The 142,894-nt window shown below is 38.4% G+C and overlaps 1 protein-coding gene, 4 long non-coding RNA genes, 53 other non-coding genes and 4 pseudogenes across 58 annotated transcripts in view; 1 reads left to right on the plus strand and 61 right to left on the minus strand.

The window, feature by feature from the left end:
* Window positions 1–21,121: 21,121 nt before the first annotated feature.
* LOC121494094 lies at window positions 21,122–21,195 on the minus strand. The gene has a single exon (XR_005988731.1). It is a non-coding gene; the product is annotated as a small nucleolar RNA SNORD113/SNORD114 family (small nucleolar RNA).
* Window positions 21,196–23,206: 2,011 nt separating this feature from the next.
* LOC121494093 lies at window positions 23,207–23,283 on the minus strand. The gene has a single exon (XR_005988730.1). It is a non-coding gene; the product is annotated as a small nucleolar RNA SNORD113/SNORD114 family (small nucleolar RNA).
* Window positions 23,284–24,587: 1,304 nt separating this feature from the next.
* LOC121494038 lies at window positions 24,588–24,663 on the minus strand. The gene has a single exon (XR_005988680.1). It is a non-coding gene; the product is annotated as a small nucleolar RNA SNORD113/SNORD114 family (small nucleolar RNA).
* A 932-nt stretch (window positions 24,664–25,595) lies between these two features.
* On the minus strand, window positions 25,596–25,670 carry LOC121494037. Its single transcript, XR_005988679.1, has one exon. It is a non-coding gene; the product is annotated as a small nucleolar RNA SNORD113/SNORD114 family (small nucleolar RNA).
* An 888-nt stretch (window positions 25,671–26,558) lies between these two features.
* On the minus strand, window positions 26,559–26,630 carry LOC121494045. The gene has a single exon (XR_005988687.1). It is a non-coding gene; the product is annotated as a small nucleolar RNA SNORD113/SNORD114 family (small nucleolar RNA).
* Window positions 26,631–27,550: 920 nt separating this feature from the next.
* On the minus strand, window positions 27,551–27,615 carry LOC121494080 (annotated as a pseudogene).
* Window positions 27,616–28,481: 866 nt separating this feature from the next.
* LOC121494067 lies at window positions 28,482–28,556 on the minus strand. The gene has a single exon (XR_005988707.1). It is a non-coding gene; the product is annotated as a small nucleolar RNA SNORD113/SNORD114 family (small nucleolar RNA).
* Window positions 28,557–29,444: 888 nt separating this feature from the next.
* On the minus strand, window positions 29,445–29,518 carry LOC121494090. The gene has a single exon (XR_005988727.1). It is a non-coding gene; the product is annotated as a small nucleolar RNA SNORD113/SNORD114 family (small nucleolar RNA).
* A 932-nt stretch (window positions 29,519–30,450) lies between these two features.
* Window positions 30,451–30,525, minus strand: LOC121494061. The gene has a single exon (XR_005988701.1). It is a non-coding gene; the product is annotated as a small nucleolar RNA SNORD113/SNORD114 family (small nucleolar RNA).
* An 891-nt stretch (window positions 30,526–31,416) lies between these two features.
* Window positions 31,417–31,490, minus strand: LOC121494074. The gene has a single exon (XR_005988714.1). It is a non-coding gene; the product is annotated as a small nucleolar RNA SNORD113/SNORD114 family (small nucleolar RNA).
* Window positions 31,491–32,174: 684 nt separating this feature from the next.
* On the minus strand, window positions 32,175–32,246 carry LOC121494044. Its single transcript, XR_005988686.1, has one exon. It is a non-coding gene; the product is annotated as a small nucleolar RNA SNORD113/SNORD114 family (small nucleolar RNA).
* Window positions 32,247–34,146: 1,900 nt separating this feature from the next.
* LOC121494056 lies at window positions 34,147–34,221 on the minus strand. Its single transcript, XR_005988696.1, has one exon. It is a non-coding gene; the product is annotated as a small nucleolar RNA SNORD113/SNORD114 family (small nucleolar RNA).
* Window positions 34,222–35,122: 901 nt separating this feature from the next.
* On the minus strand, window positions 35,123–35,198 carry LOC121494063. The gene has a single exon (XR_005988703.1). It is a non-coding gene; the product is annotated as a small nucleolar RNA SNORD113/SNORD114 family (small nucleolar RNA).
* An 860-nt stretch (window positions 35,199–36,058) lies between these two features.
* Window positions 36,059–36,132, minus strand: LOC121494092. The gene has a single exon (XR_005988729.1). It is a non-coding gene; the product is annotated as a small nucleolar RNA SNORD113/SNORD114 family (small nucleolar RNA).
* A 476-nt stretch (window positions 36,133–36,608) lies between these two features.
* Window positions 36,609–36,680, minus strand: LOC121494070. Its single transcript, XR_005988710.1, has one exon. It is a non-coding gene; the product is annotated as a small nucleolar RNA SNORD113/SNORD114 family (small nucleolar RNA).
* Window positions 36,681–37,582: 902 nt separating this feature from the next.
* Window positions 37,583–37,654, minus strand: LOC121494036. Its single transcript, XR_005988678.1, has one exon. It is a non-coding gene; the product is annotated as a small nucleolar RNA SNORD113/SNORD114 family (small nucleolar RNA).
* A 1,399-nt stretch (window positions 37,655–39,053) lies between these two features.
* LOC121494081 lies at window positions 39,054–39,123 on the minus strand (annotated as a pseudogene).
* Window positions 39,124–40,083: 960 nt separating this feature from the next.
* Window positions 40,084–40,158, minus strand: LOC121494082. The gene has a single exon (XR_005988720.1). It is a non-coding gene; the product is annotated as a small nucleolar RNA SNORD113/SNORD114 family (small nucleolar RNA).
* An 812-nt stretch (window positions 40,159–40,970) lies between these two features.
* On the minus strand, window positions 40,971–41,042 carry LOC121494049. The gene has a single exon (XR_005988691.1). It is a non-coding gene; the product is annotated as a small nucleolar RNA SNORD113/SNORD114 family (small nucleolar RNA).
* Window positions 41,043–43,460: 2,418 nt separating this feature from the next.
* On the minus strand, window positions 43,461–43,532 carry LOC121494051. The gene has a single exon (XR_005988693.1). It is a non-coding gene; the product is annotated as a small nucleolar RNA SNORD113/SNORD114 family (small nucleolar RNA).
* A 942-nt stretch (window positions 43,533–44,474) lies between these two features.
* LOC121494087 lies at window positions 44,475–44,546 on the minus strand. The gene has a single exon (XR_005988724.1). It is a non-coding gene; the product is annotated as a small nucleolar RNA SNORD113/SNORD114 family (small nucleolar RNA).
* Window positions 44,547–45,699: 1,153 nt separating this feature from the next.
* Window positions 45,700–45,773, minus strand: LOC121494069. Its single transcript, XR_005988709.1, has one exon. It is a non-coding gene; the product is annotated as a small nucleolar RNA SNORD113/SNORD114 family (small nucleolar RNA).
* Window positions 45,774–46,592: 819 nt separating this feature from the next.
* LOC121494054 lies at window positions 46,593–46,667 on the minus strand. Its single transcript, XR_005988695.1, has one exon. It is a non-coding gene; the product is annotated as a small nucleolar RNA SNORD113/SNORD114 family (small nucleolar RNA).
* Window positions 46,668–47,554: 887 nt separating this feature from the next.
* Window positions 47,555–47,622, minus strand: LOC121494055 (annotated as a pseudogene).
* Window positions 47,623–49,122: 1,500 nt separating this feature from the next.
* LOC121492824 lies at window positions 49,123–53,494 on the minus strand. The gene is made up of 4 exons (XR_005988307.1): window positions 53,458–53,494; window positions 51,555–51,639; window positions 49,738–49,819; window positions 49,123–49,191 (listed from the first exon to the last, which is right to left on the minus strand). It is a non-coding gene; the product is annotated as an uncharacterized LOC121492824 (long non-coding RNA).
* On the minus strand, window positions 49,335–49,409 carry LOC121494052. Its single transcript, XR_005988694.1, has one exon. It is a non-coding gene; the product is annotated as a small nucleolar RNA SNORD113/SNORD114 family (small nucleolar RNA).
* On the minus strand, window positions 51,165–51,236 carry LOC121494058. Its single transcript, XR_005988698.1, has one exon. It is a non-coding gene; the product is annotated as a small nucleolar RNA SNORD113/SNORD114 family (small nucleolar RNA).
* On the minus strand, window positions 52,134–52,207 carry LOC121494060. Its single transcript, XR_005988700.1, has one exon. It is a non-coding gene; the product is annotated as a small nucleolar RNA SNORD113/SNORD114 family (small nucleolar RNA).
* LOC121494064 lies at window positions 53,043–53,117 on the minus strand. The gene has a single exon (XR_005988704.1). It is a non-coding gene; the product is annotated as a small nucleolar RNA SNORD113/SNORD114 family (small nucleolar RNA).
* Window positions 53,495–54,052: 558 nt separating the features above from the next.
* LOC121494042 lies at window positions 54,053–54,124 on the minus strand. Its single transcript, XR_005988684.1, has one exon. It is a non-coding gene; the product is annotated as a small nucleolar RNA SNORD113/SNORD114 family (small nucleolar RNA).
* Window positions 54,125–54,984: 860 nt separating this feature from the next.
* On the minus strand, window positions 54,985–55,059 carry LOC121494089. Its single transcript, XR_005988726.1, has one exon. It is a non-coding gene; the product is annotated as a small nucleolar RNA SNORD113/SNORD114 family (small nucleolar RNA).
* An 894-nt stretch (window positions 55,060–55,953) lies between these two features.
* On the minus strand, window positions 55,954–56,026 carry LOC121494085. Its single transcript, XR_005988722.1, has one exon. It is a non-coding gene; the product is annotated as a small nucleolar RNA SNORD113/SNORD114 family (small nucleolar RNA).
* Window positions 56,027–57,357: 1,331 nt separating this feature from the next.
* On the minus strand, window positions 57,358–57,432 carry LOC121494062. Its single transcript, XR_005988702.1, has one exon. It is a non-coding gene; the product is annotated as a small nucleolar RNA SNORD113/SNORD114 family (small nucleolar RNA).
* A 908-nt stretch (window positions 57,433–58,340) lies between these two features.
* LOC121494053 lies at window positions 58,341–58,421 on the minus strand (annotated as a pseudogene).
* Window positions 58,422–64,957: 6,536 nt separating this feature from the next.
* On the minus strand, window positions 64,958–65,029 carry LOC121494048. The gene has a single exon (XR_005988690.1). It is a non-coding gene; the product is annotated as a small nucleolar RNA SNORD113/SNORD114 family (small nucleolar RNA).
* Window positions 65,030–66,082: 1,053 nt separating this feature from the next.
* On the minus strand, window positions 66,083–66,157 carry LOC121494032. The gene has a single exon (XR_005988674.1). It is a non-coding gene; the product is annotated as a small nucleolar RNA SNORD113/SNORD114 family (small nucleolar RNA).
* Window positions 66,158–67,462: 1,305 nt separating this feature from the next.
* Window positions 67,463–67,537, minus strand: LOC121494033. The gene has a single exon (XR_005988675.1). It is a non-coding gene; the product is annotated as a small nucleolar RNA SNORD113/SNORD114 family (small nucleolar RNA).
* Window positions 67,538–68,440: 903 nt separating this feature from the next.
* LOC121494041 lies at window positions 68,441–68,515 on the minus strand. Its single transcript, XR_005988683.1, has one exon. It is a non-coding gene; the product is annotated as a small nucleolar RNA SNORD113/SNORD114 family (small nucleolar RNA).
* A 900-nt stretch (window positions 68,516–69,415) lies between these two features.
* On the minus strand, window positions 69,416–69,488 carry LOC121494088. The gene has a single exon (XR_005988725.1). It is a non-coding gene; the product is annotated as a small nucleolar RNA SNORD113/SNORD114 family (small nucleolar RNA).
* A 2,255-nt stretch (window positions 69,489–71,743) lies between these two features.
* LOC121494039 lies at window positions 71,744–71,818 on the minus strand. The gene has a single exon (XR_005988681.1). It is a non-coding gene; the product is annotated as a small nucleolar RNA SNORD113/SNORD114 family (small nucleolar RNA).
* A 1,097-nt stretch (window positions 71,819–72,915) lies between these two features.
* Window positions 72,916–72,989, minus strand: LOC121494059. Its single transcript, XR_005988699.1, has one exon. It is a non-coding gene; the product is annotated as a small nucleolar RNA SNORD113/SNORD114 family (small nucleolar RNA).
* An 832-nt stretch (window positions 72,990–73,821) lies between these two features.
* Window positions 73,822–73,896, minus strand: LOC121494034. Its single transcript, XR_005988676.1, has one exon. It is a non-coding gene; the product is annotated as a small nucleolar RNA SNORD113/SNORD114 family (small nucleolar RNA).
* Window positions 73,897–74,932: 1,036 nt separating this feature from the next.
* Window positions 74,933–75,004, minus strand: LOC121494066. The gene has a single exon (XR_005988706.1). It is a non-coding gene; the product is annotated as a small nucleolar RNA SNORD113/SNORD114 family (small nucleolar RNA).
* A 711-nt stretch (window positions 75,005–75,715) lies between these two features.
* Window positions 75,716–75,790, minus strand: LOC121494047. Its single transcript, XR_005988689.1, has one exon. It is a non-coding gene; the product is annotated as a small nucleolar RNA SNORD113/SNORD114 family (small nucleolar RNA).
* Window positions 75,791–76,124: 334 nt separating this feature from the next.
* LOC121493566 lies at window positions 76,125–82,023 on the minus strand. Its single transcript, XR_005988506.1, has 5 exons — window positions 81,973–82,023; window positions 79,126–79,167; window positions 77,978–78,052; window positions 77,045–77,106; window positions 76,125–76,189 (listed from the first exon to the last, which is right to left on the minus strand). It is a non-coding gene; the product is annotated as an uncharacterized LOC121493566 (long non-coding RNA).
* Window positions 76,662–76,736, minus strand: LOC121494050. Its single transcript, XR_005988692.1, has one exon. It is a non-coding gene; the product is annotated as a small nucleolar RNA SNORD113/SNORD114 family (small nucleolar RNA).
* LOC121494043 lies at window positions 77,606–77,680 on the minus strand. The gene has a single exon (XR_005988685.1). It is a non-coding gene; the product is annotated as a small nucleolar RNA SNORD113/SNORD114 family (small nucleolar RNA).
* On the minus strand, window positions 78,533–78,607 carry LOC121494040. The gene has a single exon (XR_005988682.1). It is a non-coding gene; the product is annotated as a small nucleolar RNA SNORD113/SNORD114 family (small nucleolar RNA).
* Window positions 81,129–81,201, minus strand: LOC121494076. The gene has a single exon (XR_005988716.1). It is a non-coding gene; the product is annotated as a small nucleolar RNA SNORD113/SNORD114 family (small nucleolar RNA).
* Window positions 82,024–83,343: 1,320 nt separating the features above from the next.
* On the minus strand, window positions 83,344–83,417 carry LOC121494065. The gene has a single exon (XR_005988705.1). It is a non-coding gene; the product is annotated as a small nucleolar RNA SNORD113/SNORD114 family (small nucleolar RNA).
* A 2,583-nt stretch (window positions 83,418–86,000) lies between these two features.
* LOC121494075 lies at window positions 86,001–86,076 on the minus strand. Its single transcript, XR_005988715.1, has one exon. It is a non-coding gene; the product is annotated as a small nucleolar RNA SNORD113/SNORD114 family (small nucleolar RNA).
* A 2,073-nt stretch (window positions 86,077–88,149) lies between these two features.
* Window positions 88,150–88,222, minus strand: LOC121494084. The gene has a single exon (XR_005988721.1). It is a non-coding gene; the product is annotated as a small nucleolar RNA SNORD113/SNORD114 family (small nucleolar RNA).
* Window positions 88,223–89,514: 1,292 nt separating this feature from the next.
* LOC121494072 lies at window positions 89,515–89,592 on the minus strand. The gene has a single exon (XR_005988712.1). It is a non-coding gene; the product is annotated as a small nucleolar RNA SNORD113/SNORD114 family (small nucleolar RNA).
* Window positions 89,593–91,608: 2,016 nt separating this feature from the next.
* LOC121494071 lies at window positions 91,609–91,683 on the minus strand. The gene has a single exon (XR_005988711.1). It is a non-coding gene; the product is annotated as a small nucleolar RNA SNORD113/SNORD114 family (small nucleolar RNA).
* Window positions 91,684–94,460: 2,777 nt separating this feature from the next.
* LOC121494077 lies at window positions 94,461–94,532 on the minus strand. The gene has a single exon (XR_005988717.1). It is a non-coding gene; the product is annotated as a small nucleolar RNA SNORD113/SNORD114 family (small nucleolar RNA).
* An 8,306-nt stretch (window positions 94,533–102,838) lies between these two features.
* Window positions 102,839–102,910, minus strand: LOC121494086. Its single transcript, XR_005988723.1, has one exon. It is a non-coding gene; the product is annotated as a small nucleolar RNA SNORD113/SNORD114 family (small nucleolar RNA).
* A 2,538-nt stretch (window positions 102,911–105,448) lies between these two features.
* On the minus strand, window positions 105,449–105,520 carry LOC121494073. The gene has a single exon (XR_005988713.1). It is a non-coding gene; the product is annotated as a small nucleolar RNA SNORD113/SNORD114 family (small nucleolar RNA).
* A 646-nt stretch (window positions 105,521–106,166) lies between these two features.
* LOC121493567 lies at window positions 106,167–117,401 on the minus strand. The gene is made up of 4 exons (XR_005988507.1): window positions 117,327–117,401; window positions 114,309–114,398; window positions 110,475–110,553; window positions 106,167–106,318 (listed from the first exon to the last, which is right to left on the minus strand). It is a non-coding gene; the product is annotated as an uncharacterized LOC121493567 (long non-coding RNA).
* Window positions 107,575–107,646, minus strand: LOC121494078. Its single transcript, XR_005988718.1, has one exon. It is a non-coding gene; the product is annotated as a small nucleolar RNA SNORD113/SNORD114 family (small nucleolar RNA).
* An 11,193-nt stretch (window positions 117,402–128,594) lies between the features above and the next one.
* On the minus strand, window positions 128,595–132,692 carry LOC121492851. The gene is made up of 4 exons (XR_005988318.1): window positions 132,584–132,692; window positions 131,754–131,925; window positions 129,920–130,079; window positions 128,595–128,783 (listed from the first exon to the last, which is right to left on the minus strand). It is a non-coding gene; the product is annotated as an uncharacterized LOC121492851 (long non-coding RNA).
* Window positions 129,745–129,821, minus strand: LOC121494109. The gene has a single exon (XR_005988746.1). It is a non-coding gene; the product is annotated as a small nucleolar RNA SNORD112 (small nucleolar RNA).
* Window positions 132,693–142,600: 9,908 nt separating the features above from the next.
* RTL1 (retrotransposon Gag like 1) overlaps window positions 142,601–142,894 on the plus strand; it is a 4,074-nt gene continuing 3,780 nt past the window's right edge. Inside the window, exon 1 of the mRNA XM_041758095.1 lies at window positions 142,601–142,894. This exon is cut by the window's right edge and continues 3,780 nt beyond it. Coding sequence (XP_041614029.1) covers window positions 142,601–142,894 — 294 coding nt within the window.

Genomic DNA, 142,894 nt, shown 5'->3' on the forward strand with positions numbered 1-142,894 from the left:
CAGGCAACAGTTAGTAAGAAGATCCAACCAGTTAGGTGGAGCTTCTCAGAAGTAGTTTACAGTAAAAGATGAAAGATGAGGAGACTAAGCCAGGGAGAGAGGGGAAAGAGTGGACAATGCAGGGTGGAAGTGGAAGACTGGGTGGTGCACGGACCGGGTGGAGCACAATCCAGATGGAGAATGGACCAGGTGGAGCACGATCCAGATGGAGAATGGACCAGGTGGAGCACAATCCAGGTGGAGCACGGACCAGGTGGTGCACGGACCAGGTGGCGCATGGACCAGGTGGTGCACTGAACAGGTGGATGACCCGTGGACCAGATGGGTGAAGCATGGTCTGGATGGAGCATGGTAACCAAAAGACCTGTGAATGGAGCATGGGGAGCCAGGAACATGCCAGAAATGAGGAGCTAGGGGGAGGCTAGGACATTCAGAGCCTTAGACAAAGGTTAAAGATTACAGATTTTAGCCTCAGGCAAAGGGCAGGCCCTTATGAGCTGATAAAGGACGTGAGCTTCACATTTTTCTAAGATAGCTCTTGCTGATGTGAAAAGATCATGCTTCTGGGAGGCAAGAGTAGGACAGGAAGATAGTCTAAGAGTTCAAAAAAGAGAGCGTAGCCTGGGCTGCAGAGGGCTCAGGAAGTGGGGAGAGTGGGCACATCTAAGAACAGTTAGGAAGAAGAGCCCGAGAGATGTGGTGATGCCCCAAGTGCAGGTACGGAATGGTGAGCGATACAAAAGGGTCAAGAACCTGGGCAGGTACCTGGCATGGAAAGTAGGAGGGAAAGGCACCACTTCCCGAGCTGGGGGAAGCCCGGATGAGAAGCAAGTGTCGGTGGGGGAAGAGTTTAGTTTGAGTGCACCAGGTCTGAAATGGCAGCGAGAGGTCCTAGCAATCAGATGGAGGCCACTGGTCATCTTAACGAAAGCTCCTCCAGGGGAGTGCTAGGGTCAGAAGCCAAATAAAAGTGAAATGCAGAGAAAGCACCAAGAGGGTGGCAGCTAGAGGGAGGAGGTGGCTTCCTGGGATTTTTCAGACTGAAGGCACTACAGCATGCTAAGAGCCAAGGGAAGCCTCCAGGAGAGCAGAAAAACTGGCCAAGGCAGTAGAAGGCTCTAGAAGAGCTGGAGGGTGGAGGGTAATGGAGCCCATGCTCAGGTGGCGATGTGCCATGCATCAGTGGCAGGTGGCTTCCTCCACTGGTCATCAGGGAAAGAGAAGCAAGAGAGCAAGGCTAATCGAGAGAAGGTGGGGTAGTTCTTTTGATGGCTTTTATTTCCTCTGTGTCCGTGATTGGAGAGGACGCCACTCATGTCTCCTCTTGGAATGGGAACTCCTCTGGGCGGGAAGGGGTCACACTGGCCTCTGCTTTGAATCCCCAGTGACCAGAACCAGACATTCTGTAGAATGAACAGCAAGAATATCAAGGAATGAAAGGATGGACAACTCTGAAGAGCAGCGATGAATCCTGAAAGCATCCCTGCCCCTCCTGGGTCTCTGGAGAAGCAGGCAAGCTCACCTTCCCCACCCGGCTCCCCAACACATGGACACCAGCCTGGACTGAGCATCCCCGCAGCTCAGACGGCAGGTGGCTGGTGGCTCTTCTCACTCTTCCAGACCGATGTCAATGCCCCACTCACCACCTGCCCATCGGCTTGGCCATTCTCTCAATGACACACGGATCTTCCTGCTCCTGTGTGCCCTCCTTGCTTGGCCTGATAGAATCACTAGGGTACTTGTCTGCTCCACAGAGGCTCACCCTTGCACTGACTGGTCCACACATCCTCTCAGGCACTCAGCCATGAGCACGGACTTGCTAGCATCACCCTGGGTGGAGGCCGAAACTGCCCTGACTTACTGTTCTTGCCTCTCCAGAGCTCACAGGCTTGTGGGGGAGAGGGACAGACACTCAACCCACGTGTTGATAAGACATCAGGGAAGTGCATAAAGTGCTAGGATTTCAGGCTTACAACTTCCATAGTCCAGAAACAACAAGGAGCTTCAGCCCCTGCAGAGGCCCAGAGAAAGCAAAGAGAGGCAACTCCCTCCTCCCAAAGACTAGGGCACAGGGTGTAGAGGCAAACAGGAGACAGTGATGACACCCCACCCCCTCAGACCTCATCATCTGGAAGCATGTAAACAGGAGGAATGGGGGGAAAAATGATACACACTCATCTTAATAATTACACAAAGTCAGAGAACACTATTTCTTTCTTTCTTTTCTTTTCTTTTCTTTTCTTTTCTTTTTTTTTTTTTTTTACCATAGACCAATACGGATGTCAGTATGGTTTAAAAAAAAAAAACAAACCCTGAAATGTAAACACTAAGACACTTAGAAAATGGTCATGTGCTCTCGAATTACCAGAAAAAAATTTTAAAAAGAAAAATGTGGTCTGTATGATAAAAAGATAGCAGGAAAGAAAGGAAGGATGAAACAAATAAAACAAGCATTAGTGCAATTAGTTTTAAGTCCAAACAAGACAATCGAAAAATAAAAAGGTAAGTGAGTTACACACCCGTAAAAAGGGAGATTTTTCAAGTCAAGGCAAAAGCCTCAAATCCAAAGTATCTGTTGTCCGTTTGAGACACACTTTAAAAAATGAACTAAAACAAATTTCAAATCCAAGGAATGGGCACAGATAAGTAGGAAGGCCTCAATTTTCATGCATTTGGCTTTCAGGCAATCCACACTATCATGCACTGACATCTCAAAAACCACAAAATTTATGCAACAGTTGACTGCCAGCAATCAACTCCCCATCAATGGCACCCCCAGTTTTGCATATACAGCAATTTGTTCGATTTGTACAATTGCCTAAATATCTCATTGCAGAAGCTTCCAAAGGATATTCTAAGGGGCGCCTGGGGTCCCCCATGCTTCTCTTGGAATGATGCCCACAGCTTGAGTTCACTGCCCAGCTCCAAATAGGGCAGTGCTGATTTGATCTACTTTACTTATTGGGCTTCTGGGTAATATGTGGTCTGAATAAAGCAGTTGGCTGCATTTGAGAACCAGTATTTAATTACAGTTTGCTCTTATTGTTTTGTAAAAATAAGTGAAAAATGGAAAAAATAAAATTGCTGATATCTGTGGTAAAAGCATAGATGTCATATATACTTAAGAAATTAAGATGAAGATGGAAATCGTTAGGCAGACCCAATGTGGCCAATCTCTAGCCTTGGTAGTTGTATTTAAGGCAGTCAACTATTTGTTTGAAAAGAACAAAATTAAGAAATATCTGTGGAATGCTAGAAATTGCCTAGAAATGTGCAGAATATTGAGCTCTCATGGAGCAGAATACTTGGGAACATGCAAGTCTCTGGTTCAACTTCCAAAAAACAGTTTGCCTTGAATACAGAAACAATTACATGGGAGTGTAGGGCAACCTAACTCAGGAACACAAGGGAAAATAAAGCAGAGGTGGCTCTGCAATCAATTTCAAGTACCCAAGAGCAAAATCATTAAACAGGTTGATAAAAACCACCTCTCAGGGGTGGAAGGTACAATCCACAACAATGATATAACATTCACAAACATTTACATTAGGAATAAAATAGCATCCAAAGGAAATGAGGGAACAGATAGAAACAGTTTTCAGGGCCCTCTCAAGTTCTAAAGACATCAAATAGGCAAAAAAGTAAATGATAAACAAATTCAGAGGCGAACAACATCATAATTAACAAAAAATGAGAAATAAAGAATAGATGCTTACTTCATCAATATTAAGTTATACTGTCCAAAAAGCTCTGACTCATGTAACAAAACAGATAAATGTTATAAACTCTTAGAATGAGATTAAGTTATGTTCATAGATCACTTCATTCTTTATGATGAAAACCCAAAAGAAGTGACTGAAATCTTAGTAAAACTAAATGTCTTTACATCAAAATCTGTACCCTATAAATGAGATGTACACCTTACTTTTGAAGGTCCATGGAATGTTTACAGAATTGATTATATAAAGCACAGAGAAGACATCCATAAATTCCCCAAATAGGATCTATATATCCACATTCTCTAGCCACAATGAAATAGAACCACAATTGAATAAAACAAGATAAGCAACACACAACTCAATTAGAAATTAATTTAAAAATAATCTCTACTTTTGCACATTTAATTCAGATAATCATTTCTTCTAAGAACAAGAAGAAATGAAAATGCATAATTACAAATATTTTTTAAAATTTTAAAAACTACATAGTAAAACTTATGCAGTCAACATTGTAAGCAGAGGCAAATTCATACCATGAAATGTTTTCATTATTTAAGAAGAATAACATAAGGAATATATGGACAGACCCACAACACAAGGTTCAGGAAAAGCAGAAGGAAGGAATCAATAAAGATAAAGGCAGATACTGTTGAATTTGAACACACACACACACAAACAGTTGAATTGATAAATAATTCCAGAAACGAATTTTTTTTGAAAACCTCTAATAGGAACACTCCTCTAGCTCATCTAATAAAAAAGAGATAAAGTACACATACACAAAATTAAGAATGACAAAGGTGATATAACCACAGAAATGGATTTGAAAGTTATAAAAATACTATTTATAGCTCTATGCTAAGAAGTTTTTATATTTCAGAAAAATCTATTATTTTCTAGGATTAATAATAGGTTTTAAAAATCACTGAGCACTCACTATGTGCCAGACAAAGTGCAAGGTACTTTATCTCTTTGATCCTTACAGTGGCCCTCTTAGCTACAGGCTCTCATTTTAATCATTTAACAACTGAGGAAACTAAGAATTAGGAAGGAGACATGGTTTTCCCAAGGTCACAAGGGAAATGACAGAGCAAGAATTTGAACCCAAGTTGTCTGACTCCAATACGTGCACATTTAAATGCTGAGCTGTATTATAAAAAAGAAGCATATATTCTACAGATGCAAAAAAATAGGAAGAATCCAATAAATACAGAAGAAACAGGACAAGTTGTCAAAGGATTATCCCAGGAGAGTTATATGGGTGAGTTCTTTCAAGCTTTCATGGAATAGATCATTCAAATGATGTATATATGGTACAGAATACAGAAAAAGATGGAATGCTCCCTAATTCATTTTACAAAGCCAGCATAACTTTGATACCAAAACCAACAAAAAATAAATAAATTTGAAAAGTCCTAAGTGAAATCCTAACAAATCATGTGGTATATTAAAGAACATACTCCATAACTAGGTAGAATTTGATCCGAAAAATGTTTCAAAGTTATGAAACATTATTATAATTCATTGCATCAACAAGTCAACACAAATATCTCCGTATATTAATCAAGAAAGCATTTCATAAAGTTCTAAATCCATTCCTGATTTTAAAGTCATATATGAACTAAAATGAAATACTTCATTAACATTATGAAAAACATATACCTGAAATATTTGTTATCATACTTAACAGTGAACGAGAAACAAGATGAAGATTTCTATTTTCAACAATTTAATGTTTTGGAAGATCTAGCCAATGCTATAAGACAAGAAAGAGAAATAGAGGAGATTAAAATATCGGAAAAGGGGCAAAATTTGTATTATATAGAAGTGAATGACTTTTTTACCTAGAAGTTCCAAAACATTCAACTAAAAGCTTGTAGAAAAATGAAAGAATTCAAGGAGACATCCAATAACAATAAATATGCAATCTCTTCCCTACATGCTACTAGTAACCAGTTAGAAAATATAAGGAACAAATTCACAATAGAAACATGTAAGCAATATTTAATTCCTCAAAATAAACTTAAAGATGAATTGTGAATTTGTCAAATTTGACAGTTGTGAAAAATATATATATATATATACTATATATATATTACTTTGAAAGATTTTACAAAGCCCACGTATCAAACATTACAAATTCTCTTTAATTTACAATTTTATGAAATTCCACAGAAAATCTATAAAAATGTCTTTAACTTCCCAATATCGCTAAAATTCATCTAGAAAAATAAACAAGTGAGACTAATGAAGAAAATATTGAGATATGTGAATGAAAGACTATTGCTGCCAAATAATAACACATATTATAGCAATATTGTATTAAAACAAAGCAATACTAGCATAAGAATAAACAGATTGATTGAATAATAGAAAGCCACAGCAAGAACAAAAACTATAAAAGTATCTACCATGTGGTAAATATGGAAACAGAACATATAGTTATTTCTTACAATAAATAAATGATTAAAGATTCAAATATAAAAGATGAAATCATGAAAGAACTAGAAAAATTAAAAGTGCCTATGTAAGCTCAGGGTGGGCAAGGCTTTTCTAAGGAAAAAGAAAGCATAAGGAAATATTGCTGATAGATTTTTAGAACATAAAAATGTTTTAAATTTAAAAAATGAAAAACTCCATGAGTAAAATGGAATGGCAAATGAAAACAGCAAGGGGGTGAGATGGGGGGCATCAGTAATACGTGATAGAAAAAGTTACTGTTCTTATTTTAAAAGTCTTCTGAAATAAAAATAAAACAGGAACACACTAATAGAGAAAAATGAGTAAATGACTTTTAGTTCAATATGGTGAATTAATAAATACAGATGTTCACCTGCCTTCCCCCTTAAAGTTGTGTTAAATGAGGGTGAAGAGATTTTCATTTTGAGATAAGCACACAGGCACAAAGACAGGAAGACAAGAGTGGAAACTGATTCAGAAATGGGAAAATCAAATTTAAACTGGCTCTGAGGACAGTTGAAATAAAACCTAGTGTATTCCATGGGACCCACAGAAGTCTCAGGAATTGATGGCACCAGGTGCCTCGATGTGAAAGGAAAATCTAAGCCTAAATAGAATGAATTGACTGAAAGTCTGTTTAAGAAGGAGGCAGGTCCCCAAATCCTCACTCACAGTGCAGACCCTTCCCTGATCCTGAGGGAAGAATGAAAATGTGTTACAGCAGAGAAAATAATGCAGAGGTGACTGACACCGAAACACCATGCATAGCTGAGGGTAAGAGTTCTAAATTAAGAAGAGAAAGAAGGCAAAAATTTTTAAGCTGGATGTCAAGACCCCCTCCCCAGTCTTTCTCCTCAAACCTCCCAGGGCACTGGCAGCCAGATATACTCTAGGCCAGAAACTTAAAAAAAAAAAATCTTTGGAGCATCTAAGCAGTCCAAAAGAAAGAGTTTAACTAAACATGGGGTGCACTAGGCAGCTCATGCTACAGTAGAGCCCACAACTCACAAGTCCAAACTAGATCCTCAGTTTGAATGCTGAGAGCTTCCAAACAGCTCATTAGTGGATTTGTGTGTGTGTGTGTGTGTGTGCGCGCGCGCATCTACATCTATACAATGATCTGTATCACTAGAGAGTTGAGAAAAGCATATAACATGGAAGTCAGAGACACATATGCTTGGAGACTCCATTGGAAGATGAAAATTTCAACAAAGTTACCATTAATATTATCAGGGATATCAAATATTATCAGGAATATCAAATCAACCACATCCATGAAACAAAATGTTATAAAATAATATTTAGAGTATAATAAAAGATCTGGCATGTAAGAGATTGTGGAAATGAGAATAGGTTAAAAAATAAAGACAGAGAAATTGCTCAGAAAGAACAAAAAAAAATCAAGGGTTGAAATCAGAGGGAAAAAAATATGGGAATATAAGAGAACCAGTCAAAGAGATCCAACATACAAAATATAAAAGTTCTAGAGAAACAGATGGAAGTAAGTTATCCAAAGATTTTTCAAAAAATATGTCTATAGTAAGTTTCAGATCAAAAGAGCCTGGTGGCTCTGCAGTTGAGCACCTGCCTTCCTGGAGTTTCAGGATCAAGTCCTGCATTGGGCTCCTGCATGGAGCCTGCTTCTCCTCCCTCTGCCTATGTCTCTGCCTCTTTATGTATCTCTCATGAATAAATAAATAAAATCTTTTTTAAAAAAGGGGGGCCTAGCAGAATGGATGAACGTAGATCCATATCAAGATGCATATGCATGAAATTTAAAACACTAGAAGACAATGAGAAAATCCTGCATATTCCAGAAAGGAAGAAAACAAAGATCACATCCAAGGGATGGGGAATCACAAAGGTTTCAGACTTCTCACCACCAGCACTAGAAGTTAGAAGACAATTATTTATGCTGTTTCAAAATCTGAGGGGAAGAAAGATGACCGACCAGAATTCTATACCCAGCCAAACTATCCATGTCATTGTGAAGCAGACATTCTTTTCAGATGAGAAAAGTCTTCAAAAATTTGCCTCCTCTGAACCCTTTCTGAGATAACTGCTAGAGGATGCACTCTAGCAAAACAGAGGAGTAAATGAAAAAGATAACCCAGGATTTATGAAATCAGGGATCCACCCAAGGAGAGAAGATCAAGGGAATCCCTGGGAAGAGAATGAGAGCAGGAACCATGAAGCTCAACCAATCCAGAACAGAATAAGCAAGAAGGCCCCAGGAAGAGATTTCTTCAGAAAGACAAAACACACTTGTATTTTTTATTTGTATTTGAATGTATTGAGAGGCTTGGAATAAATCTGTGATAAGTTCACTTAAAACTAACCAAAGAAACAAACACCCAGATAATTATTAATTCCAAAGAAAACAAAAAGTTTAGAAGGAGAGGTAAATGATCATAATGCTGCTGCTCAGCTGTCAAGAGTGTTTCCACGGTTATAATAATGTAAACACTGAATACTGACTAAACCAAAAATATAAATCAAATATATGAGGAAGATGGGGTAGAGGTATGCTCGTGGATGGTGAGGCCAAAGACTCATGTTCTGTGGTTGAAAAATCAAGATAACACTCAAGCTTAAAAATAACTTGAAAAGTAGAAAAATAAGAATGTTACTTAAAAAAATGTATATAAATGTCAAAAGAATGAGTTAAAAGAGTCAAAAGCAGGAGCAGGGCATGGGGCCAGGGGTGGGGGTGGGGGTACTGGTACCTCTACAACGGGCCTATAGAACTATTTGACTCTTAAAATGATGTAAATGCAGGACTTTTGCAAAAATAAAACTCAGAGAAAGATGAAAAATGTAAGGAACCTGAACTGGCAGTTCAGATACTAACCCAGTAAAGATATGGGGGAAATGCTATGATCACAGGTAATGAAAGAACTGACAATGATGGGTGTTAACAAATTGGCAAATGTCAAAACCCCGATAATTCCCATGGAAACAGGCACTTAAACTAATTTTGAGATTGCAAATTGGTACAAAGTTTAAGGAGGGCAAGTTGGTCATAAAATGCTCACATCTCTGGCATGGCCATTCCACTTTCAGAATGAACTTCCGGATACATTGGACACATATGTGAGATGAATGAAGATGCTCACCCCAACTTACACAATCCAACTGTGATAATTATTTAAATATCTGATAAGAGAGGACCTATTAAATCAGTTAGTGGATAGTAAATTGCTAGAATGCTCCATAACCACTAAAACATCACAAGCTAGAAAATTACTTACTGGCATGGGAAGATATTCAAGATACAGAGTTAAGTGAAAAAAATAGCATGACAATAATGAACCCAATTGAAAATATACATACATGATATTGTGTATAAACACACACGCACACAACCACACACGCACTCACATCCACGTGCACGCACCACTCGTATAGTTTACAGCGGAAAACAAAAGACCAGAGGGCAGTCATTAAAATACTGGCAGTGTTCAACTTTGCATGATTGGGATGAGGGTAATTCCTATTTTTCACTTTATTGTTTTTAGTATTGTACAAGCTTTTACAATAAACATGTATTTCATTTTTAACGAGAAAAAATACTATTTTTTTGGTATTATTGTATGCAATACATTTTAGTTATTAGTGCGGTGTTTTATGGGAAAAACTCACATGGCTCCATTGTTTATTGCATTTTCCATTATAGTCATGAGTTAACAAAATGCAATTTTATATATAATTTTTAAAAGAAGACTCATTTGCTGCCAGGAGCATGAAGGTTAAGCTGAGTCCCAACTCAAGCTGCCAAAAAGGAGCCTGGTGGCCAGTCAGCTGTGAAGTGAACACAGTCCCTACCACCTGGATGGGACCAGCAACCAGGAACCAGGGACAGCTGTCTGGGGTCGACCCCTACTGGCCTCACTCCTTGCCTGCACACTCTCTAGTGCAGCCATGGGCAACTTCTAAGTGGCTTATGTGGCCGATCTGCCCTCCACGCAGAGAGGCAGCTGCCAGAAACAGCCCAGCCTCCGCCTGCCAATGTCCTGGGTGGGCAGTGCGTGCGTTCCGGCCCCTCCCAGGCCTTTACACATGCACCAGGTCCATGTTGGATCACCTATAGTCTTTATATTACCTAGAGCATGTGTGGCTCTTCATCATGACACATATGCCTTTTAAGGTACAACCAGGAAAAAGCAGAACTCACCCAGTGAAGCAAGTGGTGCCCCCATCAAAGGTGGTGGTCCCCGGGATAACTCATGCTCCAGAAACCACTCCTCCATGGCTCCCTGCGGATGGATGACCTTCCAAGACAAAAGGGTCATGTCACAAGACCAAATCTAACCCGTATGAACATGTCTGACTCACAGGGTAGGGGTAACTGGCAAACACTCACAAAGGGTACTTGGGGAATGGCCAGCATCAGGGACACACAACAGCTGGATCAGAGCTGGCTATTGCCCTCCAGCCACTCAGAATTACATGGGAAACAAACAGGTATGAATGCAATGTGGGAGTTCCCCATGCGGGGCAGATCCCGAGCACCTCTGGGTCAGAAGACCCTCCCAGAGTGACAGAAAGGACGGGGTCTTCAGTGAAATTTTTCCACATAGATACTCTTGAGGAAAAAAAATATGATTTGTTTTGGTTGTTGGGTGTTTGGTGTCACGTATCGTGGTTTGTTTATCGAATCCTCTTTGTAGGATATTTAGGCTGTTTTTCAACTTTGATCTGTGATAAAGCTCCTTGTGCTGAATATGTGTGTGATTTTCTGATTATTTCTCCAAATTGCTGGGCTATAGAATATGAATATATCATTTTGCCTTTTTTCAAAACTTTTAAATCTATAGAAAAGTTGTAAAAATAGTATATTAAATTCCCATAGGTCTTCAAAAAAGAAAAAAAAAGAAAGGAGGGGTGGATGGGCATCTCAAGACGCTCAGGCTGGGCAAGGTGGAGGAGGGGAAGGAGGCAGGACAAGGAACTGTGGGGCCGGCCTCACAGATCAGAGCTTTCAGATTCCCACTTGTTGAGTTACTGCTGTTGCTAGTATGACTATTATTGTCGGTGACCCCGAGTCCCCCCAGGAGTAAACGGAATTATCAATTATCAATTATTATTAAACTTCCATTATCTTTATTTAGCTGTGAAGGGCTTAATGCCCATCCATAAACCCTGCATAGCGCCAACCCAGAGCCAGACACTAACTGACCTGCAGCCCCCTGTGCTGGGTGGCTGTTCCTATAGCTGCCAGCAGTCCTGACCTCACGGGCTGAGACCCACCCCCGGCTATGCCCCGATCCTGGATTCGGAGCTGTGCTTGGGCTGCTTACTGCCTTGCCCATTTTTGGACAGTTCTAGCCACACCATTCCTTGGCCGCTCTCCTTGCAGGGACAGAAGTGGGCTGGTCTCAACAACAGATGGATGCCCCCCAGTTAACACAGCCCCTAAGGTCATGGCAGGGGGACTTTAGGGGCAAGTGGGCATCCAGTGGGCTCTGGTAGGGAGCAAGCTCAGGTGGGCTAAGGGTGGTCCCGCCCCCATTCCCCTGATGGGCCAGGCCAGGAGCGAGCTAGCTCTACAGCCTGTACGTTCTGTGTATTTTGAAGCATGCCATTTGGGGCAACTGTCAGGAGCAGGAAGGAGTTTTCCAGATGCTTCCCTGAGGGCTTTTACAAAGGTCACTTAGCTATAAAAGTTTGTTACGCTCTTTGGTCCTGATGAGCAAATCATAAACATGTACTGCCAGGCTCTGAGGCCCCAAGCCTCTAACATGAAGGAGGACGGTGCCACCAATCTCCCAGGTGGGGCAACAGACATCTGGGCTCTGAGTTCAAGGCACCCTTCTGCTGCACCTGTCCATCCTGTGCATTCAGGGGAGGCAACAAAGCATGGGAGCTGCTGTGAGGGTGTGGGACACACCCTAGACTTGGGGACATCGCTGGGCTCACTGTACTCATCTGAGCCTCAGTTTCCTTTTCTGCAGTGGGGGGCTGATGATGCACCCTCTGTGGTACCAGGAGTCCTCGGTGAGATGCAAGGTAGCAGCCCCCACCTACTGGGGCCAGCTCTGGGGGAGATGGGGGAGGGGAAAAGAGGGGTGGACACCCTATGAGCATCTCCCTTCTTGTTTCTCTAATACCTTTCCAGTGCTTTCTAGCTCACGAAACCCTTTTATTTTGTGCCCTGCTGCCCCCCAGAGAACAGCCATCACGCAGGAGGCCTCATCAGCCAACCAACACCAGCTCCCCACTTCCATTCTGCCTCTCTCTCCTCCCAGTAGGAACCCAAGTCTGCACACAGCACGGGCCCCGTATCTCACTGAGGAGATACGGCCCTGGGAGGAGCCAGGAGACCCACCAAGGGAAGGCCTCAGGCCAGAGGGTCCCAGGCCACTTCCATCGTCTTCTGTGGCTCGAGGGGAATGCGTCCACCTTTGGGGGCCACCCTACACTTCGAGTATGGCTTTCCCAAGGTGGATGAGCTCCCACCACCTGGATAAACAGCCAGACCAAGGAATGTGGGCCCACGGCTCACCAGGGTACAAAATATTTGGATAGGTGACGTGCAGAGCAGCGGGATCAGGAGGGCAGGAGGAGGGCCTATACGAGGGGTATGTATAGGAAGGCTGAGCAAGAACACGAGGGGCAGGGGCCCAAAGCTTCAGGGAAGCAGCAGGTGACCCCAGACGCACAGGGGGTTGGACAAATGCCTCTTTAAAAAGTCTGAACTCTGGCCTGGGGGGGTTCCCCAGAGAACCCCATGGCGGGCCCGCCAGTAAATGAGGCCAGAACCCCAGGGGCACCCAGGGGGCAGCAGAGAAGAGGAGGCCCCTGAGGAACGAGAGGCCATGGCAGGGACACATGTGCCCAGGCCTGCCCTTGTCCCCTCTGGACAGCTGCCAGCAGCCCCGGCTGGTGGGGACCACTGGCTCCTGCTGACACCGGGAACATCTGCAGGGGCACAGGGTCCGGCCCCTGCCAAGCTAACAGGACTGTCTTTTATTTTATTGTGTTGATCTGAGGGAAAAGAAAATATAACAAACCGGTCCCCAAGTGACCAGTGAGGATCAAGGGCCTGGAGGACAGTGAGGAGGAGGGGTGGGACCAGAGTCCAAGAGAGAGGCATCTTTTTTCCTCCCCACCCCCACCCCCTACAGGATAGACAAAATGGTGATGTGGAGACTCCTACCGTCATCTTTCTCCCGTGTTTACAGATGGGGACACTGAGACTGGGCAGCTGTTGGCTCCAACCCAAGTCTCAGATGCAGGGAAGAAGGACATGTCAGGCTTTGTAAAGGTCCTAGGTAGCCACTGAGGCCCAGTGAGCGTGGCGGGCCGGTGGAGGGGGTGCTGGCTCAGGGGGCCCGGCAGGAGGCCACCCACCGTGGGGAACCCCAGCTCAGGGGAGAGCTCTATGGGGCACGGCACGCAGCAAGACTTCTGCGGGACAAATGAATGAAACTTACTTCTCTCTTACAGATCAGGAGCCCGGAACATGGTGACTTTGAAGACACAGACCACTCTTCCCTGGCAGAGAAAGACAAATGTCAACAGAGAATGAAAGGCCACACACCTCCCTGTCCTAGAGGCCAGTCCAGGGCCTGGGCTCACTCATGGCTCAGCAGGGACAGTGGGACAGCCCGTCACAAGGGCTCAAACACTGAGACCCCTTCTCAGGGGCCTGTCTGTGTCCCTGTGTCCCCCCGCCCTGCTGCACCTGTGACTCTGGGGTGCCAGCCTCTGCCACCACTCTGGGAAGTGGGAGCCCCAAGCCCAGAGTCACGACTGCCCTCCCCAGGCCTGTCCACACTGAGGAATTGATGTCACCTGTCTCTGGGGAAAGCAGGGCGACTCTTGGCTGTGCCTGGTGATGACAGGCATGATATAATGTTTTAATAATAATATAATATAACGTTACCCTTTCCATCAGCATCAGGATGCCCAGGCTCCTGTCCCCAGCCCCACCGGGAACCCCCCACCCTCCACGGGAAGGTCGAACCCTAAGCTGGGCCTGCCGCTGAGCATCCCAGTCCCAGCTAGCACCACGTTCTTGGCCTCTCCATTCCAGGACCAACTCAGACTCCCCTCTGGCTCCAGGAGGGTTTGAGGCCTCCGCCAGAAGCTCGGAGGAAGAGCTGATGGGGCTGAGCAAGCTCACTCCAGTTTCGTTCGAGAAGCAAAACCGAACCGCGGAATTCTGTTTGCAGACCATGGGCCTGCTCAGTGACAGATGAAGGTTTGTTTTCAATCTTCACTTCCCTGCTTTGCAAGGAGGCTCCAGCGACCCCCACAAACCAGACCCGGCTCTGGCCAGTGGCCACGGGGTTTCAAATTTTCAAACAGGCCTTTTGCAAGACGTTCAGTTTCAAGCCCTGGTCCAATTGCCCACATCCTGTCCAAACGTCCTGGGGGAGTGAGATTTATTTAAGGAGGAATAAAATCTCCATGTTCATGTCCTTGAGTGAAAACACGCTCCGTCCCAGGCAATTTCAAGGATTAAGGTTACATATCTCTTAATGAGTCGCAGGCGGAAGGCAAAGTGGAGTTGGCTGGAGAAGAGGACAGGCCTCAGCAATGAGGAGGTGCTATTTCCCAGCTCTAAGGACCCCAGTTCTCTGCCAGGAATAGAATCTGCCCCAGAATGGCCTCACAATCCTTCTTATGTGCGTCCATTCATGGTCTCATTCAACCAGCTTCTGACAGATGAACCCACCACTCTGTACAGGTTTTGTCCCAGACAGAGTGGAGTCCAAGACACCCAAGACCAAGCACCCACCACCAGGCTGGGAAGGCGAACACCTACACCAAGCACAGGAGAGGTTTCTGAATGGAGGTCAAGTTCATGGCCATGCAACAGTTCCAAATGTGGGGTGACCCAATCCACCAGGGGGAGGCAGGACAAGCTGTCCAACTACTGAGCAGTGTGAGGACAGGGTCAGAGCAGGAGCGCGTGCAAAGGCACAGAGACACAGATGCACAGACTCAGGGAGGGTCTGCACGGTGCCACACAGGGTCAGGAGTGTGTGGTGGAGGCCGGATGGCAGGCCAAGTCATGAAGAACCTGAGCCCAAGCTCCTGGGCTTCCAGAACACAAAAGAGGGCTCTAGGGAGCATGGATTCTTTTTCATGCATTCTAGAAAAATCTAGAAGGATTGTACTAACTGCAGAAAAAAAAAAAAAAACTGGAAGAGGGGCAAAAAGACCAATCTGGAGGCTGATGCCAGCCCAAGATGAGGGAAGTCTGGACTGGTGTGGTGGAAGGGAGCCAGAGGTGGCCTCTGGGACTCCTTGGAGACATGCTGATGGGGCAGGACTGAAGTCGGAGGTGGAGGGAGGGAGGCATCGGTCACAGTGTGCCGACTGCCAGGTGTGCTACTGAACACCCAAGAGATGCTAGTGACACTAGGGTTTCTCAGGTGGCCATTTTAAGAGACTCAGAATGCCATGTGGTGGAGGGAGAAGAGGTCAACATGAATTCCAACGTACCCTTGGTTTGTCATCTGTCAGTACTTCTAAGAGAAAACCTTGGACATTGATGGGCAGCTCAAACCCTGACCCTCAGCGGAGCCATCCTTAACAAGCACAGGGCTTGCATGAGACACAATGTTTGGCTGGTAACCACTGCCCAGGTAATAACCAAGCAGCTGCGACACAGACCCCACAGTCCACTCACCCCTCTTTCCTCCAAGGATGTCCGAGGACCCCCAAGACCTGATCGCAGGGAGCCACAGCCATCCACCAGTTCTGCCCGTGGCTGTGGCCCAGTCCACTCAGAGCACCCCAGAACACGGAAGAGAAGCAGAGGGAGCTTGTCATGAGGGCCAGCCCAGCCCAGGCAGCAGGCAGGTCAACCAAGCTAATGGCAACTTGGCTTCATAGAACTCATCATGAGTGTAATAGAGGAATTCTGCAGGGAGAATTTGTTTAAAATCTATCTCCCAGCCAAGACTAGGGGCTTCACAAGGGCAAAGAGAGGATATGGCTTTTTCTTGCCATTTATATGCAGCATCTGGCACCATAGAAAGAGCCCAATGTTTTCTGAATACATGAAAAAATAGACAATTAATTCGCCAAACATTTTCTCAAGTCGACCTTCTGGTGGGCTACATGACACAAAGAGAGGACTCTATCCTCAAGGAGTTCATTCCCTTTGGGAGAAACCAGCAGGTCATAATGAACCCCATAACACGGGCTCCATCAGGAGTGTCAGGACGTACTGTGAGTACCCCGGGTGATTCTGGACAGAAGGACATGAGGAGCCAGGAAGACAAAGGGCTATGTGAGCGTGAGGCAGGTTACGGGTGATAGACCTTAGCATGAAGCTGAGCAATCATCGTTAAACACAGACTAGAATCAACTGGAAGCTGTTGACTGCTGTGAGATCCAAACAGCTCGTCCACCCAGCAGTCCTGGGGAATGTGAGAGCCCATGTCCCATCTCCAACATCCACACACTTGCCAGTCACACCTTTGATTCTAGCCATAAGCCACCAATGGTCATCCTTCTGCCCACCCTCAGCATTTGGGGGACCCGGAGAGGCCAGAGGCTGCCCTGATGGGAGATAGCCAACCCAGAAGACTCAAAGTTAGGGTCCCAGATGCCCACGATTAAGAACACGGGGAGATATCTACCTGATTTAGTCTGAAGTAGAAAGGCCAGTGATTTGAGCTGAGATCCAATCGTCGGAAGGAGAAGGCCATATTCCAAGCCAAGTGACCAGATTCCACCACAAAGGCCAAAGGATGCAAAACCAGGAGTGAGATACGGATTCCAGGGTCGGGAGCCAGCAAGACAGGAAAGGGAGAGGAGTGGTCAGTGTCAGCCATAAAGTGAATATAAAATTATAACATATAATGCAGGAGGGAGGGAGGATGTCATACAAGGGGTGGGGGGTGGGGCAGAGGGTGGGTCTTGGGCAAATACCCCACATGGGGCAAAGGTGTTGCCAACTTACTTTTCTTGTCATCTGCCCCAGGCAGAATGGCACGTTATGCTGCCTTAAAGATGCATGGTCTGGGCTGGTCCATCCCATCCAAACTGGCATTCTTCCAGAACTTCGTTGACCTCGTTATTCTTCTGGGACAGGGGAATCTGGGTATTACTTGGCTATCATTTGAGAGCTTTCAAATACATACAGCTGAAAGCACCGATTACAGCTACTTCAGGTGATTTCTGAGGCTTCTGTTCCCTCCCAGGTACCATAGTGTGGACCTTCTAACAAGCTCCCGCCGGACAAGGTTAATTCCCATAACAGCCATTACCCTCATCAAGCAGATGAAGCTGAAGCCAGAGATCCAGAGGCACTTCCCGTCTAACCCAGAGCCCTGCAACGACAACCAGAGGAAATCGGTTTGCTTGCACAGGCAAGGAGCAGGCCCACTTGCTGGAGGCATAAAAACAAGACCAGGTTATTTTCAACGTCCTGTCTTGGCAGAGACAAGAGCAGCTTTCGGGAAGACCCAGGGCTTCCATTCCCCCATGCCAAGCCAATGTTGCCCAAGGATGGGCCAATGTCCAGGACGGTCAGAACTGCCAGTATCCTGTCTCACTGTCTGGCACCGAACCTAGGAGCTGGACCCGAGGGAGAATGTGGACTTGCGTAGGAGGATGCCACAGACCATCTGACACACAGCGCACCTCCCCATAGAACAGTTCCCAGACTATGCGGTGAAGGGCCATCCTAGTTCCACAAAAGCACATGTATTTTTAGTTATTCATTAATTCATTCAGCAATAATTTACTGGGCGCCTCCTAGGCTCCGGGCCGGGCAGGCGCTGGGGATATGGAGAAGAATGTGACCTGGTTCCTGGCTCTCGGGGCACATCCGTTTAGTGATGACATGTACACAAATGCCGGTGATGGAGTAGAAGGGGCGGGTGCCCCGGTGGAGGCATTTATAGCGTGCCATGAGGTTGGGGTGTGGCTAGCTCTCTCTGGAGAGATCGGGGAATGGATCCCAGTGTGAGCTCACTCATGTCCTGCCTCACACGTGGATCACTGACTCACTCCCTCATTTCTCAACTCACTGATTTACTCACTCATTCATTCAGCGAAGTTGTTCTTGGATTACATTCACATCCACTGACTCATTTACTCACTCGCTAATTCATTATTTTATTCACTCACCCGAATATCCATTCCATCCCTCCATCCACTTGCTAATTCATCCGCTCATTAATTTGTCTCATTCATGGACTTATTTATTTACTCATGGGTTAAATTATTCAACTTCTTCCTTCTTTCACTAATTTATTAATTTCTTCACCCACTCAGCTTTTGGCTTATTAATTAATTCATTTGGTTACTCACTCTTTGATGCATACATTGACTCATGGGTTCATTCATTCGCTCATTACCAATTAATTTTCAATTCTCTAGTAATTCAGGAGCTCATTCAGGGATTCACTTATTCATTATCTCATCCATTTGTGCACTCGTCCTTACTGAGTCCTTGAGCTACTTGTCTTTCACTCACTTATTCATTCATCACTCACTCATTCTCCTTCTGACAGTTTTACTTACACATGGTCTCATCCATGCATCAACTCATCAATTAATTCATCATACATTTATGCACATTTCGTTACTCAACTCATCGTCATGTGTTAACTCATTTGCATACTCTGCATTTTCATCAATATTTTCCCTTTGTTTACTCAAAGATTCAGTCATTCACTAACTCACTGCATCATTCATTCTCTATTTCATTCACCATTTATTCCATTTCTCATTCAACAAAGGTCTATTCATGTGCTCTGTGAGCTGGGCCTAATGGGCAGCACAGTGGATAAGAAGGTGAAGATTCCTGACTTCCCAGAGCTCACAGCCTGGGAAGTAAGTTTTTCATCAGCCCAGGGGTCATCTCTCTCATTAAGCATCTGATACTTAACGACTGAGCTGAGGGCCCGCCTTCTGTGTTCCTGGAAAACCCATGTACTTGCCCAATTATATTGACTTGTTACCTAATCCCAAAGAGCTACCTAATGACTGGAACTAAACTGGATTCAGATACAAGTGCTATGACCAACATGGAGACTCACATGGATTTGGGGCGATGTTTGTTGAGCTGAAATTAATAGCTTATTAGTTATTTTAGCACTCTCTCAGACATCAAGGGCCAGAAAATTTTAGAATAGGGAATTCCTGCCACCACCTCCAAATAAGTCATCAGTATTTGTGCCTGAGACAGAGGAAAGAAATAATCCAGGTGAGTAGCATGCAAAAATATCTAAATTATTTCAATACAACATGCAGACTAGTACTACATGCTATTATATACTACTAAAACAAAGATAAAAGAGGTAAATGCTTTATTTCATAAATGTCCGTGGTGCAGACCTATAATAACTATAATCCTCATTTCAAATCACATTTTTCACCACTGGTCCAGTATTTTGCCTCCTGTGATTTCATTTTTCCAAGATCAATTTATTAAAATAGTAACAGCAGCAGCAATGGTAATAGTAACATCTACGAACCCACCAAAGTAGAAGAATGAAAACAATGAATATTTTAGCAACTGTGTCTGTCCTTATTATACACCGAGGCAAAGATGAAATATTTTCTGTTAAATGGATCTCAGAGAAGCAAAATTGGGTTGATCCTAATTCTTGTTTCATAAGATTTTATCATTGGGATACTCTTGACCACTTTAATTTTCTTTATGTATGGATTTTTCCTTGCTTATTAATTTAGTCAGTTACTCCTTTTCAAAAACAAAGTAACAGCAAAGAATTTATTTCTAAACAAGAGGGGAAATTTTTACTGGTAAGTCTCTCTACATACTCCTTAAACAGAGTAGTGAAATAATTGACCCAAGTGAAACCAATCCTTGTCTCATGAGTACTCACATCTTTTGCCATCAGTGGCCATCGTAATTTTTCTAGCATATTTGCTTTTAATTTGCTCAATTATTTATTATTTTTAATAAAGTAATAAAACCCAAAGAAAATACAATCAGCCCAAGGACAAGATCTTTGACTATGACCAGAAGGTGTCTATAATCTTCTTAATCTGAGAGAGAAAAGCCCAAATCTACTTTTTGAATGAAGATCTGTCTGTTGTTGTTATTTTATAGTTTTGCAAAATGAATTAAGCAGGACCTTGTGAGGATACATTCTTATCACTGGTCCATGCATGGTCTTCTTCAATTTCATTTCATGATTGCATGAAGCTAATTATTATTTTTAAATAATATAGTCACCCCCCATGAATAAAAAGACAAAACTGTAAATAAAAACTCAATCTACGGGATCCCTGAGTGGCGCAGCGGTTTGGCGCCTGCCTTTGGCCCAGGGCGCGATCCTGGAGACCCGGGATCGAATCCCACGTCGGGCTCCCGGTGCATGGAGCCTGCTTCTCCCTCCGCCTGTGTCTCTGCCTCTCTCTCTCTCTGTGACTATCATAAATAAAAAAAAAAAAAAAAAAAAAACTCAATCTACTACTTACCGTAATCTTTACTCTCCTTGGCCACATTGGTCATAGTCAGGGTCTTCATCATTAAATATAATGACTGAAGCAGCCAATATGTGGCCATTCAAGGGTACAAGGCAGACATGAGAAAGAATAAAATATATTCATCACTGGCTCATACTTGGCACACACTCATTTAGTTAACCATTTGTTCAATTTTAACTTTTTCTTTCTTCATAAATCAAACATATAGGAATCCTAAGAGCAGAACATTGACCATTAGATACCTTGGTCTAGCTGCTTCTTATGCAAAGTGGTAACAACTTAATCTACGTATTTTTTTTTCTTAATGGACCAATGTATATCAGAACTGAATTAGTAGCATTTCCTGTTTTATAACAAATCCTATGAATTGGTCCACATTTTGACCTATTTTTCTTTACCTTATCTGTTTATTGATCCATTCTTTTATTCACTAATAATATAAAATCAATATCCATGATTCTTAAACTTTCCTGAGATCATTCCCCCAAAGTTATACACTAGTTCTTTTTTTTGCATTGGACCTCAGTGGTTCAAAAAATGATTGATCATAATTTTTATTCAGATGCATTCCATTCACATCATCGGTCCAGGGGTGGCCCTTCTGCCTTTACCTTTTAGATATTACACTGAACCATTTTTAGGTGTTATAGTGAATAACCATATCATCCTATTCAACAACTAGAATACTGACTCCTGAAATGAGTAACAGCCTAGATCTTTATCAAGAGAGGACTGTTTAAATAATCAGTGGGACTATGGGATCCCTGGGTGGCGCAGCAGTTTAGTGCCTGCCTTTGGCCCAGGGCGCGATCCTGGAGACCCAGGATCGAATCCCACGTTGGGCTCCCAGTGTATGGAGCCTGCTTCTCCCTCTGCCTATGTCTCTGCCTCTCTCTCTCTCTCTGTGTGACTATCATAAATAAAAATTTAAAAAATTAAAAAAAATTAATAATCAGTGGGACTAAATAAATAAATAAATAATCAGTGGGTCAAACATAAAATGAGACTGGAAGTTTTGAAATGGATGAAAAAAGCTAAGTTTTTTTACTTGAACTTCATTTGTGCTACATTGGATTAATTATAAGCTGTGGTTCATAATAGATTCGCATTCTTGGTCTATGCATGACATTTTAAAAGTTAATTTACATTTATTGTTTCCTTTCATTTTTGTTTACATTTTCCATATATATTTTTTATTTGAGTATAGCCAACACACAATGTTACATTAGTTTCAAGTGTACAACACAGTGATTCAGCAATTCCTGGAGGGAATTATGTTAAGGAAAATAAGTCAGAGAAAGGCAAAGAGTGTATGATTTCAATTATATGTGTAATCTAAAAAATACACCAAAAGAATAAACAAAAATCAGAGCCAGACCTATACATACAGAGAACAAACTGACAGTCACCTGAGAGGCAGGGATGGGATGGGCAAATGGGTGAAAGGGGTGGGAGATACAGACCCCCACTGTGGAATGGACAAGTCACAGGGATAAAGGCAGAGCATAGGGAATATGGTCAGTGGTATTGTAAGAGTGTTGCATGTTAACAGATGGGAAGTTCTTTTGGGGGGTTGTTTTTTTTTTTTTTAGATAATATGAAAACCCACAAACTAACCACCAAACCAAGAACTTTGTTACTTACGTAGGATGACATACTCCTTCCCCGTAGTGATAAGGCAAAGATCCTCATGATTGGAGAATAATTTAATTAGCTATGGTCCATCCATCCTGCAGAATGTAAAGAGGATGTTGACAAACCAGATTTGTGTTTTAATTGTCGAACATGAAGGAACCGTGACAGAAATTTCTCGGAAACAATGATGCATGCCACATTCTTACATCTGGCTCATGAACAGACCACCATTTTATTAATTAATATGTTAAGTTATCCATTTTATCCAATGAGCACCACTAAATAAACCACCCAACAAAGAATGAGGAGTGCTGCAGATTATTGACTCTGGGTCTTGCACCCTTAGAGCTAAAAGGTTAGAACTTCTTTTTTAAAGGGGTATGTGTTATGCTAGATCAGATTTATCATGAACCTTGGTTTGTAACACAATCTCATCATTGGTCCTTATGTGACCTTCTTTGGTTATATTCCATACTTTTTAATCATACAGCCAACCCCGAATACCCTAAATAGCCCCAACAAAGACAAGAATCTAAACTGTTATTCACACTGAATCAAAAAGGTCTTGATCATTACAGAATCATCTCAAGTGTGTCCATTCTGTAGAAGAAAGTAGATGAAGGAAAAAAAGGGAAAATAAATATGAATTCTTTTTTTTAATTTTTAAATTTTTAAATTTAAATTCTAATTGGAAAAAAAATAAATTCTAATTGGTTAGGGGCACCTGGGTGTCTCAGTGGTTGAGCATCTGCCTTCAGATCAGGTCATGATCCCGGGGTCCTGGGACTGAGTCCTGCATCAGGCTCCCCGTGGGGAGCCTGCTTCTCCCTCTGCCTTTGTCTCTGTCTCTCTCTGTGTGTCTCTCATGAATAAACAAATAAAATCTTTAAAAAATAAAAAAATAAAATAAATTACAATTGGTTAAAGTATGGTGTAATATTAGTTTCAGGTGTACCATATAGTGATTTAACACTTCCATACAGAGTTCCAAACACATTCATCATTCTTAACCCGTACACTACCAGTCACTATCAATGATTCAAGCCTGTGAATTCTTTTCTTTTTTTTAAGATTTTATTTATTCATGAGAGACAGAGACAGAGATAGGTAGAGGGAGAAGCAGGCTCCAGGCAGGGAGGCTGATGTGGGACTCAGTCCCGGGACTCCAGGATCACACCCTGGGCTGAAGGCAGGGGCCAAACCGTTGAGCCACCCAGGGATCCCTAATTCTTTTCATTTATATCTTGCCTATTGGTTTATTCACTAATTTACTATTTACTCATGAAGAAATACACATGAATCCAAAAACCCCAGTATAAGAGCCTTGACATCCCTAATATCCATCTATAAAATCATTTCCCACAGACATCAGATCTGTTTCTTAAATCAGCCTCAGTGTTTCACATATGGACATCTCAACATAATGTTTCACATCATTCCCATGTTTATTACTAAGTCCTGTTTGGCTTTCTTTAATTATATTTCCTAGTTCATTTTTTTAAAAAGATTTACTTATTTATTTGAGAGAGAGAGAGAGAGAGAGCACACAAGCAGGGGGAAGGGCAGAGGGAAAGAGAAAATCTCAAGCAGATGCCCCACTGTGGTGGGAGCTCAACTCAGGGCTTGGTCTTAAGACCTAGAGATCATGACCTGAGCCGAAATCAAGAGTTAAACACTTAACTGAGCCGCCCAGGTATCCCTATTTCCTACTTGTTAATAATGTATTCATTACTCTTAAATTGCCCAAACTGAGACAAGAACTCCGACTATTACTCACACACACTGGTCTCCATGATCTTAAGACAACCATTGAGTTTGAGGCCATGACGGAATGCCAGAATTGGTGTAGCAGTGTCCATTCTGAGGAGTATAAGAGCAAGCAGAAAATAAAGTGTGACATCTTCTACCCATTGGTCCTTCCTATTTCACCTTTCATTTACTCAGCCATTTAATATTAATTTATTGTGCTATTTGCTTTTCTCTTAATAAAACAAATGTGGAACTCACAATTAGTTGATTCATAACAACAAAACTGATTATTACTTATCAGTACCTATGTAATCCTTAGCCAAAGGGGTAACACCCTTGGCCCATTTATTATCCATTCCACATAATATTAATAGTATTGCTTTCCTTACCACATCTTTTCATAATTTGGAATATGCCTCACTCTGTTCACCTTTAAGTATTTATTTTTATTGATCCTTCCATTGATTCTTTTATATTAATATGATCATAATCTATAAGCCATAACTTTAGAAGCAAAAGATTCTTACATATCTTTAACATCTATCTATAGGATATTTTCCAACAATAAGAAGAGACTAGATTTCTATAGTATTAGTGTTGGACCTCAGAGTTCCAGACATGTAGTAGTCATCATCCATGACTCATACCGCCACCAGTGGTCATCATTGATCCAGACTTGGCCCTCATTTTAATTTGTGTCTACATGAATTTTATTAGTTCATCAATAATATTAAAAGAAATACCTAAAGTCATAAAACATGAGAGTAAGATCCTTAAGTATCTCTAACATCTGTCTGTAGAAGTATTACTCATGGCAATATACCTCTTTCATTAATTTATTTCAATGCTGCATGTAAAAATTAATCAAAACAATGCTTCACATCAACCCCATATTTATGCCAGGGCAATGGTTAACCTTCAAAATTTATATTTCATATTTTTTAAATAATACGTGAATGCCTTTAAAAAACAAACACTGAAACCAAGACAACAACCTTGACTATTACTCACATTGGTCTCCATGATCTTAATGCAGAGATGTAACCATGGAGCTCACAACCATAGAGGATGCTTACATCAGCTCAAGGGTGTCCATTCTAAGGCTTACAAGGCAGAGGAGGTGATAAAGAAAGATTGAGACATTATCTGCATTGGTCCTTACATTCCACTTTTTATTTAACCAGTCATTTAGGTAGTTATTTGGGATAACATTTTATCTTCTCTAAAGTAAACAGTTTAGGTCTTGCCATTGACCCAGAACATGAGCACTGACTATTGGTAACACTGTCTATATTATCTTTAGTTAAAGAGTAACACCCTTATGACATTTACTTCCTAATGAATATCAGAGTTTTCAATATATATCAACAGTATTTCTTGTCTCATCAGATATTTTTATTTTTTTCGTCAGATATTTTTATAATTGAACAATGCTTAACATTATTCATCTTTACCTATACATTTTTAATGTTCTTTCATTGATCCAATTGTAATAATAGTTTGAAAATGCATGAGCGCAAAGACCAAAATGAAAGCCTTGTATTCTTCTGACATCTGTGTATATAATCATTTCAAAAAGAGAAAATGGACTAGATCTCTTTTGGGTTGGACCTCAGAGTTCCAGACACGTAGCATTCATCGTATATGACTCATACGCCACCAGCCGTCATCATTGATCCAGGATTAGTCCACTTTCTCTTCATTCATTTCTATATTTATTAATTCATTAATTCACTAATCATACTTTTAAACTCCATGACTCATAAAAACTGAAAAAGAGTCCTGGTATCTCTAATCTGTATATAGAATCATCTCATATCAATATATCTCTTTCATTAATATCCTTAGATTTTCATATATGCATCCATTGATAGAATGTTTCAAATCCACTCTGTATTTACCACTAGTCTACAATTGGCCTTATTTGATTATCTTTCAAACTTTGTTACACATTAAATACTCTATTTAAATAAAGAAATCAAACCAAAATAAGAACATTGATTATTACTCACATTGGTCTCCATACACCTAACAAATAGATGAAACCAGAAGCTCAAGACCGTGAAAGATGCTTACATCCGCTCACGTGTTTCCATTCTGAGGAGTACAGAGCAGAACAGATGATAAAAAAAATATGCCATCTCTCCATTAATCCTTGCCTTTTACTTTTAATTTAGACAGTCATTTATGCAATCATTAATTTCAAGTGTATTTATTTCATTTCCTCCTAAGAAAATAATTTTCAACTTGCTGCTGACCCATGACATAAATGTTTGTCTGTAATTAATAATATATTTTCCCCAACTTAAGAGGTAACAGTCATATGCTGTTGGACTTCAGTGTTAACAATATATATTAATAGCATTTCTTGCCTTATCATGTATTTTTATAATTGGACATGCTTCATTCCACTTCTCTTTCTTTCTCTACTTCTTTCAATTCACTTATCGAGTTATAATAATGAAATGAAAAACAATGAACCCAAAGACCAAAAATATCTTTGTGTATTCCTGATCTCTACATATATAATCACTTTAAACAAAAGGAATGGACTAGATTTCTCTTCTGTCGGACCTCAGAGTTCCAGACACGTATTCATCGTATAGGACTCATACGCCACCAGTAGTCATCATTGATCCAGTATTGTCTCTCTTTTTCTTCATTCATTTCTATCTGTTTATTGACCATAATTCACTAATAATAGACCATAATTCACTAATAATAATTTGTAATCACTGTGATTCACAAAGACCCAAGAGGAGTTTTATCCCTAATCTTCATAATGAATAATTCTCACATCAATCTCTTTCATTAATTAACCTCAATTTTATATACATGCAATAATCAGTATAATGCAACATCTCAATCTCACATTTATCACTACTGTACAATTGGCCATCTTTTAAGTAATACTTTGAGTACTCTTTTTTTTTTTTTTACGTTGAGTACTCTTAAACCACCCACCCAAACTAAGACAAACACTGTGTCTACTACTCACATTGGTCTCCGTGCTCCTAGCACACATATGCAACATGGAGCTCGTGACCACGGAAGGTGTTAAATCAACTCAAGTGTGTCCACTCTGAAGAGTATAGAACAGATGATTACTAAAAAACAAAAATAAATAAATCTTATCAACAGATCTTTGATTTCTGCATTTCAGTTATGTATTGATATATGTATTAATTTTCCACAAATAGTTTTTCTCTTAACAAAAGGAATAATCTCAAACTTGGATCTGATCCAGAACAATAAAATTTACTTACTAAACAGTGTCTACATGATCTTAAACCAAAGAGAGAACATTCTTAATCCATTTATTTCTGAATGAACATCAGTGTTTTCAGTTTTTAGTAATATTTTTTGCCTCACCACATAGGTTTATAATTGAAAAATGCTTCCTCTTCTTTATCTATTTATATTTGTTTGGTGGCTCTATCCTTGATTCATTAGTAATAGTGAATCTAAATCTGTAAATCTAAAATGATAACATGATATCTGTATACTCCTGACATGTGTCTAAGGGATCATTTCAAACAAGTAATAGACTAGGTATTGTGTTGAACCTCATATGTATTGCTCATCATCCATAACTCATACACCACCAATCATCATTATTGGTCCATGCTAGATCCTCACTTTTTTTATGTGTTTTACATTTATCCTCAATTAAATCATTAATTCATAGATATTAATAAAAGACACACTTATTCAAGAAAACATGAGCACAAGATGCCTGAATATCATTAATGCTGTTCTGTGGAATCCTTTCCCATATATACTATATTTTTCCTATTTTATTAATCAACACAATGTTTCTTATTATATCTACTTTTGTGCCATGGATAACTTTATTATGTTTAATACTTTTTAATAATGCTGAGAATACTCTTAAACAAATGATTAAAACCAAGCTAAGATCTTTGACTATAACTCACCTTGTCTCTTTCCTGACTCAGAGACAACATAATCTTAATTAAGGCAAAAGCTAAAATCAGCTCAGTGCATCCATTCTGAAGAGACAATGATTTAAAAAAATGAGACATTCTCCCCGTTGACCCACAGTTTTCATCTTTAATTTACATAATCATTTAAGTGTTTATTAATGTATGGTAATATTTATTTTTCTCTCAATGCAATAAATATCAAACTCGCGACTGACTGACTCAGGGTGATACTACCACCTATCACCATCCATGTCACTCTTACTCAAAGCTGTAATATACTTGGTCTATTTATTATCCATTCCAGTGAATATTAATATTCATCTCCCTGACTATATATTTTAGTAATGAACAATGCTTCACCCTCTTCATCTTTATTCATTTATACATTTGCAAATTTATTCTTGCCATTGATTCTTTTATAATCATATTTTTAAAATTCATGAACACAAAGATCAAGGAAAAGATCACTGTAGAATGCTGAAATCTATCTACAATTCTTAAAATATGGCAAATGAAAAAATATGGTGAATAGAGTCTTTTTGTGTGGGACCTCAAAATTCTAGACATGAGGTATTCATTGTATATGATTCAAAAACCACCAGTTATCGTCACTGGACCATGATTGCCCATCTTCATTCTCATCTACATTTGTTTATTAATTAATTAATGAGGAAATCCATGTAAATCACAAAAACACAAGAATAAAGTCCTTGAAGATTCCATAGTCACCTCTAGAATCATTCTCATAGAGATTAAATCTCTTTCATTTAACTGAACTCCATGTTTCATTTATGGATTAAACAACGTAATGCTCCATATCAATCTGATATTAAACATCACTATGGATAGCCTTCTTTGATTATATTCAGTACTTTTTAATAATTCAGTGAATAATTTTTTTAAAGCCACTCAAACTAAATCAAAAACTTTGACTATTACTCACATTGTTTTCCATGCTCCTAACACACAAAGATGAAACCATAGAGTTCATGACCTGGGAAGAGTCCTTAAATCAGGTCAAGAGTGTCCATTCTAAGGAGTACAGAGCATCACATCATAGCAGATGATAACACAATTAAGAAATTGTCTCCTTTGTACCTTGCTTTTTACCTTCATTTGTTTAGTCATTTTGGCAACCATTATTTGGAGTATATTTGATAAGTAAATGACCAACTTTGACTTGAGACTGACCCAAAATAAACAATTTCTGTAACTTATACTATCTATATCACCATTAGCCAAAAAGGAAACAGTCATGTACCACTAATTTCTCTTTAAATTTTAGTGTTCTCAATTTATGTTAAAGTGTTTTTGTCTCATCACATATTTTTATAATTGTACAATGTGGAACTCTATGTATTTGTTTATTGATTCTTCCATTGATCCCATTAGAACTATAGAATGAAATTATATACAAACAAGGAACAAACAGAAATTCATTCTGTATTTCTGAAATTTGTCTACAAGATCATTTCAAATAAGAGGAATAGGCTAGATTTCTGTTGTTTTAGGTCTCAAAGTTCCAGACACATACTATTCATTGCATTTGGCTCATATGCCTCTGTCATCATCACTTGTCCAGGATTGGCCCATATTTCCATCATCTATTCCTTGTTTATTGATTATTTCATTAATAAGAATTTTATTTTTTTATTTTTTTAATAATAAGAATTTTAAATGCTATTACTTCACCCAACGGAAAAATTCAACAAGATGCTGTATATCCCTAATCTGTATATAAAATCATTCTAACATCAACGTATCAGTTTCATATATTCTCCTCAGAATTTCATATATGCATTAAAAATAATACTTCATATAAATCCCATTGTTATCACAGTTGGCCATCTTTGACTATATTTCAATTTTAATAATGCATTAAATACCCTTACACAAGCCACCCAAATGAGATAAAAACTTTGACTGTTACTCACATGATCTTTAGCCTCCTAACAAAGAGATGCAACATAGACCACAGAAGGTGTTCAAATCATCTTGATTGCGTTCATTCTAAGAAGTACAAAACAAATCAAGTGACTTTTAAAGTTGAGACCATATACACTATGATTCTTGTTTTCTACATTTTATTTACTCAATTACTAAAGTATTTATAATTTTTCATAATGTATATGTATTTTTTCTCTTAACAAAAGGAGAAACTCAGATTTGGAACTGATCTTGTGCAACCAAACTGACTTTTACATATTACTGTCTATAAGATCCTAAGCTAAAAAGGTAAAATTCTTGTTCTTTTTATGCTTTAATAGGTATAGGTGTTTTCAATTTTTATTAATATTTTCTGCCTTAACACATAAATTCATAGTTGAATAATGCTTACCCTTCTTCTTTTTGATCTACATATTTTTATTTATTTAATTGTTCTGTCAATGAGCCATAAATAGTAAACCAAAATCTATTAATCTAAAATAAGACCATGACATTTGTGCATTTCCGACTTCTGTTAATAGGATCATTTCCAAAATAAGAGATAAGCCGATTAATTATGTTTTGTGTTGGACTTCAGAATTCTAGATACATTTTATTCACTGTCCCTGACTCATAAGCCACCAGTCATCATCAATGGGCCATGTGAAGTCCCATTTTTCTTCATTCATTTCTAAATTTATATCAAATCATTAATTTACTGATAATAACAAAATATACATGATTCATGATAACACAAGAACAATATCCCTGAATATCCCATCCCTAAAATCTATGAATACAAATCTTTCTCAAAACACTGTATCTTTCTCATTAAGTGACATCAAAATTGCACATTATTAATCAATATTTCATGTCACATTAATCAGTGGGCCATATATATATCTTTTGAAATTAGACTTAATACTTTAAAATAGTACAGCGAATGCCTTACATAAGTGACCAAAACCAAGACAAGAACTTTGACTATTACTCTACCGTGGTGTCTTTCTGAGAACAGAGATAATGTAACAATTTTGATGGCAGAAAAAGGCTTAAGTCTTGCTTGTTGTTTCTGAAGAGTATCAAGCAGAAAAGATGATAAAAAGATTGAGACATTCTTTCTACTGATCTATAATTTCTATACTTCATGTATATTGTCATCTGGGTATTAATTACTTTATAGTAAAATTTATTTATCTTTCAATACAATAAACATCAAACTTTCAACTGACCTCAGGGCTATACTGACCACGACCTATCACTGTCCATGTCACCCTTACTCAAACATTTAACAGACTTGGTCAACTTATTATCCACTCCAGTAGATATTAATATTCATTTTCCTGACTATGTATTTTAGTAATGAACAATAATTCACCCTCTTCATCTTTATTCATTTATACATTTGCTAATTTATTCTGTCATTGATTCTTTCATAATTACATTTTTTATAATTCATGAACACAAAGACCAAGAAAAAGATCACTGTATAATCCTGAGATCTGTCTATGGTATGATTTAAAATATGGGGAACAGATTAGATTCCTTTTGCACTGGCCCTCAGAGTTCCGCACAAATATTATTCATCATCTATGACTTATGTACCACTAGTCATCATCATGGTCCAAGATTGGCTGTCTTTCTGACCACTCGTATCTATATTTCCTTATTGATGATGTGTATTTCTAATTAATTAATGAAGGAATACACACAAATCACACCAAAAAAATAAGATCTTTCACTATCCCAAGCATTAATCCACAATATCCCCATAATATAAACAGGCTAATTCTTTTCATTAACTGAGCTTAGTATTTGTTTCTTTATGGATTACTTACTTTAATGCCTCCTATCAATCTGATATTGAACATTGGCATGGCTAGCCTTCTTTGAACCACTCAAACCAAGAAAGAATTGTGACTATTACATTGATTTCTATGCTCTTAACAGGTAGATGCAAACATAAAGATCATGACTGTAGATGAATCCTTAAATAGGCTCAAGTATGTCTATTCTGAGAGTAAGGAGCAGAGCAAATGATAAAAAATTAAGACACCAATCCATTGATCCATAGATTATACCATCCATTTATATAATTTTATGTTAATATACTTTTCTTAATACATCAAATGTAAAACTTGAAACTGACAGCAGTAACTGACTGTTACTTATACTGTTCTATTACCATCCTTTCATCAGAGACCAAGCGGTCTGTTTACTGTCCATTCCAAGTTATAATATTATTTCTTTTTGTACATTCCTGATGTACAGTTAAAAGAGTCAAGAGGGAATGAACTAGATTTCTTGCATGTTGGACCTCAGAGTTCCAGACACGTATTCATCACATACGATTCATACGCCACCAGTGGTCATCATTGATCCAGTACTGTTCCTCTTATTTAAATGTATTTTGCACTTTTTAACAAATAATCTTAAAATACAACACACTGAAACCAAGAAAATAAATTCAACTGTTACTCACATTAATTTCTGTCCTCCTATTATATAGAACCAACCATTGAGCTCTTGACCATGGAAGATGTTAAATCAGCTCAAGTGCATCATTCTGAGGAATACAGATAGAATAGATGGTAAAAAGAAAGAAGAAAGAAAGAAAGAAAGAAAGAAAGAAAGAAAGAAAGAAAGAAAGAAAGAAAGAAAGAAAGAAAGAAAGAAGAAAGGAAGAAAGAAGCCTTTCTGAATTTCATTAATTAGGTATTTATTACTTTTTCTTAATATGTAATTTTTATCTTAGCAAAAGGAAAAACTCAATCTAAAGATTGACCCAGAAAAATAAAATTCACTCTTCCTCATCATGTGCCTATATGAACCTTAGCCTCTTGATTCACTGATTCCTTAAAGAGTATCAGATAATATATAAATATAATATAAAAATTATATCTTTTGCTTCACTACATACATTCATAATTGGACCATGCTTCACCTTCTTCTTCTTAATATATTAACATATTTATTTAAAAATTTCTATCATTATTCCATTAATAATAAGTAATCTATAAAATCAATATAAGAATATGATTTTGTATATTCCTGACATCTCTTCAGGGAAACAATTTAAATGGAGGAAATAGAGTGATCATGTCCCATATGGGACCTCAGAGTTTCAGACACATATTTTTTTATCCTTGATTCCTACGTTTCCAGTCATCATCATCATCACATCATGGCTGTTTTTCTTTGTTTCTCCATCAGTATTGATTAAATTATGAATTCATTAGTAACAATACATGCTTCATAAAAACCCAAGAACAAATATTGAATATCCATAACTATGGTTTACAGAATAATTTTTCACATAGACTATATCTTTTTCATTAATAGACCTCAATCCTGCACATTATAAATTAATCAACATAATGTTTTATATCATATTTATCATTAGGTCATGGTAAACTTTTAAATTAATTTAATAATTTTTAATAATACCATAAATACTTTCAAACAAATGACCCAATCCAAGACAACAACTTTGACGATTACTCACTTTGGTCTCTCTCTACAGAGGCACCATGACAATTTTGATGAGACAAAAGCTAAAACTGGTTCCAGCATCTCTTCTAAAGAGTACTAAGCAGAAAAGGTGACTAAAATGTTGACACTTTCCACTGATTCATAGTTTTCATCATTCATTTGCATAATCACCTGGGCATTTATTAATTCATGGTAATATTTATTTTTCTCTTAATAAATCAAATGTCAAGGTTTTGACTGATTCAAACAATAAGTATTACTTATCACTGTCTATCATTCTCACTCAAAACATATACACTTGATCATTTTTTTCCATTCCAATTATATCATATTTACTTATTATATATTTTAACAATAAACAGTGTCTTATTCTTTTAAGATTTATCCATTTCATTTTATTTACCTTGCCATTGATTTTTTTTTTGAAGTACAGTTGACACACAATGTTACTTTAGATTCAGGTGTACAACAGAGTGACTTAACAACACTCTATACATTATGCTATGCTCACCACAAGTGTAGCTACCACCTGTCACCATACAATAACACAGGAAGCCTGTATCTGGAAACCTGTATCTCCCACTCCTCTTCCCCCATTTTGCCTATCCTCTCCTCCCCCTCCCCCTCTAGCAACCACCAGTTTGTTCTCTATATTTCTACCACTGATTTTACAATAATAATACTTTTAAACATTCATGTACACAAAGGCCAAGAACATGACCCTCACAAATGCCTGACATCCCTCTATAGGATCACTTCAAATGAGGATAAAGGACTAGATTTATTTTGTGTTGGACCCCAGAGTTCCAGATCTGTAGTGTTCATCATCCAAGACTCATATGCCACCACTTGTCATCATTTATCCAGGTATGTCCCTCATTATCTTCAATCGTGTCCACACATTTTTACTAATTCATCAATTCACTAATAATAATAAAATAAATACCTACAGTCACAAAAATTTGAAACAAGACCCCTGTATATCTCTGATATCTGCCTATGGAATTTCTTTTCACAGACAATATATATCTTTCATTAATGCCTTCAAAATTTCCTACAAAGATTAATTACAATAATGCTTCGTATTAACATCATCTTTCTTTTTAGCATGTTTGGCGATTACTGATCCTATTTCACACTTTTTAATAATGTGGTGAAAACCTTTTTGAAAAACCACAAAACCCAGAAAAGAATATTTACCATTATTCATGTTGGGCTCCATGCTCTTTACACATAGATGCAACCACTGATCCCAGGACATGGTAGACTGCTTAAATCAGCCAAGAATGACCATTCTAAGGAGTACAAGATAGAGCAAATATAAAGAAAATATGACCTTATGTTCATTCATCACTGTATTCCATCTTTCATTCAGTCACTTAGGTAGGTATAAACTTGGATAATGTTTATTTTATTTTTCTTAAGTGAATGAACAATATCTTGTCCTTGACAGAAAACATGAATATTAACTATTATTTAGAAATTATATCACTTTAGTCAAAGAATAGATGCATATATATCTTTCATAATAAGCATTTCTTTTTTATATACAGTAATAATATTTCTTGCCTAATTCCATATTTTAAGAATGGACAAAGTTTCACCACCTTCATCTTTCTCTGTATTTGTTTATTATTTCATTCAACTAATTATAATAATAATAGAAATGCATTAATGTAAAGGCCAAAAGAAGATCCTTGTATATATTCCTGACATGTGTCTAGAGGATCACTTGAAATGGGGGTGGTGGACAACAATCTATCCATGTTGGACTTCAGAGTTCCAGAGTTCCATATATTCATCATATACAACTCCTACGTCACTAGTGGCCATCACCAATCCATATTGTAACTGTTTTCTTCATTTCTAGAGTGCTATTGACTAATTTATTAATTCACTAATTATTTCAAAGCCCAATTATCAAAAAAAGCAGCCATGAAATCCCTATTCTGTTTATCGAATCATTTTCATATTAATATATCTCTTTCTTTAAATATCCTGTTTTTATGTTTCGTATCATTTCAATATTTGCCACTTGGCTACAGGTGACCAACTTTATTAAATATGCCACTTTTAAAAACTACACTGAATATCCTGAAAAAAAAATCACTGAAACCCATACAAGAACTTTGACTCTTATGCTGATTTCTATGCCACCAGGTCATATGGCTTGAAGTAGCTCAAGTGTGTCCATTCTGAGAGGGATAGCTGATGATTAAAAAAAATAGTTAAATTCCTATTCCCATTGATCCTTGATTTCCACATTTTTTACCCATTCATTTAGTAATTTATAAATCATATATACTTTTTATCTTAATAAAATGAAGAGCAGAAAACTTGAAACAGACCCACAACAACAACAAAAAAAATGGACTCTTAATTATCTGTGTTAATAGGATTCTTAGTCAAACAAATGACACTCCATTCTTTATCTTTTTTTCTTTTTTTTTTAGATGATATTCTTGATCCCTTTATTCCTTAATGAGTTTCAGTGTTTTCAAATCTCATACCTGATCACAAATGTTCAGAGTTAAAAAGCACTTTGTCCTTTCCTTCTTTATTTATTATTTGTATTTCTTTAATTGCCCTACAATTAGTCTATTAACAATAATAAATTGTAATCTATAAACCCAATACTGACATGGGGTATATTTCTAACACCTGTCTATAGGATTAAATAAACAGAATATACTAGATATTATGTTGGACCTTGGTATCCAGACACATGGTATTCATTGTCCATGACTCACCCACCATCATCCATCACCACTGACTCATGATTAGACTTCTTTCTTTTCATTCTCATTAACATTTGCTTATGGTTTAACAAAATTAATTCCACGAAATTAAAAATAAACAAATGTAAGATCCCTTAATATCCCTAATATCTCTCTCTACAATCTTTTCCAGAGACTAACTCTGTTTCAAAATCTGACTTCAAGGTTTGCATTTATGGATATAAATCATCAAATTAATGTTTCATATCAATCTGATATTTAATACTGGCATATTTTGCCTTCTTTTATTGTATTTAATATTTGAAATAATCTAATGAATGCCCTTAAACAAACCACCTAAGCTCAAATACTGACACTCACACTGGTCTCTTTAGCATTCCTAATAACATAGACGCAACTGGAGAGCACATCATCTTGAAAGATGCTTATATCAGCCCAAATGGGTCCATTCTGAGGAGTACAGATCAGAGCAGATGATAATAAAAAAAACCTCAAGAACTCAAGTCTCTTTTGTGTTGGACCTCAGAGGTCCAGACATATATCATTCATCATACGTGAATCCTATGCCTAGAGTTATCATTGATCCAAAGAAGACCACTCTCTCTTCATTCTTCTCTATATTGTTTATTGATTAATTTATTAATTTATTAATTATAATTCTGAAACTGTATTATAAAAAATAAAACAAGTCCTTGAGCTCCCTAGTATGTGACTAGAATGATTCTCAGAATATCTATGTCACTAACTATCCTCAGTTTCTCATTTATTAATGAAAACAATACCTCATATTAAGCCTGTAATTGTTACTAGGATAGAGTTCACATTCTTTGATTATATTTCACACTTTATACAAGTACAGTGAATATCCTTAAGCAAAATACCAGAACAAAGATAAGAACACCAATTATTACTCACATTGGTCTCCAGACTCCTCCAACAGAACTATAGCCCTGGAGCTCATGAGCAGGGAAGAATCAAAGCAAGTCCAGTGTGTCTGTTCTGAGGAATGCAGGGCAGAGCAGATGATAAAAAAGTGAGACATCTCTCCAATAATTGTTGCTTTTCACTTTTCATTTAGTTAAGCACTTAGGTAATCACTAATTTGGTATAAATATTGTTTTTCTCTTAAGGAAAAACAACTTTGATTTTATCACTGACCCAGAATCTAAACATTGTTTATGCCTTACACCATCAATAGCCTCCTTAGCCATCCAGGCAACAGTCCTGTACCATCTTCTTCAAATGGAAACCCAGGGTCTTCACAGGATGTTAACAGTATTTCTTACATAATCATATATTTTTATAATTGAACAATGCTTTACTCATTCATATAAATTTATATATTTATTTATAGATTCTCCTATTTATCCAATTATACTAATAGCATGAAAACACGTGAACTTTAACACCAAAGATAGTATCATTTTATATTCCTGACATGTGTCTAGAGAACCCCTTCAAACAATGGGAATGGACTAGATTTCTTCCATTGGACCTCAGAGTTCCAGACACGTATTCATCATATACGACTCATACGCCACCAGTGGTCATCATCGATCCAGCATTCTCCCTCTTTTCCTGCATTCATTTCTTTGTTTAATGATTAAATTATTAATTCACTACTAATAATTTCTAAACACTATGATTCAGCAAAACCCAAGAAGAGTTATTGCATTCCTAATCTGTACATAGATTATACCCACATCAATGTGTCTCTTTCATTAATTATCCTGTTTTCCACACTTGAATTAATTAATATAATTTTCATATATCCCAGATTTATCACTGAGATACATTGTCTTCTTCAAGTACATTTTGAACTTTAAAAAAAATACTTAACCTAGGAAAGAATTTAACTGTTACTCACACTAATCTGCATCCTCCAATTACATAGAGGGAACCACAGAGCTCATGCCCATGAGGGTATGAAGTATGTCTATTCTAAGGAGGTCAGAGCAGAGCAAGTGATAAAAATAACTAAGATCTAATTGACATTGATCTTTGCTTTTTATTTCATAGGCCCAGGACTTAGATATTTATTTTTCATCTTTATATATATAATATATATTTTATATATAAATAAAAATTTTATATATGATACACAAATATATAATAAAATGTATATAAGTAAATAATAAAATATATAACTTATAAATACATAAAATACATAAATAAAATGTTAAATATTTTAAAATATAGTTAAAATATAATACAAAATACATAAGATATAATATAGATGTGATCTATAAAATATGTAAATGAATAAAATGCAATATGTAAATATATAAATACATAAAATATAATATGAATATGTAAGATATGTAACTAAAATGAAATATATAAAATATAAAATAATATATAAATACATATTTTATTATATATTTATCCAAACAAAATGTAAAACTCAACCTTGAGACTAACCCAGAACAACACAACTGATTCTTACAAATCAATGCCTATCTGATTTTTAGCCAAAGAGGTGATACATCTTGATCTGTTATTTCAAATAAGCACCAGTATTCTCAGTTTTATTAATATCTTTTATCTTACCACATATGTTCAGTTAGGCAATGAATGTTTCATCCTATTCTTCTTTAATTTTTATTTATATTTGTTCAATACTTCTATCATTATTCCATTAATAACAACTACATCTATGAAATCAATACAAAAATATGACCTTTGTATTGATTTGTATTGACACTGACATCTTTCTGTGGAAAAAAAATTTGTCTATAAAATCAATAGCATTTCTTGCCTAACCCAGTAATCTTTTATCTGGACAATATTTCATTCTTCTTATATTTATTCATTTTTATATTTACTATCTCATTGATCCAATTATAAAAATAGAAACAAAAATACATTAACATAAAAGACAAAACTAAGATCTTTCTGTATTCCTGACACCTGACCATTGAATCATTTCCAACAGGGGTAATTAAGCAGGAAACTTTCTGCTGGGCCTCAGAGTTTCAGACATGTTTACTATATACAACCCATACACCACCAGTGGTGGTCATTGATCCAATTATTGTACCTTTTCTTCATTTATTTCCACATTGTTTGTTGACTAATTCATTTATTCACTAACTATAATTTTACAACTATGATTCACAAAACCCAAGAAGCCACTGATATCCTTATATGTATCTAGAGTCATTTTCACATCAGTATATCTGATTCATTAATCATCTTAAATTTCATTTATGCCTTAATAAATAAAATTATATGTTTTCAGCCAATTCAATATGTATCAATGGGTTACAGTTGCCTTCTTCAATTCTATATGGTACTTTTTTTCTTTCTTTAAGTTTTTATTTAAATTCCAGTTAGTCAACATGCAGTGTAATATTAGTTTCAGGTGTATCATATAGTGATTCATCAATTCCATACATGACCCGGTGCTCATCACAACAAGTGCCCTCCTTCATCCCCATCACCTGTTTCCCACATCCCACCCCCTCCTACTCCCCACCGATGACCATCAGTGTGTTCTCTACAGTTAAGAGTCTGTTTCTTGGTTTGCGTCCCTCGTTGTCCCTTTTTCCCTTTGCTTGTTTGTTTTGTTTCTTAAATTCCACATATGAATGAAATAATATGGTATTTATCTTTCTCTGCCTGACTTATTTCACTTAGCATAATGCACTCTAGCTCCATCCATGTTGTCGAAAATGGCAAGATTTCATTTGTTTTTATGGCCAAGTAATATTCCATTGCAAACATATACCACTTCTTTTTCTTCTCAGATCTAGGGTTAGAGTTACGGTTAGGGGCTCATGACCTGAGGTCAAGAGGGATGTTCTACTGACTGGGGCAGCCATGCATTCCCTTGAGTCTTTATACATGTCTTCTTTATCCCACCATTGACACCTTACAAGTATCATTAAAATTTGTGAACACAAAGACCAAGAAAAAAAATCGTGTATATTCTTGACACCTGTCTACAAGATCCCTTGACACATGGGGAATGTACTAGATAACACCGTGTTGGACCCTAGAATTCCAGACATGTAGTATTCATTGTATATGCTTAATTTACCACTAGTCATCTTCACTGATCTGTGACTGGCCCTCTTTCTTTTCATTCTCATAAACATTTGTTTACTGATTAATTCATTCATAAAGAAATCTTTAAAAAATTAGAATAAGATCCATCAACATCTCTACCATCCATTCGTAGAATCATTTCCACAGAGACTAATCTGTTTCAATAGCTGACCTCAATATTATACTTTGGCCAACAAAATGCTTCATCTCAACCTAATAAATAACATTGGCATATTTTATCTTCTTTAATAATACTTTTGAATAGTACAAGTAAATAGCCCTAAACAAATGACTCAGGCCGAGACAAGAACTTTAACTATTACTCACATGGTCTCCATGCTCCTCAAACATAGATGCAACCAGAGGGCTCATGACATTGGAATGTTACAATCAGCTGGCGTGCATCCATTCTGAGGAGTACAGAGCAGAGCAGATGATAAAAAATTAGACATTCTTCCATTTACCCTTGATTTACATCTTGTATTTAGTTGGGCATTTAGACAATCATTATTTGAAGTCTATTTCATTTTTCTCTTAAGAAAAAGAACCAAAAAAAAGAAAGAAAGAAAGAAAAAGAACCTACTTTGAACTTTGCACTGACCCAGAACATAAACATTGTCTATAATTGGTCCTCCATAAAGGTTACATTCGGGTACCATTTATTTCTCTTTGGACCACTCAGTGTTTTCAAAATATATTAATAGTATTTCTTGCCTCATTTTTTTACATCAGCTTTTTGAATCACGTATTTCCACAGTGATATTTCAACGATCCAATTTTAACAAAGAATATAAATGTATGAAAAGAAAGACCACATCTGTTTTGTGTTGGACCTCAGAGTTCCAGACATGTATTCATCGCATAGGACTCATACGCCACCAGTGGTCATCATCGATCCAATATTGTCCTTCTTTTTCTTCATTCATTTCTGTTTATTGGTTGATTAAAATATTAATTCATTAATAATAATTTCTAAACGCTATGATAAACAAAACCCTAGAAGAGCCTTTCTATCCCTAATCTGTACATAGATTATTCCCATATCAATGTATCTTTTTTATTAATTATCCTTAGTTGTCTACACATCAACTAATCAATGTTTCATATATTCCATATTTATCACTGAGATACAGTTGCCTTTTTAAAAATTATATTTCAACATGAAAGACTCCTAACTCTGGGAAACAAACTAGGGGTGATGGAAGGGGAGGTGGGTGGGGGGGTGGGGGTGACTGGGTGGCGGGCACTGAGGTGGGCACTTGACGGGATGAGCACTAGGTGTTATTCTGTATGTTGATAAATTGAACACCAATAAAAAATAAATTTATTAAAAATAAAATAAAAATTATATTTCACACTTTTTAATAATACAGTGAATTGCCTTTTAAAAACCACCTGGAGGAGTACCTGAGCAGCTCAATCAGTTAAACCTCTGACTCTTGATCTCAGCTCAGGTCTTGATCTCAGGGTTGTGAGTTCAAGTCCCATGTTGGGATTCACACTGAGTGGAATAAAAAAACAAACACATGGAAACCAAGAAAAGAACTATTACTCACATTAACCTCTGTCTTCTTCTTATACGGAGGTAACAAGGACCTCAAGACCATGGAAAATGCTTTCATCAGCTTGAGTGCATCCATTCTGAGGATGACAGAGCAGAGCAAGTAATAGAAAAAATTGAGACCTAACTGCAATTGATCTTTGCTCCTCACAATTCATACAGTCAATATTTAGTTATTTTTTCAGTATGTATATATTTTTATCTTACAAAAGGAAAAATTCAATTTCACTACCAAAAAGAATAACATTCACTCTTTTTTTATCAGAGTATATGTGACCTCAAAGAGGTGAGAACTTTGTCCATTTATCTCTTAATGGGTATTACTGTTTTCAATGGTTATTACTAATATCTCTTGCCTCATCACAAAACTTAATAACTAGACAATGTCCTGCTTTCTTGTTTTTTTACAAATTTGTATTTTTTAATAGTTCCATCATTATTCCATTAATAACAACCAATCTATGTCCATAAAATCACTATGAGAATATGTTCTTTGTACATTCCAGACATTTCTTCACTGAAACAATTCCAAAAGAGGTAACAGATTAATTAATTTCCATGATTGCCTCAGAGTTCCAGATTCATACATGAGCAGTCACATTTGGGCCTCATTATAGTCATTAATGTCTACATGCTTTTATTGAATAATTCATCAATTAATAACGATAAAATAAATGCTTGGGGAGCACAGAAACTTGAAGCAAGATCCTTAAATATCTCCAACATTTGTCTTTACAATTACTTCCTGCTGACAATAACTTTTATTAATTAACCAAAATGTTTCCTATATAGATTAATTAATATAATGCTTCATATTAGCCTCAAATTTACTCTCTGGCTATGGTTGTGACCATTAACTTTATACCACATTATTAATCATGCAGCCAAAATCTCTCTTAAAAGACCTCAAAACCGGGGCACCTGGGTGGCTCAGTTGGTTGGGAGTCTGCCTTCAGTTCAGGTCATGATCCCAAGGTCCTGGAAACAAGCCCTGCATCAGGCTCCCTGCTCGGTGGGGAGCCTGCTTCTCCCTCTCCCTCTGCCTGCCTCTCTCTCTGCTTGTGCTTTCTCTTTCTTTGTCAGATAAATAAATAAAATCTTTTTTAAAAAACCCACAAAATCAATTTGGACTCTAAAAAATTTTAACCCACATTGAGCTCCATGCTCTTCATACATAGATGCAACCACAGAGCTCATAACTGGCGGAATGTCTAAATCAGCCAAGGGCGACCATTCTAAGGAGTACAAGACAGAGCAGATGATAAAAAAATAAGACCTTATAATCATTGGTCCCTGCATTCCACCTTTCATTCAGTCAATCATTAATAAGCAATGAACTGGGATAACCTATATTTTATTTTTCTTAAGAAAATAAACAGTATCAATCTTGTAGCCGACAGACAGCATGAACACTGACCATTATTCAAAGAATAATACCATTATACCACATATTTCCTAATAGATATTTGTTTTCAAAATGTATTGACAGTATTTCTTGTTTAACCACAGATTTTTGTAACTAGACAATATTTAACCCACTTCTTATATATTTATTTATTATTTCATTGACCTAATTTAAAAATAGAATGTATCAACATTAAAGACCAAACACAAGATTATAGATTTATTTATAAATCATTTATCCAAATATAATAATAAAAGCGTATGAAGACAGCTAAAAACAAGATTCTCATATATTCCTGATATCTCTGTATAAGATCCCATCAAACAATAGGAATAGACATTTTATTGTGTGTTGGACCTCAGAGTTCCAGACACATACTCATCATATACGACTCATACACCACCAGTGGTCATCATCAATCCAGTATTATCCCTCTTTTCCTTCATTCAATTCTACACTGTTTATTGACTTATTAATTCATTAACAATAATTTAAAATCCTATTATTCAGAATAACGCAAGAGTCATGATAATCCTAGTCTGTATATAGAATAATTCTCACAACATAGCTCATTCATTAAGTATCTTAAATTTCATCTGTGATATAATAATAATAATAAAAGAAAATGTGGAAAAACTATCTTAAATTTCATGCATATAATAATATAATGCTTCACAGGAATTCAGTAGTTGTCACTAGGCTACACTTGGCTACCTTTGACCTTATGGTACTTTTAAAAATACATTGAATATACTTAAAAAAAACAACACAGCAGAAACCAAGAACTTGACTATTACTCACATTGGTCTCTGTGCTTCTAATGTACAGATGCGATCATAGAGCTCACCACCATAAAACAATCCTTAGCTTGAGTATGTCAGTTCTGAAATACACAGCACAGTAAATGATAAAAAGAAAAAGAAAGTTAAGACTTTATCTCCACTGATCCTTGCTTTTCACATTTCATTTACTCACTTATTTCATGACATGAATATATTTTTCTCTTAATAAAAGGAGCTACCTCAAACTTGACACTGACTCAGAAAGACTACACTCTTACTTATCTGTATAACTCTTAGCTAAGAAGGTAACACCCTTTTTCCACTTCTTAACATAAATATTTTCAATTTTATTATTTCTTGCCTCACCATATAATGATACTTCATAGTTAGATAATCCTTCTCCCTCTGTTCTTTACCTATTATGTATATTTCTTTAATATACATAATATTATTGATCCACTAATCGTTGATCTACTTATAATAACAAACCCAAACTTACAAACTCAAAATAAGAATATGATCTTTGTATATTCTAAATATCCATGTACAGAGTCAAAGAGAATAGCAGGAGTGGACTATTATGTTGGACCTTGTATATCCAGACACAAATTGCTCATCACCCATGATTCATCAATCACTTGTCATCACTGTTCCACTAGAGGCCCACCTTTTCTTCATTCCTTCCTACATTTGTATTGATTAAATCATTAATTCATTGAAAATATTAAAATGAGTATAATTCACAAAAACTGAAGCATCTTATTGTTGTTCGAATGCCCTCAACTTCTAATATAGAATCACGCCAACAGAGGCTCTATTCTTTCATTAATCAATCTCAATGCTATGTAATAGATTAATGAACACAATGTTTTATATCATATCTATTTGTTAAGCATAGTGAACCTTTTTATTATATTTATTACTTTTTAGTAATACCATGAACACAAACAAATGACCAAATCAAAACACTACTATTACTCTCCTTATTCCGTTTCCTAACACAAAGGAGAATCACCTGACAATCCTGATCACAGCAGAAGATGAAATCAGCTCAAGCATCTGTTCTGAAGAATATGAAACAGAGAAGGGAATGCAAAGATTGAGACCTCCTCTCCACCGACCCATGTATCCCACCATTCATTTATATAATCATTTAAGCATTTATTGGCTAAATGGAAATATTAATTTTATCTTAAAAATAAACTTCAAACTTGGAACTGAGTCAGACAATAACTGACTATAGCATTTCACTGTGTTTTTTTTTCCAGTCCCACCCATTTCACTGTTTATATCAACCTTAGTCGAAGATGTAATATACTTGGTCCTTTTTTTTTTTTTTTTTTTTTTTTTTTATTTTTTTTTTTTTTTTTATTTATGATAGTCACAGAGAGAGAGAGAGAGAGAGAGGCAGAGACACAGGCAGAGGGAGAAGCAGGCTCCATGCACCGGGAGCCCGATGTGGGATTCGATCCTGGGTCTCCAGGATCGCGCCCTGGGCCAAAGACAGGCGCCAAACCGCTGCGCCACCCAGGGATCCCCAACTTGGTCCTTTTATATACATCCTAATGTATATTAATATTCTTTTACCTTGCTACATATTTACCAAAAAACAATATTTCAACTTCCTCACCTTTATTCATTCATATATTTATTTATCCTACTATTAATAGTTTTATAAATTTTATTTTAATTAATTTTATAAATTATTAAAATTCATGAACACAAAGACCAACAAAATTCTTATATATTCCTAACATCTGTATATAGGATCCCTAGACACAAGAGAAAAAGAGTAGATTACTTCTGTATCAGACCTGAGTTCCAGACGCATAGCATTCATCATATATGAACTCATACACCACCAGCTTTCATCACTGGTCCAAGACTGACCCTCTTTCTCTCCATTCTCAAGAAAATTTATTTATTAATTCATTAATCAAAAACTATACATAAATTAAAAATATAAGAATATAGTCCTTCAACATTTCTAACGTGCCTATATAATATTACAGAGACTAAATCTCTTTCATTAACTACCCCAGGATTACATTTATGGATTAGTAAACATATTGCTTCATATCAGTCTAGTATTAAACATTGCTATATTTTGCCTTCTTTGATTATATTTAATACTTTTGTATAACACACTGAATAGCCCTAAACCAAGACAAGAGCTTTGAGTCTTACGTGGTCTCGATGCTCCTCCAACACAGATGCAACCAGAGGGCTCACGACCTTGGAAGAATGTTACAATCAGCTGGAGCGCATCATTTCTGAGGAGTACAGAGCAGAGCAGGTGATTAAAAAAATGAGATATTTTCCCACTGATCCTTGCTTTATATCTTTCATTAAGTCAGGCATTTAGGAAACCATTACTGGAGAATATTTATTTCATTGTCTTTTACAAAAAATGAACTGCTTTGAACTTCCCAGTCATCCAGAATATAAAAACTGTCTAAAATGTGTCCTGTCCATACTATCCTAGCCAAAGAGGGGACAGTCACGTACCATTCATTTCTCTTTGGACTTCAGTGTTTTCAAATTATATGAATTGTACTTCTTGCCTCTTCACATATTTTTTAAATTGGACAATGTTTCTACAATTCACTTTTTAAAAATATATTTCCTTATTGATATTTCAGTGATCTAATTATAATCAAGAATGGAAACACATGAAGAGAAAGACCACATCTCTTTTGTGTTGGACCTCAGAGTTCCAGACACGTATCATTCATCATCCGTGACTCATACGCTGGCAGTTATCATCATTGATCCAAAAAGACCGCCTTCTCTTCATTCATTTCTACATTCTTTATTAATTCATTAATACCCTAATTATAATTTTAACACTGTATGATTCACAAAAACTCAAAAGGGCCTTGATTGCCTTAATATATATCTGAACAAATCCCACATTATTATATATCTGTCATATTTACTATCATTTTTTCATAAATGCTTTCATCATTGTAATATTTCATTTTAACCCCATATTTGTCACTAGGACTCAGTTGAACATCTGAGTATATTTCATCTTTTTTAGTACTACAATGACTACTCTTAGACACACCACCCAAACCAAAACAAGAATATTGGTTATTACTCACATTGGTCTTCCAACTCCTAAAACAGAGATGGAACTGGAGCTCCATAATCAGGGAAGGTGTGGTATGTCTGTTCTGAGGAGTATAAGGCAGAGCAAATGATAAGAAAGGTTGAGACATTCTTTCCATCGGTCTTCACTTTCCCCCGCCCATGTAGTCAGTCATTTGGGCAATCATTAATTTGGTGTACATATTTTTCCCCTTAAGAAAACAAACTTCAAATTTATCACTGACTCAGATGTTGAGCATTGTCTATAACTTATCCTGTTAATACCATCATCCTTAGCTGCTATACCACTTGCATCTAAGTGAACTGCAGAGTTTTCATGATATATTAATAGTATTTCTTGCATAATTGCATATTTTTATAATTAGGCAATGCTTCACTTCTTTCATCATTTTTATTTATATATTTATTTATAGAATCTCTTATTCGTCTAATTGCAATGATACATATAAATGCATGAACTTTAAAATCAAAAACAAGATCTTAGTGTATTCCTGACATATATCTTTTGGATACCTTCAAATAATGAGAATGTACTAGATTAATTTTTCATTGGACCTCAGAGTTCCACGTATTCATCGTATATGACTCATACGCCACCAGTGGTCATCATCGATCCAATATTGTCCCTCTTTGTTATATTCTCTCTGTATGTTGATTAAATCATTGGTTCACTAATAATTTAAAACCCTACTATTCAGAAAAATTGAAATGAGTCTTTATGTCCTTAAACTGAATATAGACTTGTTCTCACATTATTATCCTTCATTAATTATCTTCAGTTTTCCATATATGCATTAATCAATATAATATTTTCTAAAACTCAATATTTATCACAGAGCTACAGTTAGCCTCCTATGATTCTACATGGAATTTTCAAATAATACACCAAATGTGTCAAGAAAAAAAAAATCAACGAATCAAAGACAAGAAATTTGATTATTACTCACATTGGTTTCTGTGTGTTTCTGTCACACAGATGGCATCATAGAGCTCACTGCCATGGAATAATGCTTGGTTAGCTCAAATGTGTCCATTCTGAGAAGTACAAACCATAGTCGATAACAGGAAAAAATTATAAAAGTTTTATCCTCATTGATTCTTGCCTTCCACATTGAATTTACTGAGTCATTTAGGAATTCATAAATTTTTTGTAATATAGATCTTTGTCTCTTAACAAAAAGGAAAATTTCAAACTTGACACTTACCAGGAATAATGAAACTGACTCTTAATTATTCATGTCTATATAATCTTTGGCCAAAGAAGGGGCATCCTTGAAAAATCTATTTCATGGAGGGCATCAATATTTGCAAATTTTATCAGTATTTCTTGCCTCAACATATTATGTTCATAGTTAGATAATAACTCACTTTTTCTTCTTAATCTATTATTTATATTTCCTTTAATGGTTCTATCATTGGTCCACTAATAATAACAAATATAAATATATTCATCCAAGGGACACCTGGGTGGCTCAGTTGGTTAAGTGTCCAACTCTTGATTTCAGCTCAGGTCATGATCTCAGAGTCATGGGGTCAAGCTCCAAGTTAGGCACCACATCCAGTGTGGAGCCTGCTTAGGATTCTCTATCCCTCTCCCTCTGCCCTTGTCCTCAATCAATCAATCAATCAATACCTCTAAAATAAGAACATGATCTTTATTCATTCCTAACATCTGTCCATAGTATCAAATAAACAGAGAAAACAGAATACTTATTGTATTGCACCTCAAGGTTCCAAACTGTCCACTGTCCAGGATTCATCCCCCACCTGTCATCCTCACTGGTTCCATTAGAGGTTAGTTTATACACTCATAGAGTTCTATCAGTTAAATCATATCTTCATTGGTAATAATGAAATCAATACACGATTAACAAAAACTGAAGAACATGATACTTGAATATCCCTAACCTCTTCCTATAGAAGCATTGCCAAAATCAATCTCTTTCATTAATAAATATCAATATTACATATTATCAGTTAATCAGCATATTTCATATAATAGCATTGAGCCATAGTTAATTTTTCATTATATTTATTACATTTTAATAATATCATGAAAGCCCTGGAACAAATGACCCAAACCAAGAAAAGAACTTAGAGCATTACTCACATGGTCTCTTTCCTATAAAAGGGAAACATGGTGACCTTGATCACAATAAAGGTAGAAATCACCTTGAGCTTCTATTCTGAAAAGTACCAAACACAAAAAGTGATAAAAAGATTGAGACTTTCTCTCAACTGATCCATGTATTTGTCTATTGATTATTTCATGGTTCAATTATAGTAAGAAATGGAAATGCATGAGGAGAAAGAACACATCACTTTTGTGTTGGACCTCAGAGTTTCAGACACATATTACTCATCATTCATGACTCATACGCCGGCAGTTATCATCACTGATCCAGAAAAGACGGCTTTCTCTTCATTCATTTCACTATTGTTTATTGATTAATGTATTAATTCATTAATACTTAAACTCTATTATTTATAAAACCCCAAAAAAGCCTTGATAATCCCTAATATGCTTCTAGATCCATTTTCACATCATTATAGCTCTATCATTTATTAGCTTTTCATACATGCATTAATCAATATCACACTTCCTACAAACCTATTATTTATCAATAGGATGAAGATAACCCTCTTTGTTTATATTTCAAATATTTTATTGCTATAGTAAATACCCTTAGACAAACAATCCAAACCAAGACAAGAAATGTGATTATGCTTACACTGGTCTCCAGTCTCCTAAAATAGATGTAACCTTAGAGGTCGGGATCAAGGAAGAATCTTTAAATCAGGTCCAGTTCTCTTCTAAGGAGTACAAAACAAAGTAGGTGATTAAAACATTTGAGACATTCTCTCCATTGATCCCAGCTTCAACATCCACATAGCTCTCTAGACAATCATTAATTTGGTATATATATTTAGTCTGTTAAGAAAACAAACAACTTTGATCTTGCCACTGAGCCAGAATAGAAACACTGTCTATAACTTATACTGTCTACATCATTCTTACCCTAAGAGGTAATGGTCAAATACCACTCATTTCTTTTTTTTTTTTTTTTAATTAACTTTTATTGGTGTTTAATTTACCAACATACAGAAAAACACCCAGTGCTCATCCCGTCAAGTGTCCACCTCAGTGCCCGTCACCCATTCCCCTCCAACACCCGCCCTCCTCCCCTTCCACCACCCCTAGTTCGTTTCCCCGAGTTAGGAGTCTTTATGTTCTGTCTCCCTTCCTGATATTTCCCAACATTTCTTTTCCCTTCCTTTATATTCCCTTTCACTATTATTCATATTCCCCAAATGAATGAGAACATACACTGTTTGTCCTTCTCCGATTGACTTATTTCACTCAGCATAATACCCTCCAGTTCCATCCACGTTGAAGCAAATGGTGGGTATTTGTCGTTTCTAATTGCTGAGTAATATTCCATTGTATACATAAACCACATCTTCTTTATCCATTCATCTTTCGATGGACACCGAGGCTCCTTCCACAGTTTGGCTATTGTGGCCATTGCTGATAGAAACATCGGGGTGCAGGTGTCCCGACGTTTCATTGCATCTGAATCTTTGGGGTAAATCCCCAACAGTGCAATTGCTGGGTCGTAGGGCAGGTCTATTTTTAACTCTTTGAGGAACCTCCACACAGTTTTCCAGAGTGGCTGCACCAGTTCACATTCCCACCAACAGTGTAAGAGGGTTCCCTTTTCTCCGCATCCTCTCCAACATTTGTTGTTTCCTGCCTTGTTAATTTTCCCCATTCTCACTGGTGTGAGGTGGTATCTCATTGTGGTTTTGATTTGTATTTCCCTGATGGCAAGTGATGCAGAGCATTTTCTCATGTGCATGTTGGCCATGTCCATGTCTTCCTCTGAAATACCACTCATTTCTAACTGAACTTCAGGATTTCCTTCACAGGTTAATAGTATTTCTTGCCTCACCTCATATTTTTATAATTGGACAATGCTTTACTGTAGTCATCTTTAATTATTTCTATATTTATTTGTAGATTCTCACATTTATCCAATTATAATAATTTTAAAATGCATGAATACCAAGATCAACAACAAACCCATCATTTATTCCTGACTATAGGATGTCTATTGGATGCTTTCAAACAATGGGAATGGACTAGACCAATTTTATGTTAGCCCTCAGAGTTCCAGACAGGTATTCATCATATACAAATCATATGCCACCAGTGGTCATCATCGATCCAATATTGTCCCTCTTCGACATGTTTCTATTTGTTCATTTATCAAATCATTAATTCACAAATAACTTTTGAGCACTAAAACTCAAAAAAAGAGGCTGTAAGCCTCAAATCTATATACAGAATTAAAATCACATCAAATATAACTCCCGTTAATATCCTCAGCTTTTCACACATGCATTAATCAATGTGTTTCATATATCCCATATTTAACACTAAGATCCAGCTGCCTTCTTTAATTATATTCTACACATTTTAATAACACAGTGAATAACCTTTAAAAAATCCACTTAAATTGAGAAAAGAACTTCAACTGTTACTCACATTAATCTCCATCCTCCTATTATATAGAGGCAACCACAGAATTCATGCCCACGGAAGACACTGAATCATCTCTTGTGAGTTCATTCTGAGGAGTACAGAACAGAGCAGATAATTAAAAAAAATTGAAACCTAATCCACATTGATCCTTGCCTTCTGGTTTCATTTACTCAGTATTTAGGTATTTATTATTGTTTCTTTATATATATTGTCACGTTATAAAAATTCAATCTTTAGGCTGAGGAAGAACAATTAAAGTGACTCATACCTCGTACCCAGACTTGCCCATATACCCATGGTCAAAGAGATGACCTTTTGATCCACTTACTTCTTAATGGACATCATTCAATGTTTGCAATTTTTAGTAATAATATAGCCTGCCTTGCTACATGGGCTTGTATTTCGACAATTCCTCACCCTATTCTTCCTTATATGTTTATTTATATTTACTTGATGGTTCTATCATTAAGCCATTAATAATAACAAGTCTGTATCTATGAAACAATACAAGAATATGATCTTATTCCCTATAGCTTTCTGTAAAATCAATTTCAACAGAAGGACAGAACATCATGTTCTGTGTTGGACCTCAGAGTTTCAGACACATAGTTTCATCGTCCATGACTCCTATGCCACTGGTCATCATCACGGGTCCAGGACTGAGTCTCTTCTTAGTTCATTTCTACTTTTGTATGAATTAAAGTATCAATTCATAGATAATTATAAAAATAATACATGGTTCACAGGAACCCAAAAATAAGATCCTTTAGTATCACTAACATCAATTTACAGAATCATTATCCAAATGGACTGCATGACCTCTATCCTATATGTTACTGATTAATCAACATAATGTTTCTTATCACATTTATCTTGAGGCCACAGTTAATTTTTTATTAATTTAATACTTTTTAGTTATACCATGATTATCCCTAAACAAATATCCCATTCTAAGACAACCACTTTGACCACTGTTCACCTTCGTCTTTTTCCATACTCAAAGGGAACACTATGATCTTCATTACGGCAGGAGCTGAAATCAGCTCAAGCATCTGTTCTGAAGAGGAACAAGCAGATAATATGATAAAAATATTGAGATATTCTCTCCATTGATTCTATTAACTTGTAGTAATTTAGGCATTTATTTAATTATTATAATTTTCCCCTTAATAAATTCAAATGTCAAAGTTGTAACTGACTTAGTAACTACTACTTAGTCTCCATATCACTCTTACTCAGACTTGTGCACATGAATCTTTTATTTCCCATTCTGATTTATATTAAGATCATTTTACTTATTACATATTATAGCAATGAACAATGCTTCACTCTCTTCATAGTCATTTACTATATATTTATGCTACTATTCATTTTTATAACAATACTTTTAAATATTCATGTACACAAAGCCCAAGAACATAATCCTCACATATGCCTGACATCTCTCTGTAGGGTCCCTTCAAATGGGAAAAGGACTAGGTTTCTTTTCTGTTGGACCCCAGAGTTCCAGGCCTGTAGTGGTCATCATCCAAGACTTGCATGCCACCACTTGTCATCATTTATCCAGTTATGTCCCTCATTATCTTCAATCATGTCCACATATTTTTATTAATTCATCAATTCACTAATAATAATAAAATAATATGTAGGGGTCCCAAAAAGTTAAAACAAGTCTCTTGAATATCTCTAACATTTATCTACAGAATTAACTCCCACTGATAATATATAATATTCAATAACTGACCTCAATGTTTCCCACATAGATTAACTAACATAATGCTTCATATTAACCTGTTTCTAATTATTTGGTCATAGCTGGCAATCAAAAATTATACTTCACAATTTTTTAATAATGCAGTGAAAACCTTTTTGAAAAACGAAGAAAAGAATTTTGACCATTACTCACATTGGTCTCCATGCTCGTCACACATAGATGCAACCACAGAGCTTGAGACAATGGTGAACTGCTTAAATCACCAAAGATGACCATTCTAAGGAGTATAAGAAGATCAGGGGATAAAAGATTGAGACCTTATGTTCATTCTTCCCTATATTCCACCTTTCATTCAGTCAGTCATTTAGATAGGCAGTGACTTGGGATTACATATATTTTATTTTCTATTAAGTACACAAACAATAACAATCTCCACCCCGCCATCAAAGAATATTAACACTATCACTTAACACAGTCTATACCAACAACTTTAGCCAAAAAAAAACAATACCCTTATACCATCTCTTTCTTAATGGATATGTCTTTTCAATATAATTAATGTGTTACTATATTAATTTTTGCCTAACCAAATTGGCAAGGCTTGGTTAATTGGACAAGGCTTCACCTTCTTCATTTAAATTTGTCTACACATTTGTGTATTAATAATTTCATTGATCCAATTATAAAAATAGGAAGAAAATTCATGAACATAATGACCAAAATCACAATCTTTATATATTCCTCTAGATCACATCAAACAGGGACAATGGAGTAGATTCCATCTGTGTTGGACCTCAGAGTTCCAGACACGTATTCATCGTGCACAACTCATACGCCACCAGTGGTCATCATCGATCCAATACCGTCCCTCTTTTTCATCTTTTGTCTCTATGTTATTTATTGATCAACTCATAATTTAGTAATTATACTTTTAAAAAGATTGTTCACAGAACCCACAAAGTGCCTAGAAATCCCAAATATCTATTTAGAATCATTCTCATGTCAATATCATTTTCATTAATTATTCTCAATTTGTATTACATGCATTAATCAAGATGATGCTTCATATTAATCCCATATTTCTCAGTGGGATATTCAGACTCCACTGATTATATTCCATGATTTTCAATAGTGCACTGAATACCCTTAAATAAAGTATGAAACTAAGACCATAAGCTCGACTATTACTCACATGGTCTCCATGCTCCTAATACATGAATGCAACCCGAGAACTTGGGACCATGGAAAAATCCCTATTATCTGCTTGACAGGTCCATTCTAAGGAGTACAGAGTAGAGCAGACAATAGAAAATTTTAGATCCTATTTCCATTGATCCTTTTTTACTGCATTTCATTTATTCATTTAGGCATGCAGTATTTTTTCTTTTATCTAAAGGAAAGCTTAAACTTGAGACAGATCAAAAACAATAATGACTTTTAATTATCAGTGCCTATATAATTCTTAAGCAAAAGGGCAAAAATGTATTCTATTTATTGCTTCATGACCATTTTTTCTCATTCTTATGTCACCACATATATTCCTATCTGGACAATGTTTCACCTTATTTATCTGTGTTTTACATTCTTAATGTTTTAATCACTGATCCATTCATAAAAATATCTAAAAATATCAAATCAAAATAAAAATATGAGTTTTGATATTTCTACATTGACCCATGGGATCATTTACAACAGAAAATAGGCTAGATTTTGTTTTGTGTTGACTCAGAGCTCCAGACATGTAGCAACCAAACAGGAAGAACTCCTATGCCAACAGTTTTTATCACTGGTCTATGTTTGAGCCTCCTTCTCTTCATTTGTTTCCACATTTGTAATAACTACATTGTTAATTCATTGGTAATAAAAATCAATACATGATTCACAAAATTAAAAAAAGACCCTTGAATAAACCAAATTTCTATCTTTAGAATCATGTTACACAAAGATCACATCTTCCATTAGTTGACCTCAATGTTGCACATTATCAATGAATCAACAATATTTCATATCCTATTTCTCATCAGGCCATAGTTAACTTTTTGATTTCACTTACTACTTTAAATAATACCATGAACTCTCTTAAACAAATAACCCAGACCAAAGTAAGGCCTTTGACAGTTATTCACCTTGGTTTCTTTTCTAACACAAAGGTCACATAACAACCTAAATCACCATGGATGCTAAAATCAGCTCTGTGCATTCACTCTGAAGACTTGATTAAATATATGATATAAGCAGACAATATGATAAAAGATTTAGTTATTATCTCTATATTTTCCACCACTTATAATATATAGGCATTTAGGCATTTATTAATTTTTGGTAATATTTATTTTTCCTTTAATAAAATAAACTTCAAATTAATATTGACTGAGAGCAATAACTGACTATTCCCTATCATTATCTAAATCATCCTTAGCCAAATACATGACATACTTGGTCTTTTTTTTAAGCCATTCCTTTACACTAATATGCATTTCTTTAGTATATGTTTTATTTTATAAACAAAGCTTCATTCTCTCCATATTTAGCCATTTATACATGTTTATTTATTCTTGCATTAATACTTTTATAATAATATTTTAAAGCTTCATGAACTCAAAGACCAAGAATAAAATCCTTATATATTCCTGACACCCATCCATACATTCCCTTCATAAAGGAAAGTAGACCAGATTCCATTTGTGTTGGAACCTCAGAGCTCCAGAAAATGTCTCCATCATATATGATTCATATACCATCCATCATCACTGGTGGTCCAGGACTAGCTTCCTTTCTCCACAACCACCTACATTTGTTCACCATGTAATTCATTAATAAAGAAATATACATAAATCACATGAAAAAAACAAGAATAAGATCCTTTAATATTTCTAACATCCATATACACAATCATTTCCACTGAGACCAAATTTCTTTCATTAACTTAGCTTGGTGTTTTATACATGCATTAATCAACACAGTGCTTCGTATTAATCTGATATTTAACATTAGCCTATCTCACCTTCTTTGATTATATTTAATATTTTTAAGCCTTTATTTCAATTCCAGTTAGTTAACATACAGTGTTATGTTAATTTCAGGTGTACAATTTAGCGATTTAACACTTGCATACAATACCCTGTGCTCATCACAAGTGTTCTCCTTCATCCCCATCACCTCTTTAGCCATCCCCTCCTCCCTCCAGCTCTGCTCTGATAACCATCGGTTTGTTCTCTGGAGTTAAGAGTCTATTTCTTAACAGAAAAAAGAAAGAGTCTATTTCTTGGTTTGCACCCCTCTCTTTTTTCCCCTTTGTTTATTTTGTTTCTTAAATTCCACATTTGAGTGAAATCATATGGGTATTTGTCTTTCTCTGACTGAGTTATTTCACTTAGCATAACACTTTCTAGCTTCATCCATGTCACTCCAAATGGTAAAATTCCATTTTAATATGATTATATAACATGAATTTTAATAATACAATGAAAACGTTTTTTTAAACAATAGTCTAGCCAAGAAGAACACTGAATATTACTCACACTGCTCACCATGATTCTAAAACTATAAAGCTCCTGACCATGGAAGATCTTAAATTAACTGGAATACATCCATTCTGTGGGGCACAAAAGGGCAGAGCAATAACAACAAAAAGATTGAGACATTCTCTCCATTGGCCCTTAATTCTACTGTTAATTATTCAGTCATGTAGGCAATTAGTAAATTGTGATCATGTCTATTTTATTTTTTCTTAAGTAACAATGACATCAATATTGCCACTGACAAAGAATATGAACATTGACTGCTACTCATTACTGCCTATGTCATACACAGCAGAAGGGGCCACATGCTTATATCATTTATTTTCATTCATTTGCCAGTGTTTGCAATATGTACTAACAGTACTTCGTACCTCACCAAATATTTTTATAATTGGACAAGCTTTACTCCTATTATCTTTATTTATTTGTAATATGTTTATTGCTATTTTCACTGACCCAATTATTTTTGTAGAATGAAAATGAATAAAACCCAAGACTAAAATCAAGAGCCTTGTATATCCTGACATCTGTATAGGACCATTTCAACAACATGAAATGGATTTGTTTTGTGCTGGACCTCAGAGTTCCAGACACAGAGTATGCATCACACAAGACTCTTAGGCCAACAGTTACCATCATTGCTCCAGGACTAGCTCTTTTTTCTACTGTCATCTGCATCTGTTCATTGATTAACTGCCTAATATAGACATAAACATGTCATCAAAAAAATCACAAATAAAATCTTTGAGTATCCCTAACATCTATCCATACAATCATTTGACTGAAGACAAACTCTTTCATTAACTGAACTCGGTGTTTCACATGTGGATTAACATCATATTGGTTCACATCGATGATATTTGATATTGGTATGTTTGGACTTTTTGATTATATTAAACACTTTTTAATAATAGAGTAATTCAAAAAAATATTCCATCCAAGATAAAGACATTATTACTCACATTGTTCTCCATGCTCCTAAGATACAGACGCAACCACAGCGCTCCTACATATGAAGATGCTTTAATAAGCTTGTGTGTGTCATTCTGAGGAGTAGAAAGCAGAGAGGATGATAACAAATTGCAAACTAATCTTCATTGATCCTTGTTTTTGTATTTCGTTTTTCAGTTAGACAATCATTAATTAGAAGCATACTATATTTATTTCATTTTCTCTTAAGAAAATGAACAACTTAGGCCTGTCCTCAACCCAGAAAATGAGCATCAACTATTATTTATCTATATCATCTTCAGCCAGAGATTTTACAGTCATGTAACCATTTATTTGTCTTTTAGACTTCACAGTGTTTTCAAATTTATTAATACTATTTCTTGCCTTATTACATATTTTTATAATTAGAGCATGCTTTCCCATATTCCTCTTTATTTATTTATATTTATATATATTTGTTTAGTGACTATTTCAATGCTCCAATTATAATTGTGGAATGAAAATGCATTAACAAACACAGAGACCCAAAACAAGATCTCCATATACTCTTGACTTCTGCCTATAGCATCCTTTCAAACAAAGAGAATGGACAGTAGTGTGTCGTTGGACCTCAGAGTTTCAGACACATGTTATTCATCATCATCATCCATGACTCATACGCCACCAGTCATCATCATTGGTCCAGGATTGGCTTCTTTCTCTTTGTTTACTTCTAAGTTGTTTATTAATTTACACTAATGATGCAGGGAATATTCTTAACAAACCACCCAACCCAACACAAGAACTTTGACTTTACTCACGTTGGTCTATACGTTCCTAATGCATAAGTGCAGACATGGAGCTCATGACCATGGAAGATGCTTACATCAGCCTCAGTGCGGCCATTCTGAGGAGTACAGAGCAAAGCAGTGATAAAGAAAATTAAGCCCTTATCTACATTTACCCTTCCTTTCCACATGTCATTTACTAATGTTTTATATGCGTGTTAATTTTTCACTCTGTTTTTCCTATTAACAAAGGGAAAAACCTTGAACTTGGAACCAATTCAGAATTGAAAAATTGATTTTTAACTACCTGTGTCTACATAATCCTTAGCCAAAGAAGTAATACTCTTGATCCTTTTATTTCTTACTAGGCATCCGTGTTTTTGTCATTAATAATACATCCTGCCATAAAAGGTATTCAAATTGGCAAAGAAGAAGTCAAACTCTCCCTCTTCGCTGATGACATGATACTCTACATAGAAAACCCAAAAGACTCCACCCCAAGATTGCTAGAACTCATACAGCAATTTGGCAGTGTGGCAGGATACAAAATCAATACCCAGAAGTCAGTGGCATTTCTATACACTAACAATGAGACTGAAGAAAGAGAAATACGTCCTGCCTCACAACATATGTTCATAATTGGAGAGTGCTTCATTTTCTCTTTATTTATTTATATTTCTTAAATGGTTCTAACACTGATCCATTGATGATAATAAATTTAAACTATAAATCCAAGTGAGAATATGACCTTTATAGATTTCTGATATTTGTCCATAAGATCATGTACAAAAAAGGGAATGGACTAATTATGTTTTTTTTTTATTTTTTTTTGACTAATTATGTATTATGTTGGATCTCAGAGTTTTAGATATTTATTTCCCATCGTCCATGCCTCATATACCATCTCTTGTAAGTATAGAGAACAAACTGAGGATCACTGGAGGGGAGGTGGGTGAGGGGATGGGAAATTGGGTGATAGGCATTAAGGACATTTTGATGTAATGAGCAGTGGGTGTTATATGCAACTGATGAATCACTAAATTCTCCCCTGAAATTAATAATACATTATATGTTAACTAATCTGAATTTACATAAAACAAAAAAAAGCAATCACACATACTATTCCATATCACCATCTGTATCATCCTTATGCCAAAATGTAATCCCCTGACCCATTTATTAATGAATTCCATTTGTTCCAAGTTATATGAATAGTAATTCTTGCCTCATCCCATATATTCATAGTTGGCTATGCCTCACCCTTTTCATCTTTATGCACTGACATATTTGTTTCTCTCATTTATTCATTATGAGAACAAAAACAAAATCCATGAAGCACCAAAGGCTAAGAACATGATCCTTGAATATTACTGAAACCTATAGGCTCAGTCTCACAGATATAAACACTTAAATCCCTTCTTGTAATGGACCTTAGTAGGTCATAGATGTTTTAATCATAAAATATAGTTCAGAATGTATTCCATTCACATCACTGGTCCATGGCTTGCCCTTTTTCATATAATTTGCATATCCTTTTTATATATAGTCACCACTTGCACCAGAACTAAAACACTGACTACCTCTTACATCTCCTGTGTGCTTCTACCTCATAATAGAAGTGGTTAAGATCTTTATCAGTTAAAGAATGTTTAGTAAAAACCTGAAACAGAAATTAAAAGAACTATAAAAATGAGTAACATGGACTTGGTCTATTTTTTTATTTTTATTATTTTTTATATGTATATTTTTTGGAGTTCGATTTGCCAACCTATAGTATAACACCCAATGCTCATCCTGTCAAGGTGCCCCCCTCAGTTCCCGTCACCCAGACACCCCATTCCCCCCCACCTCCCCTTCCACTACCCCTTGTTTTTTTCCCAGAGTTTGGAGTCTCTCATGTTTTGTCACCCCCTCTGATTGTTCCCACTCATTTTTTTTCCTTTCCCCTATAATCCCTTTCACTATTTTTCATATTCCCCATATGAGTGAAACCATATAATGATTGTCCTTCTCCGATTGACTTACTTCACTCAGCATAATACCCTCCAGTTCCATCCACATTGAAGGAAATGTTGGATATTCATCATTTCTAATGGCTCAGTAATATTCCATTGTATATAGACACCACATCTTCTTTATCCATTCATCTTTCAATGGACACCGAGGCTTGGTCTATTTTTAAAATCATCCTGAGTAGGGGAGGTGGATTGGGGGAGAAGATGGCTAAAGAGGTGATGTTGATGAAAGAGTGCACTTGTGATGGGCACAGGGTGTTGTATGCAATCACTATATTGTATACCTGAAACTAATATTACACTGTATGTTAACTAACTGGAATTGAAAAAGAAACTTTAAAAAAAAAGTATTAAATATAATCAAAGAAATGCTGAGGGTAAGGCCAGCAATCTATAGTTTAACCAGCCTTTCAGGTGACTGTGGTACTCACTCAAGTTTTAGAACCATTGCCCTTATAGTCAGCTCACCCAGAGAGGTAACACCTTTAATCTACTGAGTTCTTAATACACTACAGAATTTCCCAATTATATAAATGAAAATTTCAACCTCAGAACATTGTTCCTAGCATTAATTACTTTCTTTATCTACCTACCATCATTTATCTATCTACCTATCATCTATCTACTTATCATCTACTGATTTTTTTTTATTTATTCCCTTAGAATAGTGTACTAAATTCCCAGGATCCACATATACCTTATAATTAGATTCTTGCAAATTACTGAAGTCTAGCTATAGTCTTATTCCCGCAGAAGTAATATACCAAATCTCATTTTTAAATGAACTTCAGTAATGCAGAAATGAATTAATCAGAAGACACATTCAAAATGCATTCCATTCACATCATGGGTCCTTGCTTGGCTCTTTTTTTCAAGTTTTTATTTAAATTTCAGTTAGTTAACAGATAGTGTAATATTAGTTTCAGGTGTAGAATTTAGTGATTCATCACTTACATTTAACACCCAGTGCTCATCACAATAAGTGTATTCCTTATACCCATCCCCCACTTAGCCGATTCCCCTGCCTACTTCCCCTCTAGCAATCCTTAGTTTATCCTCTAGAATTAAGAGTCTGTTTTATGGTTTGCCGCTCTCTCTATTTTCCCCTAGGTTCACCTGGTTCATTGCTTAAATTCTAATATGAGTGAAATCATATGGTATTTTTCTCTGGCTGACTTATTTCACTTAGCGTTATACCGTCTAGCCCCATACCTGTCTTTAAATAGCAAGATGTCATTCTTTTTGATGGCTGAGTAATATTCCTTTGTATATATTTACTACAACTTCCTTTTTTTAAATAAATTTATTTTTTATTGGTGTTCAATTTGCCAATGTACAGAATAACACCCAGTGCTCATTCTGTAAAGTGCCCACCTCAGTGCCTGCCACCCAGTCACCCCCACCCCCTGCCCTCCTCCCCTTCCATCACCCCTAGTTCGTTTCCCAGAGTTCAGAGTCTTCCATGTTTTGTCTCCCTTTCTGATATTTCCCACTTATTTTTTCTCCTTTCCCCTTTATTCCCTTTCACTATTTTTTATATTCCCCAAATGAATGAGACCATTTAATGTTTGTCCTTCTCCGATTGACTTATTACTACAACTTCCTAATCCATTCATCTGTCGATGGACATTTGGGCTCTTTCCATATTTTGGCTATTGTAGATAATGCTGTGATAAATATCGGGGTGCATGTGCCCCTTCAAATCAGCACTTTTGTATCCTTGGGCAAATATCTAATAGTACAATTGCTGGATCATAGGGTGGTTCTATTTTTAATATTTTGAGGAACCTCCATACATTTTCATTTAACTTGTACATTCTTTAAAGATATAGGTACACTCACGAACCCACTATCCATTCCTCATTCCAAAGACTGTACCTTACATCTTTCTATGAGTTGTTTCATTGATTTAACAACTTAGATCTTTTCCACAGAAGAATGATTATAAACTATGGTGCAAATCTAAGATGGAAAATTAGATACTTAAGAATGTGAATGCAGACTGGGTGACGGGCACTGAGGGGGGCACCTGATGGGATGAGCACTGGGTGTTGGCAAATTGAACACCAATAAAAAATAAATTTATAAAAAAAAAAGAATGTGAATGTAAAATCCTCAATTCTTTAAAAAAAATCATACTGAAATTGGTTACTTCATAAACCTTGCCACATATCTCCACCATAGACTCATATTTGGTCTTCTTTAATTTTATTTATGCATATAAATATTTACTGATAGCTTTAACATTCATTTATTCAAACTTTAATTCATAAAAAATTGACAAACTATTCACTTTTTTAAAAAATGAAAACCGTTGAAAAAAATGAAAGTTCTTCAACTTCCCAGAAACCCAGAATAGAAATGCTAATTGTACATCTGCACAGTTCCCCTAAATCAACTTGGAGACAACTGAGATTTGTTTCTTGGAGGGACAAAACATGAGTAGAACTACTGAATCACGTATCACCCCATGCTCATTGCTGGCCACATGTTTTGTCCTCTTTTATCTTATTAGTTTATTTATTAATTTATAATGATAAAATGTGTACTGTTATATACAAACTTAAGATTATAACACTAATTAATAATAACTGTGTACAAAAATAATAATAGTAGTAATAATAATAATAACTGTGTACAGGTACTCACTATCATAAATGACAAAGGACTATATACTTCTTTTCCAACTTTACTGAGAAGTTATTGATAAACACATTGTATATATTTAAAGTATACAACGTGACATTTGATTTACATATACATTGAGGAATGATCACCAATAGAACATAGTGAAGCCAATTGGATTGATCATATCTTGCTATATGACTTAATTTTGTCACTGGTTCATGCTTGACCCTCTTTAAAATAGTTAGTTGATGACATTATATAAACTTTTTCCCTATTTCTCAACTGAAAAAAACAAAAACACTTGCAATCCAAAGATGGCATAGAACATGAACATCAACAATGACACACATCTGTCCCTATGTCCCTTCTGATGAGGTATAAATGCCTTTATATTTTTTTAATGGATTTCTGTTCCTTAGAAATGAATTTGGAATGATGTTAATTTCATTACATATGCTAATAATCACACTGCATTTGGACCTATTTTCCCTCATTTATTCACGCTTTTAGCTATTGTTGCATTGCTTAATTTTTAATAAGCAATCAATATTTATGAAACTCAGTAGCCCAAGAATAATATTCCCGGATATCTCTAACAACTGCTTATAGGACCATTTATAACAGAAGCAATAGACTAGATTTCCTTTTGCACTGGATCACAAAGTTGTAGATAAGCCTTATTCATACTTGCCTCTTCTCGGACTAGTCTTCAATATTGGTCCAGATTTTGCCCTCTTTTTCTTCTTTGAACCATGATTTTGTTTAGATATTAATTCATTAATTCACTAATAATAAAAAATGCTCATGAGGCTTTGAAAACTTTAATATCCCTAATATCTGTACATAAAGTCACTTTCAAAAATAAAAAATAAAAAAAATAAAGTCACTTTCTACAGGGAAAATAGTCTAGATAGACTTTGCTACCTGACCTCGGTGTTGAATGTATAGATTAGCCAACATGTTCATTTTAACCTCTTACTTTATATTAGTGCATGGTTGACAGGGACTAATGTGTAACATCTGTCTATAGTATTATTTCCCCCAGCAACTCATTTCTTTCATTAACTGACCTCAATGTTTTGAATATGCATTAATGAACACAATGTTTCATATTAGCTGCATTTCAGGGCCATGGTTGGCATTCACTGATTATATTTTACATTTTTTAACAATACAGTGAATATCCTTAAACCACCTAAACTGAGACAAGAACATTGACTATTACTCACATTGGTCTCCATTCTCCAACACAAAGATGTAGCCATAGAACTTGCGATCATGGAAGAACACTTAAATCAGCGTGCGTCCATTCTGCAGAGTAAAGAGCAGAGCAGATGAAAAGAAAAAGCTTGAGACCTTATTATCTCCATTGGTCCTTGCACCCCACCTCTTATCTAGTTGGTCATTTAGGGAATTTGCAATTGGGGGAATTGTTTACTTAGTTTCTCCTAATAAATGAGTAATAGTGAGCTTGCCACTGACACGGAATAGGAGCATTGCCCATTACTATTTAACACTGCCTATGCAGTCACTCCCCAAAGAGGCAACACCTTTGTTTGTATCACTTATTTCTTAGTGGATAAGGGTGTGTTTTCAACACACATTCATAGTTATTTCTTGTCTCGCTAGGTGTTTTTATAATTGGACAATGCCTTATGACCATAATCTTTATATAGTTTATTGATCATCTCATTGATCCAATTATAAAAATAGAGAATGCATGAACATGAACCCAAAACAGGATCCTTCTGTATTCATATCTGTCTATAAGATCACTTCACACAGGGTGGTGGACTAGACTGTATTTCTGTTGGACCTCGGACTTCCAGACATATATTCATCATATATGACTCACACGCCACCAGTGGTCATCATCGATCCAATAATGTCCCTCTTTTTCTCCATTCAGTGCTACATTGTTTATTGACTAATTCATTAATTCACTAATAATAATTTTAAGATGCTATTATTCACAAAAGTGCAAAGAAAGCCTTGATATCTCTAATATGTCCATAAGATTATCACTTTTGTTAATTATAATGTTTTTTAAAAAGATTTTATTTATTCATTCATGAGAGACACAGAGAGAGAGGCAGAGACACAGGCAGAGGGAGAAGCAGGCTTCATGCAGGAAGCCCGATGTGGGACTCCATCCCCGGTCTCCAGGATCACACCCTGGGCTGAAGACGACCCTAAACCGCTGAGCCACCTGGGCTGCCCTAATTATAATATTTTATACAAATGCATTAATCACTACAATCAACCCCTACTAATCAATATAATCAATTCCATATTTGTCACTGGGCTATAGTTGCCCTTAATTATATTGCATACTTCCTAATGATATAGCAAATACCTTTTTTTAAAAAAGAAACCAGGAAAAGACAAAAACTTTGACTATTACTCACATTGGTCTCTATGCTCTTAACTCACAGATGCAACCAGAGAGCTCGTAACCATGGAAGTGCTTATAGCAGCTGGAGTGCATGCATTCTGAGGAGTACAGAGCAGAGCAGATAACAAGATGGAGAGACACTCTACTGATGCACTTATTTTACCTTCATTTTGTCTGTCACTTAGAAATACAGCACGTTGGAGTCATATTTATTAATTTTCCCTGAACCAACAGTATCAATATCTTGCTCCTGACATAGAGCAAGAATAAGAATTTGGGCTGTTATTTACTGTCTATATCCTCCTTAACCAAAGAGATAAGACACTTGAACCATTTACATTTTGTAATAAACTTCAGTATTTTCAATAAATGTGAATAATTTTTACTAAGAGCAGATATGCTTCACCCTCTTGATCTTATTTATACTTGCACATGGATTCTTCTTTGAGTCATTTATTACAGTAGAATCAAAATTCATGAAAATGAACCAAGAAAATGGTCCTTTTTCTTTCCCTAACATCTGTCCATAGAATTATTTTATTGGACCTCAGAGTTTCAGACACGTAATATTCATCATCCATGACTCATACGCCACCAACTGTCATCATTGGTCCAAATCTGAGCCCTGTTTTTTTCATTCTCTTGTATACTATTTCACTAACTACTAAATTCACTAATGTTAATTTTTAAAACCTGTGATTCACAAAAATCCAATGAATATTCTACATCTGCCTATAGGATTATTTGCCACATTGTTAGATCTCTTATGATCATCAATACCTCACATATTGCATTAGCAAGTGTTATATACCATATTTACCGGTTCCCATATTTAGGGTTTTATTATTTTAAAATAAATTTATTTTTTATTGGTGTTCAATTTGCCAACATACAGAATAACACCCAGTGCTCATCCCATCAAGTGCCCACCTCAGTGCCCTCCACCCAGTCACGCCCATCCCTGCCCTCCTCCCCTTCCACCACCCCTAGTTTGTTTCCCAGAGTTAGGAGTCTTCCATGTTCTGTCTCCTTTTCTGATATTTCTCACTTATTTATTTATTTATTTATTTATTTATTTATTTATTTATTTATTTATTTTTAAGATTTTATTTATTTATTCATGAGAGACACAGAGGCAGAGACAGGCAGAGGGAGAAGCAGGCTCCCCATGGGAAGACTGACATGGAACTTGATCCCAGAACCCTGGAATCATGACCTGAGCCAAAGGCAGATAGATGCTCAACCACCGAGCCACCCAGGTGTTCCTAGGGATTTAAATTATATTTCATACTTTCAATAATACAGCAGATACCTTTTTTAAAAACATTTAAACAAATACAAGAACTTTAACCTTTACTCACATTCATCTCTATGCTCAGAACACACAGGACATCACAGACCTTTTGACTATGGAAAATGCTTATATCAGCTGGAGTGTGTCGATTCTGAGGAGTGTTAACACAGAGCAGATAATTAAAATTGAAACTTCAACCCTATTAGTCCTTGTTTTCCTCATTTCATTTTTTCAGTTATCTGGGTATTGGTTAATTTTTCACAACATATATACATATGAAAATATAAACATATATATTACAAAATTAATATCCTCAACTCGAAAATGACCCAGGCTTAGAAAATTGGATACTGCTTATTAGTGTCAGTGTCTACATGATCCTTAGTAAAAGAGATAACACCTTTGGTCCATTAATTTCTCAAGTTTCTTTACTTTACATTAAAAGGATTTCTTGCCTCACCAAATACATTCATATTTGGTAAGTCTTCATCCTCTTTTTTATTTATAGATTTTTTTATTGGTTCTATCATTGATCTATGTATTCTAATAATATGGAAATCCATAAATCCAAAAATGACAAGAACACTATCTATATATTCCTAACATGTATCCACAGGATCATTGTGTTGGACCTCAGACTTCCAGACACGTAGCATTCATCGTATATGACTCATACGCCACCAGCTGTCATCATTGGTCCATGCACAAGCCTCCTTTTCTTTATTCTCCTATGCATTTTTTAAGGATCAATTCATCAATTCACTATGGTAATTAGATAAATATCTATGAATCTCAAAAGTAGAAGGACAAAAGCCTACAGTATTTCGATCATTTTTCTTTAGAATCATTGGCTAATTAAATAAACTTCTTCATTAACCACCCTTATTGTGGTAAAGGTAGGATGGTCAACATAATGTTTCATACATTTCCAACTTAGTCATTGGACCATGGTTGGTCTTTTTTCTTATATTGAATACTTTTTAAACAATTACAGTGATACCCTAAACAAACCCTCCAAAGCAAGGAAAGAACTTTGATTATTACGCACGTCGGGCTTCATGCTCCCACACAGAGAGGCTGGCCTGGAGCCCCTGAACATAGCAGATGCTTACATCGGGTCAGGTATTTTCTTTCTGAGAAGCACAAAGCAAAATAGGTGAGAACAAGATTGAAATGTTGTCTCCCGTGTTCTGCACATTCCATTTTACATGGAGTCAATCATCTGGAAATATATTAATTTGCAATCATGCTTATTAATTTTCTATTTAAAAAATGAATAATACTTGCTACTGACCCAGAATAAGAACTTCTCTATTCTCACTAAAGAGGTAAAGCACATGAACCATTTATTTTTCTTAATGGAATTCAGTATATTCAATATCTTTGAATAGTTTTTATTGCCTCGCCACATATACTAAGAGTGCATATGCTTTATGTTCTTCATTTTTACTTTTTAATATTTGTGCATTGATTCTTAAATTGATTCATTGATAATAAAAGAATCAAAATTCAAGAAAGCAATCTAAGAAAATGGTCCCTTTGCATTCCTAAAATCAGTCTAGAGGATAATTTCAGACAGGTAATAGATTGTATCTCTTTTTGCATTGGACCTCAGAGTTCCAGACACGTAGTATTCATCGTCCATGACTCCTACGCCACCAGCCGTCATCATTGGTCCATATTTCAGCCCCTTTCTCTTCATATTCTATATATTATTTCACTAATCCTTAATTCACTAATGTCATTTTTTTAAAAGCCCTATGATTCACCAAAAAATGATGAATAAGAACCTTGAATATTCTACATCTGTCCAGAGAATCATTTATCACATTGATATAATCTTTCATTAATTATACTTAATCTATCATAAATGCATTAATAAATATAACGCTTGGTAATACTCCCATATTTATCATTGGCCATGATTGGCCTTTCGAATTATATTCACACTATTAATAATACAGTAAATGCTCCTTTTTTTATAACCTGTCAAATGGAAACATGAGACTTATTACTCACACTGGTCTCTGTAATCAGAGATGCAATCATAGAGATTGTAACTAAGAATTCTTCAACCAGCTTTGGGATGTCCATCCTGAGGAATACAAAGCAGAGCATGTGATAAAAAAGATCAGAGATCTCATCTAAATTGATCCTTCTTTTCATATTTTATTCACTTTATCATTTAGGTATTTATTAATTTTCATTCTCTTAATAAAAGGAACCACCACAAATTTGAGACTTACCTAAAAACTAAAATTGACTCTTAGTTATGAGTTTCTATAACCTTTAGCCAAAGAGAGGACACTCTCAATCAATTTATTTCTTAAGGGGCATCAATGTTTTCAATTTTTGGTAATAATTATCTTGCCTTACCATATATTCACAGCTGGACGATGCTTCACTCTCTTTTTCTTTATCTGTCTATTTATATCTCACTAATGGTTCTATCATTGATCCATCTATAATAATAAATCTAGGCAAGATAAAACCAGGGCAAGAACGTGACCTTTGTATATTTCTAGTATCTGTCTACAGGAGCATGTCCAAAAGAGGGATCTGACTAATTATGTCTTATATTCGACCTCAGAATACCAGGCACATATTATCACCATCCAGATACATATGCCACCAGTCGCCATCAAAGGTTCAGGTTTGGGTCTCTTTTTCTTCATTCATTTCTACCTTGATACCAAATAAATCATTAATCCATTAATAACAATAAAATAAACACATGATTCACAAAATCCAAGAAGATCCTTTCAGATCTCTAAAATCTCTCTATAGAATCATTTCCCACAGAGACTGATTCTGTCTCATTAATCAACCTCTATATTGCCATTATTGATTAATCAACATTACAGTTGATATATTTCTCACTGGGACATAGCTAACTTTTTAAAATTATGTTTCATACTTTTTAATAATTCAATGAATACCTATAAACAGATGACCCAATATAAGATGACAACTTTGACCATTACTTACCATGGTCTCTTTCCAACACGGAAGCAGCATGACAACCTTGACCACAGCCAGACAGCTTGAAGTTCCATTCTGAAGAGTACCAGTTAGAAAAAATGATAAAAAGATTGAGACATTCTCTCCATTGATCCAAAGTTCCTACCACTCATATATGTAGTCATTTAGATATTTACTAATGTATGGTTAATATTTATTTAAACTTCATAAAGTAAACATTAAACATGCAAGTTTCTCAGTTTAATAATGGACTTTTAAAAATAAAGATCTCTCATTTTAATTGAGATAAAATTAGCCATTGAAAGTTAACAAATTAGTAGCATTCAGTATTTTCACAATATTGTGCAACTGCCATTTCTATGTAGTTTCAAAATACTTGCATCACTCCAAAATAAAATCCCATACTCATTAAGCAGTCTGTCCTCCTCCTCCTGCCTCAAGCCCTGGGCAACTACCAATCTTTATTCTCGCCCTATGGATTTACCTACTTTGGAGATTTCATATAAATGGAGTTACGCATGACGTGACCTTTTCCATATGCCTTCTTTCACTTGGCACAATGTTTTCAAGGGACATCTGTATCGCAGAACCTCTTCATTCCTTCTCAGCCACCCTGGAAAACAGTATGGAGGGTACTCAAAAAGTTAAAAATAGAGCTATCCTATGATCCAGCAATTGCACTACTAGGTATTTATTCAAAGGATTTTATAAACATGTTGATTTGAAGGGTCACCTACAACCCAATGTTTGTTTATTTTTTTATAATTTTTTTATTTATTTATGATAGTCACACAGAGAGAGAGAGGCAGAGATACAGGCAGAGGGAGAAGCAGGCTCCATGCACCAGGAGCCCGACGTGGGATTCGATCCCTTGTCTCCAGGATCACGCCCTGGGCCAAAGGTAGGCGCCAAACCGCTGCGCCACCCAGGGATCCCCAACCCAATGTTTATAGCAGCAATGACCACAATAGCCAAACTATGGAAAGAGCTCAGATGTCCATCAACAGATGAAGGGATAAAGAAGAGGTGGTACATACACACAATGGAATATTACTCGGCCATCAAAAAGAATGAAATCTTGCCATTTGTAACAACATGGATGAAACTAGAGGGTATTACTCTAAGTGAAATAAGTCAGTCTGAGAAAGGCAAATAACATAGGATTTCACTCATATGTGGAATTTAAGAAATAGAACAGAGGACCATAGGGGAAGGAAAAATAAAAGAAGATGGAAAGAAACCATAAGAGACTCTTAATCATAGGAAACAAACTGAGGGTTGCTGGAAGGGAGTGGGGTGGGGAATGGGGTAACTAGTGATGCTCATGAAGGAGGGCATGTGATATAATGACTACTGGGTGTTATATGCAACTGACAAATCACTAAATTCTACCTCTGAAACTAATAATACATTATATGTTAATTAAATTGAATTTAAATTTTTTAAATTTTCTTTTTATTTGAGTACAGTTGACACACAGTGCTACATTAGTTTCAGGTGTACAATACATGATCCAACATCTCTAAACATTATGCTATACTCAATATGCTATTATGATATCATTGACTATATTCTTTATATTGTACCCTTTATTTCCATGACTCAATAATTGAGTGTTACTGATTGCTGTCTATATTATCCTTAGTCAAAAATGTAAAATAAATTTCATTCATTTATTATCCATTCTTCTATTAATATTTCTCTTTACTATATATTTTAATAATGAACAATACTTAACCCTCTTCATCTTTATTCATTTGCTCATTTATTCGTTTGTTCATTTGTTTATTCTGTCATTAATACTTCTATAATATTTCTAAAAATTCATGAACACAAAGAATAAGAACAAAGTCCTTGTATATTCCTGACCTCTGTCTATAGGAACACTGTGAACAGAGGGACTAGACTAGATATCTTTGTGTTGGCTGGACCTCAGACTTCCAGACACATAGCATTCATCGTATATGACTCATACGCCACCAGCTGTCATCATTGGTCCATTCTTGGATCTCCTTTTCTTCATTCTTGTTTACATTTGTTTACTATCAATTTTATAAGTCAATAATAATAATAAAATAAGTATCTGTGAATCACAGAACTCAAGGACAAGATACTTAAGTATCTTTGGCATCTGTCTATAGAACCTTTTGCCTCACTGAATATATTTATTTGACCAATGGTCCTCATTGTGGAACATATTGATTAGTTACCATAATGTTTATTGTCAACACCATATGTATCACTGAGCTATGTTTGGAAATCCTTGAATTTTTAATATGACACTGAATATCCTATACAAACCACCTAAACCAGGAGAAGAATCTGTCACTCACATTGGCCTTCATGCTCTCACACACAGGGGCATCCATGAGCACCTGATCACAGCCAAATGCCTAAGTAAGTTCAAGTGTATCCATTCTGAGGAATACAAAGCAGAACAGACAATAATGGTATGAGAGACTATTGATCCATACATTTTATCTTCAGTTAGTCATTTAGGAATGCAGTGAATTGGGATCATATTAACTATTTTTCTCAAAAAAAAAAAATGTCAAACCTAACACTAACATAAAATAAGAATTTTTTTTTTTTAATTTTTATTTATTTATGATAGTCACACACACACAGAGAGAGAGAGAGAGGCAGAGACACAGGCAGAGGGAGAAGCAGGCTCCATACACGGGGAGCCCGACGTGGGATTCGATCCCGGGTCTCCAGGATCGCGCCCTGGGCCAAAGGCAGGCGCCAAACCGCTGCGCCACCCAGGGATCCCAAAATAAGAATTTTTATATTCATTGTCTATATAATCATTCTTGGCCAAAGAGTAAGACACGTGAAACATGTACATTTCTTAATGAACTGTAGCATTTTAAATATATATTAATAGCTTTTATCCCCTCACCACATATACTAAGAGCAAACATGTTTCACTCTCTTTATCTTATTTTTAACTGTACACTTATTGTCTCTTTGGGCCATTTTTAACAGTAAAACCAAAACTCATAAACACAAAGCAAGAAAATTATTCTTCTATATTCCTAATATTTGTCTAAAATACCATGTCAAACAGAGGCAACAGATCAGCTTTCTTTTTTTATTGGACCTCAGGGTTTCAGATACATAATATTCATCATCCATGACTCATACGCCACCAACTATCATCATTGTCCAAACCTGAGCCTCTTTTCTCTTCATTCTTATCCGCATAAGTTCACTGACCAATTCATGAATTCACTAATATTAATTCCTAAAATTCTATGATTCACAAAAACCCAAGAATAAGAATATTCTATATCTGCCTATAGGATCATCTACCACATTGATATATCTCTTTCAATAATTATCATCAAAGTTCCATATATGGATTAATACAATGCAGCAGACCAATCCCATATATATAATCCTGATGGTTGACATTTCTTATTATATTTCATACTTTTGATAATACAGTGAATACTTAAAACAATAAATTTGCAAATGCAGACACACAACTATTACTCACATTCGTCTCTGCAACATATTGCTCATGACCACAGGAGATGCTTCAGCCCACTGGAGTTGTGCACCCATTCTGAGGAGTACAGAGCAGAGCAGGTAATAAAAAAAATTGAAGCCTTCTCTAAATGGATCCTTGTTTTACTCATTTCATTTATTCAATCATAAAGGTACCTTTTATTTTTCATAATTTCTACACATATATTAGCATAAATATAAATGTCACATTATGATCCTTAGATAAAAAGGGAACACCCTTGGTCCATTTTATCTCTTAACCTGCATTGGTTTCTTCAGTTTATATTAATAGTAGTTCTTGCCCCACTGCATATATATATATATACAAAATTGACAAGGCTTCTACCATGGTTCTATTTACTTACATATTTATTTATTGGTTCTAGAAGTGACCCATTCACTTATATGAATAACATAGAAATTCATGAATCCATGATTACTATAACAATATTCTTGTATTTTCCTAACACCAATCCACGGGATCATTGTGTTGGACCTCAGACTTCCAGACACATAGCATTCATCGTATATGACTCATACGCCACCAGCTGTCATCATTGGTCCATGCACAAGCCTCCTTTTCTTTATTCTCCTATGCATTTTTTTTAATATTTTATTTTTTATTTTTTTAATTTATGATAGTCACAGAGAGAGAGAGAGAGAGGCAGAGACACAGGCAGAGGGAGAAGCAGGCTCCATGCACCGGGAGCCTGATGTGGGATTCGATCCCGGGTCTCCAGGATCGCACCCTGGGCCAAAGGCAGGCGCCAAACCACTGCGCCACCCAGGGATCCCTTCTCCTATGCATTTTTTAAGGATCAATTCATCAATTCACTTTGGTGATTAAATAAATATCTATGACTCACAAAAGCCCAAGGACAAGGGCCTTCAGTAACCCTATCATTTTTCTTTAGAATCATTGCATCATTGAAATACCTCCCATTAATCATCTTCATTGTTGTATAAGTAGATTAATCAATAGCATGTTTCATACATTTCCAATTTCATGACTGGATCATGATTGGTCTTTTCTCTTATACTGAATACTTGTTTTAAATATTACAGAGAATCCCCTAAAGAAACCACCCAAAGTGAGATGAAAATGTTGACTATGACTCACGTTGGTATCCATGTTCCTACAGGCAAATGCAGAGATCATTGGTCGAGGCATACTACTTAAACCACCTTGAGTGTGTGCATTCTAAAAAGTAGAAAGCAGAGTAGACAATAACATGATTGAGATATTTCCTCTATTGATCCTTGCACTACATTTCATTACTCAGTAATTAAACTGCATATTAATTTGGGTTAATATGCATTTAACTTTTTCTAAGGAAAACAAACATTGAACTTTCCACTAACTCAGAACAAGAATATTGACCATTGTTTATATTACCTATAACATTCTTATCTAGAGGTAATACCTGCAAACTATTTCTCTCTCACTCTTGCCTTACTATATTTTTTCTTCTATTGATTCACCTACTGCAATAGGATCAAAATTCATTAATACAAAGACTGTAGAACCAGATCCTGTGAAATCCTAAATCTGTCTATAGGATCATTTCCGACATAGGCAATAAACTAGATTTCTTTTTTTGCTGGACCTCAGAGTTCCAGATGCATACTCATTAATCATGACTCATACGCCATCAGCCACCATCATTGGACCACCCTTGGCCTTTGTTTTCCCCGCTGTCATCTACTTTTGTTTACTAATTAATCAATTAATCAATTTATCTGATAGTAAGAAAATAAATACCTATGAAGTAAAAAAGAAAATAAAACCACCAACAACAACCTAGAACAGAGGCCTTAAAAAGTCCCATATCTGTCCATAGAATCATTTACTACATCAATATATTTCCTTGATTAATCATCCTCAGAGTGCCATAGAGGGACTAATCAATGTAATGCAATGTAATATTAATTCCATATTTATCAGTGGACCATGGAGGCTTTATTATATTTCATACTTTTCAAATCCAGAGTATATACCCATAAAAACTCACCCTTCTTTCTATGTACCAAACACATAGAGACAAGCAGACATCTTGTGACCGTGGAAGAATCAGGTCCAATGGATCCATTCTGAGAAATGCAGATTACAGAAGGTGATATAAAAAAAATTAGGCCTTTTCTTCATTGGTTTTGCTTTCCATATATCATTTACTCAGCCACTTAGATATTTATTAATTTTCATAATTTACAATCCACTTATTCATATTTATTTAGATTGAATTATTGATTCTTTCACTTCTCTGTTTATACTAAAAGAATCAAAATCCATGAACACAAAGACCAAGAACATGATCTTTGTACATTACTAATATCTATCAATATAGTCATTTCCAACAGAGAAAAAGACTAGATTTCTTGTTGTGTTGGACCTCAGAGTTCCCGACACGTAGTATTCATCATCCATGACTCATACGCCACCAGCCGTCATCATCAGTCCAGCACTGGCCCTTTTCCTTGTACATTTCTTTACTGATCAACATATCAATAAATCAATGACTATAAAATAAACATCTATGAAGCAAAAATACTTAAAAATAAGACCCTTAAGCATCCCTAACATCTGACCATGGAATCATTGCCTCCTTGAATATGTACTTCATTAATCATCTACAATTTTGCAAATACCAGTTAATCAATATAATGTTTCATGTCAATTCTCTATTTATCATGGGGCCGTGGTTGGCCTTTTTTATTATATTTAAATATTTCTTAATATTACAATTAACATCCTAAGCCAACTACCAAAAATAAGATAAGAACTTTATACTCACGCTGGTCTCCATCTCCTATGGAGCTCATAATAATGAAAGGTGCTTTAATCATCTTGTGTGACCACTCTGAGAAGTACAGAGCAGAGTAGATAGAAAAAAAGAGAGAGAGAGAGAGAGACATTATCTCTCCATTAATCCATTTCAACTTTTATTTAGTGAGTAATTTAGGCATTTATTATTTTTGGATAACATTTATTAATATTTTTTTAAGAAAATAAACATCAAATTTGTCACTGAACCAGAATAGGAACAATGATTCAACATTAGCCAAAGAAGTCACACCATTGAACCATGTCTTTCTTAATCGGCTCAGTGTTTTTAACATATAGATTCTCTTATGTTGTGACACATTTTCATAATGGAACAATATTTTACTTATTTATATTTATTGATCAATTGTTTATAATTTTAATATATCCAATTATAATAATAGAATCAAAATCCATGAACAAAAAGACCAAGAACATGGTCCTTATATATTCTTAACATCTGTCTATAGGGCCATTTCCAATAGAGGCAGTAGACCACATTTTCTTTGTTGGACCTCAGAGTTCCAGACACGTATCATTCATTATGCATGATTCATACGCCACCAGCCATCATCATCGATCCAAGCCTGAGCCTCTATTTCGTTTTCATCAATATTTGTTTATGAATTAATTTACCAATTCCCTGGTAATAATAAAACAAATACCTATGAATAAAAAAAAAAACAAGAATAAGGACCCTAAATATTCCTATAGAATCATTTACCAAATCAGTATATCTCTTATATTAATTATCCTCAATGTTTCATATAATAATTTATCACTGGGCCATAATTGGCCTTCTTTGCTTATACAAAATATATCTTATTAAAACAGTGAATATTCTTTTTAAAAAATAACCATTCAAACTAAGAGCACTGTAACTATTACTCACATTCATGTCTCTGTTCCTAACAATGGAGCCAACCACAGAGAATCATCTCAAATGCGTCCATTCTGAGGAGTACAAAGCAGAAGAGATGGTTTAAAAGACTGAGATATTCTCTCCCTTTAGCCTTGCTTTCACATTTAATTTACTCAGCCATTTGATTATTTATTAAATTTTCATAATATTTACATATTTTCCTCCTAACAAAATGAACAACCTTGCCCATGAGACTGGTCTGTGACAACAAAAGTGACTATTATTAATCAACGCCTATATGATGCCTGCTCAGAGGTAACACAGTTGGTCCATTTAATTCTTAATGGACTTCTATGATTTCAATTAATATTAATAGTATTTCTTGCCTCACTACATTTTTTTAGCTTAACAATACTTCATCTTTTTATATTTACTGATTTATATATTTGTTTATGGTTCTATCATTGATCCATTTATAAATATGAAATCAAAACCAGGTATACATAGTGAAAGAACAAAATCCTTATGTATTCCTAACATCTGTCCATAGGATTATTTCCAACATAAGGAACGCACTAGATTTCTTATTTGTCGGACCTCAGAGTTTCAGACACGTAATATTCATCATCCATGACTCATACGCCACCCTTTGTCATCATTGGTCCAGAGCTGGCCCTCTTCTCCTCTATTAATTTCTACATTTGTTTGTTGGTTAATTCCTCATTTCATTAGTAACTTAACTCTGAATCACAAAAACTTAAGAACAAGATTTTTAAGTATCTGTAATAGCTATCTATAGGATCATTTGCTACCTTGATTATATCTCTCATTAATCATTCTTAATTTTGCAATCATCAACAACAGTGTTCACACCAATGTCATATTTATCATGGGGCCATGGTTGGCCCTTTTGGATCCTTTAACAACGATCCAAACCAAGACAAAGACTTTGACCATACTCACATTGGTCTCTATGCTCCTAGGGAACCAGAGAGCTCATGATCATGAAGATGCTTAAATTGGCAGGGAGCATCCATTCTGAGAGTAGAAAAACAGATAATAAAAAGGATTTGAAATATTCTCTCCATTTATCCTTGCATGCCTCCTTTCATTTTATTTGTCATTTAGGTATGTATTAAATTGTTATGTTTTTTTCCTTGAGGTAACAAACAACATTGAACAAGGCCTTGGTCAAAGAAGAAAATGGGCTATGACTTACACTGTACATATCAACCTGAGCCAAAGAGAGAATATCTTTAGGACATTTATTTCCTAATAGAACTCAGTGTTTTTTAATATTTAGTAATAACATTTCTGGCCTCATCATATATTTTCATAATTGGATAATACTTCACTTTCCTGTTTTATTTATGTATTTGTTTGATTCTTTTGGTGATCTATTTACAATAACAGAATCAAATTCCATGAACACAAAAATTAAGGATATCCTTATATATTCCTAACATCTGTCCATTGGATCATTTACAGCAGAAGGTATAGACTATGTTTCCTATTGTGTTGGACCTCAGAGTTCCAGTTACATAGTATTCATCATCCATGACTCATACTCCACCAGTCATCATCATTGGTCCAGGATTGGCCCTTATTATCTTCAATCATGTGCACATGTTTTAATGCTTAATTGATCAATTTCCTAATGATAACAAAATTCATAAAGGTCATGAAAACTTGAGACAAGATCCTTGAATATCTCTAACATTTCTGTATAGAATTATATCCCACTAATATATATATCTTTCATTAATTTTCCATACTATATAGACTAATATAATACTTCATATTAACCCCATTTTACTATTTGAATTGACCAAACTATGTCTCCATAAATAAAGGGAGATTTAAATCAACTGTGACTCAAAATTAAAATTGAATAATTCATTTTACATTAATTAATTGAATAACTAACTGTGAAAATGAATAAAATGGTCCTGTTTTTTTCTCCTTAATTGACCACAGATGTGCTGTACTGACCCACACATGACCTTCATTCATTTTATTTGTATATGCAGCCATTTATTCCCTTTCAATAATGGAGTTAACACCCATGACAGACCGCCAAACCAGAAGCAATTATCTCGACTGTTACTTACATAAGTTTCTACACTCCATAATTGATTCATCATGCATCCATCCTGTAGAGTATAAAGCAAATATAAAAACTCAAAGATTCAATGATACAGATGACAGATATAGAAGAGCCTAGATTCAGATATTTTAGTTCAAGTCAACAATAAATGATTAGAAATAAACTTTAGTGCTTATTATGTATTAAAACTCAGAACAGCATATTTATTGCTTGATTGATCCAAGCAATACACTTAACTGACATAAAGAACTTCTCTGAAATCAACACCAAATAAAAGAATAAGACCCAAGACTACTACTCATATCTGTTTCTGTGTCCTCTACTGAGCCAAGTGAGAGCTCTATCTTTTTGCTAAATGAATCTTGCTTAGAAAGAACTTGGTTGGGGCAGCCTGGGTGGCTCAGTGGTTTAGTGCCACCTTCAGCCCAGGGCGTGATCCTGGAGACCCTGAATTGAGTCCCCATCAGGCTTCTAGCATCTCTCTCTCTCTCTCTCTCTCTCTCATAAATAAATGAAATCTTTAAAAAAAAAAAAAAAAGAAATGAAAGAACTAGATTAATCTGAATCCTAGATTCCAGGACATTCTCAACAATTATGCATCCTTGTCCCATCTTTATATATTTATGTAGGAACATAGTTATGTATGGAGTCATTTATCTTAGGCTTTTTAAAAGAAATTGCACCAAGCCAGAAAAAAGAAATCCTATCTAAATATATTCACTGGGGCACCTGGGTTGCTCAGTGGTTGAGCGTCTGCCTTTGGCTCAGGGCATGATCCTGGGGTCCTTGGATGGAGTCCCGCATCAGGCTCCCCACAGGGAGTCTGCTTCTCCCTCTGCCAATGTCTCTGCCTCTCTCTATGTCTCTCATGAATAAAAAAAATAAAATCTTTAAAATATATGTATATATTCACCATTCCTAAAACTTAAGAGTATAAGTCTTATTTTATCTGGAAAGCAATTGTGTAGAACTGGATTGATTAATCTCTCTCCTCATTTCAAAACACATGCTCCTCATGGTCCAAATAATTGATTACAATGTTAACTTAGGGACGCTGGGGTGGCTCAGTGGTTGAGTGTCTGCCTTTGGCTCAGGGTGTGATCCCAGGGTCCTGGGATCGAGTCCCACGTTGGGCTCTCCACAGGGAGCCTGCTTCTCCCTCTGCCTATGTCTCTGCCTCTGTGTGTGTGTGTGTGTGTGTGTCCCTCATGAATAAATATATAAAATCTTAAAAAAAAAGAAAAAATGCCATGATTCATTTAAAAAAATGTTAACTTATTGTTTTATATATTTATAATATATTAATATGTGTAACTCCACAGAAACAAGACAATATTAATGCATGCCCATATGCTCTTTTAGGCACAGAAAAAAAAGATCAGATCATTTTTCCTTTTTTTTTTAAGTTAAAACATAGTGAAGATCACTGGATTAGTTGTAACTGGTCATATGACACATTCTCAGCATAAGTCCATGTGTACCCTTTGTCATCATTAGATTAGGACTTAATCTACTCTAACGTAACAATTCATCAATATTTGGGAATTAACTAATATTAGACAGGAAACCTGAATAACATTATTTTGCCCTCTCTCAGTTATGTAGTTACTTAATCAATAATTAATTTTAAGTAAATGTTTTGCTCTTCTCTGAGTAAAACAAAAAACCAACAACCCAACCCAGAAATACAACATGAGTTCTTACATCCATTTATCTAAATTATCTTTACCCAAAAGGGTCAGATTTAATCAATTTACCTTACTGGAACTCAGTGCTTCAGAAATTTATTAACAATGATTTTTATATTCATATATTATATTACATACTCTCCTATCTGGACCAAGAATAACCCATTTTGTCTTTATTCATTTATTTATTTCTTGATTTATTCATGCATTGATTTACTGAAAATACAATACTCAAAAGCCCAAGAACAAACTCCTGAGTATTTTTAACTCCTAGAATAAACTCATTTCCCATAGAGACAACAGAGAGGAATCTTTTGTAATGGACCTCAGAGTCATAGGGTTTAATCAAAATCCTTGATTTCAGACACCCCAGGGTACTCATCATTGATCCAGGTTAAGCAATCTTTTTTTTCATTTATACCTTTGTTTATTGATCCATTCACTGATCCACCAACAGTAATAAAATCAATATCCATGAATTTTTAAAAAGCCAAGAACAAGGTCCTTGGATATGACCAAAGTCTACTTACAGGCTCTTTTCCCATAACTAGACCTTTTCCCAAAGGACTTTTTTTTTTGCAGGGGCCCTCAGCTAGGTATGTATCGATCAATTAACATCCCAGCTTCATGTGCATTCTATTCCAACTATCTTCAATCTTTCTATGTACTCCTTCAGTGAGAAGCTATCCAATAATTCTTTGCATCATAATATGGATGTGCTATAACTGCACTCTCTCTCACGGTCACCACTAGCCACATGGAGCTACTAAGTACTTGAAATGTGGCTAGTGCAACTGAAGAACTGAATTTAAAATTCATTGAATTTTAATTATCTTAGATTTTAACAGCCACATGTGGCTAGGAGCAACCACAGTGAACAGCACAGTCTTAGATTTTATTACTGGATAAATGTTTAAGTCAAATGCACTACAAAAATAAGATGGATTATTCACCTACTTTGAAAATGAATAAAATGCCTTCCATCTTATTTTTAACCACAATTGTACTGAATTGGATTAATCATAATCTTTATTTCACAGCACATTCATATCATTGATCTACGTATAGCTTAATGTAAGTAATTCAGTGAACACTAATGAAAAATTCGCCCCCGTTGACAAGATCTTTTGACTATTATTTACCTTAGTCATTAGGTTCCTTACCCACAAAGGTAGCAGCCAAGATCTTCATCAGCAAAGACGGATTAAATCAACCATGGTCTTCATTCTGTGGAGTCAAGTGCCAATATTCAAAAGAATGAACAGTTCAGATTTAGATTGATTTAAAAGACAATAGTTGTACGATACAAGATTAATCAGGAAATTTGATTCACTTCTCATTTTCATCACTGACCCAAGAACATCACTTCTTATTTATTTCTTTATTTGACTATAAATTTTAAATAATACAATGTTCATCACACAAAAATAGAAACTCTGACCATTGTGCATATCTGTCTAGAGACCTCCTACTCACATAGGCAAGAGCCTAGACAATCATTTTTTTTTTTCTGAAGGATTCAATTTATGTAGAAATAGATGAGTTTAAATCTGTGATTCATGGCATATTCTCACCAAGATCTATACATGACCCTCCTCATATATTAATTCAATTGTTCACTGTTTTATTTATTCTTTTATGGAGTGACTTATGGAATATTTGATCACATATTTAAACATACTAAATATATTAAATATACACACACACGTTTACACACACAATGGTAAACCCATGAACAACTCAGAATAGAAATGCTCTTCATATGCAAGTGTCTATATACCCATACCCAAGCCAGGAAGAGAGGACCAATAGTACAGACAGATTAATCCTTACTCTTGCTCTTTACTAGGCCATGTTTTTTTGCCCCCTTTTAAAAACTGTGATTAGGACTTAATCTACTCTAACGTAACAATTCATCAATATTTGGGAATTAACTAATATTAGACAGGAAACCTGAATAACATTATTTTTGCCTCCATACCTATTATATTACCCATAAAGCTTTAAAAATGAGCTGTTTCTCCTTCTTTTTAATAAAATTAAGTAAACAGAGGGAGATTAATAATAACTCAGTTCCTAAGGCACATTCTAATATGAACTATGCTCATTCTTTTTCCAATTAAGTATTTAATGACTTATTTATATATGCAATTTTTCTTTTCAAAATAAAAAACAACTAACCAGCAAATAACCACCTGTATCAAACAATGATACTGAGTCTTATGTACTTCTGCCTACCCATTCATTCCAAAAAGGGGAAACAGCCTTTAGAAATAGATTTCACTAGAATTCAGTGCCACAGAATGTATAATAATAATAATAAACTCTATTTCATTACATACTCTCATAGTTGTCTATGCTCAGATTTATTTTTACTTTTTAATATTTATTTAATTTATTCTTGCATAATTTACTTACAAGAATTCAATCTATATCCATAAAGTGTGTATGCCCATAATCAAGACACTTGAACACTCTGAACTTCTACCCTAAGCTCAATTCCATAGAGGAAAAAATGAGGCCACTTTTTAATTATGGACCTCAGAGTCACAGATGGCTTTAATCAAAATTTTTGATTCAGACACCCTCCAATCTCATCATTGGTCCACACTTGGCACTCTTTTTCTTCATTCATTTCTACCTTCATTTTCCCATGAATCACCAACTCCCAGAGCAAGATACTCAATACAACTATGATCTGTCTCTAGACTGTTTTCTCACAAAGCTTTCATACTAGGTCTCCACGTGAACTTTGTTTCATATCAATGCCATCATTAAAAATGTTCCATGATTGAGCCATGTTCATTTCATTTGTCCAGTTTTAATCATGGTATAATCAACAATGAAAAACCACAGGGCATCCCACATCTAGAATACAAGCAATATGCTCTACCTTCTGAGAGCTCCTTCCTCTAAACAGTTAATAGCCTGGATCTCTATCAAAATGCAAATGCTTCAATCAACTGTGGTTTAGAAATAATATGAAATATCATTATTAATATTAATATTAATTAAATGCCTTCCACTCAAAAACAAAATGCATCTCAGTTGTGCTGAAATGGGTTAATTCTACTTCTTGGCCCAAAACACATTCCCACTATTGGTCCATATTTGATGTTCCTAGATTTTATTTTTGTGCATATAGGCTTTTGTTCTATTCAATGACTTTAGTGACCACACATGGACAAACCATATAAATGAGGACAAACTCTGACTGTTACATTGGTTCTTACCCACAGAAGTAACAGTCAAGATCTTCTTCATTGGATAATAGCTGAATCCAATGTGCAGTATTCATCCAGGAGGATAAAGTAGATTTTTAAAAGAGTGAAAGGTATAAATTTAGATTTTTAAATAAAAGTTAGTTCTGCATTAGATTAATCATAAATATTGGTCCGTGTCACATTTTCATCAATACAACAGTGCTATCCTTTTCAACTACTGAATTACTCAATTTTCAGTGTGAAATAACATAAAGAAGACCTTTTATAATCTACCACCCAACACAAAAAGAACTAAAACTATTATTGATATCTGACTATATAACCTACCAAAAAGTAAAAAGTCCAGATAGTATTTCAGTGGGAAAACTTTAGCAAAATGGAATGAATTTAAATTCTTATTTCATAAAACAACCCGACCAACGAGCCACACTGTACTTTCATACTTGTGTTTATCGATTTGTTGACTCATTTATTTATTCACTTTTTAAGCAACTCTAAGGATAATTTAATTATCTGCTCTTTTTTTTCTACAGAAAACACAAAATGGTAGAGCTATCAACTACTCAAAACTAAATACTATTACATGCAACTTCCTATCTCAGCATTGTTTGCACTGATGGAACTTTCTGCAGTAATGGAAATATCCTCTATTAGCACTATTCAATATGGTAGCCACTGGCCACATTTGGCTTAAAATGTGGCTAGTGTTACTAAGGAAGTGATCTTTTATTTTTAATTAATTTGAATTTAAATGTTAACAGTAAGATGTACTAGAGAGAATGGGGGTATATGATCCTTCCCCAAGGGGGGAGCCTGGATCTTTTTTATTTAAGTGGACTTTGAAAGCACAAACAGGATCTTTTTTTTTTTTTTTTAGCACTGGATGTTATACTACATGTTGGCAAATTGAACTCCAATAAAAAAAGATACAAAAAATAAATAAAGAAAAAATAAAGTTAAAATTTAAAAAAAAGAACAGGGTTAATCATACTCCTTCATACATTATACATGCTTCTCACTGACCCATGATTTACATTCTTTTAAATAATGGATTGAAATATAAAATTATTTTTTTACTTACTAATAATAATAGCATCAATAATGGTGAGCCCTAAGGATACTTCACAAGAAGGCTGAGTGATACTACAAGTATCCATTGGCTTTTCACTTTCAGAAATCATCAACAAAATACATTTACATTTTTCTTTCATTTTTAATTATTTACTTATTTTTACATTTTTCTTTGAAAGAAAAGTCAATGAACATAATTACTATACTCACTCTTCTAATGTTCATGCTTTGGCCTTTCCTAAGTTTCAATAATTATTTAATAATTTATTTTTTTAACACTGATTGTATTAAATTTGTATTTATTAAAATCATTTTATACTGGGCAGCCCGGGTGGCTCAGCAATTTAGTGCTGCCTTTGGCCCAGGGCATGATCCTGCAGATCCCCGATCGAGTCCCACATCCCCCTGCATGGAGCCTGTTTCTCCCTCTGCCTGTGTCTCTGCCTCTCTCTGTGTCTCTCATGAATGAATAAAGAAAATCTTTAAAAAAAATCATTTTATATTAATGTGTTTATCATGATTTGCTAGATTATTATTGGTATATGTATTCTACTAAGTATTGCTGATTACTATGCAATTATGTAAGTTTTTTTGTCCCTTTTGAAAATAATACATGCCACCAATTCACTACCACCTCAAAACAATATTGATGTTCACATATATCTATCATATGTTCCCAAAGGAGGAGCAGCCTTAGTCTACTTTATTTTAACTCAAAATTCCAGAAATATATTAATAATCCTGGATTAATTAGCTCCTTTCATGATTAGATAAGGTATAGCCCTTTCTTTACTTATTCATAGTTGTGAAAAATAAAAAAATAACAACAGCACAATCAAGACTACAGTCCTTGAATATTTCTAATTTTGTCTATAAGCACATTTCCCATAGACGAAATGGACCTCAGAGTTACAGACTGGGTTTAATCAAAAATTTTATTCAGATGCCCCACGCACACTCATCATTGATCCAGACTTGGTATTCTGTGCCTTCATTTAATATATTGTTCTGACTTATTCACTGATTCATTAATAATTCAGTCAACATGCACGAATTAGGAAAATAAAACAAAGGCCCTTGAAAATAGGAGTATGTCCAAGCAAGTGACTTACTACAGAGCTACAGAACTGACTCTCTCTGTGCAATGTACCCCAGCATTGTAAATATGAATTAATCCATTTCCTTGCATCATCTTAATTCCCTTAGTCATTGGTCCCTGCTTGGGCCTCTTTCATTTGACATCCGTGTTTTAAAGATGGTAGAGTGAACTGCTACCGTGTGCCATGATTAAGGAAAAGGCAAAATTTCCCATTTTCTTATGTTCCTCCTTCAATGAGTTCATAGTCTGTAATGATGTCAACCAATGGACAAGTGCTTAAATCCACCATGGAACAAAAATAAAATGGAATATTAAAATGTTTTAAAGATGATTGAAATGATTTTCATCTTTCATTCCAATAAATTCAGTAATGCTGAAATGGATTAATCATAATTCTGAATTCATAACATATTTTAATCATTGGTCAATGCATGACCGTCTTTGAATTGTTCATGTATGCAGCCATTTACTCTTTCAAAACATTTCAGTGAGTACCTATGACCAAGCCCCCAAGCAATACATGAACACTAATTATTGCTTTAATTGATCTCCTCTCTCTTTACCCAAAGAGATAAAAGGCAAGATCTTCACCATGAGATAAAAACCAAATCTAGTAGATTGTGCTCATTCTGAGGAGTAAAATGCAAACTTTAAAAAGAATCAGTCTACATTTAACTATTTTAAATGATCAAAAATCTAGTAGCCATAAAACTTAGTTTGCATACTTTTGTAAACATTCGGAAGAGAGAACTCTACTTTATATTTACTAATTTGTGCAATTTCTTATTTTAAATAATATAATGAACACCACTGAACTTAGCATTAAAAAGAAGGAATATAATTATAATTATTAGGAATATCTGTCTGGACTTGCTACCCATGTAGGTAAAAGCCAGGATCATCTTTTCTGTTGAATTTTATTTGTGCAGAATTGGATACCTGGGAGATTCAATTCAGGACACAATCTCACCAATGATCCAAGCTTAATAAATTTATTAATAAATTTATTATTCACTTAATAAATTTATTAATAAATTTATTATTCACTTAATAAATTTATTATTCACTCACTAATTGTTCTGTTTAATTACTCATGGGATAATAAGGATATCCCTTCATTTTTCTAAAATAATGCCAAAAATTAAACAACCATCAAAACAGAAGCAAAAAACTTATTATTTACAAATGTCTGCGTGCATCATTAGAAAGGCGTAGAGCTTTTTGTCTTCCTATGGATATCAGTCGTGTAAAACATCATGATCTTTACATCCAACTGCATGCTTTCCTTTAATGCATTGTGGGATTTTTAAAAAACTGATATAAATGCAAATGCATTTGCTCACTTATAATTATACTTCAATATATGTCAGCCCACCCACACCAGATAAGTACCTTGAATAATATTTACATTTGTCCTTATGTCATTACCCAAAAGAATAGCAAACTGATTCTTTAATATCTGTTTGCTTACATAAAACTGCATAAAGAGATTGCATTAATCATGAGTGTGGTTGTATAAAACATTATCATCATTGCTCCATGCTCTCCCTCTCAATTACATAGTTTATTCAATCAACTACTTATGTAAATGTATTTCCCTTTCCTTAATAAAATGATCAATTGGCAATATGCCTCAACATAAAACAAAACACTGACTCTTATGCACAGTTGACCATATGCCCCTTAACAAAGTGATAAAAGCCTTGACTATTAATTTATTGGGAATAAATACCTCAAAATTGTTTTTAATAACTACTCACGTTCCATTATATGCCTTAAAAGTAGTGCATCCTTATCTCTCTTATTCTTTATTCATTGATATATTTCTTTATTCATGGGCTAATTGTATTATAATAATGCAATTCATACCCCAAACCACAAAAGCCCACGAATATGATGCTGTAGGCTCATTTCCCACAAAGAGAATAATGAGGTGTTTCTTTGTAATGGACCTCAGTTGCAGATGGGTTTAATCAAAATTCTCGTTTCAGAAACCCCATGACATTCATCATTGGTCCATGCTAGGAAATTTTTGTTTATTGATTAATTTTCTGATTCACAAATAATAATACAATCACAAAATTCCAAAACAAGATCCTTGAATGTTAGGCTTTTCTCCTATAAAGCTAACAAACTCATTTTTTACAAAGACTCAAAGCTGCACATGTGGATGGGTCAACTTCCCTGCTTTGTATCAAACCCACATTTAGCACTGCTTCCTGTGTGGCCCTCTCTTATTTAATTTGTCCATATGTCAAAGATGGTTCAATGAAAAATAATGAAACCACCATCTTCAATCACCTCTGGGCTGCTCCCAAAGAGCTATCAGCTACCTCTATCCATATGGGAATGCTTAAATCAACCATGGTAAAAAAATAAAGAATACTAAACTGCTCTGAAAATAAATTAAGTAACTTCTATCTTCTTTTAAAATTACCTCCACTGTACTGCTTTAGATTAAACATAATTTTTGGTTTATAACACATTCCCTTATCAGTCCACACTTGGAGTGTTTTATTTATTTTGTGTGTGTAGTACACAATTATTTACTTTGGTATCTTCAGATAGCCCCCATGAACAAGCCATCCAAACAAAGAATGTGAACTAAGGGACTTACTTATATTAGTCTTCATGCTCCTGGTTGACTACAATAATTCTTACTAAACGATTGAGTCAGCCATGCTATTGTTCACTCTGCATAGGAAAAAGCAGATTTAGACTACATTTAGAATTTTTTAATGGCTGTTAGACAGACCTAGATACCAGTAAGAACTTTGGCTCAAACATGCAATTCTTTATTAATCCAGGACAGAATTCTTAGTGATAAGTAATATAATAAATACTATTAAGTTCATCACCTAGTCCAAAGTTAAGATCTATAATGGTTACAAATATCTACCTGTATCAACACTTATTAAAGAGATGGTTATCTAACAGATTATTGACTGATGAAAACACTTTCCTTTTCCGTAGTTTAAAAAACCCATCAAACTACAGAAACTCGAAACACTGCCTCTTAGCTGTACACACTAATATGTTCCACACAAAGGGGGATTACAGAGTAAGCCTTTCCATTTTCCTTCAGGATTGTATTGATATTAATAGTGTTTACTGCACTCTGCTAAACGTCCCACAAGGAGGCTTTTGGTGTTTCATGTATTCATTTCTTTATTTATTCACACATTGATTCACTTGAAATAATATAATCCATATCCATGAACCACAAAAGCCTGGGGCAAGTTTATTGAATTTTCCTAACTTCTACTATTAGCTAATTTCTACAGAGAATATCGACCAATTCCTGCTCTGTAATGGACCTCAGAGTTACACAGAGGGCTTCATCAAAGGTGTTGATTCAGATACCTCCACCAATACTCATCATTGATCCAGGCACAGCTTGCTAGTTCTTCATTCACTTAGGCCTTCTTGAATGGATTCATTCATTCATGGACTCATGAATAGTAATTATACAATCAATAACCTTTAATGACACAAAACTGAAAACAAAAGTCTGAAAGACAACCAAGATCTCTTCATTGCCCCCTTTATGGAGAGCAAATAGTCACTCACTTTTCACAATGAACTTCTGTTTTGCCATAGGGATTAATCAGCACGCTTGCTTCATATCAATCCCTTACTTGTGACTGGCATCCACCTGCTTTTTTTTCACCTGACTTGCCTATACATTAAAGCTGGTGTCATCAACAACCACAAACCTATCATCTTAACCCACAAGTGACAAAACTGACCTCTGCCATCCTTCAAGATGTTCTAGCCTCAAAGGGTTAATAACTGAAATTTTTATCAGTGAAGGAATGTATTACACAAAGGTGGAAAAATTTATTAAATGGGAGGATACACTGCTTTGAGAATATGTGAAATGCCTCCTCCCCCTCACCTTAGTGATGGTCCTTAGTTGGGATGCATTAAAGTAAATACAAATTTTAATTCATGACACATTTCAATCACGGAGCTCAGGACTGACACTCTTTAATTTCATATATTACTTAACTATTTATTTTATTGAAATAATTTAGTGGGCTTCCATAAATAACCTCCATCTTAGAACACAAACATTGATATTTACTTACATCAGTTTTTATGCTTCTCAGTCTCAGAATTAACAGCCAGGTCTCACAATTATAGGATGATTAAATCAGCTCTATAAACAAAGGAAAAAGTGGGGAGGGAAGTCAATTTGTAAAAACAGTGAAAACAGAGTTCGCTTTCCTAAACTGAAACTAGTGAAAGGACTAGTTAATCAGAAGTTCTATTTCATATCACATTCTTATCATTTTCCCAAGGATGGTACTCTCTTACATAGTAAAATTTTCACTAAATAATTTGAATACTATTGAATTTCTTGCTCAGCACAAAATTAAATAAAAATTACCAAATAGAGACATCTGACTTTACTTGCTACCTACCTAGAGGGAGCCATCATCACCTTTTTATTAGACTTCTATGTGTTAAATTTAATGTATTTAATTTAGTTTTCTGATCCAATCTCCCAATCCTCCACTACAAGGATTTATGGATTTATGGATTCACTCACTTACTGGTTGTTTTTATTATTCAGGGAATAACAATACCATCTTTCAAAAGAAAACTCGAAAAGGTTAAACATCAACCCAGAACCAAAATACCACAATTTGGAAAGGTCCAGATGCATCTTTCAAAAAACAGAAGAGCTTAAAATTTCCTAGAATATTTGTCATTGGAAAACTAAGATGAATCAAAAGTCCTCATATTTAAACATGTGTTCCTAATTGGTCCATGATTTGCTTACTTTTTAAAAATAGATTGATATATAAAATTATACTTTCTCTTATACAAAGACACTAGTAACTGTGAACTTATCCACCAGACAAGAATAGTGAACAAAATTTATGTCTGACCATAGCCATTACCATCAATAACAGACTTGCCTCTTTTTTTATTGTTTGAATAAAATTGGTTTAAAAGATTGGATTAATGATGAGTGTAGTCATATAAATCATTCTCATCATTGGTCTCTGCCTGTCTCTCAATTCTGTGGTTATTTAACTAACTATTATAGAGTAAATGTGTTGCCATTTCCTTAATAAAAGAATCAGTTGACAACCCACCACCAACAAACACTCCTGGGTATTGTGTACAAATAACCAGATAGCCCTTTAATTTACTATTAATTTATTGGAGTAAGAGTTTCAGACAAATTTTAATAATACTACTCCATGTTGCATTACATTCCTTAATAATAAGTGTAGATTTGTCCTCTTTTTTTCATTCATTGGTGCATTTTTTTAATTTGTGGGTCAATTTTAGAATAAAATAACAGTCCATCACTAAGAACCACAATAGCCCAAGCACACGGCACCATGTGCTCCGTTCCCACAGAGGGAATAACTACGTGTCTCTTTGTAATGGACCTCAGAGTTGCATATGGGTTTAATCAAAACTCCTGTTTCAGATACCCCATGGTACTCATCATTGGTCCAGGCACGTTTTTCTTCCTTAATGTCTTATTTATTTATTTATTTATTTATTTATTTATTTATTTATTCATCCATCGATTCATGAATAACAATACAATCATAAAATTCCAAGAACACTATCCTCCCACTAGTGGCTCTTTCCCTAAAGAGCAAATAGATTAGATCTCCTTTTACAATGGACCTCAGAGAATACATCTGATCACTTAATATCCATGCCTCATTCCAAATCCACATTCACCATGGGTCCTTCTGTGGCTTTATTTTATTTTATTTGCCCATGTCTTAAAGATGGTTCAATGGAAGGTTATGAAACCACCACCTTAATCACATCTCAAAACAAAGTCTTCCATTTGCTTCCAGGCTGCCACACAAAACAGTTGTCAGCCAGTACTATACCAATATGGAAATGTTTGAGTCCTCTGTGGAGGAAAATAAAGTGTAATATTAGGTAATTCTGAAAATGAATGAAATGACTATTTTTTTAATCACTTCAGTTGTGTCCAATTGGATTAAAAGTAATTTTTGATTGATAACATATTCCCATCACTGGCCCTTATATGGAGATTTTTATTTCTTTTATAGACCATGATTCTTTCAATACACCACTAAACACTTGTGAACAAAAGCATCCCAACCAAGGTTGGGAACTCTGAATCTTACTTACATTTGTCTCTATGTTCTTTACACACAGAGCTAACTGTCAAGATGTTGTTTCTTAGAAAATGAGTAAGTTTGCTGTTTTATGGTCATTCTGTGAAGGAAAATGTAGAATTAACCTAGGTTTTTTAATGTATGTTAATCATGTAGAACTAGATAGTAATAAACTTTGGCACTTCTTAGTCTAATATTTACTTTCACTTTTAAATAATGTACTAACCACTGTCCAATAAACCTCGTAAGAATAAAACAGTATCTATCAAAAATCTTTATATTTTAATAGTTTTAACAGAATAAAAAATAATTTTAACAGATGTTACTTTTGCAGAATTGGATACATTTAAATCCTTATTGGGACACCTGAGTGGCTCAACAGTTGAGCATCTGCCTTTGGCAGGGGTCATGATTCAGGGGTCCTGGGATTGAGTCCTGCATCAGGCTCCCTGCTAGGAGCCTGCTTCTTTCTCCCTCTGCTTCTCTCTCTGTGTCTCTCATGAATAAATAAATAAAATCTTTTTAAAAATAAATAAAATAAATCCTTATTTTATATTCTCTGTAATGACTCATGCCATGACCAAATCAAAATCACAATGAGATACCAGCTCACACTGGTCAGGATGGCTAAAATTAACAACTCAGGAAACAACAGATGTTGGTGAGGATACAGAAAAAGGGGAACCCTCTTACACTGTTGGTGGGAATCCAAACAGGTTCAGCTCCTTTGGAAAACAGTATGGGGGGTCCTCAAAAAGTTAAAAATAGAGCTACCTTGTGATCCAGCAATTGCACTACTAGATATTTATACAAAGGATACAAACATGGTGATTCGAAGGGGTACAAGCACCCCAATGTTTATTGCAGCAATGTCCACAATAGTTAAACTATGGAAAGAGCCTAGACGCCCATCCACAGGTGAATGGATAAAGAAGGTATAGAGAGAGAGACTGTGTGTGTGTGTGTGTGTGTGTGTGTGTGTGTGTGTGTGGTGTATCTATAATGGAATATTACTCAGCCATCAAAAATAATGAAATCTTGCCATTTGTAACAATGTGGATAGAACTAGAAGGTGTTATGTTAAGCAAAAAAAGTCATAGGAAAACAAATACCACATGATTTCGCTCACACGTGGAATTTAAGAAACAAAACAGATGAACATAAGTGAATGGCAGGAAAAGTAAAATAAGATGAAAAGAGGGAGACAAACCAAAGGAGATGCTTAACTCTAGGAAACAAATTCAGGGTTGCTGAAGTGGACATGGGTGCGGAGGGGGTAACTGGGTGATGGGCATTAAGAAGGGCACATGATGTAATAAGCAACTGATGAATCACTAAGTTCTACCTCTGAAACTCATGATACACTATATGTTAATTAAATTGATTTTAGATTTATTAAAAAAAAAAAAAGACTAAAACTAAAACAAAAATCTGCTACCAGAGGACATTTACCAATGTCTAGAGACATTTTTGATTGTCACAACTGCAAGAGGGTGGCCAATACTGGCATCTAGTAGAGGCCATGAAGTTACTAAACATTCTAAAATGTACAGGCAGCCTTCCCAGCAATGAATTATCCAGCCCAAAATGTCAGTAATGAGAGGTTGAGAAAATCCTGCTGTACCCTCTTCAAAATAATTGGTTGAGACATAAATGTATTTATACATTCACTCACAGTATCATCGATACCTACAAACATACAAACTGGATTAGAAATTTAAATGGAATTAACAGTTGTTCATATGCTCATTGCTCCCAGATAGAACCAACTAGATCATATTTTCTTATTTTCAACAAGCAACCAGCATCTTAAAGACAATACAGAACAATACCACATTGCTTCCCTGGTACTCATCTGTGTCTGTTCCTGTCCCAAATAGATATGAGATTTAATCAATTTATTTTAGAACTGAGTGCTTCACAAAATATTAATAATAATAAGTACATTACACAGTCTCATATTGGGCCACATATAGCTCTTTGTTTATTTACATATTTATTTATTCATTTATTAATTTGCTTATAGTGTTACAATCCAGACCTATAAACCTTCATAGCTTAAGAACAAAATCCTGGATATTACTAACCTCTGCTGTAGGTGGATTTACCATATAGGCATTAACTAGGTCTCTGACCTCAGAGTTATAGGGTTTAATCAAAATCATTGATTCAGACACCCCAGGATACTCATCATTGGTCCAAACATGGTACCCTTTCCTTTACTCATTAATACCTTTGTTTACTGGTTCCCTCATTAAGTTACTAATAGTACGAAAGGCAATACACATGAATCACAAAACATAAAAATACGACCCTAGAATACTACTAAATTATATCTGTAGGTTTATTTTCCATAAAACTAAGAAACTACTTTTTTACGGCATTATACACACAGACTGTCAAACTACTTGTTTCACATCAACCCCATATTTATACTACTTTGTCCGTGCTTGCCCTTCTTTCATTTAGTTGCCCCATGTTTTAAAGATGGTACATAAGGTAGCCAGCCTCCAAGATGGCTCCCAATGATTCATGGCTTCTGGCATTCCAGCCTTGTGTAATCTCTCCCATTTGAAATAATGCTTGGCCTCTATGACCAATAGAATCCCGTGGAAGTGAAGGTGTAGGACTCCGGAGTCTAGGTTATAAATACATTGAGGCTTCCATCTTCCTCTCTCTTGGATTGGCTATTCTTTGCGAAGTCAGCTGTCATGTTGTGAGGATACTCAAGGAGTCATGAGGAGAGGTCTAGGAAGGGATTGTGGTCTCCCACCAACAACCAGCACCATGAAAGTGAGGCATGGAAGCAGATCCTCCAGCCCAGTCAAGCTTTTAAATGACTGCACTTTACCACCTGACATCTTGACTCCAACCACCCAAGAGAACCTAGGCCAAACTGCCCATCCATCCACTCCTGGATTCCTGCCCCATAGAAACTGTGACAGATAACAAATGTTTATTCCTGTTTGAAACCACTAAGTTATAGGGACACCTGGGTGGCTCAGGGGTTGAGCGTCTGCCTTTGGCTCAGGGCGTGATCCCGGGGTCCCAGGATCCAGTCTCGCATCAGATCCTGCATGGAGCCTGCTTTTCCCTCTGCCTATGTCTCTGCCTCTCTTTCTGTGTGTCTCTCATGAATAAATAAAGTCTTTTTTAATTTTTTTTTAACTACCACTAAGTTATAGGGAAATTTGTTGCACGGCAGTAGAAAACTAATATAATACAATGATGAACCAACCACCATCGTATCTCACAATGAGGATACTGATACTACCTTCCCATTTCATATTTGCCCCCTGACATATGAAGAGTTAATGGCTTAGATCTTTATCATTGAAAAAATGTTTAAATTAACCATGACGGCAAACTAGAACATTAAAAGCCCTAAAAATGCATAAAAGTCCTCCATGTTTTAATAAACCCTAATTGCACTAAATTAGATGAATTGTAAAATTTGGTTAATTTCCTATTATGGGTCTCTGCATGGCATCCTTTGATTTTATTTAGGTATTAAGTATTTATTCCTTTGACATAATGTCATAATGAACAAACCATCTAAACCAAGGACATGAATACTAACTATAATTTACTACAATCTCTAGGCTCCTTACCCACAAAGGTAAAAACTAGAATCTTTATTACTATTGAAAAATTAAATCAGCTATAGCATTTTCATTCTGTAAGTTAAAAATACACTTTTTAAAAAGAACCAGACTTCTTTATAAAAAAGACTCGATTTTTTTTAATGGACTGAAATCATGAGGTACTGGATGAATAAACCTTGATTCCAATCGCATTCTCATTATTGACTCAAGAATGACTCTATTTTTTATTGACTTATTTACTGTTTAATTTTTAATTTACATAGTGAACACTGTTAAATCCACCACCCACTAGTTGCTAAATGTAACTAGTACTACTAGCCATCTGTATACTCCCTAACCACACGGCTGACAGCCTCATTAATCTTTAAGATTCCATACTCCTGCATTGCTCAGAGTGTGCCATGAAGCACTGGCCTAAGATTTACTTTAATTTATATACATTTATTGATTCATTCATGTTTCTCTCTTATTTAATCACTCAAAGAATACTTCGATTATTTGTTCTTTTTTATTTTTAAAGAAAAAAAGTAAAACCCATCAGTACTCCAAAATTGAAATACTAGTTCATGCAATTGCTGATATCCACTTTGTCCAAAGTGGGATTAAGTCTAGATTTCTTCCTCTTCATCTAAAATGGTTTAATCATTATATTTACTTCATGACACCTGCTCCTCTGCCTGCTTTTAAATAATTGACCAATATATGAACACTTTGTTCATTAACTTTTAACAATACATTCAAAGTGAAGGCAAGCTAGGGCCCTGGACAAGGACATTGGCTAATACTAGTATCTGTCCATATGTTCATTGTCCACAGATATAACCTGGTAGATTCCTTTTTGTTTTTTCAAATAATAATGAACAGAATTTGTTTGATCATACCTACTATCAAATTCTCAATATTAGTCCATGCTGGGCTTTCTTTCAATCAGGCACCTATTTAAGCAATTGTTTTTAATGTAAAGGATTTATTTCTGAGAACAGGACCAACAACCAGCTACCTACCAGCAAATGTGAAACAACATGGACTTTCATAGAATAGGATACATATTCTTTATGGAAAAAAGTAAGATAAACTTGATCTACTTATGATGAAACTCAGAGTTTCAAGGGATAATATAATAATAATCCTTGTTTCATTGCAAACTCAAATAATTAGTCATCATTCACTTACTCATCTTTATTCTCGCACTGCATTACTTACGATACATTTCACAGACATTATGAACTAAAGCTCAGGAACCAGATCATTGACTCCTCCTAACTTTTTGCTGCAAATCTCTCTCTCACAGAAGAAATAACCAGATTTCTTGTTTCTAATGGACCTCCAAGTCACAGAGTTTAATTAAAATCTTTGATTCATTAATTAATCTATACTGAACATCATTTTCTCCCTTTATTTATGCACTGCTTATCCCTTTATTCATTGATTCACTAATAATAATATAATCCATTCTCATAAATCAAAAAGCCCAAGAACAACATCCTTGAATGTTGAGAGGACTGGCTCCTAGCCCATTTCCCGCAGTGCTAATAGACAAGGACCTTTTTTGCAATACATATGTATGCTCTTTGCAAATATAAATTAGTCAACATCCTTGCTTCATATCAATTTCATGGGTCCATGCTGGCCCTTTTATATTTAAAGATGATTCAAGAAATAGCCACAGGACCTTTAATATTTCTCCACATCCAGAATACCAACCATTTTGTCCATCTTCCTGTGCGCTCCTGCCTCAAGGAATTCATAGCTTAAATCTTTATGAATGGAGATGTACTTAAACATATTTCAATGCAAAAATAAAACACAATGTGAAGCAGCCCCAAAAATTAATGAAACACCTTGCATCTTTTTTATTGAATTCCAGTAGTACTAAATCAGATTAATCATAAATCCCAATTCGGGTCTGTGCTAGTGTTACTTGGCTTTACTTATTAATATATCCATTCATTACTTTGAAAAATTCAAGCAACACCCATAAGCCAACCTCACAACCCAAGAATATAAGCTGCTACTTACATCAATTTCTTCTCTCCTTACCCACACGGTTTGTGAAAGGCAAGATCTTTAGCATTAGAGAATGATTAAATCATCTGTGGTGTTTTCACTTGGTGAAAATGCAGACTTTCAAAAGAGAGAAAGAGCCTGTAGTTAGAATTTTTAAAGTGGAGGTTAGTCTTGTAGTATCAGATCAATCATGAACAAGGGTCCTTTTAGAATGTCATCATTACCCATGAATCGCGCTCTCATTTATTGACTTACTTAATTTTTCTTCTTAAACAACACAGTGAACACCAACATAAGAAGAACCATTATCTACCATAAATATCTGTCTATATACTCCCTATCCATAAATTTAACAACTCAGTGGTTGCTTTTAATGGACCTCACTTGTACAAAATTGGATAAATGTAAATCTTTGTTTTATGCCATATTCTCACCAATGAAGCACAAATTTTTCTGACTGATGTCAATTTATTCATTTATTTATTCATATATATAATTAGGCATAAAATAAATCAATTACCTACCCATTTTTCTAAAGAATTCCTCCATGCAAATTTCTATGTTCACCTGAACCTAATATTACACTGTATGTTAACTAACTGGAATGTAAGTTAAAACTCGAAAAAAAAAAATGTGTGCTTTACCCAAAGTGGAAGAAATTGGTATTTCTATTTCTTTATCTGGACAACATTTGGGTATAAAAGGAGCAATCATTACCTTTGGTTCATAACACATATTCCTCATTGGCCCTTGCTCAGCCTTCTTTTGAATAATTAACCTATGCAGAAATGCACTTCTTCATTCCCTTATGACAATATGCCAGTATCAATGAAAACCAAGGCACAGAACAGGAATACTAAATATCCAGTCTCCATGCTCATGGCCCAGAGACATAACTGATTACTAAATCCTCTTCTGATTTTTTTTAAATTAAGCTAGTGAATACAGTTATATTAATTGTAACTCTGGTCATATGACACATCCTCATAGGTTCACGTCTGGCCCACTCTTAATAAGACAATATTTAAACAATTGTGCTTTTTATGTAAGCCTTTATTTTTTGTCCTTCTTAACTAAAACCACCACACAAACAAACAAAACAGCAACATGAACTCTTAGGTGTATCTGTCCATACCTGTCCTTATGGTAGAGTTCAGAGCTTTAATTGAATCTTTGGAAACTGGTGTTACAAACATACACTAATTATAATCTTTTATTACATAACTTCATAGTTGGTCCACATGTGGTCTTCCTTATCTTTGCTCATTTACACATTTCCTTATTCATTCCTGAGTTCATTTCCCAAAGAGTCTACCTTATGTCCTTTTTGCAATAGTCCACAGATTTTCAGACTAGGACTAACACAAAATTCTTTGTTCCATTTCTATTTTTTTATCTTTTTAAGTTTTTATTTAAATTCCACTATAGTTAACATACAGTGTAATGTTAGATTCAGGTGTACAATATAGTGATTCGGCACTTCCATACAATATCCAGTGCTCATCACAAGTGTACCCCTTCATCCCCATCAATTGTTTCCCCTATTCCTGCCCCTGACCTTCCCTCTGGTAACCCTCAGTTTGTTCACTATAATTAAGAGTTTGTTTCTCACTCTGTCTCTCTTTTTTTCCCTATCTCATTTTAGATTGTTAAATTCAAATTGGAATGAAATCATATATTTATCTTTCTCCGATTGACTTATTTTGCTTAGCATAATATTCTTTAGCTCTATCCATGTCATTATAAATGACAAGATTTCATTCTTTTTGATTAATATATATATTTATTAATTCTTTAAGTAAATACCTAGTAGTGCAGTTGCTGGATTGTAGCTTAGTTCCATTTTTAACTTTTTGAGGAACCTCCATACTGTTTCCCATAGTGGCTTTACCAGTTTGCATTCCCACCAATAGTGTGAGAGGGTTTCGTTTCCCCACATCCCACAGGATTTTATTTTATTTATTTTTATTAATTTTTTAAGATTTTATTTATTTATTCATGGGAGACAGAGAGAGAGAGAGAGAGAGGCAGAGACACAGGCAGAGGGAGAAGCAGGCTCCACGTGGGGAGCCCGACGCAGGACTCAATCCTTGGGTCTCCAGGATCACGCCCTGGGCCCGAAGGCGGCGCTAAACTGCTGAGCTACCTGGGCTGCCCCCCACAGGATTTTAGATTCAGACTCAGCCTCCACTTGGGGACTCATCATTGTCTCCAGCTTTGCACTCTTTTTCTTCAGTCCTTTATCCTTTTGTTTATTGATTCATTCACTGCTCCAAAAACAATATAGTCAATACATATAAATCACAAAAGCTCAAAAATATTATCTTGAAAATTACTAAGATCTATGCATATGCTCATTTCCCACAGAACTAATGCATTAGATCTCTTTTTGCAATGGCCTTCGGAGTAGCACACATGTGCTTCCTGAATATTTTGAAGAGATGAATGTTAAAATCCACTGTCATGTAAATATCATGTATAAACATGTATGAAACACCTGCCTTTTGTTAGGAGTCATCAGTTGTGCACAATTGAATCAATCATAGTTATCTATGGTTCCTAATCTATCCCTGTCATAGGTAACGTACAGCATTCTTTAATGTTATACTTTCATGTAGCTCTTTATTAATTGAAATTCTTCAGTGAACACCCTTGAGGAAGTTCCCCTAACCAAGCACATAAACTTTGACTATTACCTCAGTATTTATGCTCCTTAACCACAGATCCAAATCTTCATCATTAGATTTCATTAAAGCAACTATTCTGTCTTAATTCTGAGAGAAAAATCAGGCTTTAAAAATAGTGGGAAAAAAATAATGACAAAAAACATAAATTTAGGTATGCTTAAAAGATATTAATTGTAGAGTTCTAGATTAAACATAAAACTTGCTTCTTTTCATTGACTCAAGAATATCACTACTGTTTATTTACTTAATCATTTAATTTTAAATAATATAATGAACACCGTGAAATCTACCACTCAACCCACAAGGGATAACTACGATAATTATAAACATGCCCACGGACTTCACATAGGTAAAATCTACATTGTCCTTTTCAAAGGATCTCCCTTGTACTGACTGGATAAATTTATTTTTTAAAATAAATTAATTTTATTGGTGTTCAATTTACCAACATACAGAAAAACACCCAGTGCTCATCCCGTCAAGTGTCCCCCTCAGTGCCCATCACCCATTACCCCACACCCTCCGCCCTCCTCCCCTTCCACCACCCCTAATTCGTTTCCCAGAGTTAGGAGTCCTTATGTTCTGTCTCCCTTCCTGATATTTCCCACACATTTCTTCTCCCTTCCCTTATATTCCTTTTCACTATTATTTATATTCCCCAAATGAATGAGAACATACACTGTTTGTCCTTCTCCGATTGACTTACTGCACTCAGCATAATACCCTCCAGTTCCATCCACGTCGAAGCAAATGGTGGGTATTTGTCATTTCTAATGGCTGAGGAATATTCCATTGTATACATAAACCACAGCTTCTTTAGACTGGATAAATTTAAATCCTTGTTTCACAGCATATTTTAACAATGGTCTATGGTTGACTCTACATAATGTATTCATTCATTCATTCATTCAATTACTCATGGAATAATTTTACCTGTTGTTCATTATATAAAGAAAAGGCAGGAGCACCTGGGTGGCTCAGTCAGTCAAACATCTGACTCTTGATTTCAGTTCAAGTCATGATCTCAGGGTTCTGAGATGGAGCCCCAAGTCAGGCTCCTCGCTCAGCAGGGAGTTTGCTTGAGGATTTCTCTCTCCCTCTCCCTCTTCCCCTCCCCACACTCACTCTCCTGAGCTCTCTCTCTAAAATAAATGAATAAATCGAAAGAAAAAGAAAGAAAGAAAGAAAGAAAGAAAGAAAGAAAGAAAGAAGAAAGAAGAAAGAAAGAGAAGAAAGAAAGAAAAAGAAAGAAAGAAGAAAGAAAAAGAAAAGAAAAGAAAGAAAAGAAGAGAAAGAAAAGAAGAGAAAAGAAAAGGCAAAGGTGGTAGCTTCACTGTTTCACTTATGGTGAGCACAGCATAACATATAGAGTTGTCAAATCACTATGATGTACATCTGAAACTAATGTAACACTATGTGTTAACTATACTTTGACTTAAAAAACAAGAAAAAAAAAGAAAAAGTGAAATGGTAAAATAGGCAGCACCTCAGAAAGGAAATAACTACTACATGTATCTGTGTACATTATACAAAGCAGGAAAAGCCTAGCTTTTTTTAAATATGCATAGAGTAGTGTAAAACAGGATAATCATCATCCTTATTCCATAATAAGGGCCCTCACTGGTGTATGATTTTCACCTTTTAAATAAAATATGAATCCATTCATACGCTTACAATAACATATAATGTGTCATTATTATAATTATAACTCACTGGAAAAAACTTTGAATAATATTAACATGTGATCATATGCTCACAGTAAACCATCTTGTTACAGGATCTATTCTCATCACTGGTCTGTAACCTCCTTTTTCAATTAGAGCCTTATTATTTACTTATGCAAACATTTTTCCCTTTTCTTAATAGAATAAACCATCAGCAACCCACCATCAATTCATAATCACAACATTCAATCTTGGGCATACCTTTCTATCTGCTCCCTGCTGAACACAGTAAAACTTTGACCTACTTATTTTTCTAGACCTCACTACTTCAGAAAGGTCTCAAAACATACTCTCATAATTGAACGAGGTGTGGCTTTCCTTGTCATCATTCACCCTTTCATTTCTCTCTTTAATCAGGCCTTATTTCATTTGTGAATAAAAACATCCCACACCCAAGGAACACAAAGCCTAGGAAAAGGATCCTGAATATTCCCTTCTTCCTTCACAAGTACATTCACCACAGAGGAACTCTTCCTCTTCTTGGAATGACCTCAGACCTACAGAGCTTCATCAAAATCTTTAATTCAGACACCCCAGGGTACTCATCACTGATCCAAACTTGGCAATTTTTTTAAAGATTTTATTTATTTATGAGACAAGGAGAGAGCACGAGCAGAGGGAGGGGCAGAGGGAGAGGGAGAAGCAGACTCCCCACTGAGCCGGAGTGGGGGGGGGTCCTCCATCCCACGACCCTGATATCATGACCTGAGCCAAAAGCTAATGTTTAACTGACTGAGCCACCCAGGCACCCCTAAACATGGCTTTTTTTGGTCTTCATTCATATCTTTCTGCATCATTTTTACATGCACAAATTTTAACAATACAGTCAATAGCCACGAATCACAAATGCCAAGAATGAGATGTATGATTCTTACTAACGTTAGCCTATCCTCACTTGTCCCACAAAGCTAATACATTTGATGTCTTTATTCAGTGCACCTCTGGTTGCACATGGGGATTGACAGTGAGCTTCATATCAACATCACATTGATACAGGTTTTTGTTTGTCTCCTTACAAGTCCACATTGCAAAGATGGTAAAATGAACAACTGTCAACCCTCCTCTTCCCTAAAATAATGTAATTTTCTCCCATCGTCCTATGTTCTCCTCCCTCAGCAAGTAAATGACCTTGATCTTTATCAACGAAGGGATATATACTTCTAAATATACTCTGGTGCCAAACTAAAATGACATATTATTAGGTGGCCTTGAAAATGACTAATCTAAAAAAAAGAAAATGACTAATCTATGAACCTTGATTCATAACATATTTATACTCTTGGTCATTGCTTGATGTTCTTTGATTTTATATATATGTATATCTATCTATTTATCAAGCCAGTTTTTTAAAAAAAAATTTCTTGGAAATTCATGAACAATCTCCTCAGAGAACAGGAACTTTGATAGCTATTTATATTGGTCTCTGTGCTCTTTGCCCACAGAGGCAACAAGTAAGATCTTTACCATTAGAGAATTATTAAGCTGGCTTTGGTGTGTTCTTGCTTTAAGTGAAAAAGCCAATTCTAAACAGTCTCTATTAAATGTGTCTAAGTGGACGTGAGTTTTACATTGCCTGATTAATAATAAAGCTGGATTGTATCACATTCCCAGTGTTGGCACAAAAACCGTACTCCTTTTTATCAGTTCATTTTATTTTTAATTTTTGGCAATGTAGTAAACATCATGGAATCTGAGGCTTGACTCAAGAAAAAGGCTTGTAACCATTATATTCCCTACTCTTGATAGCCTAGTAATTATTTTCCTGAACTTTACTCGTGAAGAATTGTATGGATTTAGAACCTGGCATCATGGCACATTCTCAACAGTCTTAGTTTTATCACTTATTTATCTAATTACCAATGGAATAATGTGCTCATATATTTCTTTCTCTAAAAGCATACATAATATATGAAAATTCATGTTTCACAGCATTATACACATATAATGTAAATAGATAATATGGTAAAATTATGTATATGCATATATAATACTAAACTTTCCAACTGAAACCCAGAACTGAAATACCATCATCACATAAAACTGTTTCTATGTCCTTAACCCAAGTAGGAAGAAACTAGATCTCATCTTTTTTATATGGCCATCAGTAGGGTAGATTAAGATTGCTTGTTAATGCTCCATATTGTCCATAATTTTACCTCTTTCAAGTAATCATTTGGAATGATCATATTGGGGCACCTGGGTGGACCAGTTGGTTAAGTGTCCAACTCTTTATTTCAGCTCAGGTCATGATCTCAGGGTCATGAGATGGAGCCCTGCATCGGGTTCCACACTGGGTGTGAAGCCTGCTTAAGATGCTCTCTCTCCCTCTCCCTCCACCCTCTCCTTCTCTAAAAAAATAAAATAAAATAAACTGATCATATTCACTCACTCAATAACTTATAATAATATATAATTACTTGAGATTCTATAGACCCTATACTTGAACACCTAGACATACTATCAACTGCCCACACACTCACTGCCCACAGAAATAACTGTCTCTTTTCAGTTTGTGCTCTCAAATAAAATTCAGGGAACACAATTAGATTAATCATGACTGGTGTCACATAGCATCTCCTCAACACTGACTCGTTCTTGCTTCTTTTCAATTAGAGTTATGTAATCATTGGTTTATATAAACATTTTTTTCCTTCTTCTTAACAAAACTAACAACCAGCAAATTCCCAGCAATGAGACTGTGGACATGCACATGTTGATACATCTGTGTGTGCTCCTCTGTGTCTGGACTTCCTATGTGCTCTCAAGGGGACAACAGCTTTAACCTATATATAGGTAATATATATTCAATATATATTATATTGAAATTCAATGTTAAACAAATATGTTACTTGTTTCATGACAAGTTCTCGTAAGTGATTACATGTGATCTTCTTTGTCTTCATTCACTTACACATTCATTTATTCATGCATTCACTGATTCACTTACACAATACAATCTATACACAAAATCACTAAGACCCAAGAACCAGATCACCAATGGGCTTGAACTCTATTCCCTTAGAGAAAAGGACTAGGTCTCTTTTATTGTTTTTTCAATTTCAGTTCCTGTATAGTTAACATACAGTGTTATTATATGGACCTCAGAGTTAAGGGTTTAATCAAAATTCTTGATTCATATACCCCAGAACTACTCATCATTGATCCAAGCTCAACATTCTTTTACTTCGTTTATTTATGTATACATTGTGTATTGGTTGTTTATGCATTACTTATTGATTACTTCATTCATGACTTCACTGATATAAAAAAAGTACTTCCTATGAATCACAAAAATCTAGGAACAAGATCTCTGACTATTGCAGGGAGCTGTTTATAGGCTTATTTCCCACAGAGCTAGTAAATGAGATCTCTTTTTAATTGGACCTCAGTGTTGCACGTATGGATTAATCAATAAACTTGCTTCATACCCATCCCATGTGTTTCACTGCACTCTGCTTGCTCATCTTTCATTTAATTTCTTCATATTTTAAAAATAGTACACTGACCCTGCCTTCGACTTTCTCCACAACTAGAAGGCTGGCAATACTTTCTATCTTCCCAGGTGCTCCTTCCTCAAAGATTTAACTATCTAGATAGCTATCAACAGAGAATGTTCTTAGGATGTGGTGCAGAAATAAAATGGAATATTAAGCATCCCTGAAAATGGATGAAAACCCTCAAATTTTGTTCCCAATGGATCTCAATTAGACTAAAATGAACTAATCTTAATCCGCGGTTCATTACACACTCCCAGCTGTGGTTTGTGCACAGCGTGTTTGGTTTCACTTATGTTTACAGTGGCCATTCTTCCTTTGAAAACAATCCCATGGACCACATGAATTACTTTCAAATCAAGAACACAAACTCTGTCACTTACATGAGTCACTTTGGTCCTTATCTATAGAAGGGACAGTCAATATCTTCCTCTTGAGATAATGAAGAAATCAGACTGGGTACATTGAAACTGTGGAGTAAGAAGCAGATTTTAGAAAACTGAAGAAGCAGTATAGATTTAAATTTTTTTAAAGACACTTTAATCCTACTGTACTAGATTTATCATAAATCTCGTTTTTAATTACATTCCCATTCTTAGCCCACAAATGGCCACCTTTTGCCTTACTGAATTCTTTAATTATCAATATATGTACTAGAAGGATAACTGCTAAATCTATATCCTAGTAGAAGAATTAAGAACAATGCCTATTCCAAATTCTGTCTATTAAACCCTAGCCACACAGGTCCAAGCCTGGATTGTCTTTTGTATGGGTCTTCCTTGATTAGAATTTGGTAAATTTACATCTTCAATTCTTGACATAGTCTCATCAATGATCCATGCTTGACTGTATTTTATAATTTATTTATTTATTTATTTTGGGTTTATTTGCTTATGAAATAATTTGTTTGAATTTTCTCTTCTTTTCAAAAAAGCAAAATACTATTACAAGTAATTGCCTCTACACCCTTTACCCAAAGTGGGCAGAGCACCAAACCAACCCCCTTTACTTATATGGACATCTGAATGACAGCAAAAGATTAATAATGAACTTCTTCTAATGACATATTTATCCTCATAATATGTTTGCCCTCTTTTAAATAATCTCTTCCTTCTTTCATTCATAATAATATCAATATTTGTGAAACTACATACCTAGACATACCTAAATAATACTAATATCTTCCGATAAACTCAAATACCCAGAGAAAAACAGTTAGATGTGTTTTTTAAAAATGATACTGATTTAGAATAACTAACCTAATCACAACTCCTCTCATGTAATACATTAACATTGGGCCATGCTTGGTCTTCTTTAATTAAGTAGTTCTGTAATCAATATTTATTATGTTTCCTTTTTCTCCCTTTTCTTAATAAAATTAACAACCACGAATCCAGAAGTAATACCCATGGTCACAGACATCTGCCTACATGTTTCTGATAAAACACAGTAAAAGCCTTGCACTCTTCACTTACTGGAACTCAGCTCCTCAGAAGTATTTTAATAATAATGTATTTCTCATTAAACACACTCATAATTGGCAAATTGCCCTCATTGCCCTCATTGTATTTGTGGATATATTTCTTTCTTTACTCACACTGATTCACTAGTACATGTGAATAAAAGTACCTAAAATGTACCAAAGCCACAAGCAAGGCATTTGTATTCCTAACTTCTGCCAAAATTCATGTTCCACCAAGACAAGAAATTAGGTTTGTTTTTCATGATAGACCTCAGAGTTATAGGGTTTAATCAAAATCCTTGGTTCAGACACCCCAGGGTACTCATCATTGGTCCAGGCTTGGGACTTTTCAATTTATTCATTTATACATTTGTTCATTCATTGACTAAAAATTATTCAATCATATTCATGAATCACAATAAAGCAAGAATAAGATATAAGAATATCACTAACTTCTGTCTTTTGTATAATTTCTCCTAGAACTAATACACTACAGTGACTCACAGTTGTGTATACAGATCCATCATTCTTCATGCAAACTCATACTTATCATAACCATGTGTAGCATTCTTTCTTTAATTTGGTCAAATTTTAAACATATAATGAAGAAAATCCAGGAACCAACGGTTCACCAACAATCTTTACTTGTGTTCTCTATCATCATGTTAGACATTCAAATCTTTTTCAGTGGTGGAATGTGTAAATCAAGAATGATGGAATATAAAATGAAATATTAAACAAAGGTAAAATGAATGAAGCATCCTCTTTCACTTTTTAAAAAGGACCTTGTTTGTTCGAAGATTAAGCTAAAATTTTGTTTCATATTCATTTACCAGTGCTCATTCCTGAGCCTCTTTATGTATTTATCTTTTTTTTATTTATTATTTAATTTGATAGTCATGGATTAACTAGTGATTTAACTATCTTATAGATATGGAAAATTAACAAGAGTCTACCAGCAGCCTAACGTGAAATAATATAACACGAATCTATCTATGAACCTGAAACAACTAGGTTGGAGCCTAGACTTTGTTTTTTTTTTACATGGGTATTAACAACAAAGACTGAATTTATCCTAACTCTTGCTTTATGAGTTATGCCCATCACTGGTCTATGATTTGCTTTCTTTTCATTAATTGATTGTGATGTAAATGTATTCATCCATTCCCTTAGAATCCCTAGCTTGGAATCTGAAGAAACTGACCAAAAACTCTCAATAAAACTAGTACCTGTCAACTTGTTCATTACCTCCAGAGGTAACCAACTTTGCTATTTTTTAATGCACTCAATAAATAAACTAGGTTAATTATAATTCTTATATAATCTCAACATTGGTATTCTTCAATTTTCTTATTTATTTCTACTTTATTTCTCATCTTCCCCTTTTTAGAAATGGGTATCAGTGCTTTATTTTTTTAATGAACTTCAGTGTTTCAAAAACATATCGAGTGTATATCACTCATCATTAGTCCATACTTGGCCTCTTTTCTTTTCATTCATTTATACATTTGGTTAATGATTTGCTCATTGAGTTGCTTAGGCAATAATAACCTAATCAATACCTGTGAGCCTCAAAAGTCTATGAGTAAGACTGCAATCTTTCTAATCCCAGATGACAAGCTCATTTCCCATAAAAGTGAGACCTGATATTTTTTGCAGTAGATTTCAGTGGTGCCCATCTGGATTAACCAACACCTTTGCTCACAATGTTATCTCTCACTCTATGCTTACCATGCTTGATTCTCTTCTAGTTAGTTAGTTAATCAGCTACTTGTTCACATAGGTCATTTTCTTTAAAAACAAAAACTAGCAACACATCAACAACCCAATACAACACCACTGATTACCACACATATCTGTTCATATGCTCATTAACCATAGAGATTAACCACTTTACATCATTTTTATGGACTTTGGTGCTTCACAAAAAATATTTAAAATATTTCTCAATTCAATATACACATTAATATTTAATGTGTGCTTTTTCCTATTTTTCTCTTTCGCTACTCATTTTTCATCGATCCATTAATTGACTAATAATAAAACAATCAGGACAGCCCAGGTGGCTCAGCAGTTTAGCGCCGCCTTCAGCCCAGGGCGTGATCCTGGAGACCCAGGATCGATTCCCGCATCAGGCTTCCTGCATGGAGCCTGCTTCTCCCTCTGCCTGTGTCTCTGCCTCTCTCTGTCTCTGTGTCTCTCATGAATAAATAAGATAGTTAAAAATAATAATAATAATAATAAAACAATCAATATCCATGGGTCATAAAAACATAAAGGAAAAGATCCCTGAATATTTTCACCACTGGTGCATAGTAGTGCTGGCCAGTAGACATAGTGCAAGCCATCCATAAACTTTTCAGTTTTCTAGAATCTACATTTTAGAAAATTAAAAAGAAACAGGTAAAACCAATTGTAATTGTATATTTTATATAATCCAAAGTGGTTTAACCTAAAATACTATCATTTCAACATGTCATCTATATAAATATATTTCAATGAAATATTCTATTTTTTGGAGTGGGTCTTCTAAATTTGGTGTGTATTCTCAAAATAGATCACATCTTAATTCACACTAGCCACATCTAGTGCTCAGTCACCAGCTGTGGCTAGTGGTCACTCTATTGGGCAGCATATGTGCACAAGCTAATTTCCCACAGAAATAATACACTATCTATCTCTCTATAATGATCAAAAACAGACTAAGTCTATCAAACTCTTGATACATATCAATCCCACACTCATTACCAGCCTGTTCATAGCCCTCTTTTTTTTAATTTGTTTGTTTTTCAAATATAAAACAATGAACTATTATGAATTCCCCATCATCCAGAATAGAATACTGATAGTGTCTGTCCATCTCTCCATGGGCCACCCTCTTGACTAGTTAACAGCATAGAGCTTTTGTACCAATGAGAAAATGTTTAAATCAGCAGTGAACAATAAAATGCCAATAACACAAGTAAAGGTTTGGTATATTTTTAGAACTAAGTTGTATTGAATTGGGTTCATTGTAAGCTTTGGTTCATACCACACTCATCATTGGTTTATGCACAGCCTCCTGTGATATTACCAATATATGAGGCTATTTGTTTCTTTTAAGTAATACAGTTAACATACATGAGCAAACCACCCCAACCAAGAACAAGAACTTTGTCACTTACGTTAGCCTCCATTCTCCTTACCCACAGAAGCAAGTTGCTTATCTGTTACAGATGGCTATTCAGCTCTAGTGCATTCTTTCTGTAGAAAAAAAATCAGGTATAAGAAAAATGAAAGCTATTAAGATTTAAAATTCTTTTAAATGAATGTTAGTTGTGAAATACCAGAGTAACTATAATCCTTGGCTTCGGGGAAGTGTGCAAGTGGTTCCAACACAGTATGTTCACCATGTGAGAACAGATAATCTATCTCTAGAAGTTTCTGCATAAGGAAGAGTCTCATTCAAACCAGAAGTGAATCATAATGGCCTAGACTTTGAACTAAAGCACTGGCTTTATGGACTTTTGTTCCAAAGAAAGAATAACTGTACTTTATGTATGACATGAAGTCCACATACTCTCACCAGTTGGGAGAAATGTGGTAGGTTATGTCATTTTTCAGCAAATGTTCCTTTTCCCTTCCTTAAAGTCCATGGGAGGAATACCTTCCCTACACCATTGATGCTGCGCTTGGTCATAAGACTTGCATTGCCCAGTGCAACATAAGTGGATGTGGCTTAAAGCCTCTCCCAGAGGAGGCTTTCAGTGTGCTTGGGTGGTTTTGCTTGGCCCCTGGAGCTTCAAGCTTTCACTATAAGAAGAGGATGTCCCAGACACTACAACTCCTATATCTAGGGACCTTGAATAACAAGGCAAGTGAGGCAGATGTGAACCCAACCCACAGCCTGGAGTGTAACTGCCGCAAGAGACCCACAGACTTATATATGAGAAATAAATATTGTTGTCATTATTCTTCTATAAGCCACTGAAATTGTGGATTACTTGTTATGTAGCACTGTCACAGCAATGACTAACTCATATATTTCTTTCCTTTTATTTTTAGGAATTTTTTCATTTACTGATTTTCTATAATATAATCAATGAAATCACCATGAAGTCACCATCAAATGCACCAAGAAAACTAATTTGTATGTATATATACATTACATATATAATTGTATGTATTTATTACATATAATTAACACTATTTGTTATATTTTATCATATATGATCACATATGTATACATGAATGTCATATGTGGATATAAATTATAATTAGAACAATAGATAAATAATCTTTGAAATCCTTATCCATAAATAAAGACCTTTATATGATGAACTTGTATCACCTTATATAAATATTTGGTTCATGATACACTTTCATCATCAGTCCATACTTACTCTTTATGCATATTGACAATTAGTTACATCTGTCTCTATGCTCCTCAGTGACAAATGGAGAAGAGACCTTTTATTAATGGACCACAGTTGTGGTGACTTGTATGAATCACAAAAACTTTGGTCCATGCCACATTATCATCTTTGTACCATGCATGGACTATTATTTTTATTCATTTTTAAATTAAATAATATAATAATGTAATGAATATTGACAAAACCACTATTCAGCCATCTAACTATCACTTGGACAATAGATTTTTAATCCTTTCCTACCAAGATGCAAAGATCTTCATTCAATGTTAGAGAAATGTTCACATAAACTGTGGAACACACACACCAGGTAATATAAACAGTTTATAAAAATAAACGAATAAGCCTATGTCTTTTTTCCATAACTTAAGACTTTTATGCCTGTGAATCTCAGTTGCACAGAACTGGATTAATTAAAATTTTTGTTTCATGAGGCACTCTCATCTCTGGCCCCATAACTAATCCTCTTTTATTAATTTATGTATTATTAATTTATGTGTTTATTCTTTTTAATATTCAAGAAATTCCCATTACCCAACTCCTCAACACAGCTAATAGAGTAGCCATGAGTCACCTATGACTATTTAAATTAATAAAAATTTAAGATTCAGTTCCTCATACACACTAACTACATTTCACAGGCTCAAAGTCAAATGTAGCTAGTGGCTACCATATTGGACAGAACAAATTATATAAAACACATCTGTCACTGCAGAAAATTCTATTGGGCAATGCTAATAAATACTCTTTATCTTTAAGGAATAGTCTAGAACTTTTTCTCATGAAATTAAACCGCATTAATCATTGTTCTTGATCATTGGTCTATGCTGATTCTCTCTCGTTTGATTTGGTCATTTCTAAAGAAGTTTTAATGAATCCCATAAATTCAATCTCTTACTCCACAGGTAGAACACTGACATTATCTTTTATCGACCTTGGTGCTCCTTGCTCAGAGTTAGCATCTTAGATCTTTATCCATGGAGAATTGTTTAAATAAACTATGTGTGTGTGTGTGTTTATATATACATATACAGTGAAACAAAAAGTAGTTGGTAAAAGGAATGAAACAGACTAGATTATTTTGATAGAGGTCAAAAGCACAGAACTGAATTAACTGCAATCCCTGGGTCCTTCTTATCCCCAGTCTGTGTTTTGGCCTTTCATGTATTTTATGTATGTATGTAATTATTTATTTGTTTTTAGCATTAAAATCAACATCCAACACACCATCATGCAAAAACAAGAATAGTGACTACTCCTTAACCAAATGTTTTTTTAAAAGGATCTTAGATGTACACAATTAGAATAATCTTAGTCCTGGGATCATGAGATATTATCATCATAGGCCCAAGTTTGCCATCTCTTATTTTATTCCTCAATTTATACATTCATTCATTTATTTAGTTATGAACACTCTTGAATAACTTCCCTGCCAACGATTTAAGAACATCAATAATTACTTACATTTTCTTTACGTACCTTATCCATCCAAATAAGTTTCAACATCCTCACAAATATTGCATGATTAAATGCAGTATGGTGTGTCCATTTTGTGCAAGAGAAAGCAACTATTTAAAAACTGAACACCCTGGATCGTTTTCAATGGCTTTCACTTGTGTAGAATTAAAATAGCGAGCCTTCGCTTATAAAATATTACCCTCATTGGTCTACACCTGGCCCTTTTTCATTTTATTTATCCTTTTCAAAACATCATAAAAAATTACCTGTGAATCTTACCCAATAAATAGAAAACTACCAATATCCATGTCTCTGTGAGCATCACTTTTGCCAAGTTAACATCCAAATTTATCAATGCAGAAGTGTCTATATAAGCCATAGTGTATAGATTAATATAAATGCTATAAATAAATTTTATAAATAAAATTGCATATATTTTTTGTTTTAATGTCCTTCAAATTTGCAGGATTGGGTAATCATAAATCACAAATCTTGTCTTCATTAGTCCATGCTTAACCTTTTTTTATTTATGTACACATTCATTTATTTTTCATAAATCAATAAACACACATGACCTCACCACTCAACCTAAGAATAAGAAAAAGTAACAATTATATTTTTATGTAGAGATATGCATGTTATACACATATATATACATGTATACAATTAACATACATGAATATAATTGTTTCTTTTTATTTTCTCATCTCCTACACGGAGAGCAATCTAGTTATATTATTTTTTTAAAGATTTATTTATTTATTTATGATAGCCATAGAGAGAGAGAGAGAGAGAGAGAGAGAGAGGCAGAGACACAGGAGGAGGGAGAAGCAGGCTCCATGCTGGGAGCCCCATCTGGGACTCAATCCTGGGACTCCAGGATCGCGCCCTGGGCCAAAGGCAGGTGCTAAACCACTGAGCCACCCAGGGATCCCTATATTATTTTTTAACTTGGTGACAGTTATGCCAAATGAGAGTCATCACCTTGGTTCATGGCACAGTCTCCTCATTGGTCTTTGCTTGACCATCTTTGATCTTATTTGTGCCTGTTCATGCTTAATAATGCATACACACACACCCATCAGCCAACCACCCAACCTTAGAACAGTAACACCAACCATCACTCACGTTGGTTGGTCCATGGCTCATTTCCCACAGAGGTCACAGCCAAGATCTTCATCAACAGAGTGTCATTAGACCCACTCTGGGGCCTCCATTCTGTGGAACACAAGGCAGGTATTAAAAAGGATGAAACAACCCAGGTATTTTTTAACAGCCGTTGGATGAACAGCACAAGACTAATCACAATTTCATTCATGACACGATTTCACCATTGGCCTAAGCATAGCTCTCATTGTACATATTTTTTCACTTAATAATCTTATAATAAACGTGGGTGACCTAATCAAAAACAAGAGTAAGAGTAACAGCCATTACAAGCATCTGTCTCTATGCTTCTTACCCACAAAGGAACCAGCCCAGATCTTCTTCCTAATGGACTCAGATATGCAGAGTTGAGGTAATAACAATCTTTGATTCCAGGTATAATTGCATCATTGTTTCCTAACATCTCCCTTTTACTGTTTTTACTTAATTTTTTAAAGGTAATAAACACATCAGGTCAGCACTAACACAGAACAAAGGTATCAATCAGCACTTATATTAGTATTTATATACCAATGCTTCTTTTCCACAGAGGTAAGAGCTTTATTTTCTTTTATGGTCTTAAACGGTCCACAATTGTACATAAGTGCATTAATCTTAATCCATAATTCATAAAATATTGTCTCTGGTGGTTCATGATCAGCCCTCTTTCATTCTTTCATTTATTTTATTTACTCGTCTAATTCATATTTAACTACACAGCAAATACACTCGAATCCACCATTCAGCCCAAGACCAATGACTGTTTTATATAACTGTTGATATGCTTTCACCCACCATCCTAACACCCTTGAATTCTTTGGGCTTTGTTTCTGTTTTATTTTGTTTTTTAATAACTACAGTTGGATACAACACATTACTCATAACCCTTGTTTAAAAACACAACCTCATCACCGGTCCATGCTTAGACCTCTTTAATTTTATTTATGCATTTATTCATTTTTAACTATTCAGTAAAACCCATTAAGCCCCACCTACACTCCTCTACAGCTCCTTTCCCCACAAAGATCTTTCATCTCCTGCGAAAAACCCCAGGTGTGCCCATTCTATGGAACACAAAGCCCCATTAAAAGGAAGAAAATAGCCTAGACCTTTTTTTGTTTGTTAATGTCAGGTTAGCAGACCTGAATTAATCATAATCTTTTGTCCAGAACGCATTCTCCCAATTGCTGTACTCAAGGCCTTTATTACATTATTTCTTTATCCTTTATTATTTTTAATAATAAAATTAATAACCACAAACCACTCTGATCTCTTTTTAGCCCTCGGTTGTGGAGAATTAACCACGATCCTTGGTTCAGGGTTGCTTCTGGCCATTGCCCCAGGGTTGCCCCTCTCTTATTTTACTGATTCTTAGAAACTATACAATAACCGTGCGTGACACCCGCCTACCTCCATTTCCCCCGCTCTCAGCCCTTTGCTGCCCTCTGATTTAAATGGTCACTCCCCAATCTCCACAGTACCCTCCCCTGCCCCTATTATATATATATATATATATAAGTTTGATCACATATATGTATTCTCTTTTTTTTTTTACATATATGTATTCTTTACAAATATTTTCCATGGGCCCCTGGCCTTACAAATATTTTCCATGGGCCCCTGGCTTGCAGGACCTCTGTAGGGCTCTGTCAAAGGAGAGAATGAATCCATGGCTGAGTGAAGAGAACACCCACCAGGGGATAGTAGAAGGACTCAAACCAAGATCTTTGAACTCCGTGTGCCATCTTTACTTCGCATGACTCCGTGCTCACAGTCAGAAGACACTGTCAGCAATGGCCAGCGCACAACTGCTCACACCACACTGCCTGCCTCTGAATCCAGCCTCAAGCCCTGAGAGCTGGACAACATCAGAAAAGTGAACTAACCTCTCTGTGCCTGGTTCCCCCCTCTGTAAGATAGTTGTAGCACTATGCCCTAAGCAGAATTATTCATTATTTTCCCACCAAAGGCAATCAGGTAAGCTCCCCCACCCCCACCCTGTCTCTGAGCCCCTCACCCAAATCTTTCTTCCCTCTGTAGCAGCGCCGGAGCTGTGGTGCTAGACAGACAGACAGACCAGGTTCCACCCCAGCAGGCACTCATGAGCTGTGTAACTGCAGAGACGTGACCTGGCCTCTCTGTCTTGTGCCCCGACTTGTGCGATTTGTAGACTGAGGACAGCAGCACCCTCGTGGGTCCAGCGTGAGGGCGCAGTGAACTACCGACAGTTCCTCAAGCAGCTCCCACCCTGAACCCCGCCACCCCCCACCGCGACCCCGACCCCCACCCACCCCCCACTGGCCACACAGCCCCCAATCTGATTAGAGAAACGAATTATCTCGACGCTCAGGCCAAGCCGAGGGTTTCGGGAAGGATGGGCCTCGGGCAGGAAATTGTTGGGATCTGTTCTTTTTTGGACACGGCATCAAAGCTTAAACAAGTGCCCTGGAAAATAGAAATCCAACTAAGGGATGCGCTTTAGAAAACTAAAATTCATTTCATGAAATGGGGCTGCCCTCTGGGGAGTCTATGCCAGGAGATTCTTGATGATCAAATCGTTTCCCAGAAACTACAAATGCCTCTACTCTGACCCTTACTGACAATATAGCCAGTTGCCTCCGTAGCCTCCCAGACTGGCCTGATAGGTGCCTGGCACACTGACCACAGTGCAACTCTTGAGACATGAAAAATTACAAATAAATTAAATTTTAAAGCAGACATACATTGTGTTTATGTGTGCATAATGCAAGAGATACACAACTGTATCTACTCAGGGACCTTCTTAAGGGAGTCATGGGAACACCATCAGGCTGGGACACCTAGGCTCCTGCCTTTGCCTTCAACACACTAAATGGCCTTGGGTGAGGCCCTACCCCCTCTCTGAGCCTCAGGTGGCAACAATCCACCAGTCTGTCCTCCCTCCCAGGTGGTGTGGAAGTGATAAGCATAAAGTTTAAATGCAAGTTCCCTTCAAGCATCAGAGGATCATTAATGTTGTACCTCCTGTACCCAGCACGTAGTGTTCACAGCATGCCTTAGCATACATTATCTTGTTTGATCCTCACAGCAGCCCTGCGAATTAGACATAATAATCATAATTAGCCAATATTGATTGAATGCATACTCGGCACCAGGCACCATGCTGCCTGCTTGGCATGCATTGACAGTCTGCTGGGGTGGGTACAATTCAACAGCATCTTGTTTCTTCTCCCCCTCCCCCCAAAAGTTCTGAGCACACATTTTGGGCCAGGCACTGGTCTAGGTGCTGGGATACAGCAATGAATAAAACAAATAAAATCTGAGAGCTAACATCCCTTGGGTGGAGACAGAACAGACTACTAAAAATAAATAGTGGTGTATGGACTATGAAGAAAATAATGGTGTAAGGACTATAAAGAAAAATAAAACAGGAGAAGGAGCGATAGCAAACAGCAATGAGAGAGCATCGCCAAGAAGGGGATATTTGAGCAGACATGATTAGTCCCATTTTACACAGGAGGAAACTGAACCTCAGAAAGGATAAGTGACTTACAAGTGGTCACACAGTAAGGAAGATGCTGAGCTCCAGAGTTTGTTTTACCCAGTTATCCCCATTCCCTCATTTTTGTGGCAGTTCTTGCTCTCTGATACCCCCACTGTCAGCCTATAAGGTGAGTGTGTGAACACGTGTATGGCTGAGTACGAGGGCTTGTCTGACCTCCTACACAGGCAGTCCCAGAAGCACAGGGCATCTCCAGGATATACTAACAGCCATAGATGAATAAATACACTGCCTTTCTTTTTTTTTTTAATTTTTATTTATTTATGATAGTCACACACACACAGAGAGAGAGAGAAAGGCAGAGACATAGGCAGAGGGAGAAGCAGGCTCCATGCACCGGGAGCCCGACGTGGGATTCGATCCCGGGTCTCCAGGATCGCGCCCTGGGCCAAAGGCAGGCGCCAAACCGCTGCGCCACCCAGGGATCCCCTACACTGCCTTTCTTAAAGAAGATGCAGTGGTGACAGTTCCTGCAGGACTTGCACAGATTCAGTGTCAGGTAATGCTGAATTCATAGCATGCTCCCAACGTCCAGCAAGTCAGCACGGAGGCTAACCCCATATCCTGCCATTTGGCTGGTAAGGCATCCAAACACACTCCTCCCCTAGTACCACCCCCATATGCAGCTACACATTGCCTAGGCTTAAGTTGCAAATATTATGCACAGAAATGAGAGGAGGTCACCCAGTCTTCCTGCCCTAAGTGAGAAAAGACTCAGTGGAACAATTCTTTGTTCCAACTAGCCACCCTCAAAAGAGCAAACAAAGAAATATCTCTAAAGTGACTATTTTCTCCCCCACCCCCAAAAAAACAGATATAGAAAGAAATTTGGTAAGAACATATATGATAATACTTGGGGAACTTGCCCACTGCTTCTAAAAGCCATGAAGTTGAATCAAGACAACTTAATTGTTCATCTTGCCCTTTACCTACTCAACTTCTTTTCAGCTTCCATTAAACTTCTCTATAATTCTCAATACTCCCAAGGAAATTCCTTTGGGGGGAGTTTCACCTATTCTAAGGCTTAATATTTCATTAGATGGATCGCGTCCATTTGGTATGTATAATTCTCATTTCCCTAACTAGAGCTAAAATCTTCTAGTCTTAAATCTAATATATGTGTTTCTATTTCAAGGACTCCCCCTCCAAAAGCAAACTCATACACCTCTCTGAGCACCTGTTCAGCTATCTATAAAACACGGATAATGATTTTTAAGCAGTCAGAGATATTAATACCATCTCAATAAAAATAGTTATGATGACAATTTTAATTTTAACTATAATAGAGTATTTATTGATGTTAACCATATGGGAAACATTGTTTTAAGCTCTAAATGTTTAATTCATTTAATCTTCAAGTGCCCATTAATAAGGTACTGTTGGTATCCCCATATTGCAACTGAGGAAACTGAGGCACAGAGATTAAATACTCACAAAACTAATAAAGGGCAGACTCGAGAATTAAACATGAGCATCTGGGATGTGTCTAACAGGACTTAGCCCATATGTAAGGCATCAAAATCTATCTGCTGAATTTGAGTCAGGCCTTCAGAAAGGCTTGCTGATTTGCCCTTCTGCCCTCTGTCTGACTCTCTCTCTCCTTGCCTTGTACTCCTTCAGGCCCTAGAGTAATTTTTACATCTACTTGCCTTAGTATTCAGTCATCATAGGAAATACCAAAAAATTTAACTTGATTAATTATACTGCAAGATGTCAATGGTATACTTGACCCTTATATGTATGATAGTCACAAATAGGACAAACTAGGGAAGGTGTTACTTGAGAAATAAATTTAGAGTCTGGGGGCCGAGGTCTAGCCCCCTGACAGATCAGGAGGGCGATACTAACATGGGTTAACCCCAAGGAGTGAATTTTTTTTCAGACACGGTCTTAGAGAAAAAAGAAATGGGAAGAGGGTATGTGTTTGGAAGAAAAAAGCAGACTAGAGTTCAAATCCTGGTTCTGTATTGTTCCCTATATGATTTGGGGCCAATCCCTTGGCATTCCTAAGCCTTAATTTTCTTTTATCTTAACTGAGGATGGTAGTTGCTATCATGGGGGGTCACTGTGATGATTCAAAGGAGATAAAATTATGCCAAGTGGCTACAAAAGGACTGAGCATGCGGTTGGGCTCAGGGCTTAGTCATCCAGGAGAGCCAGAGGAGGGAGGCTGCCTGCTGTTTCTCAGTGCAGTGTGAAAACTGCTGGGAGCGAGAGTTGCTGCTGAGACGCTCCAGCAGCACAGCTGGGGCTTGGTCCCTGGGACCTGGCAGCCCACCTGTTGTCCCAGAGCCACCTGAGCCAGTCAGGACGCCCAGAGGCAGAACAAAAGGCAGGAGCTTTGCCACCAAGCTCCATTCAGAGGAAAGATCTCTTCAGAGACCAAGGAAGCCTTTGATGTTGGTGAGAAACTGGCTCTTCTCTCTCACTCATCCATCTAGCCACCCTCTGCACTTGAATTCATTCCCCCATCTCACCAGCATGCATCAGCCACCACACCATCTTTCCATCTGCTGATGCCTCATTGAGGCAAGCATCCATCCATCAGACCGGACATCCATCCTTCCACCTCTCCATATTGTACACAGGAATCAGACAAACCTGGATTGGGAATCCTGGGTCTTGCTTCCTAGCTGACCTTGGGCAAGTCATTAGCTTCTCAAAGTCCTCTCCTCTCATCTGTAAAATAAAGGGAAATCAGTCATAGCTGGGGTGAGGATTTAAAGAGAGAGTGGACATACCAAGGCCTGGCCTGAGCAAATGATCATTAAATGTTCATTCCCTCTGCTTCTGCAATCTGGCTGGGGTATATACAAGGGAGAAAACCAGTACGTCTCACATGTCATATTGAGAAATGATTTTCTAGAAATTACCTGCAGTGTTTCAGTGGTGTGCATCCCCCTGCAGCACCAGGGGTTGGGCAGTGGCCAGAGCAGTTTGGGGTAGTGGTCCCTCCTGGACTCACAGCAGAGAGTGCCATCTAGTGGATCGGCACCCAGCGGGGTCCCTGGTAGGCCCCAGGTTGGTTGCTGTCTGCTGTTGGGTGACAGTTCTGAGCCAGCCAGGAGGTCCCAGCCCTCAGACTGCAGACTGCCCTTGTTGAGATGTGCTGCACGTACTGTCTTAATCACTCAGGGGGCCTGGACCACCAGAACCTTTTGTTTTGTGGATGATAGCCAGTTCTGTGTTGCCTACCCTAGCCCAACTCCCCTTTAAATGTTTCCAGAAAAAAAAAAAAAATTCTAGCACCTACTGTTTGTTGAGTGTCTGTCATGTATTAGAAATAGGGCTGGGGGCTTCATATGCACTGTCTCTAATCCTCTAAATGATCCTCGGAGAGACTCAGGAGTTTCCTCATTTTTAGTAAGAAAACCCACATTTACTGAGGGTGGGTTACTCACTTAAGGTGAGGGTATACAGTCAGACCCAGGAATTTGTAGCTGCACTTACCTGCTGACATCCCAGTGCCCCCTTGAAACTGCAGGTAAGAATTTGGACACTGACTTGAACAAGCCAACTGTAAAAGAAATTTATGAGTCAATTGGGGATATTTGAATGCTGAATAGATGCTGGATGACATTAAGGAAACGCTGTTAATTTTTTAACTGTGAAAGTGGCATTGTGGTTATGTTTTTAAAACAGAAAAGAGTCCTTCTTTTTTAGAGAAAGGCACTGAAATATGCTCAGAGGAAACAATATGGTGTCTGGAATTTGCTTCAAAATAGTCTTGGGTGGAAGTGGAAGGAGGACAGTGCACAGCTCTGACAGGATATGGGGGGCTGAGAGCTGTCGGCACCTGGGTGGCAGCAACATGAAAACTGTGTAAATTGTGATGGGAATATGTATTACTTTCTCTACCTATTATTTCAAATTTTACATAATTGAAGGTTTTAAACATCAACAGGTAAAAATGAAGTGCAGGAGGTGAGGGGGTAGGAGAGAGCCCACTGAAAAAAGCAAAGAGGCCTAGCGTCCAAACTAAATGTTGGGGGGGGGGGGGTATCAGGGAGCTGATTCATCGGAATGAATGCCTCCAAGTGGAGAGGGTACAAGACAGGGGCAGGGCTGGTGGGAGCAAGCCATTCTAAGTTGAGAGGATTAAGGAGAAAGTGCAAAGGTGCAAAATGTTAAGGAATTAGGTGCCCACCAGCCACCCCTAGGCCCTCCCGCCTTCCTCAGATGCCCCCTTGGTCCCCCTAGGCCCTCCAGCCCCCTCCATGGCCCTCCTGCCTCCCTCAGACACCCCCGTGATCCCCCCAGGCCATCCAGCCCCCTCCATGGCCCTCCTGCCTCCCTCAGATACCCCCTTGGTCCCCTCAGGCCCTCCAGCCCCCTCTATGGATCTCCTGCCTCCTTCAGATGCTCCATGTTTCCCCCAGGCCCTCCAGCCCCCTCCATGGCCCTCCTGCCCCCCTCAGAACCCCTATGCACACACATAGACACGCACACACACACACACACACACACACACACACACAGCCCTGGCCCTCCTGGTCCGTCCCCACTCCCTAAGCCATCCTGGCCCCTGGCAACCTTTTCACTTGCTCTAAAAGGACCGGCCAGCACCTCTCTGCTCCAAGGCAGAGCTGCCCACCTGATGAGTCCCTCCTGAGACCAGCTTGGCTGGTAAGGATTGAGCTGTCTAGCTTTGAAATGTCTTTTTTTTTTTTCTCCTTTTTTTTTTTTTAATTGCCTTTTGGGAAGGAAAAGAATCAGTGCTTTTGCCCTGAAACTGTGTGCCAAGCTGCTCTCCCGACCTCAGCCCCCCTCCCCCCATCAGCCACATCACCCACCGCAAAGTGACTAACCCTCGACCCCAGGTCCGATCCATTTCCCCAGACCCTGCGGGCTACCGCCGTGCCCTCCACCTGTCCCCGGTGATCCTGGCCCTTCTCCGGCCGCCAGGGTCCCTGTGCGGTGGCTTCCCGGGCACCTCGTCACCCTGGAAAAGCTCCCTCCCCTTCCTTCGTTTCCCATTTTGGAAAGCCAGCCACGGGACGGTTCTGGGACCCTCCGGCGCCGCTTACTGCATTGCAGCAGAGCCCCGAGTGAGGAGGGGCGCAGCCAGCAGCCACCCCAAGCCGGAGCCTGCCCCCCCTGCGGACTCCAGCCCAGGGCAGGGCCCGGCGCCCCCTCTCCCCTCTCCCTGGCCGCAATCAGAAGCGCCGCGACAAAAGTAAAAGCACCAGTTGGTCCCGACTGACTGACGGTCTCCCCCTCCTCACTTTCTGGGCTCAAAAATGTGGCCCAGGCAGCCCCCTTGTGGCACTTGGGGGCGCCACAGACTCTTGGCTGGTGTCTGAAGAATTCAGACTGTCTGATTCCACTGCACCGTGAGTTGGCACAAATCTGAAGTGGCCCAAGTCCTACCCGATGCAGACCTGGCTCGGCCGCCTCTGAGTCGGGGGCACGGCTCTCCCGCCTCCCTCCCCGTCCTCCCGCCCGCCCCAACGGGCGCCCTCCTGTTGAATACTGCTCCAAGGCGCAGACAGGTGTCTGCCGCCTGCTAACAGTGGTGGGAGCGGGAGGGAAGGCGTGGGGACTGGGGCTTTCCTCGCTGTGATGTTTGGGGAAACTGAGGAGTGGGGAGGCTCACAATGCCTGTGCCTGTCGGAAAGGGGGCCGGAGACCCTCCCTCCGAGAGTGGGTTCCAGCTCAGAGCATCCCTCTGAGGCGAGGGGCTGCCCTCAGGACTGCCCCTGCTCCCCCTTCTCAGCCATCAAGCCCTCATCCCCTCCAAAGCCAGTCTTCCCCACGAAGAAGCCCTGGTGGGGCCCCCCCGGATGTGCTCCATCCTCTTCTCACGCACTGTCCACATAAACAAGCCCCAGCCCCCTCCGTCTCTATCTGCAATCTGCTTGGAGGTGGGCAGGGCCCTCTCCACGTCAGGTTAATAATGCCATTTTCATAAGCCTCTGCCCATAGGTGCTACCACCTAATTTTGAATCTGCCCTTCAAACGGATTGGGCCACAGAGGAGCTGGGATCTCAAGCACCGCTGGGAGGTGCTTATAACTAATCAATCCATCCCCTGCCCACCCACGCCCCCCCAGCACTCGGCTCTGCCTTCCTGAGCAGTCTTCAGCAGCAGGGTGTGGTGGGGAGCTTCAGACGGCCTGGGGTTCCAACCTAGCCTGGCTTCACAGCAGCTGAGAGACGGTGAGTATGTGACTTCACGTTCCCCTGCCTCAGTTTCCTTATCAACCCAACAGGGGATTAAGAGGTTGGTGCTCAGAGGCTTTCCTCCGGGGTGAGTCCTGTGGAGGCAGCCCAGCTCAGGGCTTGGCCCCTAGACAGGGCTCCATAAATCTCACCTGCCATCATCCCCCCCTGGATCACTTGATGTGCAGTGACTAACTCCCTGTCTCTCTCCCCCAGCAGACTGAGCTTCCAGGCCAGGAAGCCGACTGCCACTGCTTGGGGTCCAGCCTCTCACTCAGGTCTGGGCCTGACAAGGTAGGTGCACTGCGGTGGTTTGGAGAATGAGTGCATGGGTGGATGCCCGGAGCCCACAGTCTGTGGGATGCCCGGAGCCCACTGGGCTACTCTTTCCCAGACTGCCCCCCTACTGTCTAAGCCAGCCCTTCCAGGCAGCGGCAGAGCAAAGTATTCTTTTGTGCCTTGCCCCGGGCCCCCCCGCGTGCTGCTACATACAATGCAAATTCTTGCTGTATTAAATGCAGATGTGGGCTTGCATGTCGTTTCTACCGCCTGCTGCATCTACTGTGAGCTCACAGGCCAGGGGCTGCCTCTGGCTGACTTGATTTGTGCGATTAAGCCCACAGAGGGGTCTCTGGCAGGCGACGTTCCTGTTAGTATTCGGGGCAGGGTCGCGGAAGGCCGGGCTGTTTTCTTTCTTGCGCGCCACTTGTTACATGTGCGCCTCCCTCCCCGAGTCCCACTGGCTACTCCATAAGCATTCATGAAGTGTCTGGTGTGTGCTGGGCTACTCTTATCTCGTTTCATCTCACGGGGAGGGGGCCCTTCTCCTATCTAATTCACAGGGAAAGAGAGAGGCTCTGAAAAGTAAAGGGAATTGTGTGGTCTCACAGCTAGGAAGCGGGGAGTCCAGCCTGGTCTGGGGTGTCTGTCTCGGGAGCCCCCCGGCCCCACCGCGGCTGCCTGCCGCCGCCGCCGCTGCCGCTGCTGCGGGCTGACCAGGGCCGGCCAGCCGCCAGCGGCTCCTGCAGAAAAGGCAGGGGGTTGCATAGAGAGCGTTCTCCCTGGCAACTAGCAGAGGGGCCATAAAAAACGGAGGGCTCAGACGCTTAACAGAAATTCTAGCAGCTGGACCTGGGAGGGGAGACCCGCGCCCTCCCCTGGGCTCTCTGCAGAACAGCAGGGCAAAGGGCTCCGTCCCAGACCCCACGGAGCAGGGGCAGAGGCGCCCCGGGACAGGTGTAGACGGCTGTGATCCGGACGGTGACAGGAACCCCAAATCTGATCCCTCCGTGGGTGGGGGGCTCGCTCCTGAGCACGGAGAGGAGAGGAGTGAAGTGAGCTTGCTGTCTGCGAAGAGCCGAGGGCAGAGGGGGCGAGGGGGCTGCAGCAGAGCCGCGGAGGCAGATGCAGAAAGCAGGGGAGGGCTCGGCAAAGCAGCTCGGTGTGTGCGAGCCCTGAGCGGGCTGCTCGGGGAGAGAGGGAGCTCCCTGTTACGGGAGGCATCCGAGCAGAGAGAGGCAGGCCGGTACTTGGCCGGGAGGCTGCAGCACGGCTCCCTGCCCGGGCTGGCAGCCCGCACGTCTAGGCCTTTGAGAAGCTCCTACAGAGCTAAGTCCCGAGCGGGGCTGGCTGCGGAGGAGGCAGGCTGGGGTCAGAGCAAGGATGCGCAGACTTTCCCATGTACCTTGCCCTGAGCTGCATGGCAAAGGCACGGAGATGGCTGGTGGAGCGCTTCTGTCACAATGAGGCAGTGAGGGAGAGGAGCAGAGAATGGGGGTGAGTGCTCGGGGCCAGCGGGGGGGAAGTGGGGGGCTGTCCTGCAGCCAATTCCCCATCTCAAGGGCCGGGCCACCTGGAGTGGCCAAGTGCCCGCCCCAGCTCCCAGGCCCAGAAAGGCTGGCCTGGGTCCTCTCTGGGGCAACAGGCTGGTGCAGCGGGTGGTGGGGGGAGAGCCTTCCTGCGGGGGGGGGCGGGAAGAGGGGGGGTCTGATGAGTTGAGAGGCCGCCCGGTCATGGGAAAAGCAAGGCCCTTTTCTGGAGGCTGGGCCGCAGCCACGGATTCAGCCGGCTGCTGGACCGTGACTTGGATGCTCTGGGGACTCGTGAAAGCCCCTCGCCCCAGCGACGGGGCCCAGGGGCCTGCATGTTGATGAATGAGGCCCACGCTGCATCGGGCGCTGGCTCTCCAGGCCCATTCATGGGGGCTCAGTTCCCAGGAACTCTGGGTGGACGGGGCCTTTATCAGGGGACCCCCGCTAGACGAGGCTCTGTTCTGCAGTTTCTAAAGGAGTTTTTTTGCCTTTGTTCCCAGTGTAGGCACTCAGCGAGCGCACGCAGGCGCGCACATGTGTGTGCGTGTGTGTGCGCGTGTGTGCGTATGTGTGTGTTTGTGCGTGTGTGATTACAGGCTGGCTCTGAGGGGCCAGCCCGGGGGTCCTTGTCTGTGAAACGGCCAGGCTGTCCTAGCTCACCCTTGAGGCAGTGACGCACTTTCAAGGGGCAGCAAGAACGAGGGAGGGCTGAGGCACCTGGGGGCCTGGGGACAGAGCCCCGTGTCGGGGCAAGCCTGACTGTCCCGCTCCTGACAGCCCAACCTGCCAGGGCACTGTCGGGGTCCCGACAGCTGCTCTGACCCGCCGTGGGGGGGCAGCATCGTGTTGCAGGTGGAGAGTGCCTGGCTGGCTCCCCACAGACAGACAGACAGACAGACAGACTGCCCTTACCGCCCTGCTTAGGAGCTGTGAGCCCGAGGGGAAACTGCTTTCCAGAGCCTGGGGCTTCTGTTGTTATTTTGTCACTGCTCCTGTTTGAATCTATTAAAGGACCGCTTTGAAACTGCCGGATTTGCAAATGTTTGGTAAGGTGGGATTTGCATATGCGATCCTGCCTCTGCGGCATTCTGGGGGGGCCGATGCGGGTGCGGAGCAGAAGCCACGCACTTAAGAAATGTTGCAAATACAGGTTTCTGGTCAGGGGCTCGTGTTGCAGGCAACAGCTCAGAACGTCACGGGTGTGCATGTGAAAAGTCACCTGCGCCCCAATCCCTAACCCCCAATCCCTAACCGGCCCGAGGCCCCGGGCAGCACAGCCCCTGCCCCTGCCGCGCTGGCTGGCTGGGGAGGGGGCTCCTCCTCCCCCCGGCACTTCCTTCTGCTCCAGACGCAAACAGAGTCGGGCTCCCTGGCCCCTGCCCCTGCGTGAGGAAGTCGGGAGTGGGCTGGGGCTCCAGGGAAGGGGCGCAGGCGGCTCCGCACGCGGCCGCAGAGAACAGCCCCGGGGCGAGCCGCCCAGAGTAAATAAACCCAACATTTCGGAGAGAGGAGCCTTTGTGCCCCGGGGCCGAGGAAGTTCACTTTTGTGTAAAAGGCACCATACAAGCCCTCCTCGCACTCGGTAAGGCCGCCCCACACAAAAACCTCCTTCAGCCTGGGCCCGGCCCAGGGAGCGTTTTCTGTGAAATTCAGGAGAAGTCAGGTTTAGCCAGAAGTTTTTCCAGGAATGATTAACCCCTGGAGACTGTACCACTGTTCCTTCCGAGCCCTCCTTGCCAAAGTCCATAAAATACACGCCTAAAAAATCTGCCTGAAGAGCAGTCTGACATTTTATATATATTTATAAAAAATAAAATAAAATAAACTCTTGCCAAACTTTACAGGAGAACCCAATTAAACCCGGCGGGGGCAGCCCCTTCCCCGGCCAGGGTGCTGTCCCTTGGGGGGTGTCTTCCCTGGGGCGAGGGGAGTGGGGCCTTTATTCCTGCTCACACTCTTCCAGACTTCTCTTTTTGCTTTTTTTTCCCCCCATCTGTGGGTCTCCCCGCACTGAAGAGGAGCTGCCTGCGTCTCTGGGAGGGAAGGTTAAGCGTTTCCAACAGGGGGGGTCGGGAGGGGAAAGGCTCCTGTTTTCCGCTGGCTACTGTGCTGGGTGATTTATCTGTGTTATTGTCTCCCTCTGCCTATCACTTCTCCGTGTGTGCACATGCCTTCCTGATCAGGAAACTGAGGCACGGGGATTCTCGGGGCCTGCCCAAAGACAGACAAACCATGTATGTTCTGTAGGTGGGCTTGTGCTCTCAAAATGGTCAGCCTCTCTGGGGTGCCTCCCACCCACCACCCTGGGGTGAGGGGGCGGGGGAAGAACCAAAGCCTCCATCAAGTCAGGTGACTTCTGTCCCTCCCACAAGCAAGGGAGACCCTCTGCCCTCTGCGTGATGTGGACCTGGCACCAACGTCCCTCTGCCTCAAGCCTGTGCTCTCCAGAACATGACCCTGTCCCAAAGGTAGAAGCCACTCTCAGCCTGTCCTGTCCCCAAAGCCCTTGTCATCACCACAGCTGGTGTCCCTGCTGTCACATGCTAAGACTTACCTCCTTCTTATGTTCTGGGAACAGGCCCATTTCCCTCTGGCAAGGAGAAGGCCATAAAAGACGCGATCAACCATTTCCCAGCCCTAATCATGCCCCTCAAGCCCGTGATCACCAGCACACTGGACCCTCAGCCACCCCCTACTCGTGGATCACAACCCAGGGTTCTGGGGTCCTGCCGGTAGGGAAGCTGGTGTGGTGCCCTGGAGGGCAGGACAGAGCCCTTGGGGGGCGGTGGGAGGAGGCAGCCTGGGCCCCCCAGGCATGTGTTTGTGGTCTGACGCTTTCTGAGCACTCACCCAGTAGCAGGGCAGATGGCTCAGTCCTCAGGAGAAGAAGGAGGCCTCTCCAGTTAGGGGAAGGCAGATCCAGGCGACCCAGAAGCCCAGGGCACTGGAAAGGGACAAAGGAAAGGGGGTGATTATTAACATGTGGCCGCTTTCTTAAATTCTAGAAAAATGGCAAAACATTTTTGTTTTGAACTAGGAAAATGTGTCAATGAGGCATCACATTCATGGGGACTGTGCTTCGCTGGACTTTTGAACAAGGTGTCAGGGGGAGTTCACCGTGGGGTACGTTTCAAAGCCTGGTTTTAAAGGCTCAGGAGAAGCTGCTTGGGAAGGCCCAGCCAAAGCCCCCAGGTGTAAAAAGGCAGGGCACAGAGACAGGAACAGGCGGCTCTTCCGGGGCCCAGTGCACCCAGTGGGGGCAAGGGGCAGGGGCGATGACGCTGGGAAGCTTCCAGCCAGACCCCAAAGGGTCTTAGGTGCCCGGCTAAGGCTCTTGGACCACATCCCAGAAGCTCCAGGAAGTCAGAGGGAGGATTTAAGCAAGACAGTGGCAAGGTCAAAATGGCATTTTAGAAAGATCAATGAAAATAAACTTTGCAAAACCATTTAACCCAGCTACCCCACCTCCAAGAAGCTGCGATAAAGAAATAACTAGGGACGTGTTTACAGATTTACCTATAAAAATGCTCATTGTGGGGCCATTAGCACTAACAAAACACAGGGACGACTTAGATATTTTTTAGCGGGTTGAGCAAAATCGCACTAATTAAAACCTCAGTTCCTGTCCTGCTCATTTATTTGTGCAAGGGCCACTTTTATTTCATGGATTCCTTTTCATTTATTTTCTTAAATGGTATAACAAGCACCCATGAACCTGTGGCCCCCACCCAGACGACCAGGAGTTTGACCAGAGATTGTATCTGGACACATTCTCCGCCCCCCCAGCACGCTCACAGCTGGGATTTTCAACAATAGAAGAGGGTCTAATCAACAATGGTGCATACATACCCCGGAATATTAAACAGCTCTTAAAAAGAATGAAACAGCCGAGACCTATTGTCTTTAATGGACCTCAGTATTTTGCGCAGAACTGGATTAATCATGATCCTTTGTTCATAGACACTTTGTCATCACTGGTCCAGGCATGTCCCTCTTTAATTTTGCTAATTGATGCATCCATATATTCATTTGTGATAATGTCATAAACACTTGCGAGCCCGCTCCTGAGAAATTACTTACACCTGCCCTGCGCTCCGTCCCCACAGGGTAAGGACCTGGGGCTCTTGCGACAGACAGACAGCCGTGAAGGGGTTAAAGCAGCCCCAGGGCGTACAGATTACAGGGTACTAAGGTGTATTCCAAGGCACGGTGTCGATCTTTATTATCTCCAAGCGGATTCCTGAGGGAAGAAAAATAAGCAGAAGGAAATGTACACTGTGATACAGCTTACGTAGAAAATAAACAAAATCATATATTTTAGAGGTCTATTTATATACATACATAAAAGCACAGAAAAATATCTGGAACCGTGCGCCTGAAACTGGTAACAGCAGTGAAAATGCTGGGGGTGGGGGGAGCTGGGCACGAGGGAGGGGTTGCACACGGCTTTAGCTTTTATCTGCAATGTTTGATTGTTAGTAACGAGTGTATTAATTATCAGTGCATTCCTTGCATAATTAAAATAAACATTTTGTGTGGGGTTTTTTTTTTTCATTTGTTTGTTTGTTGGGGGTTGGGGGTGGGGTGGGGGGTTGTTATCCTGTTTTTACAACAAAAGGAAGAGCATTTTAGCTGATGGCCCTGGACCAGGCACATATCCCCAAAACTGGTTGTGCAGACACGCAGGATTTATTTTATCCCAAAGATCATTCCTCTTTTAATTTTATATGTTCTAAAGCTGGAGCCCCGGGCCTCCCGGTGGCGTGTCAGTGACATGAGGCCAGCAGGTGTGTGCCTGCCGGCTGTGATTTCACCCCCCCCCGCCCCACCAGGCCCCAAATCCCTCCAGAGCCGCCTGGCGGGGGTGTCTGCAATGCACCCATCGGGGCGGACTTTCCTTTTCGGTCTTTAAGAGGTCCCAAAAGCGAATGCCCTGGCCCGTGTTCTCCGGGATTAGCTAAGTGGAATGAGAACGCAGGGAGAATGTCACATGAGCCAGGCCTGGCGGAGGGGACACGCGGGCCTCTGGGGAGCAGCGGCCCCTCAGCTCACATGCGTCAACAGCCGTGCAGCTTGCTGGCGAGGAGCCGAGGAGCCTCGCTGTGTCCCCTGACATCCCCTGACATCCCCGGACAGCTAGATTTCCGCGGAACCCGTGGCTGCCATCATCCCCCCACTTCCCATCCAGAGGGAGTGCAGCTCAAGGGCACAGGTTTGCCTGACCTGAGGGTCCCAGACAAAGGGGTGGGCCCTGCAGGTCCTTGCTTGCTCCTCCCTCGAGTCCAGGGTGGCACGCTGCACCCCTGCCTCCCTCTCGGCCAAGACCCCTCAACTCCCCCTTGCTTGCTGAGCTTCAGACTCCACTCCCCAGGCCCCCTCACAGTTGTCTAGCTGCCAGAATGAATCCCCTTGCAGGCAGGAGGCTAAGTGCGCAGCAGAGACCAGCTCAGTCTCATCTACAGGTGGAGAGCTGAGGCCCCGAGACCCCCCAGAACACAAACCTAAGCCAATTTGCGGCCCCAATCACTACGAGCCCTCATCCGAGCCCTCATCCGCTATCACCCTGGCCTCCATCTGCACAGATCAACTAACCCATCGGTCGGTTACAGTCCCTCCCCTCACTCGCACAGACAGGGACCTTCTAGAACTTTCCTCCCCTCTGCCAGGCAGGGATTTATTTTCGACCATGACTTTGTGCGGAAGAAATGTGAGCACAGGTTAACCAGCGCTCTGCCAGCGTGACCAGCTCTTAATCGCCTTTCCCGTACACGAGGCTCTGCTATTTATTACATAGCATTTTATTTTGGCCTGAGTTCGGTCCTGGAGAATACTTTGAGGTATTTGTCATAGTTTTTTAGATATGAAATATGGTAGGATAAAGAAAAATAAAATGCAGTACCCAGGCTGACATCACCTGCATCCACCTCCGGGCCAGGATAATTCAACATGAAGACGTTCACTCCTCCGGAGGGCCACATAAATCCAGACAATGCCAGTACAAGTTACACAGTTGACTCAAGAAAAGGATCTCTGGATCCCAGCATTGACCCCGACTGTCCCGGCTCCCCTTGTCTTCCCTCTGGGTTCTATAAAAATGAGAAGGGCTTTCTAAGAGGGAGGGGACAGATCCACGTAAAATAAGAATGATTTGTATCTGCGCCGAATACCTACTGTGTGCCAGGCATTTTCTATTTTATTCCATTTAGGGAATCAAGGCAACACTTAAAGATGACGGTCCCCATCCTATAGAAGGGGAGGGGGACTCGCCATCGCTTGACCAAGGTCACCCAGGGCAGTCTGTGCTCTCTGCTTCCCTGGGGCCCCCTTAAGCCCCCATCAGAGAGGTCTCACTTGTTGCACCCCTTTGTATCATGGTCAGAAATTCTAACACCTCCCCTGATTACATATAACAGAGGAACAGCATTATTCTGGATTTTTAATTATATTACCGTATTAATGTGGTATGAGGCCTCTACCTCCCCAGAACCTGTGGTTAAAGACAGGGCGTGGGCAGACCTGTCTTTACAGGTGCTGTAACCCGGGTGGCTCAGCGGTTTAGCGTCACCTTCGGCCCACGGCCTGATCCTGGGGACCGGGGATCGAGTCCCACGTCCGGCTCCCTGCGTGGAGTCTGCTTCTCCCTCTGCCTGTGTCTCTGCCTCTGTGTGTGTGTGTGTGTGTGTGTGTGTGTGTGTCATGAATAAATAAATAAAATTTTAAAAAAAAGAGACAGGGCGTACATACCTGGTCTACTGTGAGGTCAGCCTAGGAGGACCCCATCCATCCCCCTCCGGGCAGGGGTGCCGTCTTGGTTTCGGGGGGCAGGGCCAGGGCTGGGCTACACTTTGGTCTCTGGAACCCACCGACTCACTGCCCATCCAGGGGGCAGTGAGCCTCAGCTGCAGAATAAAGAGCTCAGGTTAGTTCCATCCTGAGGGGGCTGCACACTTACAAATTGTCCAATTTTACAACTCAGAAAATATAAATTCATAGGGCAGACCTTCTGATTCGATCCTGGGCCAGGCATCTGCTCCCTTCCTGGGGGAAAGCGCAGTCTCACCTCCAGCCACCTGGGAGGGGAGAAAAGACAACCTGCTCACAAGAGTTCCACCCACCTCTCAAGCCTCACCTGCTGCCCCAGCCCTACTGTGTGCTGACAGAGGGTGGGACGAAGGAGTAGCACATACATACTGATAACAGGAGCATGACAAAACACCACAGGGGTCCCCCGTCCTGGGTGGGGACACTGGGTGAGGGAAGGACCACCAGCGTGGGAAGATGCTACTTATAATCGCCTGTGAGGTTGAAGTTCAGGGAACTAAGAGATTTACTTGGGGTGACACAAGAGGCCCAGACCCCAGACTCTTGCTGAGGGCAAAATGAGGTCTGGCAAGAACGGGGGAGGGGGGTCTTGCCAAGAGTTGGGGATCCAGGGAGAGAGCTGAACAATGGTGCCATTGCAGACCTCAGTGGGTTGTGCGCTGTCCCTGAGGCCAGCAGGAGGCGCAGCCTGTGCCAGACCCAGTGGGAGAATGAGATCAGGCCTTCTAAGGATTTGAGGTCCGCCCCTGAGCCTCAGATTCCTCTTCTGAAGAATGGGAATAATAATAGGACCAGCTTCCCAGGTTGCCATAGGGATTGAAAGAATTAAAACAGTGTCTGGCACATAGTAAGTACTCGAGATGGGTGATGGAGGCACCCCACGGGGGCAGCGCGACCCAGCCCGGGGAGAGAAGCAGGAAAGGACGCGTGCGGTGTGCCGTGGGGAATGGGGGAATGTGCACGCACAGGCCCAGAGCCTGGACTTTCATAATTACAGAAATAAACGTATCCAATCGCTTTGTAGAGAGAAGCGAGATTCCAGTTGACAACGGGACAGGAGCAGAGCCACTGATCGCTTGCATCAAAGGTAAGACTTGGGGTGGAGGCTCATGCTGACCTCCCCTAGGGGAGGGAGCTCGCCGGGGCAGGGGGGCGTCCGGGCCATCGATACATGGAGCAGGCGGGCTGGCTGGCACTCAGGAACAAAGGTTAAAGGGTTAGTTTGCAGGAAAAAACCATGACATGGGGGACTCAGTACCTCGTACAAATACTTGAGCGGCTATAATTAGCAGGGCCAGGGCCAGCTGTCCTGTCCCTCTGCCGACAACCAAATTAGCCAAAATGAGTTGGCAATGACCACATGAGCTTTTCAGGGAGATGGAGGCAGACGCTGAGGCCCCGTTCCTAGGTTCCGGCCTCCCATCGGGTCACGAGCCTGAGCGTGTGGATGCCACAGAAGGAAAGCGGCCTCTCAGGCCGAGGGTCCCTCGGGGTCCCCAAGTGGCCACTGCCTGCCCCCCGCCAGGACCGAGGGCATCCGTTCCTGCCCTCTCCAGCCCCTGGTGGAAGCAGGAAAACCTGGCTTTCCCCACGGCCTCTTCCTTCCTGACCTAGGTCCTCCTGGCGCCGCGAAATGGGGAACTCGGTCGGGAGCCAAGTCAGTGTCTGGGGTCAAGCTGCTAGGGTCGTGCCTGACACAGAGCAGACGCTGGGGAAACATCAGTTTCAATAAATAAATTCTAATTACCCCCGTCTGGACGGCACTGGCCTCATGCGCGCAGGCCGCCCCTCGCCAGCCTCAGTCGCCAGCAGCCTGCGGCCTGGGGGAGGGGGGCCCTCGGTGGTCTTGGTCCTCGAGCCGTGGCTCCTGCTAATAATTAGAGCTCCCGGGTAAGTCACTTCAGCCCCCCGACCCCAGCTCCGCTGCACTCCCTTGCAAGGTGGAACGCCGTCACCTCACGGGGCGAGTGGGGAGATTAAAGTTGACCCAGGCGTGAAAATGCTGAGTGCTGACCGTCCCGCTACAGCAGGTGTTTCAAAACTAAAAATCCCAAAAGTCTTCGTGATAATCACAGGCCCTTCCTTGTTCAGACCGTGTTGCAGCCTACGAAGGGCCCATGACCCCTGGGAAGGAGGTCTACCTCTGACTCTGGCCCTACTTCCACCCACACCAAGGCCAAGGTCCCCCCCGCCAGCTCACCCCTAGGCCTACGGCTCCTGGCCCGTCCTCAGAGCCAGCAGAACACGGGGCATAGAGGGACCCCACCACAGACACACAGATTCCACTGAGACCCGTCCAGTCCCAAGGTCAAACAGGACCAACCCCAGAAGGAACAGGCCAGCCTGTGCTCCCAACCAGGACTTCTAGGTGGGGGCCTCCTTTAAAGGAAATGGCATGAGGACCCTCCCAAGTAGTAAGTAGTGTAAGGAACCCCCCCCCCAAGCTTCTGGAATTGAGGCAGGGTGGGGACCCTGAGCTCCACTTGCTCAGTCAACCCCCTCCTTTTACCGCTGCTGCCCAGGTCACTCCTCAGGCATCTCCCAGAATCCCAGAGCTACAGGAACAAAGTGAAAAGACCTCCTGCCCAAGCCCGCCTTGCAGTTCTGGGGAAACTGAGGGCCCAGGAGGGGAAGGTCACGCTGAAAGTCAGTGTGGGTCCCGGGTTGGCAGCTGGTGCGCCTCCTTCCTCTGCCCGCTTGCCATGAAAGGCAAGAGCAGCCCAGGGAGCAGCTGATTGGCCTGGCCCTTTTGGACAGCCCAAAGAAGAAGGACATTCTCATGTGTGACCCCTCTCCCAATCCCTCCCAGGGTTATTCTGGGCAGAGTGATCCAGCTGCCCCCTGGAGCTGCCAGTCAAGCAGTAGGGCGGGGGGATGGCCACAGGAATATTGCTAGGTCAGGGGCACTGCCCCTCACCCTGATGGCTTGAGGAGGCAAGGGGCCGAGGCATCTTTTCTAGAAGGCACCCCACCCAACCAGTTTGGGTTTAGGTGGAAAAGCCCTGGGACCAGCCCCAACCCTGCTGTAACTTCATGTCTGTCCTGAATCACGGCCACCTCTCCTTCTATAGACTATCCCTACAGGGATGTCGGAGGCCCAGTGGGGCCTGATACCCAAGGCCCCAAGCCCCAGCCCCCAGGTGAAGAGTGGGAAGCCGCTGAGGCTGGCCACTCTGGGTCAAGACGTGAAGAGTCTCCCAGCTATAAGGCCCAAGTGGTCTTAACCCACAAGGCAGGGGGTGAGCAGGCAAAGCAGGAGTCCACAGGACCCAGGACCTACCCAAGGTACTCATGGGGTGCTCAGGGATCCATCTTGAAAATCCCTAGTGACAAGCTGTGTGGGGAGTGACCATACCCCTGGTCTACACCAGGAAACCAAGGAGCCGCAGCCCTTAGCCTAATAAGGGTACATCTGGACCTTGACACTAGTTTAATAAAATAACTAAGACCGACCTACAGGCCCACCAGCGTCCCCACGTGCCCACTCCCACAGGGATGCTCAGCAGGTCTGGGGCAATAAGGGAGTCAATGAGGGATGTTCATCTCAAGGTCACTTAGCCCTCAAGACGTGGTGGCTGTGTCCCTCGAACCCAAGTGGCTCTGAGGCAGGCCGAGGCACACAGGGTCTCCCCCCAACCTCAGCCCTGATGTCTATCCTAGCAGCTGAGAAGGCCAGGGCTGCAGGTGTGGCCGCCGGGCGTCTGAGAGGCTGGGAAAGGCGAGGCCGTGACAGAGAACCCCGTGGTCCCTCGTTCCCCTCTGTCCTCCCGCCTCCTCTTTCTTGGCTCTCTACCTTCCTCGTCAGCAACTCAGGCTGCAGGCCCCCCTCCCCTGTCCTCACCTCTCCCCTGCTCCCCGCCCCTGGCTAACTCTGCTCCTAAATACCCCTCATCTCCTCTTCCAAGCTCTATTTTTAAAATCAGATTTCCTTTACTGTACAAGTGAGCCGACAAGGCGAGGTATTCGCTGAGGGATTGGCCCCCCCGGCCCCCCCCTCCCATCCAACCCTTCATAGACTCACGTTGGCAGCCCTGACCCAATGGGCCACTTGCTCAGCGGCAAGCAAGGAGCTGACCTGGCCGAGAAGGCTCTGGGCACTGAAGGTGGTGAGGCTGGGGTGTCTGTCTATGAGTGTCGGCGGGGGGCAGAGGGTCCAACTCAAAGACCTCAAGGGCACTTCTGACCTGAACCAGGTGCACTAAATCCTGATTTTGATTTTGATTTTTTTTGGTAAGGTGAGAATTCCCCAATCAAGAGATATTTCTTAAAGAAATTGCCTTGAGGCCTGAGACCTGAGCATTTATTAAGCTACATCTGTAGAACGGAGCAGTATTACCTCTGGAGAGCCCAGAGAAGGGGCTGGGCAGCCTCCAGGCTGCACCAGCTGCAGCAGGTGGGCATGTGGAGGGTGGGCGTCAGAAGGAAGCCCGTAGCCACTGTATAAAGCCAGACATGGGAGGCCAGAGGCACCTTCACTTTATGAAACACGGCCCCAATAATGCCCAATGTCTTCCCAAAGGGTCAGGCAGCGGAACCCAGCAGAGCCTCAAAGGAGACGCTCACCATCAGTAAAGGGAGATCCCTCGGTCTTGGCCCCCAGGACCCTACACTCACCTCCAGCAGGACATTTAGCATGAGGGCATGGTCCTCATCTCCTTGCTGGTGACGTTCTGCAAGGCATGGCTGCTTCCGTTTCTTCCCATCGGGGTCCTCAAACCAGCGCCTGGCCCAGAAAAAAGAATCAGGACACGTTGCTGTAATGAATTAATGAAATGGAGGCAGAGGAACCAGCTTAACAACATAAAAAGATCCAGAACTATAAAATTAAAATGAGTTCGGGGACAGGAAGTAAGAAACCCAGTCTTTGAGGAGCAAAGTGCGAGAGGAACAAGAAACTGCATCGAGAAATTAGGGAGGATGAAAAATGTTGGGTTTGTGCAAAGGAATTTGGGCTTTATTCCCTAAGTAGTGAAAAAGCAATGTAAAGATTTTTTAATATAACAAATACCTGGTCCAATTTTCATTTCATGCTCAGGCATTTGGATTTTATGCTTTGGACGTGAAATCCGAAAGGTTTTACACTGAGAACACCATGATTGAAGACGCCGAGATGTCGAGATATGTTGTTAGTGATGAAAATACAGGAAAAGATTTTAAGCGGGGTTCTAGGAATAGATTTGGGGTTTGGGGGATAGCTTTATTTTGAGGAATGACTGGAACAAGTTTTTGTATCATGCTGAGTTTGGATTCTTGCCAAAGGGTCTTAAGAAATGTGATGGTGAGATTTTTGCTTGTGGAAGATAAATCTGCAGAAAAACATGAAAAAATGTATTTTAAGGCTAACAGCTTTGGACTTTATTATACAGGGAACATTGAAAAACTATAAAGAGAAAACCGGTAAGAGCCACAAATTTAAGTCTCCTGCAAAAACCTTTGCACTTTATATCTCAGGGGTGCCAACATCTGAGTTTCAGAGATTTGATGGATGTTGACACCAAAGTTGAAAAACTTCAGTCCTAAGAGTTATGTGATCAACGCTGGGAACGCGCAAAGAAATTTGAAATTTATTTTGAGGCTCTGACATGATTGGAGTTCTGTACATGCCTAGAAATTTGATTTTAGCCAATGAAAAGTTCTAAGAGAGTGACATGGTAAGATTTTTTTTTTTTTGGAGTGGATAATACGCGGTGAAATTACAAAATAAAATTCACATTTTGAGCTAAGAATTTGGACTTTGATTCCATAACTTCACAATGAAGAGGCATTGTTAAGATTTTAAGGCGGAATTACAAGATAAAATTTTATATGCTGTGCTAGGAAGTGTGAACTTTATTTTAAGGGATGACAAGATCGAATTTTTATATCATGCTAATAAGTTTGGATTTAAGCCAATAAAGGGTTTACAAGAATGACGGGATGAGATTTGGTTTTTTTGTTTTTTTTTATAGACCAGTCTGAAGATAAATTACATGGTACAACGTTGCATTTTATGTTAAGTAGCTGGGACGTTCTGTTACAGGCAACGAAGAAATCTTGGAAAGTTTTAAATTGGGAGTTACATGATCAAACTTATGCATTTTGGCAGAGCTACAAGAGTGGGTTTTTATGGTAAAGATAATATGATCAGATCTTTATAACATGCCAAGGAGATGTGATTTTATGTGAGAGTCAAAGGCATTCAAGCATTTCATTTTGGGGAGGGATATGATCTCATTTTTGAACCCTCATGCAGAGGTGTTTGGATTTTAGCCAGTAAAGGGTTTTAAGGAGTGACTGATGAGTTAGTTTGGTCTCCAGGGGAATTAGCTGCTAAAATATATTTTATGCTAAGGTGTCTGGATTTGATGAACCTGATAATGAACGCGCATCGACGGCTCAGAGGAGGTGCCCCCTGGCACAAGTGCACCGTCTGTACTTTATGCTGAAGGACTCGATCATTTTATAGCAAGTGATACGGAGGCGGGGCAGGTCTTAGGCAAAGGTTATGTGACTGAATTTCCATAGCTTGCTAAGAAGTCTGGACCCTATTTTGAGGAATGACAGGAATACATTTTTGTGCTGTGCTAAGGATTTTGGATTTCAGCCATTCAGAGATTTTAAGAGAGTGACATGGTAAAATTTCTGTGTTCGGTAAGAGTAGTCTGCGGAGAAATTATATGGTAATACGTGTATTTTTGACTAAGCAGTTTAGATCTTATCTCATAGGTGATTAAGAGATATTAAAAAGTGTTAAGCAGAAGTTACAAGACCAAATTCATGTACCTTGCAAGGAAGTGTGACCTTTGGTTTTGAGGAATGACACGGTCAAATTTTTATATAATGCTGAGAGGTTTGGAATTAAGCCAATCAACGGTTTAAGAAGCGGCCTGGTAAGAGTTGGAGGTTTATATCCATCCATTTGCTGATAAATTACACGGTAAAATTTTTGTTTTATGCCAAGTGATTGGAACTTTATGTTTTAAGCAATGAAAAGAAACTTTTGTACATTTTAAATACAGCAGTTATGGGACAACTTTCACGCGTCCTGCTAAAACTTTGAACTTTGATGCTAAGGAATATTCAGGTCAGGATTTTGTAATATGCCAACGATATTGGATTTTAGACTGAAGACAGGTGAACAATTTCATCAGTTACATCATCATCAAATTCATAAATACGCTAAGACATATGGACTTAGAATAAAAGGGGTATAATCTAGTTTTCAAATCATCTGGCGAAGGAATTTAAATTTTAACCAATAAAGGGTTCTCAGGGTTTTAAGAGCCATATAAAGTGTTCTCAGGGTTTTAAGAGCCATACTGAGATTTCACATTTTAAATTTTAGCCAATTTAGACTTAAAAAAAAAAAAAAAAGACTTCTAGAAGTTTTAAAAGCTATATAGATTTTATACTTAAAACTTTACATTTCAGCTGATTTAAATTTTTCAGTTTTAAAATTTAAATTTCAGTCAATATAAGTTTTTAAGTTTTAAATTTTATCAATAAAGTGCTTTAAGTTTTAAGAGATAGATATACAGTTTTCGTGTTTAAATTTTTAAACTTTAGCCAATTTAAATGTTTCGATTTTATTTATTTTATTTATTTTATTTAAATTCAATTTGCCAACATTTAAGATGATTCCATTTTAAGGTATTAAATGTTAACCAATTTAAATGTTTCCATTTTAAAATATTAAATTTTAGCCAATTTAAATTTTTCAATTTTAAAATTTAAATTTCTGTCAATTAGAATTTTTGAATTTTAAATTGTAGCCAACGAAGAGTTTTATGGGTTTTAAGAGAGATACAGATTTCATATTTAAAAATCTAAATTTTAGCCAATTTAAAATTTTCAATTTTTCAATTTTAAATTTTAGCCAATAATGGGTTTCAACAGTTTTAAGACAGGCACAGATTTTATATTTGAAATTTGAAATTTCAGCCAACTTAAATTTTTCCATTTTAAAATGCAAATTTCAGCCAATTCAAATTTTTAAGTTTTAAGTTTTAGCCAATTATGGGTTTTAAGAGACATACGGAGATTTTTATTTCTAATAGTGGAGTCTGTGGATGAGTTAGTCAAATTTTATATTTCAATTAGAGTTTTATATTAGATCTTGGAATTGTGGAATAGTTGCATACGCCTTATAGGACTTTGGTGAGGACAAATGAGTTAACTGAGGCGCCATGTATGTGGTGAGGATGGGGATGGTGATGATTTTACGTGACCGTAAAATGCTAGAAACATGCTAGAAACATGTAATCTCTACCTGGAGGAATGGCATGAGCAGAATTTTCTATTATTCTAAGGCTTTTACATTTTAGCCAGAGAATGATTTTGGGGAGTTTCTTGTGTCAGCAATTGTTATGCTAAAAGGTTTGGATTTAATATTGTGAACAGTAAATAAACAACAAAACCTTTTCATCAGAGGCTCTGCAGGGTGGAATTAACTGTCAGGCTAACCAGAATGTACTTAATTTTGAGAAACAGCAGATTGGAATCGTCTATCTTGTTGGAAAGTTTGGATTTTAGCCAATGAGGGAATGCCTTTTTTTTTTTTTTTTAAATAGATGGGCCTGGTGGCTAAGAGGAGTACTCAGAAGTAACAAAAGCTGTTAAATGTAGAAAGAGGGGTGACCACAGAGCCACTCTTTTGGATAACCAGAACTCAATTTGCTCTCCCAGCAGGGAAGACATGTGCAAAATAACCCCAACCCAGACATCTCTTTAAATTCAGCCTCAGCCCACTCAAACCACCCATGACTATGAAAACTCCATTCCAAGACAATCAGAGGTCAAAGATACCTCGCACCCTCCCCCTCCTCCCTCCCCCCTCCCTCCCCACCCCTTAGTCCCTACCCCAGCTCTCCTAGAGACACCCCTAGGTCAGGGAGAAACCAGCCAGAAACAGAGAGGGAGTGTCTGCTAGAGGAAAAAAACCAGTCCCACCTGGCAAGACTGGAGGGGCAGGTAAAATATGATTGCTCACGTGTGTGGAATTGATGCCCGAACCCCCACAAGGAGGGGGATCTTGGAAAAGTGGCAGTTTTAGGAGAGGATCCACAGATCTCCCCGAGGGCTCAGAGCTGGGGAGATTGGAAACTGATGCAAGAGTAGGAGAAGTCAGCAAAGCTTCCAAGTGAGAACCAAGTCACGGGGTGCAAGTTTCTGCCACATAGTAGGTGCTTTATAAACGTTTATGGAAAAAAATAAAAGCCGGACCTCCAGATCTGCCCTCCCTCCACACTGGCCCAATTTCTCCTGTGAATCTAGGGTAGGAAGTGAGAGCTATTTTAGGCTGCTGATCCAACTGATGGGACTGTGGCCAACTGCCCATTTTCTCCTCTTCCCCCGACCTTGTTAAACAGTAGGCATCTGCTGGAGATTCCCACTTCACAACGGGGGAGGGCGGGGGGAGCGGACGGCGAGCCAAGCTTGCTCCAGGGCACCCTGCCTGCCAGGGACAGCTCTGAATGGCACTGACATATGACCTCTGTGACTTTAGGGTGACCAGAGAAAGGAAGGAGGGTTGACCAGGCACGTGTGCCAGCGGGGGTGACGCGGCCAAAGCATCCTGCCAGGGGCCTGCCTGCCACAGCGGCCGCTCTGGGCCTATTGCTCCACAGAATTTATGGGCTGTGAATTTCTCACGGCCATGGGGGAAGCAGGCAAGCCAGACAGGCCGAGCAAGCCTGGGAGAATCGGGAGAAGGTCAGGGGCAGAATGATATTCTAGGTTGGGCACGAGGAAGCTCTCCCCGGTTCCTCTCTGTTCTGAGGAGTTGGGCATCTGATTTGTCCCCGAGAACCCAACCTTGACCTCGCGAATCCCTAAACAGCTGCCTTTCCTCCTCACCCGTCCTCCCCACCCCCAGGTTCTGATCTCTGCCGTCCCAGTCGCTGACCGGACGCGTCACAACCTTACCAGTCTTCAGAGAACAACTCCTTTCCATCCGACGAAATGATAGAACCCTCTGAAGACTCATTTGAGACGATGATGGAGCGTAAGAATCCATCATCAAAACAAATGGAGTCCTCCGAGGGCTCATCCAACACCACCGTGGAGACATCAGGCAGCGGCGCGCAGGAGGCGGCGGGGCCAGCCAGTGGCCCAGCCCAGGGAATGAAAGAGCTGCCCATTGATCTCCGCCAAGACATGGAGGAGCCATCCAGTGGCCCACATAGGGAAATTAAGGATCCACCCAATGACCTACTCCAAGACCTGGAGGAGTCACGCAATGGTTCACATCAGGGA

Source organism: Vulpes lagopus, chromosome 6 (assembly GCF_018345385.1).
Source record: "Vulpes lagopus strain Blue_001 chromosome 6, ASM1834538v1, whole genome shotgun sequence".
Taxonomy (NCBI): Eukaryota; Metazoa; Chordata; class Mammalia; order Carnivora; family Canidae; genus Vulpes; species Vulpes lagopus.